This window comes from Aquila chrysaetos, chromosome 6 (genome assembly GCF_900496995.4).
Source record: "Aquila chrysaetos chrysaetos chromosome 6, bAquChr1.4, whole genome shotgun sequence".
NCBI lineage: Eukaryota > Metazoa > Chordata > Aves > Accipitriformes > Accipitridae > Aquila > Aquila chrysaetos.
The window spans coordinates 3,571,428-3,714,316 of record NC_044009.1 but is presented as its reverse complement, the minus strand read 5'-3'; the positions used below and the strand labels follow the sequence as shown (position 1 = coordinate 3,714,316).

General features: G+C 41.3%; 5 protein-coding genes and 1 long non-coding RNA gene across 32 annotated transcripts; 3 read left to right on the top strand and 3 right to left on the bottom strand.

Moving 5' to 3' along the window:
* Positions 1-22,997: 22,997 nt before the first annotated feature.
* LOC115343037 lies at positions 22,998-36,263 on the bottom strand. 5 transcript variants are annotated; one of them, XR_003923982.2, is made up of 7 exons: positions 36,020-36,263; positions 34,899-35,013; positions 33,082-33,156; positions 27,186-27,299; positions 24,167-25,936; positions 23,961-24,029; positions 22,998-23,072 (listed from the first exon to the last, which is right to left on the bottom strand). It is a non-coding gene; the product is annotated as an uncharacterized LOC115343037 (long non-coding RNA). The 5 variants fall into 5 exon arrangements; XR_005932712.1 differs by lacking the exon at positions 36,020-36,263 and having other exon boundaries at positions 24,167-24,693; positions 24,869-25,936; positions 34,899-35,730; XR_005932709.1 differs by lacking the exon at positions 36,020-36,263 and having other exon boundaries at positions 34,899-35,730.
* A 10,577-nt stretch (positions 36,264-46,840) lies between these two features.
* TTLL10 (tubulin tyrosine ligase like 10) lies at positions 46,841-66,700 on the top strand. Its single transcript, XM_041124463.1, has 13 exons — positions 46,841-46,934; positions 48,879-49,205; positions 49,887-50,115; positions 51,562-51,750; positions 52,646-52,764; positions 53,872-53,992; positions 54,639-54,724; positions 54,951-55,122; positions 57,110-57,281; positions 59,017-59,157; positions 60,278-60,394; positions 65,324-65,417; positions 66,405-66,700. Exons 1-13 carry the CDS (start codon positions 46,841-46,843, stop codon positions 66,698-66,700), a joined length of 2,157 nt encoding a protein of 718 aa, XP_040980397.1.
* A 554-nt stretch (positions 66,701-67,254) lies between these two features.
* On the top strand, positions 67,255-76,683 carry LOC115343034 (pleckstrin homology domain-containing family N member 1-like). Of its 3 annotated transcripts, XM_030018476.2 has the most exons (12): positions 67,276-67,425; positions 67,520-67,656; positions 68,843-68,921; positions 69,452-69,598; positions 70,473-70,559; positions 71,763-71,835; positions 72,505-72,641; positions 73,927-74,073; positions 74,642-74,728; positions 74,881-74,956; positions 75,400-75,476; positions 76,262-76,683. In XM_030018476.2, exons 2-12 carry the CDS (start codon positions 67,568-67,570, stop codon positions 76,334-76,336), a joined length of 1,074 nt encoding a protein of 357 aa, XP_029874336.1. In that variant the 5' UTR covers positions 67,276-67,425; positions 67,520-67,567; the 3' UTR covers positions 76,337-76,683. The 3 variants fall into 3 exon arrangements, with proteins under 3 accessions (XP_029874335.1, XP_029874336.1, XP_029874338.1); XM_030018475.2 differs by having other exon boundaries at positions 67,255-67,656; XM_030018478.2 differs by lacking the exon at positions 73,927-74,073 and having other exon boundaries at positions 67,276-67,656.
* Positions 76,684-76,704: 21 nt separating this feature from the next.
* TNFRSF4 (TNF receptor superfamily member 4) lies at positions 76,705-109,700 on the bottom strand. Of its 16 annotated transcripts, none has more exons than XR_005932708.1 (13): positions 104,427-105,694; positions 103,506-103,628; positions 103,050-103,151; positions 102,559-102,625; positions 101,795-102,024; positions 101,349-101,474; positions 86,277-86,411; positions 85,666-85,753; positions 85,076-85,164; positions 83,950-84,090; positions 83,505-83,679; positions 77,092-77,201; positions 76,705-76,810 (listed from the first exon to the last, which is right to left on the bottom strand). XR_005932708.1 is itself a non-coding variant. In XM_041124488.1 (13 exons), the coding sequence occupies exons 4-13, from the start codon at positions 103,618-103,620 to the stop codon at positions 83,528-83,530; spliced, it is 1,245 nt and encodes a 414-aa protein (XP_040980422.1). In that variant the 5' UTR covers positions 103,621-103,628; positions 104,427-104,487; positions 106,094-106,177; positions 106,508-109,700; the 3' UTR covers positions 80,638-83,527. The 16 variants fall into 16 exon arrangements, 15 of the variants coding, with proteins under 15 accessions (XP_040980422.1, XP_040980424.1, XP_040980425.1 ...); XM_041124488.1 differs by lacking the exons at positions 76,705-76,810; positions 77,092-77,201 and adding exons at positions 106,094-106,177; positions 106,508-109,700 and having other exon boundaries at positions 80,638-83,679; positions 104,427-104,487; XM_041124490.1 differs by lacking the exons at positions 76,705-76,810; positions 77,092-77,201; positions 104,427-105,694 and adding exons at positions 106,094-106,177; positions 106,508-106,551; positions 106,662-109,700 and having other exon boundaries at positions 80,638-83,679.
* Positions 109,701-109,975: 275 nt separating this feature from the next.
* SDF4 (stromal cell derived factor 4) lies at positions 109,976-128,353 on the bottom strand. Of its 6 annotated transcripts, none has more exons than XM_030018484.2 (7): positions 128,231-128,353; positions 125,802-126,167; positions 118,654-118,790; positions 118,047-118,160; positions 114,197-114,355; positions 112,923-113,098; positions 109,976-111,290 (listed from the first exon to the last, which is right to left on the bottom strand). In XM_030018484.2, the coding sequence occupies exons 2-7, from the start codon at positions 126,107-126,109 to the stop codon at positions 111,114-111,116; spliced, it is 1,071 nt and encodes a 356-aa protein (XP_029874344.1). In that variant the 5' UTR covers positions 126,110-126,167; positions 128,231-128,353; the 3' UTR covers positions 109,976-111,113. The 6 variants fall into 6 exon arrangements, with proteins under 6 accessions (XP_029874344.1, XP_040980427.1, XP_029874342.1 ...); XM_041124493.1 differs by lacking the exon at positions 128,231-128,353 and adding an exon at positions 128,111-128,129; XM_030018482.2 differs by lacking the exon at positions 128,231-128,353 and adding an exon at positions 127,555-127,924.
* A 65-nt stretch (positions 128,354-128,418) lies between these two features.
* On the top strand, positions 128,419-134,556 carry B3GALT6 (beta-1,3-galactosyltransferase 6). The gene has a single exon (XM_030018486.2). It carries the CDS (start codon positions 128,443-128,445, stop codon positions 129,484-129,486), a length of 1,044 nt encoding a protein of 347 aa, XP_029874346.1. The 5' UTR covers positions 128,419-128,442; the 3' UTR covers positions 129,487-134,556.
* Positions 134,557-142,889: the final 8,333 nt, after the last annotated feature.

Below are 142,889 nucleotides of genomic sequence, written 5' to 3'. Positions count from 1 at the left end.
TTATAGAGGATCTAACTTAAGAGTCAGCGTTAAGCACTGAATCATGCTGTGGATTTGGTGATTTTGCTGTTAGGTCATGTTCCCTCCATGGATTCGTCAGCTTCCTAGGTGCAGGATTTGGAGAAGCAGGTACATACAAAGTTGTTACAACATGTAATGGAAGCGTGATGGGAGGGGTGGGGGAAGGAAGAAACTTACTCACTGAGGTGTACCGTGGGCTGATGATTCAGAGGCCTGCATGCCATTAGCTCTGCACAGCAGGCTGCAGTTTGGAGGCAACACACTTGCAGAACTGGAGTGCTGACTCTCCTGTTTATGCTCACTCCTGGCGCGAGATGGTGGTGAAGTCAGGGCTGTATTTGCACTGTCACGCGATGCGATTAGGGAAGATCTGCTCCATTGGCTGTCTGAACTAGCGAGTGCGTATTAGCATTGACACCGTCTCCGTGTGGGCAGAGATGTTGTCGATGCTACCTTGTTGCCGAATAGGTTCCTGATTACATATTAAGCAGGTCTGAAGGGAAAGGGAATACTGTTTGTCCTAATAAATAGTTTGTGGGCGGGGAGAGGAAAACTAGATTAATGTTCAGAGGTTCTTTGCTGGCCTGTGACGACTGGAAAAGCGCTGCTGCTACTAATTCTTTAAAGGCATGCTGGGCAAATAGCATGTAAGCCATTCGTCTTTCATGATCTTAGGTCACTGACTTTTCTCTCAGTCGCCCTTTCTTTACCTATAATATGTGCTATAGTGTTTGGGAAAGTCAGTCAATCATTCCAGCAAGATACTGTGGTATTCTCAGTTACTGCCTTTATTTAGACTATGGCATTGTGGGTATGTCCGCATAGCCCTTTGCAGGTTCGTGAGAGTCTTGACCCTGCTAAACCAAAGGCCTCGTTGCAGCACTAGTTCAGTGTGTAACTTGACCAGATGACTTGGCCAGCCTGAGGTCTGGTACCAGCCTAACTACATTTACCTAGCGGCTATGCTAAACTCATGTTCCAGCAGCTATGAGCACAGGGAACCGGTTCATGTCAGCTACCAAAACATCTTAAAATCTAAAACCCAGCATGAATCAGGGCTGCACACTAACTACGGCTGCACAACTTTGAAGGACAGTGCTTCTGTTCAACTGCAAGCAAGGACTTTGTGTTTGCAGCTGTGATTAGATTAGATCTTTGTGTGGGGTCTGTCTGTAAAGCTTGAAATCTGGGGGCTGTTGGCATTTGCAAATTTGTGCTGCTAAATTAAGCACAATCGCATTTCGTGAAGTAGTGTGTTACATGAGCGCTGCTGGACTGATCATCTCTAAGGCTATGAAATAATGCAAGAAGAGAGTATTCTTGCCATGGCCTTCATTGGTGTTGCATTTGGGACCCTGCCACGTTCCATGAATGGATTAACTATCAGAACTTCCCAGAGCAGCTCAAAACCTCACTTCGTTTTAGAAATCCCCATTTTAAGAGCAAAGGTCTGTGTAAAGATGAACTGTGAAGAAGGAAACAACACAAAAGCAAACTGTATGCAAAAGGAAAAACATTTAACAGGGCTGCTGTATGGAGCCATTAACATGGCTACCCTCCACAGCAACTAAGTGCCTGGCTCCATTTACCTGTCTGGGACACAGGAGCAGTTGCTGGGCCTGCCTGAATGTACTAGAGATTAGCAGGGTAGGAGAACACCTGCTTCCACTTAACTGATCTGAGAGGAAACAAAGGGCAAGAAAAGCGATGGCCTGAACAACACAGGATTGGATGAAAACTAATATGTAGCTTCAGATTGGCAATTGGCAGCCATAACCCTCAATTTAAAGTGGCTGAGAGTCCCAACTCTTTAGATCTAAAATCTTGCTGCTATGAAGATGAAAGACTTTGTTCTATATACCCGCCCCCCCTTTTTTTCCCTTTTTCTTTTCACTCAACTGTGTCCAAATGGGGAGTAGGCAGATGGGAGTTCAGGCAACCCCAGATGCCAAGCTGCTGCAATTTATAACAGCAGTGAGGAGTGGCAGACAACTTAGCCAGAAGGAAAAGGTAGAAACTTTCCGATCACTGTGTAGGAGCTCAGTGACGCCCTTTAGTTTTAGCTCAGGGGAAGACGGGGTTGGCTGGGGCTCACTGATGACCACAGTATAAGCTTCAATTCAGATACAGGTTTAAAATTCTGGTGATAGCGAAAGAAGGGAATGTGGTGCTTTCATTTATTTCATTGAGGGCTGTTGCTCAGCATCTCTGCAAGCAAGGTCTCAAGGAAGGTATTTTAAGTTGGATTCTCACAAATTATGTCCTGAGTCCAAGGCCATTTAAAAGGTGAGAAAAAAGGCTAGACAATCATCATTGGAGGCTCAGTTTCATTGCCTGACTCTGAGCTGTGTTTCATTCAGAAATTGGACTTAGCATCGTTTCAAGTACGCTGCCGTTAGGCTCTGTTTTTTCTTCTGTTTGCCTTGATTGGAACAGGAACAGTTCTCCTAGCTGTTAACACGCAGAGATACACAACACTGCAAACCAGCCCCCTTCAAGAGTGTTGTGCATTGATTAATGAGACAGCTGATGGCCTCTCCTGGGGCTCTCTACGATGCCATGTTGCTGTGGTTTTTGTGTGTGTAATAGCTTACCTTTCGCTTGTTCACCAGCTCGTGCCCTATGGAAACCTAACTTAAGTCTGGCAGACTGGATGGCTGGCCTTAAGTTAGTACGTTTGCAAAGAGGGGGTCAAAGAGAAGGTAAGGCTTGTTAGATTATAAAACTTTCTTTCCGTGTTTGGATAAACACAGTTTAGTCTGACTTGCCTGCCCGCTGCTTGTGTCATCTTCAGAGCAGTGAAGAAACAGTGAAATGTACCTGTGACCTTACAGACTAACACTGGCAAAACATGTTTTAGCTGTGGAGTGTTTGATTGCATGCAAGCTATCCCTCCAGGTTATTGTACCTCTCCAAATGCTGCAAAGAGCAATATACTTCTCCCCTCCTCCTTTGCTTGCTTAACTTGTTAAGACATGGAAGGTTACTCCTGCTATGACTCCTATTCCTGACCTGACAGGTGGTGCCTTGAACTGAACTTTGCTCTCACAAACACAGTTGGGTTTCACGTATCAGCCTACCATTTATTGGACTCGCCCATCTGCACAGAATTTAGTAATTCTGGCAATGTGTGCTGCTGCGATTGTCTCAGGTGCTGGGTGAAGGAGCACTGTTGAGTGCAGGGGCTTGCTACACAAACAAATTCCACACGTTTAATCTCATGCCTTTAACTCTATAGATTGTGCAATGAGTTGCTGAGTACGGGTGAGATGATGAAAGACATTGAGGTGATGCAGGAAGTGATACTAATGGCTATAGCCCTCAGATGAAAGAAATAAACACCTTTATGGATCTGCACTGATGTGACCCCTTACTGCAGAGCTTCGCTAGGAACAAAGAATTTAATATTGGATCAGAAGTCCAATGTGTTTTGTAGCCTGTTTTGAAGAACTGCTCAATAGGAGCTTATTGAAAAAATATGAATGAACTACTGTGAAGAATGGCTGTGAAAGGATTTGTTGGTAGGAGAAGTCTATTTTCGACACAAGAAATGCTACATTTGTACTTTGTGGCAAGGAGTGTTTGCATCCTTTCTTTCTCTATCCAGTCTAAAGCCATGCGCATTCTCCTATAGCCATATTCAGTGTTTTCTTTTGATCATTTGTTTCCTACCAAACTTTTGGTGTCAGTGGCATCCTGTGGTGTAGTTATGTTAACTGTGTCTGGTTTTTGTCTTTTTTTTGTTTTGTTTTCCCTTCTTCACAGTTTATCATCCCCAGTTTTAATACTTAGCCATTCTATGCTAGCCTGTTCCCTGATATTTGTATTGTGAAAGTAGAATTAGCTACGCTGCTGGGTACCAGTCACTAAGTACCCCAGGACACAGTATTTAACACTACTAGTTCTTCTAACCCCAATCTGTTGTATATTTGTATTTCTTTGGTTAAATCCTGCAGTTTTCACCCAACTGCCATTTGGGAAAAATTCCTGTTCACTGTAGCTTATCTGCATTTACCTGAGGAAGGATTATTAATGTGGGGATTTGGTCGTTGTTGAGTATTGATGGCCCAGATATAGATGAATTGTTCATCTTTGTGGTTATCAAAACATTTCAGTAGTAAGTGTAATAAGTCACACATTAATCTTTTCAACGATGAAAAATACATAATAAGGTCTTCTCTGCTGTACTTCATGGAGCTTTACAAAGTGCAGAGCCAACACCTTCAGCATAAATACATCATTGCAGCGTTCGATGAATGAAATGTCAAGCTTGATGTTCAAAGATCATAAAGCCCTTGAGAAGTCTCACCCCTCCAAAGACCAGAAAAAGAGTTGTTTACTATTGCTGTATTGTAAGAGAAACTCAACTGACCAGATCATTATAAGGCACCAGTAGGTACTGTATGGCTTAGTAGTACTCTGCCGCATTACATGAAAAGCACGTGAAATGCTGCTGCTACTTAATGTTCTTCCTCCGTAAATCATTTATTGAAAACTTGGGTACTTCTGAGTCCAGCTAGTACTTACTATTTCTAATCTAAATAGGTGGTTTGGAGTTCAACAATTTTGGAAGAATAGAAATGAAAATTGGTTTTAATTTAACAGCCCTGTGTGGCAGTATAATCTACTGGCTGTCAATAGAAGTACTGACTGAAATAGAGTAGGTAGATATGAGAAATCAAAGTACTGGGCTGGAACACAATAGTTCAGATATTCTGTCTCTGCTATAGATTTTTCTGTATGATCTTGAGCAAGTCTTTTCAGCTCTCTTAATCTCTCCCATTCAATTCCTCAAATATAAAACAATGTACTTATTCTTTATAGATGTTTTCAAGCTAACATCATGGCTTTTGTAAGGGGCATGGACACTGTGCTGTTGGGCTGAAAAGTATCCAGACACTAAGCTGAGACTTTTCACAAAGATGGATCAGTGGTCAGTCGCCTTACCATACATGAGGTTTTCAAGTGGGAGCTTTAGAGACATCAAAGAACTTTGTAGACAAAATTATCATAACTCTCTCGATACAGACGCCAGGTAAGTCTTCCTGATGTGCACCTTATCGTGTGCAAAAGATGGGCTACTGTTCTTGGCTTGAAACAAGGTCCAATAGCCACAGAGAGATGGGATTGATATGCATGAGAAGTGTTTAGATTATCATCAAACAAGTATGTCACATGTAAATATGCTGTCTTTGCAATCAAATGGCTCCTGTGTATTAATGCAGGACAGGGTGCATTTTAACGCTGGTAATTAATTAATTATTTTTTTTGTTGCTGATAAGAGAGGCTCATTTGCAGTCCTTTCATGACTCTCTTAGGAAAGATACGATTGCCTTATTCCGTCACAATAATTCAGTCGTTTGTGTGTTGTCCCTCAAGGCCAGCTGGAACGTTATAAATGAACAGAGGGTAGAAAAGTGCAGTTGTGGGGAAGTGGGGTTTGGCTGGAAGAGTTCCTAGGGATCCTTCGACTGCTACTGTGTGGATTATAATTACTGTTGCTCAAACTTAGGGATGGCTTGGATAGGACACAAGAAAAAGTCAGACTGAGGGCGGCTCCAGGCAGGTGCCTGTACAACAGGCAGGATGGAGATGGCGACCCATGGTGGTTTATGAAAGGAGCTGGTGGCTTATGCGGTACAGAGGGGGAAAATGTGAGATTCTTTTGGCCAGCCTCAGGGAGATCAGAGATCCAGGTTTTGTTCAGACAGGCAGAGAGGGGTCAGGAACAGATGTAGGCCTCGGAGAGTGGTTGAATCAGAATATAATTCATGTAGCTAAGCCACGTCCTGGCCATTTACTGATGCAAGAGAAAATAGGTCTGCTTGTGCGTCAGCTAAATATTGTTGATTGGTTGGATTGTCTGACTATTCATGAACTGTCTCAAAATTTTTAGTGAAGGGTGCCTCAGAGAACAGGAGGGTGATCAAAGCCACTGATGTCCAAACAGGTTAAAATCTCAAATAAATGTCCTAAGTGTCCAGATGGCCTGGCCTAATATGGATGCAGGCTATATCCGTATTGCAATACAGGGTGGTGTTGTAGCATATGCTGACAGACTTGTGCTGGTTTTAATCTTTTGCGTGTTGAATCGCTGTCAAGACACAGATGAAAAGATCAGAGAGACCTAATCTTTTAAGAAATGTAGGACACTGGCACCAGGATTTTACCACCTATGTTGTAGCCAATGTCACTCTAGCATCGCACCTACAAACAACAGTTTAGACATGCCTCCACAGACTTCTGTCACATCTCCCCGTTGCAGTGCACGTATCCCAATGGGGTATACTTTTAGGAGGTTGGTGGTTTTCTATAGTTTATAGATGCTATTTATGCTAACTATGCCTGCCAAGGCATTGGACACAGAAATCCTGTATTTGGAAAGCTATTTATTAACTTTGACTTTTAAATTCTTTTGAGAGTACACAAATGCAGATTCAGTTATTTCGGGCATAAGTTCCTTCTCCAAAATACTGTGGGCTAGGCATGTCCCAGGCAAAAATTTGTGTCTTGAAGCTTCAGCTCTAGCAAGTCGGAGATGAAAAGGAACGAGCCAGCTTGCTCAGGAGCACAGCTGACAGTATAATCGAACTGCGAACTGTGTAATACCCTTGCAGGATAAATCAGTCTTTCATAACGAAAGGTTTCCAAGGTTTCTCTGCAGTTAGTTATGAGGATAAGTTGTGTCTTAGGGGAATTCTTCTGCCAGTTGGGCTAATTAACATGACAATTTGTTGTTTCATTAGCCGCAGCTTTCATGGGAAATATGAGTGTGTTTCCTTCATAACAAGGAGAAAACATTTTACTTGTTTTTCTTTTTTCATGATACTGATGAGAATTTTCTGAAAACTTCCTTGAAAAGGGGATGAAAACGGTATTAAGAAAGCCACAGTTTTAATTTTGCTTTCTTTTATTTTAAATGCTCTGTTACTAAGCTTGCTTAGAACTGAGCATCAGTTCTGTCCGAACCCCTTTTCCACATCCTTCAGTGCTTTCAAAACTAGGTTATGTCACTGAAGAGATTCCACTTGTCAACATCCAAGAAACATTTTGTACAGGGAAAGAGAAGTACGGTTTGTGACAGTGCATGATGTAGCCAAAATAGGGACCTTTTTGGTTGGTTGGTTTGGTCTTCCCATATGTCCACATCAAAAATGGAATTTCTACCTGACTAATCCAGGAGCGAATACCACAAAGATCTGGGCTGAAGTGTCCTGTAATCATTGTAATCTCAATCATGGTGCCCGTGAACAGACACGAGAATCCACTTGCATGCCTCTGCTCTTATTAGCTTGTATATTGGGAGACCTGAGTTCCGGTTAGACTTTTTATTCGTTTCTGAAACTATTTTGCATGTCAAGACTAGATGGTGATGAGATTCAAGCTTCTGCTAAGTTTTTGAAAAAAAATCAGCTCTTGTGAATTTACCAGCAAAATTGTTTGGATGTCCTTCAGCAAGTCCTTGTCTCTGTTTGTGCCTTAGATTGTCTCTGTATATGTTGCCCCTTTTGTTTGAGAAAGCGATCGTTAACCCATCGATGTCCCTGCTATTCTGTTGCAGGTTAGATGACCTAGGAGAGTTCCAGTTAAATAATCTAATTTTTGATTCAACAGGAGTCATAGTCTGGTTGGCTGAACAATTAGTTGGCTTTTAAAATATCAGCTCAGCAGTATGGTAGTCATGGCAGTGGGCAGATGGAAATTGGTTTGCAATAGAAGAGCGTCTGGAGGTTGATTTTTAAAGTGAGGGAAGAACGCCCCTTCATCCTGAACTCTTGGTTGCCAGTAGGCCTCTACTCTTCAGCAAATCTTAAGGGTGTATAGCAGGAGCATGAGACATACCGCGGAACAGCAGTATCAAATCTGAATCTGCGCTCAGGAAATAATTCATTCTTTGTTAAAGCCATGGCAGAGGCAGTGAGCCGGGCAAGCCCCTGGAGAGGCCGGTCTCCCTCACAGCATGTCTACAGCACGCAAGTCAAGTTGGTTTCGCCCTGGCCGCTCCCAAAACCCGAGGACACACCTGTTAATAGCTAGAGGCAAGGAGATTGGTTGGATGGAAAGAATGCACCTGCGCAGGGAGGGGTGAAGGACTACATGTAAGACGAGCCTTAGACACTCGCCGTCTCTTCTCAATTCCAGCTTAAACAAGCAACATCGCTCTGGGCTGCGAAGAAAACCATGCGCGTTTTAATCCTTTGCTTTCCTTTTTTTTTTTTTTTTTATTTTTTTAAATTTGGTTTTATTTCAGTAGTCTAACACAATTTAGAAGTGTGTTGTTTTTTCAGGTACAGTTACATTTTTGTCTTCTTTTGTTTCGTGTGAATTTCACTGCGAAAGCCTCTCGCTCCAAGTTCGTCTTTTCCAGGACACGGAAAGATCGGAAGATGAAAGCTCTTGTGCACGCTCTCCCGATGATCATTTCGTCCTTTTTGTTACCCGCTTGAAGGCTGGTGATCTTGGTTTGGGAGAAGGAGGTTGTGCTTCCAGCACTGAAGTTGCTTGCGTGTGTGTGTGTTCATGGTCCTGGTAAGCCATAGTGTCCAGGTGCTGTGGTAAAAAGTGATCTAACTAGCACAAAGAATGACTTCTTTAATGCCTTTCCTAACTTGTTCATCAATATTCTCCTCTCGACTTAACTTCCTAGAGGACTCTGTCCTCTTTTCTCTTCCTCTTTCTTTCCCCCGGTAGATTAAAGAGGGTTTTGTTATACATATCAGGTTTTGTCTGCTCAGAGTTATGGGGGAGGGGAGAGCAGCACATGAATTCAAACGTTCATTTTACAACTAGCCAAACCAGTCAGGGCAGGTAAAAGCAGAACCAAGAAATTGAATAGGAGGGAGCCAGTGGGGGAAAGCTGGTTTCACTGAGATGTCATGGTGAGCTTGGAAAAAAAGACGTCTTTGGAGAAGGTTTGTTGTGACTAAAATAAAGTGAGTATAAAATTTAAGAGGGCTCTCTCAAAAGAGAATCCTTGCATTTCAAAGAGAGTCCAGCTTCGGTACTAACAATAGCAACGTTTCTAAATGCAAGTATGCTATCGGCTCCTTTTCAATTTCTGTGTAAGGATTGCCATTTTTCAATTAGTTTTTAAATTATCTGGCATTTTAATGTGCTTTATTGCAATTGCAAAATGCCCAATGCCCTAGTTTTAGTTTTTCCTACTACTTTGGAGCCAAAATTGATTCCTTTGATGGGGTGCTAGAAGTGAAGGAAACGGATTTGGAATTTTCCAAACAGCCCTTTATTTAAACAAAGTGGAAGTCAAGGAAAGATCTTGTTCTGGTTTAGTCATCGGTTTCCGCTCATGGCATGGAGAAGCCATTTTGGGTTCGTTTTGTTTATTCTTTTCTTACCTGAGGCTTTTTTTTTGTGCATGACAAAATGAGCTTAATTAAGTCTTCTCTTCACTCTCGTGCTAGTTCACTCTCGTTATGGAGCTACCTGTGCCAGCTGTGACTAGCCTTTACTTGCACTGGCTAGTTGGACACCAAAGAGACAGAAGACAAAACAAAGTGGTTTGCTTCATTTTTGAAGTGTGAAGTCTAGTTGTGGGTTGGATGCAATAGCTGTGCTGCTTTCTCAGACTGGAAGATCGAGGTACCTAAAAAGCCCCTTCTCATCTTTTATAATTTGGTTGGTAGCTGGTAGGTGATACTGTTGATGTGATAATTTTGGATGAGGAGTAAGAGGTGTTTTGTAAGCAAGCAGGCTTCTTGTATAATTCATCTGCCCAGATTCAGAAAGAGGCATTAGGCTTTGTAGACACTGAGGGAGTCAGCAGAAAATGTTTGCTCACTTGTTCCCTCCACCCCTTTAGTAAAACAGTCTTCTAGAAAGTTCTGCGAGGCACAAAGCTCGAAATAATTTCAGCTTGCAGCCAAAATAATTTCAGAGTATCTAACTTTTCAGAAATAAGGAGGCAAAGCTTGTCCCGATCTAAATGCTGTTTGAGTTATTTACTTTCAAGAAGGTCTTTAATAGCTGTTTTCTGAAAAATTGCGTCAAGAATGCAAGAAATATTGCTAGTTTATTTACCCCCCCTTTTTTCAGTAAGGTTAAGTCTTGATTTTTTTTTTTGCTGATATTTTCTTCTTGTAATTGCAATTATTTAAATTCAGCTGACTTAACCTTTATTTGAAAAAAAGTATTATTTAAATATTATTTTGCTTTATTTTAGACTCCTCTGTAACAGAAAATTAGTTTATGCTTGCTTCAAGCTCAGAGAACAGCATTAATATCGAAAAATCGTGTGCTGTTCTATCTGTACACAAATACCAAAATACTGAAGCCAGCTACAAGGTTTTATCGCGGGACTAAACATTTAATTTTGGCTTTGCAAATTCAGGAATGGTCTCAGTCTTTTTAATTGGTTTTGATACCTTTTTTAAATTTGAACTTAGGTTGCAGCTTGCAGATGTGGGTGTCTCAAGTTCAGTGCCTACACAGAGCTGGAGGTGTTACATGACAAAACTTTCGAAAGCACCTTTGCTCTGTGGGTGTCCAAATCGCTCTCAAAATTAGTGAATTTAACTATTGAATTATTATTATTATAAATTATTACTGAATGAGAATTTGAGCTGTTAAAAGACACTCTTTGGTATATGGGCAACTAAATTCAGGCAACCAAAATGTTACAGAATTGTAGAAAATCGTATGAATGCCAGGATTTTGGAAACTGCCAGCTAAACACCGAGTTCTGTCTCCTCTTCCCGTTCTGCACAGCAAGCAATGATCCCAGTGAAGGCACAGGTATTCCTCACGGGAATTAACTTACTCGCAGCGGTAATCGTGAACACAACCTGGCTATTTTAATACATTTCAGGAAAGCTAACAATCAGAACTTAAAAATCTGACATCTTACAGAAGTCACTGAGATCTGGGGGTGACCAGCATGGAACTCTAAATGCCAGATACAGTGATGCTGTTCAATTTTTCAAATGGAGCAGTGGCTAAATTCTTCCGATGGTTATACTGGGCGGTGCTGGTCTGGAGCCTACCCCTGTTTAACACTAACTGAAATGTTGGTCCACGCAGTGAATGAGTTCAAACGAGTGTGAGTCCCGAAACTGACCTGGTGACACAGTTTTACTGATACTTACTGCTGTATAAAAATTGAGTAGTAGTTCTTTATTTCAGAAAGATGAAAAAAATCCTCCCTGAAACAATGCTTTTAATTTAATCAGAACGTAAATCAATGAAAGGACACATTAAAATATATACCAGTTAATGATAGCGTTTGCAAATTGTTTCAATATGATATTCATAAAACTTTGAAAATTCTCCTAGGGTTCCCCTTTTTTGTGATGGTTTACTTATGTAGGAAATAGGGGTTTCTTAGTGTCCTTAGTCTAAAAAACACGGAGGAAGGCTGAAGTGATAGTTTTCTGTATTTCTACTAAAAAGGCACATAATGAGATTTAGAATTACAAAAATGCAAACTGGACGTAAAATATATGTGCAATCTGATGTTCATTTGTTAGCTTGTTTTGCAACCAAAATATCTAATTAGAATGTTCTTACCATATTTGGGGCAGGGGAAAGTGGCCTGAGGAAATTACATTTTACAATTGGGATGTATATTTCACTTTAATTAGGTTTTTTTTTTTTTTAAACGGCTCTGTCTTTAGAGTCAGGTAAGTCAGTTTTAGGGTCTTACTTTTATTTAATCTTAGGTTGTGGCAGAAGTAATCATGAATCAGTAAGCAGTCTGAACACTAAAACAGAACTTAGTTTGCATTGATGCTTTTAAGCTTTCAAATAAGCCTGTCTGTCCTTTCAAACTCCAGGTATAGCTTTTATCTGATGGAGCTTGAAGATATAAAGGCTTAAGTTTCGCACGCTTTGTTCTTTTCATCGCTGTTGACTATTGATTAAGGCTCAGCCCTACAGGTTAACTAACAAGTTATTTTTTCCCCCCACTGGAGCTGCATTCTTTTTCAGACCTGCAGCTACCTGGGTAAAAATGGGCTTCTCTGTATTCCCACTTGCAGGATAATTGATACCCAATTGTTTTAAGGCTGCTGGAACTTTGTCCTTGTACTTGAGAAGTGAGTGGGGGAGGCAGGTAAGGAAGTAGAAGAGGGGAGGAGAAAGAAAGGTAATGTAGGTAAAAGCTAATTACTAGTGCTGTTTATAAAAAAAAAAAAAAAAGTGGGGGTGGGGTTCATTTAAGTTCCTTGTTTTTCCTCCTCTTCAGTCATTCTTTCCTTTTTTCTCAAGGCCTGAACATTGGTAATAATGGTGATGATTAACTAAATGAAGTCGGTAACCTGGGCGACCATTAGGGTGGTTTTGTATTTCATGGGTACCGAATAGCCAGAGAAAGCACACTATTGAGGCCTCGGGAAAAATGAGATGGGGTATTTGGGGGTTTTTGGTGGTGGGGTTTTTTTGCATTGTGTTTTTTTTTTTGACTTTGCATTTTGTGCCTTGATGTTTCACAACGGTAAGGTTATAACCACCTTCTTCCATGTTTCCCTTCTTCTTCTGTCTTTTTCATTCCTTCTCTTTTTGACTTGCCACTTCTGAAAGATTCTGCATATGACTGAGGTATAGATTCCACCTGTTTGCTGGCCGACCTGTAAAATACTATTCTTGGGGAGAAGAAAGGAGGTGAAAGGAAGGATTTATTTCTCAAATATACTAGGTATATGCTAGATGAATTGGCTTGGAGATTTTTATTTTTTATGATGTATCTTAGACTTGTCCTGCTTCTGCCATAATAACTTAGTGTTATTCTCTCCAGACAAAGCACTTAATCTCTTTTAATTGTGTGCTATCGCCACACTTGTATTTAGTGTACTAAAAGCAAGCGCTATCTTTCATGGAACCAGAAATTCTCCTAATTCTCAGGCCTCTGGTGGGCATGAATTGCATATTTCACTGGCAGTGGTAATGTAAGCAGCAAGCCGATTGGATAGTTTGTAATTATTTTTCTCTTTTTTTTTTTGGTAAATACTAATAATTCATGTGTTTGCTAGGTATTAAATAAGTCTCACTCAAAGCAGACTTAATAAATGAGCTGACATTGTTTATTAGTCCAATGGGAAATAAGCATTTCTAACAAACTATTTTTAGTTGCTGAACTAGATAGAAACAAACATGTAGAATTTAGTATTAAAAAAGCAAAAGATCTAGAGTTACTATTGGGTGTGAAATGAGGATTTATCTGAGGAATGTGTGTGTTAAAAGTAAATGCCTCCGTTTGACTTGTCTTCGTGTAAGTTGAGCTCGTTAATAGAATCCATAATTCATTTGTGTAGTATGCCATGCCTTTTGGGGGGTTCTGTGCCTTATAGTTTGTTATTGCAGGCATAGCCTTGGCTAGCAGGTGGCTATGGTATGTTGATTATATAGTATTGGCTGTGCCTCTGAGTAACCTTCTTGGGGGACACTAAGCAAAACATTCCTTAGCATATGAAATCCTTGGCAGCTCCTGTGGTAAAGAAAGAGTTGTGAAAGTTCTTTCCGTCCTGTGTACGGAACTGCACGTGCTAAAGCAAAGATCAAAATGCATTTCTCAAAATATCACATTTAACCACTTAAGCTAATTTTTATAAAATTGTTTTCCTAACTCTCAGTAGTTGCTATTAAACTTTTAAAGTAGCAGCTACTCCATGTACTAAACCCGTGATTAAAAAGAAGTTAATTTTCTGGTCTCAGTTTTATGGTAAAAGCTAGATAAACTCTTTAACTTTATTTGGTATTGTAGATGTATAACATCTTAGCAGAGATCAAGGTTTGGTGTTGGTCTTTTGCCTGCTTATATAAGCACAAAATTGCCACATTTGTGTATGATGCGTAAGTTCTCCTTGACTTCGTTATCTATAATTCACTTCTGAAACTTCTTGTTTTATATATAAAGTATCTGCCATGGGACTAATGGAAAAAGATTTTGAACAGATGCAGTACTGTGCAGAAGATGACACAAAAGCTCTTTCTTTCGTGCTGTGATCTATTATTGACAGCAGTTAGGCAAACCAAGGAGATTATTATTTTAATGGATTAGCTCTAAAAGAGTTCCAGGAAGAGCCCTGTGAAGGACTTAGGTCTTCTTGGAAACTATTCCACAGTTTTTTGTCTGTTATGATGTCAGATTTTAGTTTGTTGTTGTTGTTGTTTTTCGCAAAAGACATCATTTTCATTGCACAGTGATGATGGATAGGCCGTAAGTGATACGAAGTTTTGAAAAGAAAATTCACCAGCCATTGTCAGGTTCAATAATGATTAACACAAACAGCAAGGCATGAGGATTGTTTATTAGAACAGCATTATGCAGCTAAGAAATATGTGCCTTTGTAATTATCGTTGCATGCTACCATTTCCCGGCTTAGATACGAAACCTATGCAGAGGTGGGGGTTTGGGGTTTTGGTTTGCTTTGTTTTGTGGTGGGGGTTTTGTTGTTGTTGTTTTTTTGTTGCTGTTGTTTTTTTAACTCCAGACGCAGGTTCTACTGGTTGACTTAATCCTCAGGTGTTTAGCACTCATGGAAGTCAATACAGGACAAGGCCTTACGAAGTTGACTGTTGAAGCTGTGACTGGAAGTCAGCGTAGCGCTGGGATGCAGTTCTGATATGTTTGTGAAGGTGGTGTTTTTAACTCATTTGGAAGCAGCAGCTTGACCTACGGTGTGCTAACCATACTCTCTTGATATACTGTACACCATTAAAGAGTCCGTATTTTCACTGGAAACGGATTTGGAGGACATTGCAAAGAACGTGGTTAATGCAAGAGGTTTCAGGAGCCCAGTCTAGGGCAGCCCTAATGCAGAGGAATCTTGTGAGAACAGTCCTGTCGAGGGCTAGCTATGGAGGAAGCACGGAGGAAGGACTGCATGACTTCGCAGGTTCGCTCTAACTTTTGATTGCATAATATTACGGTATTGTCTTTTCATAGTAATACGCTGTGAGTCAAATCCTGCTCTTGGCAGATACACCTGACGTGGCAATGACTTGCATTTTGTATTGTCACTAGCTGTGGGGAGTGGGGACAGCATGTAATCGGCCCAAACCTCTTCACCCAGTTGTACCACGTGAAGTATTCTGATTTCTGGTATATGCCCGCTGTACAGAGACTGTAAATGGCCATCTAGCATGCAGGCTACAGAGACAGTCTGGACAGAGCAGAATGAATGAATTGTAAAAACTGTCAGCAGAGGAGATGGTATATTAAGAAAAAGATTTTGACGAAAACCACATTTTTTTCCATTCTTATAAGGAGATGTAGGAAATCGAATAGTGGACTGAGGCCTTTCAGCTCTCCACAGTGAATTTAATCCAGGCTGGTACTTTTTTTTGTCTTTCTCTGCGTGTGTGAAGGGAATTGGTTGATCCAATTTGATTTCTTTCAGAACAGGTGTATTTGTAGCAGCACACCTCCTCATAGATTACTTAGCCTTTTGTTTGCAATTGCAAAAGGCAAGGAAAGAAATGAGGGAGCTTCAAATTAAGATGGACAGCTATGTTTCTCTCCAGCTTGTTGGAGAACTGCCTGAACACCTGAGCTGAGGGTTACTGACAGACTATGCCTGACTTGTGTAGTACTGATGAAAAATGCCCGTTGCCTCCTTCACGTACCTTGTGGGTTTTTTTGCAAAGAACCCATCTAATGTACTCACCTTGCTTTATGGAAGAAGCTTTGACCTTCCAAGCAGCATTAGTAGAAGGAAGGGCATTTCTAGTGAGAGCTAGAGTTAAGCTTAGAGCTAACTTGACCTCAAGGGTTTTCCTCTATCACAAAATGTGTCAAAGTCAGGAGGGTGAAAGAGTTCTTAAAGGAAAAGGCCCTGAAAAAATTCCTCATTTCCTATCCCTTTTGACTTTCCCTTTTGCTTACACCTATTGCAGGAAGAGCCAATGCTTTCCTTTCCTATTGAAATATCTCTTTATTTTAGGTGTTCTCCACCTCTGGTGAGCAAGAGGGATATGAGAGATGGTATAATACTGCTTGCTAGGTACCAGTGCACTGGCACTGGTTTTGTACATTCTGGACACAGAAAGAGGTGTCCTGTTGAATCTCTTGGCAAGATTTGGATTTATACCTTCTAAGTGCTAGTTTGTGGCACTTATGTGCATGGTTTTTTGGCTTGAACATGCGTCTGGGTCAGTGCAACAGCTCTGAAATTGTTGGAAGGTTTCAATAGTAAGAAACTGGCTTAGGGAAACATCCACTGAGACCCAGGAGGGGCAGGATTGCTGCTGAATGCCTTAGGGCAGTGATTTGTTAGCTTAGAGTACATGTCTAGGGTGGTTTTCCTCTCATGCTTGTAAAAGCAGGAGATGTCACCTTCTAGGTGGGCCACAGATGAAAATACTTTGCATCAGGCTGAAATAATTCCTGCACGACTGGAAAATAGCAGGATCGTGCCAACACCTGTTCCTGTTGAGTTGGTTTCCAGTACATCAGAATTTAAATGGTGATTGCCTTGAATTGCCCTTGTGGCACCTTTGAGATGTCATCAGAAATGCTAGATCAGAGAAAATGTAGTTTGCGTTGGGCTGATAAAGGTCATCTAGTCTAATCTAAAGCTAGATCTGGTAGCTCGTGGCCTTCTCCAGATGAGTTCAGAAAATGCGCAAGGATGCAGGTTTCACAACCTCTCATCTCACGCTAGGTCTGATAAGTCTGTGACACGCTTTGCATCACTCCATTCCGTGTCGTGAGAAGATGGGGCAATGACGGTGCACGTGAATGCTAATGTAAAATATTTACGCATTTTTCCTTTTGCGCTGTTTTTAAATGAGAAAGTAGTTTCCTGGCAGCTTTGTTGTATAAAATGTTAAGATTAAGCAAAGGCCCTTTTATCAGCTGAAGAGGACATCTTAAAACCCCCCCTCTGTGTTCTCTATAAGCGCTGACATCTCAGGTATTTTCTACTCCAAGTTCAAGGGAGAAACATTCCCTTGTCCATCTCAATTGTAGGATGCACTGGCAAACTGTATCCACACAGCAGCTTCCGTTTGCAGCAAAGGGAATACATGTTGTATTTGAGAGCAGAACTAGAGTGGTAAATTGAAATGTATGATCCCATGCTCACTCTAAAGCGATGGGATATATCATATTTGTAGTTCATATTCAAGGGACTAAGTTTCATGACTTTAGGCAAATCTATGAATGGATTTTTGAGGAAGTGGCTTATGTGGAACAGCATCCTTTGCTGTAAGTCTGTAGTGTAACAACCCTTGTTTTGGCAGTTCTTGGATCAATGTCCGAACCAAGGAGCTAAAAAAAGCCTTTTTGTTATTTGACAGTGAAAGGGATGGCAAGGATTTAAGTGTGGCAACAATAAAACTGATATCTGTTCTGAAACCCCATAAAAAATATCTTCTTCACAGAACCATAAAAGTCTCCCAACAGAGAGGTGACCAGAAGCCACTGTTATGAGCTCTCAGTGTGTTTCTGGCCTGTGATTCTATACGGCTGAATGGACTTTTCTAGCAATGGTCTAGTTGCATTTTTTAGGAGTTTTAGGTCTGACAATCCAAGCCTATTTACATGTGTTCATCACATTCAGTCTCTAAGGAATCAACGAAAATTCAGCTGTTAGGCCTCCAGTATCGATGCCAAATAGGAAGGAGTCATTTGTCAAGGGATGAAAGATATGCTGTTTGCACTATTAAAAAACTGACATGTCAGTACCCATGGGACACTAGCGGAGAATGTCTTGTTATAATAGGTACTTAATTCTGGTCATTAAGTGAGACTTTGTATGATAAGGTTCTAGTACGATTGTGCAAACATCTACTTTTAATGCACCTACCTTACTTAAAAAAATCTGTAAGTTTTTTTTTTTTTTTTTTTTTGTCATTTGAAAAGAAAATCCCCAGACTGCAAAGAGACATCACAGCCATGAAAGAAAGGGGGGAAAAAAAAGCCATGAAACCCTCTAAAATAGAAGTTGAAGCAACAGAATGAGAACTTCAAACTCTTGACTACTTCTGCTTCACTGTTCTATCAATATGGCAGCAAGAAAAAGGCTCACAAGTCTCGCCCTAGCAAGACACTAGACTTCAGGCAAAAAGGGTAAAATTAGCCGGAATCTTAGCTTATTCCCTAAATTGTTCCTGTCAGTTGGCTGACATTTCCTAAGTCATGTGCAATTGAATATTTTTGCTCTAATTATAACTAAGCATCATGGGATTTTTTGTAAAAACTGTGGTCATTCTAGGAAATTATTATTATCCATATTAAATGGGTAACAGATCTGGTTGCTATGCATAAAAACAGAGTTTAACACAGCCTGGGGTCTTATTGTTTAGAAAGCTTCTATTCTGCCTACTTTTATTTCAGCTACAGCTATCACATCTAACATGTAGGGTACTTTAGACAAAGAGGTATTGTCTAATTCTGCTTCTTGTTGACTTTCTTTATTCCATGTTATTGATGTAGGAAAGACGCTTTCTGTTGTAACGGTTAAGTGGAGCATGTCTGCTTGTTAGCTGCTTTAGTGGGACTGATGAGGTTCAGTGTCATCTTGTTTTTGGTTTTTTAACCATAAAATGCAAAAAGCAACCCACCTCCAGGTTTTTTTTTTTTGCAGTGGTCTACTTAGCTATTTGCAGAATGTCAACCAGAAACGGAGTGGGGGACTCAAATGTGTATTTGTATTCAAATGGCATTGTAAGGGCATGGCATACATTATAAGACTATAAAAGTTGTTTGGTGTAGCCTCATGGAAGAGCTCTTGTACTGTAACTTCTTTACATCAGAATTTGACTGGAATTTCTCTTAAGTGAATCTTGAGGAGGTGTTAAATGATATGTAGCATAGTGACCCATCTAAACTGTCAGGTAATGCACATAATGACATGATAGATGTAGATATCTTAAACTGGAATGGGATTGTAGTTGCAACAATGACTTTGTAATTTCACCACATTTTGTTCTAGTTATTTTTCAGTTTATTTTCACCATCTTTATATTGAATGCAGTCCTGCCGTTCAAACGGTTACTGTGCTGCCGAGCGTTTGGGAATGGCCTTCACCTTACTGCAGTTTTGAAGTCATCAGTGCAAGCAGTAAGGGTATTTTTGGTTTTGTTGCTTTTGCAAATCAAAACACTTAGCTCCCTTTCTTTGGGAATTTAGCCTTTCTGACCTGGAGTTATCTGGAACCAAATGAAAATTTCTCTTGCCCTGCTTTTAGCTGCACCTTTTGCATCCTTCAGTGTCTGCTGAGTTGGAGGTCATTTTATTGTTGTACCCTATCACTAATCAAAACGGTGTGGTTTTGGTTAAGAAACTTAGCAACTGTGCAGGAGGAGGAAATGTGTGGAGGGAGAGAATGACACCATGCTGTAGCCACTAGGCTATGGAAGGTTTATCTATCATCAGCGGTGTCTGGCAAACAGAGATTTCCAATGGGTTTCAGAATGCACTGGAAGGTATGTTTGTCAGGTTACAAGTCTTTTCTTTTCAAAGGTATTAAATGTCAATGCTGAGTTTCTTTGTGGTGAGCAAATTGTAGTACTTTGTTTAGTTGCTCCGGAGTTGTTTAGAGGTCTAGGCCTATTTTCTAATGTATTTGAGTCAATGTTGTAAAAAAAACACACATGCAAAAATCTCATGAACATTAAGAGATGATGTGAGGAGTAAGAGGCTCCAAACATTCTTAGCATTTAAATATTTATGGTTTCTTTGTAATAACTATGCCCTGCAAGATCTTTGGACTCCCCAAATATAAATCTGATTAAAAGATGACTGAAGGAATCAGCAAATATGAGTTGCCTAATAAAAACATAGATAAAGCTTAAATGGTTGGAGGTACTGGAAGAAAGGTAAGAGTTATATATCTAAAAGTCTGCAAACCTGTGTTGCTTCCTGGATTTTGCATTTCCCCACACTTCTAATTTGCAGTAGCAGATAGGGCATAAGGTTGGCTGTAACTGCCCATACCTCAAATAAATACTATCTTGTGATATTTTTCAGTCCATAAGTGTGTTTCATTAGGTGTAAACATAAACAAGACCAGTTATTGGTAAGTGACAGTTCTGAAGGGGTGTTTGTGGGGAGGCTGGGGATGGTGGGAAGAGGCAGGACTGTATGACCTGTACAAATATTTCTGGGATAACTTTTCAGAACATTGTTGCTTCCACCTCTCCCAAACGAACAGCATTTGATAATTGCTGAAATCACAAAGGAGGGACAGCTACAGGTGGTATTCTTCCCCCCTATACCTTTTTTTCTTCTACTTCAAATAGTCAGGCTTTCTATAGCTTGTGGTGGTATAGCTGCTGTTTGTAGACCATGATCCTGAGATGCCATTACCATCTTACTGGGCAGCATTGGATGTTTTCTGTTTTTCTAATACTGCCTGGTAATGATGATTATGGTGTTTCGTGTACAACGTGGAAAAGTTCAACAGCGAATTTGGAAACAGAGGTTAGTGGCCAATAGAGAAATCCATGCTTGACTGTCAAATGTCCCCAGGCATAAGTAAATTTTAAATTAAATGCCTTGGGTTCCAGAATAAAGGGTAAAAGCAAACAAAATCTAGAATGATAAAATAATGTCAGAATGAGCCTGTAAATAGAAAACTGTGCAGAATGTGGAACAGAGCACATGTTTGATACTGCAACACTAGAATACACTCAAATTAAAATGTTAAGTTTTGTAAGCAGTAAGAAAGATGAATGTAGGTACTCTGCTCCAAACATGTTCTCTTTATTTACTTTTAAACAATGGTAGCTTTCCAGAGAATGAAAGTAACATTTTATTGAAATGTTAACATTTGAGTTTTCTTGTTCACAATTTTCTCTCAAAACCAAAATGTTCTGTCACCTAAATATAAGATAATTGAAGAACTAGACTGCTGAAATCAAAAGTGGAGTTTACTTTTTCAGCTTTGCTATTGTAACTTACTCTTTCCTTTTCACAGCAATTCCTCTAGACTGTTCTTCTCTAGTGCAATGTTCTAATAGCAAAGCCATTTATTTTAAAACCTTGACCTTTTATGTAATGTATACATTTTAAATTTTATTTTTATACAGATATACTTTTACATCCATTTGTCAGTTCTTGGCGGGGGGGCAGGGGTTGGAGAGATAGACAGAAGGAGACTTAAATCCCATTCCCTTTGATTGTTTTCATTATGTTAGTGGACTAATATTATAATAAATACATTTTAAAATATGATGGGCTTGATTCTTATTTGATGAAGCTCCTTTCCCTAAATCAATTATACTAGTTAAAATCACCTTGAAAGAACTAGCCCAGGCTAAAGGGACTAAATGGATTGAGAATGTTGTCTTAAATGGTTCATGGAGGCTTTTTGTTCTTTACTGAGAATTAAAACAATACAGGAAGTTTTACTTCCCAGTTATCAGATATTAAAGGTACTGTAAATAATGATTTATAAAGGCTATCACCGAGAAAGGGTATTATTGCTGTTAGATGTTTTTATCTGACACATGGCTTTATGGGCAGGTGTTTCGCTGTACCTGGCAGGTGTTAAGCACCAAAATGCAACAATAGCAGCATCCTGCCCCTTACCTTCCTCAATCCCACCCTCCCCCTGGGATCTCTTACGGATACACGGTGTGCTGTAGTTTTTAATTACTTGCACCGAGAAGGTTGGTTGTTTCCTTGAACCCTACTCTGAAACGTCAACTGAATGATTCACTGAAGTGTAGCTTGGATGAAATGTATTCCTTTACAGTTTAGTTTGACAGAAAGGTTGTATACATACCGTGTGAAGTACTGTGCTGGATCCACAAAGACTTATGAGTATCTTATGGCTATAATAAATATTACATGCAGTATAACATTACCTACACAGTATAGCTCAGATCAGAGTTCTCTTAAGCTGTCACATAGTGAGAGGGCATTACTACCCCAAGCTATAAGACTAACAATAAGGGGTGAAGGAAGGAAGACAAAACAAATCACTCTGCCTTCTTCCTGGGTGATGCAGTGGGTCGGTGGCAGTCAGAAATCTGGAGTCCGCAGAGTGACAGTCCCACGTAGAATGGCACAGAGCTCTTACACAGGGAAATGCTCAACGTTGAGAAGCATGTGCTAGATTTTTACCTTCTCTGTTGCATGGCGTGCTACAGCAAGCTTCTCCTTCTGAAAAAAAGAAAACAAAGCAGACAGATAAGACCTTATCATCTTTACCATTAGTATTCACTATGCTTAATTACATTACTGTCTAACAACTATACACCTGTCTCCTGTCACTTTTATTTAAGACTCAGATTTGTCTGCAGTCCTTAAATGAAAACCAATACAATAAAGTATTTGTTGTAAAAGAAACTAACCGCATTAAATGCTAGGCTATCTTTGTTACTTTTTTGTGCCCTTCTTAGTACTGTTTTCTTTATATACCAGTTTTCAGTATGTCTTTTTAATTGATTGGAAAGACTTGAATCAGTATTTTTGTGAATCAAAATGGAGGAGGGAGTGAGGAAGCCAAGAAATAAAACACAAGAAATCCTACTGCTTTTACATCATGTTGAAATAGAACTTAACCTTATGTTTCTATTTTAGATCTTTGTTAAATCAACTTTTTATACTATCTTTGTATCCTGAAATCCACCATGATTTTCAAACTATCCTTTAATATCAAATGTCTTCCTTCTGCCTATCACATATTTGGTAAATTATTTACACATTCAGTGATGTAAGGCAATCTTTCTCAAGCCATTTCTGTTAGTTTTTATGGAACACTGACATCCTGAAGAATGTGGAATCTAATAGATGCTTCATTTCTCCAACTGCTGGACAGACTATGGTCCTCTGTGGGCATCTTACTAGACAGTGCTGGATTTTTTGGATCTACTCTAACACTGTCTGGTAACGATGTTTAAAGGGTGAACCAAACAACAACATGCATCAGGAGGAGCTCTCACAGAAAGACATTGTACCACAATTTAGGCCAAAGTGGAACATTTGGACAAGAGGGTAAGAATGATGGCTATCACATTAACAAGTATTTTTAGATATAGTAAATGGCTATAATCAGAAATACTTCCAACAAAAAGTTGCTGGAAACCACTCCGTTAGGTGCTACTGAACCTTGATGTTGCTGCGAAGGTGAGGCAGGACATGTCAGCTCTAACATACAAAACGCATGTCTTCTCAGGGGCACAGTAATGCTTTCTTCCTTCCGAACAGTAGTTAGAGCTCTGATGCATTTGCATGGCACAGCCCTTGTCCAGGAGGCTGAAAGATTTGCTTGTAATGTTGCCATGCTTGGCTGTGAAAGGTGGTTAGGGGCAGGATACTGGTTGTAAAGGTCATTCTTCCCAATTACAGTTCAATTATACCTCCATGGTTGAACGGCCTATGAACTTTCAACCTTATAACCTACCCTGTTATAGGCAGTGCTTTCAGCTTATAGAACAGGTGGGTTAATCACTCTAATCATTCCATTAAGCAACAAAGGAATTTAACCCAGGCAAGGAACAACTACTGAATGCTTACGCTACTCTACATGAAGAGCTGCTGCTCACAAGAATTCATTTTGTGTAGCAACTCGTGTAGAAGTACACTGCTGCATTGAGCGTGAGAATGGATGAGGTTTTGATTAGAAGCTGGGACTCCCTAAGGAAGTAAGTACTTCTCTCAAATGACATAGAGGTCAGATTTAAACAAGTTTCCTGCGCTGACAGAGGAGCAAGTGCTTGAGGAGACCTCTTCTTACTGTAAGAGTATTATCTTAGCGACCTGTGGTGTCACATTTGAGCCAGATAGTCCAGCTCCATCTGCTTTAGTAAAAAAAGCACAAGTTTCAGCACTGCTAGTGCTAATCCTGCTTGCTGTGTTAAAGATCTGATTCTTTAGCAGATTCTGGGATCCCTCACGTACCTAAAGCAAAGCATATATTTGCAGGCCAAATTTGGGGACTAAATTAGGTGCAAGTCTTGCCCTCCTCTAGTGATATTTAATGCCTCCTGCATTATGAACTGCATGTACATATTCAGGGCCAGTCTTTACTTACCCTGCAGGTCCTTCCTATAGTCCTTGACAGATTAATCCAAGTCAGTATTTTGCAGACAACCTGGTCTACCTGTAGAGGATAAGAATTCATGTCAGAACTCATTAGCAGTCCACTATATAAGCTGAGATTCATCCTTACACAAGGAGTGTTCATACTACCTGCACTTCTGAAAGACCATAAAATTTTAGCACTCCTGGGGATCTAACTTGAGGTGGGACAGTGCACAGACCTTGTACTGATTCTTCAGTATTGTACCCATTGGTTTTCAGCTCCTTTCTGTGGGAAATATAAGGCAGTGTTACACACACACTCTGACCACACGCTCCTCACCCCAGATCTTTAAATGGATTCCAAGTATTAATTTGTGTTTGAATCGCAGCACCAAAACATTTTCCTCATCCTCAGCGTAGTGGTAATCCCTCACTCCAAAACAGAACTGGTAGAGCAACACAGCGGTACACAAGCAAATTCTGCATTCTCCGCCTTTGTCACTGGAAAACTCTAAATGTTTTTTCAACACTTTGCAGTAAGCTGGGTGTATGATTTCTTACCAAAACTACTAGGTAATACAAGAACAGTAGGAAAAATGAACCAATTGGTATATAACTTAACATAAACTTGTTTCCATTACAATGTGAACAGCTTGAAAGGAGCTGACTGTGCCTGCTTTAACTCCACTGGTTGACTCACTGGAACAAGCTCAGTTTTGTGTTTGCCCTTGCAGGTTATAATTCTCAGGAAAACAAGAGAGAGAAGGAAGAAGCAGAGAAGCGTTATTTGGTGATTAGCCTCAGTGTTAATAAGTAACTGGTTCACAAGGGATTGAGGAAATGGTGTGAAATTTGAGTGACTCTGCAAATTGGCTTTTAACAAGCATTTAAATAAGATGAATTGGAGCACACACCTACCTCCCATCCATCTCCTCTTAAAACAAAGTATGGGTCCTAACCTTGGATGGAGTTGAGTAAATAAAAAAAAAAAAAAAAGAGATGATAACTAATTGAGCATCCATGCCAGGCACAGGAATGTCACCTTAAAAAAAATGAAATGGAGACCAGGGAAATCCCCCCCTACCCTCCCCCATGATGATGTATGCTTAGGAAAGTGTCCGTTCAGTCTTGTCTCAGAGGGAGTTAGTCATGAGAGCCAGGGGCAACCCAGAAAAATCCCCTCTGCCTTAATATCTTTCTCTCCCTCCCCTTCTCCTACTGATTTTCATCTCACTTAAATCAGTTTCACAGGAGAGCAATTCTACAGGCAGTACTGATTCTTAGGCTGGTTTAAGAGCTGTCTGAGGCCTGGTCTGCATCAGACTTAATTCTAAAAAAGTTAACTCACTGAGGGGAGCTTTAATATCGATGAGGGCACAGTCTTCAGAGTGCAGCTGAAACATGTGCATCCACAGTCTTGCTGTGCTACTATTGACAGAGCTGCACCAGACACAGGCATGGTGAGCAATTTCACAGCAAGACGGATGCAGGACAGAGCTGTTGGTAAGTTAAGTTTTTTACAATTTTTTTTTTAACTCATGTACCAGTGAACTGGAAACGGTTGTTTTCATAATTATACTGCCTCATAATCAGCAAGTATTTCAAGTTAAATATTGACTGGTTATTGCTTTGTCTAAGGGAGAAGCCCTCAGCCTTTCCCTGCCCTATCTTTTTAGTCCTGGACCTGGAAAAATTCCTTTAATGTTGGTGGTTTCCTTTAGTCTGAGTGCCTGCTGATTGCTGTCTTACCAGGCAAAGTTAGATCTAGCTATTTTTGTCTAATACTGTCTGGTAATGCCGTCAATTGCACTGGCAAAAATCTTCGTCTTGACAGAAATATGGAGAAAAAAGCTTGCCTTTATCAGAAGAATCAATGAAGTCTGGTGTCTGGGCCTTCTCACTGGAGTTTGGGCTTACGTTAAAAGCTTATTCAAGTGCGCTGGTTCTATGTCTGTCTTGTTAACACCCAAACATGTACTGTAATGCCTGCAGAAGTATAGAGAGAGATGAGAAAAGTCAAGAGTATAAGCTTGCATGTCCATAATATATGGGTAGGTCGAGATACGTTTTCTGAACTTGCTTCCCTAAGAAACTAGACTCCTGTACTCACTAGCTATCTGTATGTTAGTAACTTTTGGACCTATTGTCAGACTTTCCTGAAATTTGATGGGTGCAGACATAACAACCCAGTAGCTTTGAGAAAGACATCATAAAACTAAGCTAAGCAGAGACCATCGTTGCTCCCAGTGACAGTAAGACTGCAGAGTAAGTGCAGCTGAAAACTCCCAGTGCCATGGCATAGGAAGTTGACATTTTAAGATTCAGAAACTCTTCATTGTAAAGAGTTACTCCTATACTCAATACAGAAAGCACTGAAGCTTTTTTGCTGTTAAGACAAAGAGAAGTTCTCTGGGTAAGCTTGGGCCATTTAGTCTGAGGTTGCTGTCAGTTTAAGTAGCTGCTTCTGTTTTGAAATTATTTCTTAAATGAGCAAAATTCAGCAACAGATCAGTGCACCCTGTTACTACACTGCAACTTCGAATAAGGTCTGCTTTATTTTTACACTGACAGAAAAGTACTTTTAAAGGTATCTTATAAAATAAAAGGGTTTGCAAAGCCCTCAGTTCAGCAGATCTTCTATTTGAGATGTAGTTAGTCAAATTATAGAATAAGAAAGGTGGCCTCCCTGACAAGAGCTCTGATTCCGCCCCGACACGTGGCTACCAGCCTTTATCTTTCCTATACTGAGAAGCAGCAATAGCCTATGCCAGGTGTTGGATTTCTTAATACAGCACCCCGAGTTGTGCAATATAACAGCGGTAGAGAGGGAGTAGCATGACAGAATGTATTCCTGACCTCAGCTGATGAGCATCCTGTGCCCCAAGGCATGAGAACGAAGATAGCATAGTTCTCTAGATCAAGTCTCACTAAATTGACAAGAATTTCCCAGTTAGGAAATCTCATTGCCCAAAACTGCTCAGATGGTGAAGATGGTATCTACGTCCTGGTTAAAATGACTCATGCTAGCAAGTCTCATTTTGCAGGGTACAAATGGTATTCCTTTTCATAGTACAATTATTTTATGGAAGCTTGCTACTTGTTTTGGTATATTGCAGTGTCTCATCAAGGTATTAGTCCACTACATCTTATACTTTTACCTGTGCTATCCTTGAACTTCACTGTTGGATTCCTTGTTTTCCTTTCCGCTATAAGCCTCTCTTTGTCCAACACTTACCCTTTGGATTTCACAGAAGCTACAGTCTCTTATTGGAAGTTCACTGTTTCTACTTCTGTCTTCATGAGATGCTCAACGTGATGTTCAAGGGTTTTTTTGGAGTTATCGTGTTTCCTGAAATGAAACAAATATGACCTTTCAGCAATACTACCCTTTACTAATTATGTTTAAAAGAAGTGAAAACAAGCATTACATGCCTTTTATTAGAATGTGTTCTTGGGTAAATTGGTAATAAAAAAAATCCCGCGAGATGTCCTATGCAGTCAGTTTTAAAGGGCAGGTATGCATAAAACATTCTCAGAGAAGGCAAAGAGATGAAGATATGACTCCAGTCCCTAATGCTGTGTTCACATATTCTGCTACCGGTAGCTTACTGTAATTATTCTGATGAATATTCTACCGTCGCTGTTTTTATCACTAGAATCCATGAGTGGATAAACACGTACAAAAAGATTGTTTTCTTTGTAGAAGTAGGAAGAACAGTTTCACTAGCTGCTGTTGTATAGATACATTTTTATATCCTACATGCTATTTAATGTGCTGTTTCACTGCCTTCGAGCTTATGTTATTAATTTTAGGCATTTTAGTTGTATATTTAATAAAAGAGTTGAATCTCAACCCAGCTCTGAGTTGAATTTATTTTGAAGCAATACAGATTTCTATGTGTTTAAACCAAGTAAACAGTATTCCCTGATGCTTGAATTCAGTCTAATAATTCCCATCCAAGAGCAATAACTGCTTCTCAGTACAGCTCTGTATGAAGATACAGCCAGCTCCTCAGAGTATTCTCTACGAGTTTGGATATGATGTGGCACTGATACAGCTGTATGCCTAGTGCACTCCAAAGCTCTGCTACTCATGCATTTCCTTCAGATGGACTGTGTTGGGCTGACACAATTTACGAACAGCTATTCAAAGGGGTTGCACCTCTGTGAAGCTGAAGTGGCGTTCTAGACCATGCTGAAGAAACATTGCCTTATCCTTGCCCCACTCATAAAATTCTAGCCGGCCACATGAGACTCAAACCAACTCAGTAACATTTCAGCAAGCTATGCTTTGAAATATCCTTGATTTCTGAACAACGGACCTGCCATTGTATGGGTTGGGGCGGGAGGGGGGAGGAATTTCAATATGCTCCTGCCTAAAAAAAACCTTTATCCAGAAAAAATGGTCCTTACACAAGCCAGGAGCTAGTGTCTCTCACAGAATACAAGCATTAAACTCTGCCTTATAACTCCTCAACATATATATATATTTCATGTTACTTGTCCTCCTGATCTGTAGTTCGGAACAAGCCAAGGCGACTTTTGACTTGAATACCCTCTTATGATCCTTGAACTAGCAAGGCAAATACCACCTTCACAAAGGCGGAGAGATCCTAACACAAATCCCCCTCTGAAGAAAGCAGTGGGAAGGAAATAAACTTCTATTTCAGCAAAACCACTATTTCTCTTTCTTTGATTGACAAGGGAACACCCTGGGTAGGTTATCTGAATTGAGTAGCAGGGAGTAGAAAGATGTACTGCTGTCAGAATAGCCTGGGCTCAGACAAGGTGAAAACTGAAGCAATCTGTTTCTGCCTAGTGTAATTATGTCTCACTGTGTAGATTGAGGACTTACTTATGATAAGAGCAAGGCAAGTAGGAACCTTCCCGCTACTTGTAATACCTTCAGCAATACTCAAAAGGCTACAAAAACTCCAAATAGAGTACCTAGTACCATCGCTGGTTTCCAGGTACAGGCACAACTTCTTAATCCCTGCTTTCAGTCTTGGTACCTAGTAGATTTTTATTTTTGTAGGGGGTAACAAAACTTTGTAAGCAAATTATTATATTGGGGTCAAAAGAAATCAGGCAAACTTTCATTTTGGTCTGCTTCCCTTTTATTAATCTTAGACTTAAAATGTTTTGGTACTGAAAATTCTGAAAAGCAGTGACAAATATTGTGTTTAAAGTTGTGAAAAGCAAATTTTTTCAGCCTTATTTGTTCCTCCAAAACCCTAAAGCCCTTAATTTCAACATGCTTAACATTCTAAGGTGATCACAGGTTCTCCTAAAGTTAAATATCCTTTTACCAGCCTACAGCTCATGCTATGGCATACAAAAAAAAGTTCTGAGGACTCTGTTGCATTACACTTTACAAACCAGTTGGTAAAATATGCAAGTACATTCTACATCATCAGGCAGCAGTCCATTATGCCTTTGCATGATCAAGCACAGCATGAGAGCGGGGATAGCATTTTACCAAACACAGCCCTCAAACACCTCCCGTTTGCTTGCCTCCCGTAAGTACGTAAGTATTATTGGTGCTTCCTACTGCTGCTTATGAGCACTAGGAAGGGTTTCAGAATTGGCTTTGTTTGCTATCATAATGCTATACAGGAATGTCACCTGTCTGTTAATGCTCTCGGCACCGCCCTTAGCCTACTCATCCGCGCAGAACTCAGCCAACCAGGCACCCTCCTAGGCGACGACCGAATTTACAATGTAGTCGTCACTGCCCATGCCTTTGTAATAATCTTCTTCATGGTTATACCGATTATAACCGGGGGCTTCGGAAACTGACTTGTCCCACTTATAATTGGTGCTCCCAACATAGCTTTCCCACACATAAATAACATACGCTTCTGACTACTCCCCCGATCCTTCCTCCTCCTCCTAGCGTCCTCAACAGTAGAAGCAGGGGCCGGCACAGGATGAACTGTCTACCCCCGCTAGCTGGCAAAATAGCCCACGCCGGAGCCTCAGTAGACCTAGCCATCTTTTCTCTACACTTAGCAGGTGTGTCATCCATCCTAGGGGCAATCAACTTCATCGCAACCACCATCAACATAAAACCTCCAGCCCTCTCACAATATCAAACCCCGCTCTTCGTATGATCCGTTCTTATTACCGCTGTCCTACTATTACTCTCACTCCCCGTCCTAGCTGCTGGCATCACTATATTACTTACAGACCGAAACCTCAACACAACATTCTTCGACCCCGCTGGCGGCGGTGACCCAATTCTGTACCAACACCTCTTCTGATTCTTCGGACACCCTGAAGTTTATATCCTAATTCTCCCGGGCTTTGGAATTATCTCCCACTTAGTAACATACTACACAGGCAAAAAAGAACCATTCGGGCTACATAGGAATAGTATGAGCCATATCTATTGGATTCCTAGGGTTCATCGTATGGGCCCACCACATATTTACAGTAGGGATAGACATAGACACTCGAGCATACTTCACATCCGCCACTACAATCATCGCTATCCCAACCGGCATTAAAGTCTTCAGCTGACTAGCAACACTGCATGGAGAAACAGAGACCCCCCAATACTATGACCCCTTCATCTCAAGAGCACCGTCCCCTTCTCCCCCCCTACCTTTGCAACTATTAGCTGAAGACAGCATTGCAATCAAATTGCTATGTATTACCTACATGTTCAAATTGGGAAAACTCAGGCAGACACAGAAAATAACTTGTCCAGACATTTGCAGAAGAAAATAACCAAGAGACTTTGTTGTAGACTCCAAGTATTCAGAGTTCTTATTTGGCTTTAACTTACTAACATTAAAGTTTAACATACTGACATAGCAATCTATGGGTTTAAAAAAAAGTTCAGCACCTCCTTTCCTCTCCTACAATTAACAATTTTAAAAACAAGTGAAAATAAACCAGGGATTTCTAACAGGGAGCTGAGCAAAGACAAAGAAAAAGCACTTAGTTTTCCTAGTATTTTGTATGAATCAAAACATTCAGGGGGAAAACCAGCTTGAACCCTTCTAAATACTTCATTAGTCGTCACAAAACAGTAAAAACTCCAGTGCATTAAAACCGCTTCATATCACTTTTAAGTATGACGAAAGCACAATCGATAGAAAGGCTTGTTCTCAGTGTGGTATGGGTGCTCTTCAGAATATCAGCCCTAAATGTAGTATAGAAGGCTATTTAGATACTTAGGTGGTAGGGAAGAAAAATATTAATACCTAGCCCCCTTAAGAAACTTCTGCTTGGGAGGAGCTCTTTTCATATTCTTTTGTCAGTTTATTTTAGGCAAGGAAAGGTGGATTCAGCTCCCAAGGCAGTAAATTTAACAAGCACCTCCTGGCACAACTGTTACAATCTAAACTGATTCAAGAACAAAGTTCAAGACATTTAGACTTCAGAAACTATGAACACATAATTTGATCGTTTCACTTAACAAAAGTGGATTTAAGTATTAAAGAAGCTGCTTAATGAATAACATACCCTTCTATCAAACTAGCTACCTTTTTCAAGGCAACAGCACTTTTTTTTTTTTTTCCCCCAGATATCGCGAGCTTGCTTTAAAAGTACATGGGATCTAAACTACTTCCATATTCAGGTTAGAGTGTTAGCGACGCTGCCCTGGGGACTGCACAGAGCAAGCAGACTGCTCAGGAGGGAGCCCTGGGGAGTCCCCAAGGACTGCCGGAGCACGGCTGACTCCCTGGGGCAGGTAGTGCCTATAACCTCACTGTCCCCTTCTGAAACTGCCTGTTCACTTTTAAACAGTGTAGAATCGTGGAATCGTTTAGGTTGGAAAAGACCTTTAAGATCACCGAGCCCGACCGTCAACGCAACAGCACCACGCCCACTAAACTAAACTAAACCATGTCCTGAAGTGCCTCGTCTACGTGGTTTTTTAACACCTCCAGGGATGGTGACTCCACAGCTTCCCTGGGCAGCCTGTTCCAATGCCTGACAACCCTTTCAGTAAAGAAATTCTTCCTAATATCCAATCTAAACCTCCCCTGGTGCTACTTGAGGCCATTTCCTCTCCTCCTTTTCTCCAGAAGAACCAAGAGGATCTGATATTTGATAAAGATTCCATTTTAATTTTGGTGTCCAAACACAAATCACTTAATAGACTATATTAAACCGTTACCTCAGTCCCTCCGATTGGGAGCCAAAGCCAGGGAGAGGCTAAAGCAAACTCTTAGGAGAAACAACCTGATTTGGATTGCTAATTTTATTTGCATACCAAACACCACTTTAAACAAACCCATTTGGATTTCTGTGTGCAAGCCTAACTTATTATTCACTATCTGCTATTTGATGACTGTGAGCCTATCCTTTCAATAAACACATGCAGATCGAGAGAAAAAGCTTTGAGTACCACTGAACAAAGGGAAACCTGAAAACAGACTAGGATGAGTTAATAACATGCAACTCTTCCAGGCTGCTTACTTGTCTTTATCCTTACTTGTCTTTACTTGGCCTTTATCCTCCTTCGAACAGGTCCTAAAATCAGGGCCATTTTAGAACTGTTTGGGAATAAAGGAACTGCCTACAAATATACTTTAAAAAAATAGCAAGCAGAAGACTGGGAAGAGTCTGAGCTAACTGTGGTTGTATGGTGAACAAAGTGAATTAGACACGGCCTGCATTTAACTCTTTTTTTGTTAGAAGTTTTAGGCATGACTATGGCAGGACTGAGAGGCCTCCCATTCCCTGCTATATCCCGTTTTCCTGCCCTTTGTCTGGATAAGGGGTATTGGGGGTAAGAGGTTTACTCCCCCCTCCTCTTCCCAGCCTCATGTTCCCCCAGTCACTGCACTTTGCCGCCTCCTTATTCCTATCAATGCCAGCGTTTGTGAGTCCATGCTCTAGAACAGACCAGGAAAATAAAGCAGACTGGGAAAAACGCCTGCTGCTCCCCAACACACACCTTTCCTCTGGGCCGGAGAAGGAACCATTACACTGCACTGGTGGAAGAGGGTGGGCACAGAGATGGAGCGAGCCAGGAACCAGCACTACGCACTGAGCAGGGCAGCAAAGCCCCCCAACAAACCTCCCCTGCTGTGTTTGCACAACAAACCGATGCCTCAGCTCCAAGACACTACAGCAACAGATCAGACCGGTTAAAGAAAAGACGTATTTCTTACCTGGAAGCTCCTCAGCTCCGCGCTGGAGTAACCGCTGATCAGCTTCTGACCTCGTGGCTGGCCAGGTGACTCCCACTATAAATCACCAGATAAGCAGCAAGTCCCTTCAGCTGTGCTCGGGCAGGACCCCTGGCACCCAGAGCCACAGCCTGGGCTGCTCACAAACGCCTCTCCCCTGGTCTTCAGCTCGTACCCAACTTCTTCCACATTTCCCGAGTCTCTGTAAATTCATCCACGTCCTGGACTCCTAATGCTTACTATGATTTCTGTCCTAGAGCTGGCCCTAACTGCTAGTATTGTCTGTAATGTAAAGGTTTTACATTTGCTTATGGTTACAAGAATTAAAGCAGCTTTGCTTAAGGTCTCAAAATTCCCGCAGCCAGGAATCTGGTTTTTGAACACTTTGGAACCTTTTTATGGTTTCAGTCAGAACTAAATCCTGGGTGAAAGTTCCCCATCTGCAAGGGCTCAGCATATACGTACTGTATGTGGTATATTTAGGGGGGTTCAGAGAAATGTGGGTGTGAGCCTGCCGTGTCCCTCATTCCTGTGTTTTCTGGGAATATCCCAATCTTTTTCCTGTTCATACCTCCAGTGCCTCTCTCTGATACACTGTTACCAAATTCAGCTACTTCTCTTCACAGGTACTATGGTCAAACCACTGCTGATCCCAGAAAAATTTACTTGTTTGCCAGTAAATGCTATAGGTTCAACCTGAGAAGTCAACTGTGATTCTCACTGTATGAATGTGAATAGTTTTACACATTTCTGTTGATACTGCGAGGTGCACTTCCCTGCAGAAATACTGCATAAGCAGTCGTGAGATCCTGTTTCTGTGGAAATGAAAGGCAGAGTTAATGATTCCTTCAGTACTGTACGAGTTGATCTTGGTGAGGCCATTCAAGGCCAGAGCTGTAACTGTCAGACGTTTAATGATACCTAACCAGCCCTTCAGGGTGTTTTCATAAACTTGATAAATCAAAGACAACTTCATCTGTCATCGAGCTATGTGGTTATTCATAGCAGACTGTACCTTTCCAGTAAGGGACAAGTATCTGGTGCAGATAGCTGATGGAAAAGAAAGCTAGCTCTGTCTGTAAAAAGCCACCAGAATACTGAATGTTTTTTTAAAACAGAATTTACAGGCTGCATCTGCAGGTAGCTCAAAAATGTACAGCCATTTCTTAAGTAAGCAGTCTACATCTATTCCAGGCTGATGTTACCAAAATCACAATGACCTTTTATTGGTATGAAGTGAGGGTCTCTTCAGCCTAGCCTACAGTGTCCATTTACGTTACAAGGAGTTGAACTGGTAGATGCTAATTGAGTACCCCAAAGGGAAGCCAAGTTCTGGAACACTACAAGGGAATCTTCCCTCATCTGAAGCGGTAAGGGGCCAGTGTGAACAGTTCGCAAATGACTGGTTATGCCAAATAAATGGTTAAGTTCGCTGGGTTACTCTCCATAGTGAAAAAATAAAAATAGCTAGCACCATGGCTCCATGGGATGGTCTTTGCAGTTTATGCAAAACATGATTGACAACACGCATGAAAATTTGGCCCCATCTGATACTGTGAAGCAACTGCTTTTTTGAACTGCAACATGCTTTGCCAGTAACTCACAGCAACAGATGGGGCCCTGTCAGGGTCTGAACAGCTCACGAGGTACAGAAAGAAGGAACTGGAATGACACATATCCTACAACAATCTGATTGCCATAAAACTAGTGAGACGACTGCCATAGTTTGGCCTTAGACTTATGGAATATCAGGTTTCAACAGAAATTCATTTCTGAGAGCATCTGGGCATCCCTCTCACCTTCTGCAGGAGGGTGGACTGTGGGTGGAGCATCCTGACTTCATGGTTCACTGGCATCACTTCAGAGTCCTGGAGGCATCCAAGAGACAGGTCCAGGCTTGCGCAGCTGTGGATTCTGAAAGGAACCAAAGGCATTTTTGAAAGAGGACACATGCTTAGTTATAGCCGACTGGTACAGCAATGAGAAATTTGTTTAGTCTCGGGAAAAGGCCTGCCAAGCAATGGTTTGTACTTAGAAAGCCTTTGAGAGTCTCCCAAAGTGGTGTATGAAATAAAACGCCTGAAGAAAATACCACAGTAAATAAAAGAACACTGAAACTCTTCTAGGGAGGCAAAGGTATATAGCTCAGCATAAACAGGGATGGCTTTGGGTCTGTAATAGCTCTCATCCCTTACGGACTGGCTTTCTGATGGTAGCGCTGACAGCATTGGTGTTAGGGAAGTTCAGTAAGGTCACTGCGGTTATTCCAGCTTCACGGAGATGCAGCAGGCTGCAGACAGGACTGGGGAATTTACAGCTGGGATTTCTGAAAGAGCCAAGGCAGCCAAGTGCCCAAATCAAACTGGAATTCAATGAGCTTTGGGTGCTCAACACCCCACGACCTTTAAAAATGCCACAAATTACTTGAGAACCTGCATCACACTGTTAGTGAATCAGTCCAGGTGACTATTTTATAATGGCTTCATTCCATAATGAAATGGAATTTCACCCTCGCCCTTCCTCTGGAGTTTGACTGTATACTTCAAGTGACCAGAGCAAGCAAAGGCAAATGGGGGGGGGGACACTTTGAATAGTACGGTCACTCTTTGCAGCAAGGGCAACACCTTGGCAGTAGTTTACCTTTAAAAAAACAAAACACTCTTTTTCGTTCACTACTACTGCCCCTGCTTGTGTCCATCTTGAATTTCCTAGGAATTCTGGAAGTGGGCTATCCTGGTAAGAAACTGCAGGCCAATCAGTCAGCTCTCCAGGTTAGAAACCGGAGCCAACGAAATCGCAAGTGATTTGCTCTCCTGTGAGTAAAATCAGAACTTGTCCCTTGTGCCTTACACTGCTTTGGGTTGGGTTTTTTATATTAAAGTTCTTTTTCAGTGTTGGATCCAGCTTTAAAAGGCGTAACCGTATATATCTCTCTCAGTATCTGTGGCAGTGAGTTGCTGAAGTTATTAATTTAGATATTTCACTGGGTGCAAAGATGAGCCACACAATCCTGTGATCTTCCAGATGCCTCAGAAAATGCATGTATGTAGCTGAGGGGGATACATTCTTGCCTCCATGCCACCAAAACAAACAGGTTGCTTTGCAGGAGAACACAGCCTTAGCATCATTCTCCAGGTGTACCTGTGATGGCAAGCAGGTAAGATTTCTATTATTAAGGTTATTTAAAAATATTTGTAGCTCATGAGCATTGGCCTAAACCTCTGTCACTGCCAAACTTGTGGCAGTAGTTCACTATTGCTTCCCCATGAGTTCGGGTACCTGCAGTTAATTTCATCCTCTCTGATTCCACTACAGCTTCTTAGTTCTTCTGTAACTGCTTCCTCCAGCTCTTCGCCAGCATCTGAGAGTTACTGCCTTGTGCTGTTTTCTGGTTTTCCTTCTGGCACAACCTAACATGGGCAAAGCAAACAGGTGGCAGGTAAAAAGCTGATCTTTATTTCCTGGACTTCATTATGTGGCATAAGTTGTGCTTACAAAAGCTCATAACCCTGTTTCATAGCAATGTCAGTAAGACCCTGGCTTTCAGAGGCTGATTTTGTCTTTCTGGGAGACAGGTAAAAGAGGGTGTAACTGGACCTGAATGATGGGAAAGCTGCAGGCTAGGGCAGTGGATGGAAGCTGGCACAGGTTAGAATTGCTTTCTGTTGTAAACACTGAGATGCTGTGTTAGTTCCCTGGAACAACAGACTCAGCCATGGTGCAGAGCAGAAAGCAGATGTGTTAGCAGAGGTCTGTGGGCAGGAAAGCAAAGAATTGTTCCTCCTGCCTGCAGCATTCCTGCCTTTGTTAGCGTTAAACAAACATTAACAGGTCTTACACACAGCCCAGAGTCACTTCTTTCCCATAGCCACCAAACCCAGAGGTTCTGCATCATTAACAGCTGCAGAGCAAACACTCTGCGCTCACCAAAGCACACTCCTCTTTTATTGTAAAATGGTCCTTTGCTTTGTTCTTCATAAAGCCATCATCTGTTGCATGGAGACAACTCAGACAGAAGAAGTGGATTTCAGTGCTCTTGAGAAAGCTCAGCATTTCATGTGCCACTTGCAGCAATGCACCTGCAGCAGCAAAGAGCTATCTGTGGCATGGCCAACTGCGGATTAAATCACCCGAAAAAAAGCGCAGAGGGCTCCTCACGGTCTACCCAGAAACAAAGAACTTGGCAAGTCTTCTGTCAAGCCTGGGGACCGAGTCAGTCGCAGGCTTTACCTCGGATGCTGTGTCAAGAACAGGTCACTTCCTTACCTAAACGGGAAAGGCCAGGGGAACAGGAGGGAAGGGAAGGAGTTCAAACAAGGAGAGCGCATTTTTAGAAACAGCACAGAAAAACAAAGGCAAAAGCAGGCAGGGAGTATGGCACTTTTCCAACAACTTTTCCCACATATTCTCTTTTTCTCTCGAGACAGCAGAGGTCCTGGCTGCACAGTGGTCCAGCTCCACCAGAAAAAAGTGGAGCATGGCATGGCACGCAGTTCAGCTCTGCCCCAGCTTCATCAGCCCTTTGGGTTCACCTCTGCCTCCTCAGCGGTAACATTTCCACGGTGCCTCCACTGCAGTGAAGCCATGCCTCTTCCAACGTAGTGTCCTGCAGCCTTCAGTACTCTGTCCACTGAAGCTCTCGTCCGGGCTGAGGTACAAGGGTGCACTGGCCTCAGGTCTGATCTTTATGGGGAGGTCCTGTGTTCCTGCTGGTGGAAGACAGATGGTTAATGAGATGTCAGGAGGTAAAGGGCTGAAACTTGTTCAGGTAGAGCCCTCGGTCTATTTTTGGAAGAGGGGAGCAGTTTGGTCAATTGCTGGTGGGAGTAAGGGAGGACTGGTCACAAAGTCCATTCTTATGGCAAGGAGGAGGGGTGGAAGCTTGCTGGAAGCCACGATTTGGACAGAGGACTACCTTACTACCTGTGTTCTACCAGGAGACGCTCAGGTAGGGCAGCTGACTCTCACATAAATAGCGCTACTTGGTTTGGAACTGAGCAGTGGGAAACCTGAGCAGTGGGAAGGACCATGTACAATGGCTGTTTGCTTTACTTTTTTCTCACCTTTCTTTTTCCCACTGCCACACCTTAGATGGCGGGTTGAATTTTGCTTAAGGTGGGATGGCTGGCTGCACGTAGTGTTACTCCAGTGATTTGCTGCTTCTTAAGTTGCAGCTCCAAATCAGAACAAGGCAGAAGAACAAAACATCAGAAAGGGTTCAGTACAAAAAGAAAGCAGCAAAAAACAAAGCAATAGAGGCAGGTGAAGAGGGAGAGAAAGGCAATGCATTTTCTAGGAAATATTCCCAGTTTCCTCAAAATACTGATACAAAGCCAGATGAAACCCTTGGAAGTTTTTCACAGACTTCACTGGACTTCAGGCCAAATTCCTTTTTCCATTCCTCTCACAACTCTTGCTCTCATGAAGTGATGTGCTCCTGTCTTTCTGTTGATTTCAAGCAGGATTGTGGGTGCTCAGCAACATTGAAAATTGGTTCTGTTACGAGAAACTGGTTTGGTGAAATCACTGTGCAGAGAATTCACCTGTTGATGCAGGTATGTAGGTGTAAATTGAGATTTAGCTGACCATCTCAGCTGCTCTGTTTTCCCATTGTGTTGCAAGAAACACTTGTGGGAAGGGGATGGGTCAGGCTCTTTGCATACATAGGGTTTCTGTGACAGGTTACATGAAATGGGTGCTCAACCTTCCACAGTTGTAGGGTGGGTTCGAGTGGCCTCAGTACAAAACTATGACAGCAGCCAGCCAAAAAAACTGGATTTCATGTTTGAATCTAGAGGGTTTGTCTTCTAACACCGCAGCTTTGTTTCACAATTTGGGCTTAATCATTAATTTCCATGTGTCTGTGGCCTGCATGCCAGCTGTGCAGTGAGAGACAGGGCTAAACTGATAAGCTTCTCTGGGAAAGCCGATACATATTGCACTACTTCCTATTACTTTCCCTCTGGTACTGAAATAAAACCTACACAGACCATGACTGCAGCTTGATTCTGGGTGGGGACCACACAACTCACTACTTGGAGGCCCAAGTATGCATTGTTTAATAAACATATCAAAGCAATTTATAATTCTCCCTTATTGTTAAAGTCCACAACATGTAAATGTTGGGGGTTTTCCATTGTACAGGTGAGAAAACTAAAGTCTACAAGAGTATATGAGTTTCCTTGTCTCTCACAGCGGCTTTCTTGCAGAACCAAGGGGAAATCATGCTTGCTGACCCCTACAGCCCTGCTGCACACTCACAATACACAAAAATACAAGAAAATAGTCCTTCCTAGCTCCCTCCAGAAGGTGGGTTTTGCCCTCCCAGATGGTTGGTGCTGTAACACCCTGTAAAAGCACGCTGTAAAAAACACTGCTACCATTGGAAAATAGCAATGCCAAGCTAGGGAAAAAAAAAAAAAAGCATTGGAATTGATCTCAGCTTAGCTCCAGAGGTACTTTGGGAATTATTCTATTTGTGTGTGTGCGGGGGGGGGCAGCCTCCAAACATGATTAAAACATTGTTTTCTGAGAGACGTGCTGTTCTGACCCTCCAGTTAGCTATGAAAAAGGGCACTGGGAGCATACACACTACCAGCACATGAGTCACTCCTAAAAAATCTTTGAATGAAAGAGATTGTCTAGATAGTGCAGCTCTCCCACCGCCAGCACCTCCCTGCTGTCGCCTCATGGCTGAAGCTGGTGCCCAGCCCTGAGCACTGGTTTTGGCTCAGTGGCTTTTGGATGGAATACTGTTGCTCACCTGAATGCTGGGATGATCAGGACCAGGGGCTGCTAAGGAATCTCTCGTATGCCACTGAAACAGTAGTTTTCTGTCCTCAAATTGCATCTACAGAGAGAAGCATCAAAAAGCATTAATATTCCTGCAGTGAAGCTAAGATTGTTTTCTTCAGCAAGAAAATATTAACATGTGTTTACGTAGCTTGCTTTCTTCCACAGTATGCTTTGTGAAATCAATCCATTAGGTGGTTACAAAAACTGAGAAAAATTCAGACCCTCTGAGACCTGCTGTCCTTTCTACCTGCAGCCTGTGTTGATGTGTGATGTGAGCTCTCTATTTCGTTGTTTTCCCAGCTGTTGAATAGCAAGGCTCAGTTGCAAGGTTCTGCATAAGTAACAAAGTAGAACATTTATTTTTTTAAAGGAATTTTCTGTGGTTTAATATCTGAATTTTTACTAGTTTTTGTTTTATACAGCACTCCTTGCTTTTGTAGCTTGGATTTTATGAGAACCTTGAAAAAGAATTATAACCTTATTATTGCTTCTTCTATGGTGGAAATATATTTCTTACATAAATCTTGATATATTTTACAGTCAAGGGACTAGTTTGTTGTATTTCATATGGATCCCATAAGACCTTCAGAAATACGGAATGCAAATGGGCCTTTCACATCAAAATGTTCCAACCTTATACACTTAAACAACAGACCAAATGCAGCAGCAAGCCGTCCCACTGTCTGATTCCCAAAACAGATGACTCAAATGTTGCTTGTATAGCTAATCAAGTCACAGAAACTCTTTGACAGAAGAACTACCTTGAATTAAACATGCACTGTCTCTAACTGTACCTGTGTTGGCAGTACATGTTCTTTTCTATTGCATGTTATTTTTTGAGCCCGGTTTTCAAAGATAATAAGGATTACACAGTCACTTTGTAATTTCTTACTCTACTGACTTTCAAACCTATTGGTCAAGTTCTACAAAACTCAGTTTTTTGAGGCCTCCTACATTCATGCAGGTTTCACGTAAACAGGCAGCAGGGTAGAAAAGGGAGAGGTGACGAATGCCCCTTCCTCCTCCCTGCCTCCTCCCATCCAAAGGAAAACCTCCAGTGTTCTTTGAATTATGTGCTTAGCACTAGAGATTCAAACGGGAAAAGAGGTGTCCGAAGTGCATTTAAAATAGCCTTTGTTGGGATCTCAAAACACAGAGCAAATACATACTTCAGTCTTCTCTGGTAATTCCCTAAGGAATGCCTCGTTTTGCTGTACGCAGAGGAAAACCGAAGCAGCACATGTGAACGTCTCAGGTGAATGAAATGCCTCTAACTCTGTAACTGTCAGCCTCTCCCCCTTCTCCAACAATTAGGCAACATTTCCTAGAGGGTGTAACGTTTGCCGAGAGTATTTGCAGTGCCGCAGGTTGCAACACTGCCGTCCTCCCACTCCACAGGGTTCTCCCTATGACCAGAGAGATTAGGTTGGGTGGGTTGGCCATGAGAGGTAATCCAGGAAGGTTGAAGGTAAGGCAAGGACAGGATCTTGACTGGCTCTGCGTGAGCACTGGAGCTAATCAGAGGCATTGTGCACGAACAGGAAAATACAGAGAACGTTCTTGAAGGTCACTGTGACCGGCAGGGAGGAGTGCCAGAGTATTCACGCTGGCTTGGCACGTCCACATTGGAGGATACAGGGCCAACCCGGAGAGAAATTGAATCTAAGCCAAATACCACCTTCCATCAGCTTTTCTCATCCCTTTTGGTTGGGGGCAGGTGGGGGAGTTACCACATAAGAAAACACAGGTTTACTGCTGGTTTTTCATTCTTCCTCCCTCGTAGTTTTAATTGCAAGGAGCTCTCCGTGTTCCCTGGAAGGGGACCTCTCTCGTCACAGAGCAGATTTCAGCATCTCGGGTGCTGCTGGCAGATGTGCAGAAGTTTTCTGGGTAGGCCAGTAATTGAACTGTTGTATCTGGAGTTGGAAGCATAAAAGCCTGGCAGTAAATGCAGACCTTTCCAAGCTTTATCTTCTGGAGTTAATCCTGGAGATGACCTATTCTTTGTGCATATCCAGCTGAGGTCACAAAAAACCCCCACGTTATTTTTTGCTTCTGTATCTGAAGAACAAAAAAATCTATACGGAGAGAGGAATTTAAGGCTACATAAATAGGCCTTTCTATCTTTACATGTTTGGCTGAGGCTCCATAAGCCTGTAAAAATCCCTTATTATAGCTGGCTCGGTAGCACACAGCGGCTGCCTAAAAAAAAATGAGGTCCCATTCTTTTAGCCACTTTTCACTGCACTCAGATAATTAATGGTCTAATAAAAACAAAAATGTGAGGGAGGAGAAGCTCCTATAGAAATAGTGATTTGTCATAGTCATAAAATGGTTCATGTAGTCATAAAACCAGCAACAGATGCACTTCATTCGGTTAGAACTTGGTTTTGGAGAAGCACCCAAAACCATAGAGTTGTTTCTTTTCCATACTTATCCCAGCATTCTCAGACTCCTGGAAACACATGTAGGACCTTATGAGGTTTGAGATGAAGAGAGGAATGCAGGACTCTCTCTTCTTTTCTTTCCTTTCTTTTCCTTTCCTTTACAACCAGTTAATCCCTGGGTTCTGGTAGGCTCAGCTCCCCAGTAGCTGCAGCTTAGCGACACAGTAAAACTATTCAAGGGATTTAATAACCGATTATAGGGAGTCTTCTAAGACAAATCTCTGTATTTGGCAGTTAGCTTACACCATCATTAGCTTATTCCCGCTTTAAAAATATGTTTGAATTTACATCTTTTATATAAATCAGTGGCATTTTGTATCAGTGTGAGCTGTGTTTTGACACTGCCTTTTTTAATGGCTATAAGTGAGTTTGCAGGTGTGCTTTTGATCACACTGGGCATGCAATTTTCACAGAAATATCATGATCATTCCTCCTCAGCATGCTTTGGCTCAACTCGTGGGTAGTGTCTCTGAGCTCACAGACTGGATTCTGTTTGGACAGAGCTGAAGCAGGGAAGGCACTCACCCTGTCCCACCAGTAACGGATGGCACTGAAGATCTGGTGTCCACAGTGCACACGTTATGGGAAAGGTGTACTCCCTCTCTCTACAGATCCACTTCTATTGCATGGATATATTTGCTGGTGCAGACCTTACCTTTGCACAGAGCAGCTTTGGTTGGCTCTCGAGGGCTGCCGCAGCAGCTGCCTTTGGTCTCTGAGTTGCTCTTCAGGACTTTGCAGAAGGATTCGCCTCTGTTCCCTAAAGAAACAGAAGGACTTACAAGGATATAGGATGCTAATTTTGCCCTGTTACCAGTTTTCACAATTTGATTTAGTCTTGGCAAATTTAACAGCGCACACCGCACTGGACCAACTCCAGTATGGACAAAGTATATATTTTCATGCCTTTAATCTGTTGTCCTATTGGTGACTGTGCACTGGAGAGGATGAAATCGGACTTTCTGGTTTGCTATTTGGAGCAGCGCAAGTGGCAAAGGTGTCTCAAGCAGAGGTGAAGCCTGACCTTTAGAAGACTTGAGGAAAGCCACAGAAGAGTGAGCAAAAATGTGCCAGCCAGCAGAGACCTGAACTGGTTTGCCTATTTTTCTGTTACGCAATTCTACTCCGATACACACATGCCGATTTGCTCAGCAGCCCTCCTGTAACACTGCCATTGGATAGCTTTATCTAAAAGCCCACACATTTGTGGAAATCCCTTTGCATTTTTAATATCAGAACCCCTTGCGTGATTACCCGCAGTAGCCAGGCAGCTGTTGCTAGGGGATCAGCCTGTGTTCATGACGCTGAAGGCTTTCTGACCCCCCCAGGCAGGCACGATGGAATCTCGATATATATAAAGCAGAAGCAGTTTCTGGGTTTCTGAGCCTCCGCTTGCTGTTGCGAATCCACCGTTCTTCAGTCAATGAAATAAGGCTGGCTGTACTCTTCCAGAGCGCAAACCTGCTCCATCACAGGATGGTTTGTTTCTTTAGAAGCTGTCTATGGCCCAACTAGAAGTCAAGTGCAAGTTCTCCAAACTGAAGGCAGGGCAAGGAGCAGTTAAAGCTCAGCTAAAGTGTTTAGAAACTGCCGAACAAAGGTTAGAATTTCCATTACTTTTTCTTAGCTTAAGATGTGGTTTTAGCCCCTGAAAGAAGGGGCTAAAAGGCAAGAAGTTGTGGTTGTACAGAATGCCTCCCTAATCTCCATGAAGATACGGTACAGAGTGATTTATCAGTAAGATGCTGAAGCCATTTTGTGTCACCTAATGACAGCAGTGCCGACTTATAAGCTAAACAGCTATTTGCATCTATATTATGATATTTGGAGTGAATGTTCCAGGCCCTTATGCCAAACATGACTTGGCAAATCCTTAAAGCCTCCTCTCTGAGATCTCATCAGATCACCAAAACTGGGCAACCTGCTGTCATCAGATACACTTTGGTAAAAACACTGAACCGTTTTGTTGAGTTGTTGCAGAACAACTACCTCTTCAGACAAACAAGACGATGCCTGAAATGTTGTTCTTTGATATATAAGGCTTTACATAAATTCTGGATACAGCAGCACCATCTCTTTATTATCACCAGCGATCACGGTTTGTATTAGTACCGGTTACTAAGAAGGTGCTACAGAGACATACATCATTAAACAGACAGACGTAAGGAGGAAGCTTTTCACTTACTGCAGACTCTTCTTTCCACTGTTTTAAAATCCTTTTACTCTGCCAGAAGAGTGTGTGAAATAACTTCCATACAACTTGGTATCTGGATGCAAAGGCACACACAGGCTGTGAGGCTGCGGGGTGCATTTAATTCCTCACGAGCAGTTATTTGCTCAGTTTGAGTCCTTCAGCCTCACAGGGAAGTGACGTGTAAGTGCTCAACAACACGAGAAGAGAAACTTCCTAAAATGAAGCTACAGGAAGAGGCTGGGATAAGAAACAAGCAAATAGTATAACACCAGCACAATGGAAGAACTGCTTTTACCTGAGAGGAAGATTTCTGCTTTCGATGTTCGACACCGCAGCAGGGACAACCGAAAGAGGAACATAAAATTAAGTATCTCCTCAGCACGATGAGGATTTTTTCACAAATGTGTTTCAATTACATGCTTGAGCCTTACGCCTTTCCTGACCTGTGCATTTTGAGCGCAGGAGAAAGCACTGCAAGATTCCTTCCTGCCGCTGGACTAGCAAATGCAAACCTACCTGAACATAAACCACCACTTATAATTCCTCTTCCCCACTCCACATGTTCTCTCTTCCTCTACAGCTCCACCCAGAGCAGCCTTTGCCCCACGCACTGTGCTGGAGTCATGACCCTCACCTAAGTCTAACAAATCCCCACTTTAAAAACTCTTGTCAGTTCTTTCCCTGTCAGGATGCCTCCCAGTCTGAGGGCGAGAGTGGTGTTAGAGGAATGGCTTCTTATTCCCTGTCACTCTTTAGGGGATCTTAGAGCTTCATCTTACGGGCTGGCAAAAGCCCTCTGCCAGACTCTTTTGGGTGGCAGCTGCTGTGTATTATGCCAAGCCCCACTCCCTACCTTCTACCCAAGTCTGAAAGAACCCTTTTTCCTCTAATTCCCTCTGTGGCTTTGGCAGACTGAGGTTTAGAGAAAGGCAGGTGCCCTGAGGTTCCACAACACCTGCCTTTCTCTAAACCTCAGATTTTTTGGAGACAGCTTCTTTTTCTTTAAGATGTCATGTCATGGGAAACCGCAGGGGTCTTTGGCCTCCAACTGAAAATAAAACTCCATTTGAACAAATAGAGTTGAACAGTCAGTCTTTGACTGTACTATGAAATGAGAATTCCAGTCCCACCCAGATGTAATTATGCAATTATTACTCAAACTTGCAGACAGGGAAACTGGCACTGTAATGCTTTGCAACACGGCCACAGACACAATGAATCAGTGACATCGACATGTTCATCTACCTTCCTTGCCCACCCACTCCAACAAATCACTTTGGGGGAAGACAGTCTTTAATAGGAAATATGCTTTAAATATATCTAACTATAGACACAGTAGCTCAATATTATAATTTAGCTTATTGCATTATAACTTCCTACATAAGAATACTTACAGTAACTAGCACTTTTGCATTTATCCTTCTTACGGACTTTAAACTACATAGTATGTATGCTCCATTTATTTGGTGTTCTTAGACTATTTGTTACTTTTTCTTATAAGTAAAAGTAGCAAATATTTATTTCTCTCTCTAATTCTAGCTGATGTTTCAGTTGCCTTATGCTTTCTTAAGGCAAGCATCCTTCCTACAAAATAGTTGCAGCCTTGACTCAGGACAAGTCCTTTTTTACAACTGACTATTCCAAGCATGAAACTTGCTAAAAATATTCTGCCTACCCTATGTCCAACAACTATCCAGGATGATGGTTTCTGTCTCCAGAAAAAATATCTCATTTGTTGTTTTCATATCCTTTGCAAAGACAAAAAAATGAGTCTCAGCTTTCAAGCTTCCCAAAAAGAAGCCTGTCTTTTATCCCAAGGCTGAACAACTGGAGCCTGAAGATGCCATAGACAAAGAATACCAGATATATCTGAAAACAGCTCTTGGACACTGCTCTACCATGAGCAGCAGACTTAGAAAAGCACCCAGTTGCTTACAGCAAATTCACAAGGCAACCCAAGACCTACACTGAGTGCTATCAATGGGAAGGAAGCAGCAAGAGCACAAAGATTAGATACGAAAGCACTCGGATCCCCAGCACAGTCACCAACAAGCTTATCACTAGAGACCACCCATAAGACGCTGTAGATGGAAAATAGAGCCTATGTATTCCCAGCTAAACAACTAAGTCAAAATAAAGATTCCGAAGAAATGAAAGGACTGTAGAACATGGTGAAAAATGGCATCTACAATCAACAGAGCAAATGATGACAAAGAGAAAAATACATCTTACAGACTTTCCCAGATCACTCATGACTCTGGCAAAGTGGCTGACGATGATCTTTCCTTTTGCAGGCTAGGCTGAGATGGCCTTTGTGCCAACCAAGAGGAAAAAGAACACCAAATCCATGATGCAAGGAAGTAACCAACAACAGGCTGGCTCCTTATCAGCTGACAGAGGTGAATCTTGTATCCTTGTTTTTAGCTGTTAATTGTGCCAAGTCCTACGACCAGGTTCTCAATTGATGCCAGTATCAAGGGAGTTATATCTTCTTACAGTAGCCAAAGTGCTGGCCACTAACTTCTGGCATAAATTACAAACATATGTAATTTACACCATTTTCATTTAAACCCTGTGAAAATACAAGCCCATGCCTCTGCTTCTAAAATAATTCAAGACAGAAATAATTGATATTGGCTGATAGATATCTAGTGAAATGAAAATATTTTATACTGTCATTTAAAGTGTTTTGTTGCAAATGTGAAGAAAAATACAAGCTAGCTATTAGCAAGTAGTTCCTTTGAAAAGAAACCATTACTTTTTTATGGAGACACAATTCAGCTGAAATGCCACAAATCTTTCCATGACAAAACCAACAGTATTATTTTTCTGACATATTTGTTGTTGAACTCAGCTCTGTGCATTGGCAGTAAAAAATACATTCATTTGTTTCACATGAAAACCTTTTTAATACAGAGGTAATCTTTAGGGCAATGCTTGTCTTCAGAAAGCTGGTTAGATCATTTAGCTTTCTTAAATGAAAATTTCAGCTAGATTTAAACTCTGGATTCTACAGAAATCAGTCAGCTACTATTCTGTTAAACCTTCCTTTCCATGGAAAAGGGAAAGAGGAAGTCCTGTCTTCTAAGCTCTGCTTTTTCTTTTTCTTTTGGTAACAAATGATACAAAGCAGACTGCATCTCCCTACCAGTGTGTTTATCCCCGTGTGCACTGAAAGCAGAGCTGAGATGAGACGGGAGCTGCTTACACAGACACCGCCAACACACAATTCCCAAAGAAATTAATGAGCTGAATTCAAAATTGTCTCAAGCAATGTAATTTACTGGCTGCACCCGGTGTGAAGACAATCTCTTTGCGGGCTCTCTGGAAGGGAATCATACCGTTTAATTTCATGCTGCTAGTTTACGTGACAAGTTAGAAGACTTCTGCCAAGGGCTCTGCCCCCTCCCCACCACTAATACCTTTTGGACAGAGAGAGGCTCTTTCACAGGACAACGTAGAACTGAGTTCAGATGCACAAACTCAGCCTCTGAAATATCCACTTCCCTCTGCTGATTAGGTGTGCAAGCCAAGCTACTCTGCCTGTTCTACCCTAAGAGCTCAAGTCCCAACAAGCATCTAATCCCACCTCTGATAATCAAGTGAAAAGGCCCTAGCCTGAAATTTATGCAATCAGGCAAGGGGAATAACCCCCTGCATCCCTGTTTCCCCTTACCTCTTTAATAATTAGCCGTCTAAGGATACAAAACACACAAACAAATGAAGACTAAGGGGACTCATGCTTAAATAATATATATCAAAAGATTCAATGAAATGAAGGTTCATCTTGAATACTGGGAGATTCCGTAATTAGACAGAAAAGACGATAAAAGGCTCCCACCCCCTGGGTCTCTTTATAAAGATTAGAGAGGGAGAGACAAGTACGTGTTCAGACTAATGGAAGAATACCTTACCAGCACTTCAATCATTGCAGGGTATTTCATGTGTCCATGTCTCAGGATAAATGGGACTGTTTAAAATTGGTTAATTTCCTAGCGATCCAGGCAAGGAGGGAGATGATAAAAGAGCCCAAACCTCTCGCAGGAGGTATGAATGAGCAATTAAGTGTTAAAAATAGATAAATAAATATTTACATTCCCATATCAAAGAGTAACAAGAACAGCACTATAGCACACCGTGCTAAGGCAGAGGAGAGAGATCAGCCTCCCTCGTGGAAGATACCAGTAGCTGGAGGGGTGGTACCGCTTTGTGGTACAACCTGTTCCTAAAATGCACTGGATCTAGGAAAACAGTTGAGCTGTACTACTTTTCTGCATGTCTTTTAATTTGCCTGACGCTTATGCATAACGCATTAACCCTGTCTTTGAGCTACTTTCAAACAGTTTGTTCAAAAAATTTGACCGAGTCGCTAAGGCCAGTCTCTTCTAGAGGAAGACAGAACACGTTAGTTATGTTTTCGCCCGGTCTGGTGCTGCAATGGCAAAAACGAGGTGGTGACCAAAGAGCCAAGCACCGCTCTCCGCTGGGGTGTCCTCCCCACGGCAGCGGTCCCAGCGCCAGGCAGCGAGCGAGAGCAGCCTCAGCTCCGCAGAACCACGAACGGGCAAGCTCGACGTTCACCGTGGAAAAAGCTCGTTTCAGGTGGTTACGAGACATTGCCGAGGCAGCGTTTTCCATCATGGACGTTGTGCCCTGGCTTGTTCGAACTGGTTGTTTAGTATGTTCTTTTGGTTTGTTTTGGTTTTAATTTAAGGAGGAAATTCGAGGCAGGAGTCCAGGGATTAGCACTGATAATGCTGCAGTTTGTAACAACGCTAAGGCTTTTACTGTTAGAACCCTTTGGTGCCAAGTACTACGTGAAGCAGAAATTTAAAGCAAGTCCCGCCTCAAAAAGTTTGCAATCTCCTTCCTTTATTCCAAAGCAAACTGAACCAGGTGTGGGAGCCCGCTGGGAAATCCAATAACTGTGGGCACAGACCTCACTGTGCGCTGCACCTGTGTTCATAGGTGGAGTGCAACGAAGGCATAAAACGAGTGCTTGTAAATTATGAGAGATAACAACGCCCAATGCCTTTGCGCCACTTCAGTCAAAGGAGTTTTGTCACCGAGATAGAAGTTTTTTAGTCACGCGATCACAGGATAACAAATAACAATAAAAGAACAGTCCAAAGAGTAGATAAGTCCAGTCTTGCCATCTGCTTGCTTCCTGCTCCCTCCATCCCTGCCACCACCTAATTCCAGTGGGAACAGAACCAGGACAGAGTGGACTTTTTCTTCTATTCACAGGCTTTACTGTTCCCCAAAGTTTTGTGCACAGCCAAGTTAAAGAGAAACCAGAGGCATAGTTTCTCAGCCCCTGGAAGTATTAAGCCTTTCTACGGTTTCCGTAGGTTGGGAGCCAGTGGTATGGGTATCAATATCCCAAAGGCTAGTTACAGAAGTAGTCACGAGCTGTTGTGGAAGCAAGCACCAGACTCACAATTCCTATGAGTTACCAGCTGAGAAATCAGACCACGAACAGAACTTTCTTGCTAAGACTAAGATAATGGATAATAAATCCAGCAATGGTTTTGAGGATGACGACATCATTACATCAGATACCACTTCTGAAACCGCACGGTTTGCCCTTTCGAAGTCCTTTACCACCAACCATATTCAACATAAAATTTCCCATTACTGGCCATTCTTTCATTCATATCCAAAAGTGATTCAAGTTCCAAACTGATCATGTCCTTCATCTCATTTATGCACTATAATGTCATTGATCTGTTTTGAGAACATTTAAACAATGTGAAGATTGATCAGATAGAAATTGCTCACATACCGTATTTTTTTCCACCAGCACCACAGCATATGACAGTCTAGTATCAGTCTTGTATCAGGCAAGACCCTGAACAAGTTTTGCTACTTCAGTTAAACACATTATAAAGCGCAGTGTTGGACCTCTGGGCCTATATCTCTGTCAGGGTGAGCTGCTTTGAAGCATCTTTATGCTTTAGAACATGATTGTAGACTGCACCGGAGAACTGACTGCGCTATATGTAGAACATCAAAGACCTGAAATACGGACAAAGCATGGGGGTGGTGGGGAAAAGTCATGGAGTCTCATTTTGCCTTGCAAAAGAAAAGTTTTTGCTATGTATTATACAGTGAAACCTCTTGACAGAGGAAGATCTGGAAGTGATGTTTTCAGTTTAGTTTTATCAATCCTAGAAGGCCAAGAAGTTAAAGTTCTTCACAACTTCTAACGCTAGACAGGAGCTCTGACATTCTCCTCCACAAATAGCCCAGCAGCACTTACTGGTTAGGCAGATCCCATTAACTTTGTACTGAAAAAAAAATTATCCCCTACAAATTCACCAGCTTTTGAGCCCTGGGGTCTGAGAATAAGTAACAGAATGATTGCAAGCCTGATGTGATTAGTTACCAATTTGAAGCAGGGTGTTTCCCATTCCTCCCCCTTCAGTCATTGTCACCACAGTTTATGTGTGCCATTCCACTTTGTAGCTGCCTGTCAGGGGGACCTCAGAGCTGTCACATCCTGGGCTTGTCAAAATTCCTATAGGCTTTAACAGTTGAACTAATATCTATTTCAATGTATAGTGCATGGCTAACACTTTTTAGGAGGCTCTTCTTGCCCTTCTCCCTTTGTACCTCCACACCTCTCTAGACCTTGCAGTCTATCAGAATCTCCCATAGCCACCCCCAGCTTTCCATCTGAATAGCTGGAATGATTTGTGCTCAGCTTAGGGCAGAACTGAGACTCACCTAGACAAGATATCTGAGAAAGTCCTGTGAAGCAGAGGCCTGTCAAGTAAGAGAATGCTATTTAGCATTGACAGACCAGGGCTGGTTGAAATGTATTTTATTATATTTCCACTTAATCTACCATGGTACCTGCCACCACATTACTTTAGCAATAATTTCTGAATTGTTTTCAGACAATGCCCCTAGCGATGGCTATAAAACGAACTGAAGCGGTTCCCTTACCTTACAGTATTTTCTTCCGTAACAGCTGTCTTTCTGGATGTGGATTTTATGAGGAAGATCCTAGATCATCTGAAGTTTCTCCATTTCCAATTTTGCAGCTACTTCTACCAACTCTGAAGTGGAGCTTGACAACGCCAAGTCTAATGAGAATAGAACACAGGGTAAGGCATGCCCTCAAGAAAAACAGCCAGAAGAAAAGATACCAAAAGTACCAATGGGACAAGGACCATATTTTTATATCAGTGGATCTAATGGAGCTGGGCTGTAAGTAGGTCCTCTCAGCAGACTGATATGAACAGTAGTATAACCATATATGAAGTCATGCAATGTTATCCATTGGCCTCAAATAATTTTCCTTTGATTTGCTGGCTGGCTTTTTGGAATGGTACACCTGGGAAACCGTTTAAAGGTAAATTAAATAGAAAGTATCCACTGGAAGGCCACCAGTGGTAAAGAGGCAGTCTACTATATCTTTGCAAAGTAACAAAATACTTGTATTTGCTTACTGAAAGTTTCTCTGGTTCTTCATCAGTAGAGCTAGGAACCACTGTTGTTGGTCAATGTTCAATGGTGTGCTAAATGTAAAACAAGCGAAAAATAAGAGATTTCTGCCCAAGAAAAACTGTCAGATCAGAAGTTCCATTCATTCCTTTCTGAATTCTTTCCAGCATATTGGCATTCTTCTCTAGAAGTTGTCACCAGCAAGCATCACAGAATCTCTGCAGCAAATAGCACTTTCCTTGCTATCTTTCCATAGTTTTGTCTACAAACAGCTTTTTCTAGTGCTACCTGTCATCTCTCCCTAAACTCCTCAGGGGAGAGGCTCCTTATTAAGGCTGGACCCTGAACATTTCTATTCCATGGGTACCAGTTGCATCCTAATTGGAAAAGCCCTGCTGAAATGGTACAAGTTCTCATTAGAACTGCTGAATCATAATGTTCTTAGCATCCTCAGTTACTCCCCCCACCCTCTCAAGTTCAGGCCAGCAGGTCCACTAGTGCCATTCTAATTAATGCTTCCCGTCTTATCCCACACCCAGGGGCTTCTGGGCATGTTAGGTCAGGCTCTCAGAGAAAATTATTAGGAGTTCAAGGGATATGAGCTAACGATTTGTTAATAGAAGGGAGGCTACTTTTCTATTTTGTTTTCCTTATGCAGTGTGAGCATCTATTGCCAGAGCAGAGGCTGGCAGCGTATCTATGACAACAGAAGAGAGGATTATGCACTGAAATGGTGTGAAATCAAGTGCCGAGAGACCTATTACCATTTCAAAGAAGGTAGAGATGCCTGTGGGCCTTGAGTGGGAGAGGGTGGTGGGAAAAACTTGAGAATGCCGGACTTGTGACTCCCAGGACAGAGGAGGTCACCTGGGGGTAGGAGAAACAGGTAACCTCAACTTCTTGGCAGACCTCAGAGGGGACATCAGAGCTGGTTTGCCATGGTGATTAAAGAAAGGGCTTTAGACAAGAAAACAGCTTTGGGAGAAAAGATACCATTGAAATGAACTTAGTGAAATGAGCAGTACAGAGATTTAAACACCACGCTCCCCACAGTGGAGGTGGGGAGAGGAGAAAAGGAAGGGTGCACTTACAGAGAGAAGTAAAGTAAGCTCAAGATGGGTCACCCCACACATCCCAGGCTGAGCTATCTCTATCTAGGGAGAAGAGTCACTAAAAGCCAAACTACTCCAGTCTTAGCAAGCAACTTTTTGAACTGCACTCTCATCAGTGCATCCTGACTTCACAGGGTCCAGCCAGCCTTCCCACCAGAAAAGCATAAAATCAAGGACTCCCACAACAATGCCTCTGGCTGGTACCCTCAGAGAGGTATTTTGCATAACAAACAAAAAACTCCCTAAGCACAGCCCCTGAGGCAATTCCTTTACTTCTGGGAGCTGGTGAAGACCTGTGCCCTGGCAAGCCTGAGCATCACGGCACAGAGCTGCGGGCTTTCCTGTGGCCAAGGGATTGTGTTATCGCTTCCCTACCAGTCCACGTACAGCAGCTGCCTTTCCCCTCCTGCCAGCTCTGATGGCAATGTGGTGGCTATTTGTCAGGCTGCACCATTACAGCAGTCGGTCTAATATACGGCGGTGCAGAGAGGCTACGTTTCAATGCAATTCTGCAGCTGGAATGGTACGATGGCAGTGGCACCTCTGGAGTTAGCAAGGGATGCGCTATTTCACGAAGTCCCATCGGGTCGGTTTGTTCCACTACGACGTTGGGCAGAAATACATTTACAGCAAGTGTTTTCACTGCTCTGTGAGTTGTCACTACTGCCTTAAAGCAAGTTGGTGAAAGTCAACAGTGACAAAGTCAGCTTCATCCTCCAGATTCTGCTGCATGGGACAATGAGGGTAAGCGCTTTTTTGTTTTCTCATACAGGCGAACAGCTTCTCTACCAGATTCCCAACAACGGGGTCCTTACCAGTAAGACAGGGCTTTTATGCTGCCTGAGAGAGCAAGAGCGGATGATCAAAAAGATCAGTAGGAGCTCTAATTCCAAGTAAGAACTCTCACCTCTTTGAACCTTGACCAGAAACATGCCAACAGAAAGTGAGAACACATAAACAAAGAACCAGTTTCTTCCGGATGCATAACAGTACAGGATACAAAGTATATGGGGTTTTATTTCTTTCTTATCTTCTAGAAAAATCACTTTTTTCCCAGAAGTATATACATCAGAGAGAGAATTTCTTCTTTCTCTGTGTCTGGAGTTGTAGGAGTGCCAGGTCCCCCAAAGACAACAGTCATAGTAATTCCCCTGTTTTGGGTACATCGTCCTACTGGAAAGGCCACAACTTCCTGTGCCATAGACACTGTAAGTGTAAGAGAAGCTTATTGCCATTTCTGCTCCTTTATTTTTCACCTACCAAAAAAACAAATGACAATCCTGTACCATGGTTACCTGCAGCCATCTCAACTAGTTTTCAAAAAACTGAGCATATGAAGAATGCCTTAAGGCTAACATATATTCTTGAAAGCTTATGGAATGAGGTAGCTCAGGAAAAACATATACAAACACACAACTGTTCACAAGCAGGAAAAAAAAGCCATTTCTTAAGTTTCTACTTGCAACCATCCTTTCTGAAAGTAACAGAGGAATTAATGTGCTGGATAGGGTTTTCAACTTCTATCTGATTCTCCTGTAGGTTACTGAAGATGGAAGAATTCTTCCCAGAATCTTTTCGCCTGGACTTAATAGACGAGAGAAATGCTTTTTTTGAGCTTTACAAAGGTGAATTATCTTAATCATCATGGCAATCAATTTAAATAGCTGTGTGATCCTCTGAAATATTCATAAAAGTATATGCAGTAATAATAATTGATATCTATATGTATGTGTATGTATATACACACATATATACACACATGTTCAAGGGAGCAGTTTTCAGAGCCCACTAATGGGCACATTGGTGTTTCATACCACACATTACTATAACATAGACTCATTCTCTCTGCAGAAGAACAGATTTGGATCTGCAAACCAAGTTGCTCTAACCAAGGTCGAGGAATTTTCCTGCTTAAAAATCCAGCTGCTGTCAACACCCTTCGAGCCAAGCTCCACAGCACTGAGGAATACCTACTCAATAAGAGGGTGCCATACAAGGCTCCCCAGGCAAGAATAGTGCAAAGGTAGAGACTGAAGCCTGGGAATTCATGTGTGAGTAGTGTGCTTGATTAAGCACACTGGCCTCAGAGAGTTGAATTGTTCCACAGGTATTTAATGTGGTTACACCACATCTCATCAACCTATGAGATTTCATTTTGTGGGAGAGAGGCTATTTCTCTGGTTAGTCTGTCTTGCATCCGCACTTCAGTCATTTCAAGGTAGATCTTTGTCATCAGAGAGATTTGAGTTTACCTTTGTCTGGTAATTTAAGAATGACTTCAAAAGGCCTGATGCTACAGTTCTGTACATGATTTCTACACATAAAGCCTTGTGCAAAGCAATTTAAATTAGCTATTATCCCAGCTTCTTATACAAAGCTAGCATTTCACAAATCATACAGCTGCAATATCTGCTCCATGCAATCCACTAAAGCCTTCCAAGTATCTTCTTAACTCTGCCTCAATGCTGCAGATGTCTAGACCTCAATCAATAGGCAGTGGCTAGCAGTCACTAAAATTTTGGGTTGGGGTTGTTTTATTTTTTTATTCCTTGCATGAATAAATGAACCATGCAAGTTCTTCTTTGTAGAACACGTACCCTCTCAGCCATTGCTAGAACATTTTGTAGAAGAGCAGAACAGCAGAAAAAGGAAGAGAAAAATACAGCAGCAGAAGTCATGAGAACAGTTTCAGCTACTGAACGTTACTTGCTTACTGTTACACAACTCACTTAACTTCCCTTTGCCTCAGTGTCCCTCCCTCAATTGAGGAATGCATTATAATTAAATCAATTCAGTGCTTTGAGATGAATGAATAAAACTTTCAAAGAGAAATGCAAAAAAGATGTTTTCATTATTTATCCTAGGAGCTGCAGTTCCCAGATGCCTTTGATCCTGCCTTTCGTGTACACAGCTAGGCATACAGGGCACTCTCAACTTCACAGTGCCCATACATGCATGACTTCGCCTGGCATTGTCATGACATGCCAGCAATGACAACATGATACACTCGTGACAACGCTGTAGCATTGGCATAGCAAAAGCACATTTTGCCATGTAGTAATCACTGCATGTCCTGGCAAGGCGGTGATACCAATTCCTCACACTGACCCTGTGCCACTTCCCTGACATTCTGCTATCATGGCTTGGCATCTTTATCTTGCAAGAGAACACAGCACACAGCAACCTTTCCAAGAGCTTCCTTAGCCAAAGCAAGCAATAGTCTCTGCTTACGTTCATCCAAACATGTCTTTTCATAACAAAGGAATAGTTGGCCTCATCGAAAAGGGTAAGCGAGATTTGTAAAATGATAAACTAGAATGATGGTCTTACAGGCTTTCTGAAATAGGCTGGACTGTGTTTATGCAGCAGCCAGTATATGGAGCAAAACAACGACTGCCTGACAAAATCAGACCAAGAGCCTTAGTTAGACCAATATGTGGTCTTTGACATGGACAAGCAGCAGTGCCAGGGGCAGAAGTGGTTGGGCCCTATCTTAGACCTCATCTTGATTTCTGTTAGTGAGGAACGGCTTATACTCTGAAGAATGAGGCTCCATATTCCTTTGGAAACTCTTGTTAGCATTGATTGTTTTAACAGCATAGCCTTGTTATTTATGTAGACATCCCGCAATCTTTGATGATAAAGGGAAACAGTTCCCAGATTACATCACTCTGGAATAAAAGCAGTGGTTCTGTACGAAGGGCTCTTTCTGTTCAGACATAAACTTCGTATATTCTCCAGTAAATATTAGTAAATCTTTAATTATCTCCTGCTCCCGAGACTCCCACAGCTTCTATTCCTCTTGAAAAAAGCTGTTTCTAGCATTTCCAGCCTCTCCTCCGGGCATCCTCTGCTGCCACTCCCCTTAAAACCAGTGGTGGAAAAGGGACAAAGAGGTTCATTAGTTCTGCGGTGAGAAATGAACTGGCTGGGGGGGGTTGTGTGAGCTTTGAATTGCCATGTATTATGGCTGCCTGTTCATGACGCGTGTTGAAATACTGCTCTCACAGGTATATTCACCAGCCTCTGCTCCTGGAAGGGAAGAAGTTTGATGTCCGGTCTTATCTCCTCATTGCCTGCACAGCACCATACGTGTTATTTTTCGCCCAGGGTTACATCAGGTTGACCTGTGTCAATTATGATGCTGCTTCTGATGATCTGACTGTGCATCTGACCAATCAGGTAAACTAAGGTCACTTAGTTCAGAAGAAGGGGACGGTGTGGTTGACAGAGACAGGAAGCAAAAAAGACTTTTGAAAGGCTAAAAATAAATGCCTCATGCATGCAAAATCCCTGCAGCCAGGAAACGGACGTGGGCTTACAGTCAGGCATGGCAACAAGGCTGAACAGAAGCAGTACCGGATCAGGTTCTGTGCTCTGCCTTGGACCAGTTCTCTGCTTAACCTGACAATTTCTCTCCCTGGACCTCTTTTTCCTCCCACTGTTCTCTCATGTATCTGTAAACCATAAGCTTCTTAGGGCAAGAAGCCTTTGATTGCAGCTACCTAGCACAAAGGAGCCTTAATCTTGGCTAAGGATTTTGCTGATCCTGTTGTGCTTAAATACAATAATCACAATGATGTAAGATGCAGATGTGTTCTTCAAGAGCCATCATCCTTAAATCTCCATCTTTGCCTGTCTTGCTTCTCAAATGAGAGCTCTAACAGAACGAGACTGTTCTGGCTTGTACCCCCATACATCTCTTGTCATACAAAATAGAAGCCTTCCTTGCTCAGATCTACCTGAGTTTTCACTTCAAATGAGGCCCTTCAGTAGTTAGAACTGGCCCTGATGAAATAGAATTGAAAGAATCAGAAGGAAGACAACAGTTTGCTTTTAAAGCCCTTCTCCCAGAGTCATGCTGTGTTCTGAGAACTAGCAAAATACATATTAGAGAGGTATCAGACAAGCCCACTTCAGCTGAAGTTTTACAGTTCCTGTAGAAGTGCAGGTCAGGACAGCAGATTATAGCTGCTTCCTGCAATATATGCTATTATCAGTATGCCACTTGTTTTCCTGGAATAGTTTGTTTGCTCAGCTAGAGAGCTATCCACACGGGAATTCAGGTGCTGGGGTAGGATCCCATGGCACGAGTGATACTAAACAAAGGACAGGTGTTTATAAGCAGAACATAAATCATCTGGCTTCCTGCTGGGAGGAGGGAAACGAAATTTACAGGAGCAGCTGGTAATAGGGCAGACTTCTCCAAATTACAGTTGATTCTGCTCTCATTCCCTTCCTATCCTTTCATTCCACCTGGAATCAGCCATTTTCCTACTGTATTTCCAAAAGACAAGAGGCAGCAGAGACAGCATCACTAACCAGAAGCTTTGCAACCTCACAGTAACCGTCCCGCAGATGGAGTTGCAGCCAAGGCCAGCTGTTTCACAGATAAAGGGGACTCGCCTTTGATCCAACAATGTAAATACCCCAGTACTGATAAACTCCACCTGCCACAGGGATTAATGAGACAGTAGAATAGAGAAGCCCTCACCTTGGTTTCCTCTGTGGATACATCCATCGCTCTCTCCCAGATGTACTCTCCTCTAGGACAGTACTAGGCAGACAGACACTGGAACCGGGTTTAGTCCGAAGCATATCATGACTATGACTCAAAAACAAACACTGCTTTGACAGAGACCTTGGGTAATTGTCTCTACAGCATCCGTGTGGGTCAGGCATATTTCTGCCTGTGGCAGTGATGTACAATGGGAGTCGGGACATTTGCTCAGGTTTAGCTCTGCTAGTGAGGGGCTCTATTCCCTCCACCTCTATAACTTGATCCTGGGGTCCTTCCCAACTCCAGATGCCTGGAACAACTCAGGGTAGCTGACTGTCTGCCACGTAAACTGGTTCCCAGTTACTCTTCACTGCCAGAAAACTAATCCTCCCTTTGCTCTGTTTCCCCACCTCTCAGTACATGCAGAAGAAGAACTCCCTGTACAGCCAGTTGAAAGATGAGACAGTTTGGCGGATGGAGCACTTCAACAGCTACATTAATGAGAAGTTCAGAAAAACCAATGGCCTCCCCAAAGACTGGGTTTTCACTGTGTTTACTGTAAGTGCAAGCAAGTGTATGGTGTGCTAGTCTGCCTAATTAGGGTGACAGGAATAGGGAGAAAACCCATCAGTTCATTGGAGCTCCCAAGGAAACACATATGCTGAGTGAGAAGGTATTGATGGTCCCACAGTAACTGTTTATCTGCAGATGCTAAACACAGAAGTGAAGACACAAAGAGTGTAATTTTAATAAAATGGGCAAACAGCTGGGAAAGAGAATGTGAATGTAAATGCTAGCTATAAAAATGCAATTATAGTCTTCACATTCCTGGCCCAATGCTGTGGCCCTACATTAAAAAATAAAGTACACATTAGAGAGCTCTCCAGCCTGACAGATCTTAGCCTGAAAAGAGACTACACTTTCAGTGGTCTCTTTCCTGTCTGACTTGGTCTCATTGTTCACTTTCCATCTGATTTTGCCACATGAAAATCACATCAGGGCCTTAGATCTTGTGTTACCATGGAGGAGAGATAAGACGACTCAACTGGCTTGATTTCTTACCATCTTCCTGTCTCACTGAAGAAACAAAGAAATTATCTGAGTCCCTGAGACTTCCATTTCATCTGCCTGAGTCTAATGATGCATCAGTTCTCCACATGACTAGAAAATGAAAAAGGCAGAGGACACAGCTTTCTCAGGTTAATTTTGGAAACGCTGTAGTTTAAAGCCAAATACAAAGAAAATTTAAAAGCTAAAAACTTTGTTAAAATATGTTTTTGTTTAGCAAAACAGCTCAAAAGCAAATCTAGTTGAATTTGCCAAATTTCCCAGGGGATCAGAAACTTTTCAGCCAACTTTATGGTATCTCTCTTCATGACGAAGTTCCCCACTGTGCATTTCAACTCCAAATTGAGTGAAACTCAGCATCACCTACTGCAAGCACTGTACCACAGTGGTCTGGAGAACCATGTTCAAGAGGGGGTTTCAATCAAGGCAAAGTGGACAGACACATGGTTTGCAAAATGCAACACTCTTCCAAGTCTAGAGAGGAGCTCTGCTGGAGGCAGGGGAAGGAAAAACGTCCCTAAACCAAGAGGACACCTATGACTTGCAGTGACTCCTATGCCCTTGGCATTCACAATGATCAGTTACCACCATTCCCTGTCTTCTCTTTCAGAAAAGGATGCAGCAGATCATGTTGCAGTGCTTCCTGGCAGCCAAGCACAAACTGGATCGCAAACTGGGCTACTTTGATCTCATCGGCTGTGACTTTTTAATTGATGAAAACTTTAAGGTACGAATACGTATCATTGAATACTAAGTACAATTGGCCAGATGTCCAATGCCAGCAGTATAGCATGGTTGACAGGCTCTGGTGCTAGGAGTTAAATAGAGCAGTCAGTCAGCTATGAAGTGCAGGATTCATTTTTTTTTCTCCAGTTCCATTGTCCAGCATCAAGACATGGCACATATACTGCCTGCACACTTACTGCACAGAGAAACCTTGGCATTAACAGCTTAGGATGGGAAGAAAAATACTTACTGCAGATGAAACTGTTCTGCGCAGAATTTTCACAGGGAAGTGCAGCTCATAGTGAAAAGTGTGGGAATTTTAATGCCTACTCGGTTTTTTCTTTCTCCAGAAACCAAACATGCCAGATGATCAGCCAGCATAAATCACTCTGTAATGCCTCTAACATCACATGAAGTATACTGATTTACACTAGCTAAGTATCCATCAAAGGCGACAAAGAACTCGTCCTCACCATGCTGAAGAATCAGTCATTATCAATTCAGATTTCAGCATCAGCATCTCCATGTTCACTGTAGATTCACCATTTAGCAATAGGTCAGCCCACTAAGTCCATAAAATCTACTAGAATTACAACGCAAACTTGTTAAGAGTGAATGAAACACAGACAGAGAAAAGCCAGAAGAAAGGGAAAGGGAAATGTTAAATACAGTGATCGAGGTGCTTTCAATGCAGCACAGTCCTTCAAAAGCACCTGGCCTAAACATAACAGAAAGCCATCTGGCAGATTCTGCTGTTGCTAAAGCAGAAAGGAACTCAAACATATTCCAGCAAAGGACAGCAGGAACAGCAAACCCTATGAAAGAATAGAATTAATGTATGCAGCAGTGGGTAAGGCACCTGAACAATAGACTCCTTTGTACAGGAAGTCAATGGCAAGGGAGAATAAATAGCAAAGACATAGAAACTGGTGCTTCTCAAATTTCAGTGCGAATTGTCTTTTGCAATGTTGGCATGCAAAGCCCTGGCTGTGTAAACTTTAAGTAGAATAGAAGATCCAGTGTCACTCTATTGTGGCAATTCCTACTTGGCTAGTTAAAAACTGCAGCGTTTAACGACGATTACATCCCCATGTATTTTACATCTGGAGAGATAAACAAAATCTGTTTCTTGACAAGTATTATCTATAAGAATGATGAGGATTTCTGGACACGTAGTGGTGACAGAGTCAGTTGGAACCTGGAACTTCCCTTTGAGAGAGAGTAATGTGGAAATTTAGGCATTTGTTTAGCATAGGTTTGTCCATGTTTTCTTGGCCCTGCTGGGGAGCAACAAACCTACTTTTTTATTGGTGCAGTGCAGCATCAAGAGACACCTGTACACTTCCTGCAGAGGCAGTGTACAGCAGCTGGATGCAGCACTGACAGCTTCAAACCACAGTTAGCACTAGTCAGTGCAGCAAACTCCCAGTTTTCTGTGGGCTGACATTACAATTCCTGGTCTGACATCCTGTCCTCTCCACCTGTAATACACGATAGCCTTATTCTCCTTGTCATCCTATTTCACGACACGCGTAGAATCTGCTTTATGCCGATTTAACATGGTCTTATATGTTCAGTCCTATAGCTCATCATGCCTTTCCCTCCTCTTTATTTGTCTGAGATATAAATGACCCTAGCATCATTCCTAAAAATTCTTGAAGGCCCTGCAGCATCCTGATTCAGTCTTTGGAAGGTGTCTTTCCTGCCTCAGAGTTCTTAGAAGCATAGACTATGAAAGCAGGCCCTGCTGAGAAACCACAGCTTTCTGTAAAGCTTTGCATCTTCATATGTAAGCTGAGAAAAAAATGAAGTACTTTAAGAGGAGAGGGAGCAAAAGTGACGGATGTGGTTTTGCTGTTGTTGGCTTTTTTCCTACTGTCTTCTAGAGCTTCCTTGTGCTGCATTGTAAATGCCTAAGTCACTACAGAGCTTAGGACAGTGTCATTTAAGTGCTCCAGGAACCTGCTTTCAGAAAGCATTGCATCAGCCGTGTGAAAGGGCTTCTCTCCAGAGGTATGCTGGGAAGACAGATGTGTACATTTTTTATCAGCCATAAAGGGATTCAGCTACCTATCAGTAGAGAACAGACTGAACATAGATAAGCCGTTTGCCAGTTTGTGATAGATGTACATAAATGAAGATAACACTCAAATCCCTAGTTAAAGCAGGGACGGTTCCTTTGATTTGAATGACATAGCTTTTCATTCACCCTGGGAGTATGAGGTGCCACAAGGATACCGTAGACTTGGTTATGCCCACCCCAGGTCACGATGATTAAAAAAAATCTGATAAAAGCTTGTTAAGACTGTGGAAAACAGAACCCCACTGCCTTAGCCTGTGGTCTCCACTAACGCTAAGCAGGTCCCTTTCTGGGTCGGCTACATCTAAGTAGCCCTTCCAGTGCTTGGTTTGTGACTGTGCATGTGGCTTCAGCTATGTCCATACAGGATACAGAATGAGTTATTTTATTCCTATTTCTGACTGGTATTTCAGTGCTGCTTAAAGCTCCAGCCAGAGGTCAGGCTTCCTGGAGACCTCCTGCTACACAAATGCAGGACAAGACAGCCCTGCTGTGGATAGCTTTGGGCTTTGAAGCACATTACAGCTATCCTCTCTAATAACAAGTCTGACGCAGAGAGATGTACACATTCCCATTCAGTCTTGGCTATCAAGTCACTTGGAGCCTCTGGGAGTGTGGACCGATGCCCTCTCCGTCCCCGAGACCCCAGCAGGACGTTTATTTAGCTTCTACCTGGTGAGCTCCAGCAAAGACACACACAATTAGCTTAACTAAATGTTTTTTCATCAACAGAACAAAATTCTGGCTCAATCATGCATTTCCTGCACACCAAGTAGTCTTACCTCTGCCATGTCAGCAAGCAAAGGACCCTTGAGACAGGTCTTATGCTGTCTGTTAGCCACCATGTCAACACACAACAGAGCCTAGTCTCATCATCCAATGCTCCTTTGAAAGACTGAACTGCTGCTGTAAGGATGGTTCTACAGCAATGAGACTACCACAGTAATCAAACTAGGTGAAAATAAAAAGTATTCAGCAGATGCTAACACTGCATCTAGCACTATACAAAGAACAAGAAATGAGACCTCAGATCCTGGTGTAATGCAGGATCTGGCCGCAGTCGGCATGTTGTTCAAGAACCTATGGACAAATCCCACTATTTAAAGTTTTCAAGCCTACCTGTGATGTCTTGACAGAGCAAGTTTAAGATGTGACAGAATGTGGAGTTGTCCTGGCAGGCTGCAGGGAACAGTAACCTCTTCATCCCTAAGAAACATCCTGAGCAGCATTTCTGACCAAAGCCACAGGGAACTCATTGTTCTCAGCACTTGAAAAGCCTAGAGAAAAAGGACAGTCCACGGTTAGAAAGTCAAGGACAGACATTCTGGGTTTTGGTTTCCTTTCTTTATATGTTTGCTAGGAAATTTTGAGCAAGGCAGCTGCAGGCCATATGCAGGGATAAGCAGAGGAATTTCATTCTGCATGAAATTCCCATGAAAGTTATGGATATTCACACAGATGTGGTGAATCTTGGCCTTATTCTCTCTGCTCCTCCTGAAATACAGCAAAGGGCATTTATTAACTTGACCTGGTTGTTGAGACGTTAAGAGCATTTAAAAACTGTGAGACATTCAGACAGTACAATAATGGAGAATATAGAAGATGAACAGCATGATAGGTATCACAGAGAACTTTCTTCCTCCTGTTTGTCAGTTTTCTTTGTTTTGAAGGAGAAGAAACCAAAACCTAATCAAGACAATTATAAAGGTTCATTAAGTTTGTCTGTCAGCACAAAATCTTACGAACTTTTAAGAGGAAGAACACTTACAGAGAATGAGTTTGCCAGGAAAAATGTATGTAACTTAGGTGCCCTCTGTTGGCATCTGCAAAGCAGGTTTTTTTGAGCAGCTGTTCCAGGTCCCCTCTAGAAAAAAAAGACACTTCAGTGCCCTCACTTACCAGTCTCTTAATTTGTTTAATAAAGTATTTCAAATAAGTGCAAATTATTGTTTTATTTTATTCTTAGCAAAATAAAGTGCCAAAGTGAAAGGTACTTGCAAGCAAACTCATTGCCACTTCAGAAAAAAAAAATTCTTTTTAAAAATAAATTTAAAGGGAGTAAAATTCCCCTGGGGCTGTTACATGATTAAATATCCTTCATTACAAAATGCTGAATAGTTCCTACATGTGTTATATACAGAATGCAGCACCATATGGTGGAGGCAGGAAGTGAATAGATGAGTTTCTCTCACTACAGGGAGAAGAAATAGAAAATAGAATTACTTGCAAGTGAATTGTTTGGTTTCACACAGATTTGTAACTGGACCATCATGTTCTGTGGCTTGTAGCTTCACACCTTGGCATTTCGAAGGGAAATGGAGACGAGACTAGTATAAATATGTAAAATTAGTATCTTACGTGGCTTCTGCCTGAAACTAAAGCTTACCCAGGAAATCAAGGCCAAGGGTTCATTGAAAACCCAGTACAATGTTTGCTTAGTTTTGATCCCATGTATACCTCAAATCAAAATGATTCCTAGATTCCTTATAACTTTATTTCATGGTATCAAAAAAAACTCAACTAGAAACTGTTATGGAAACCGGTACGTTAGGAAACACAGTGCCTTTACATGCCTATAGAGCAAGAGTTAATCTAAAGAGCATCAGCTGGGGACACAAAATAATGTGTAGTGTTGTTCTCAAGTAAGTAAGCGTATGCAAAAAGGGAATTTGTTTAATTCATCCAGTCCTTATGAAAATTCTGTCCTGCCTGCATTCTGTGTTATGGGATTTTGTTGGGATTTATTAGTACTCCTACCTCTCAAGGTGTTCACTAAGTCAGTAAAAGGGCACTGCTCTGGACTCTAAGGAGATCCAGCCTAGTTTCCTGATTGGCATTCATCTTGCCTAGGTCTGGCTTCTGGAGATGAATGCAAACCCAGCATTGCATACTAACTGCAAAGTCTTGAGAGACATCATCCCAGCTGTAGTCTATGAGAGTCTCGGTAAGTGAACCAGTCACACGGTGGCCAGCAGCAGATAATTGTATCACCCCATTGCTTGTCAGAGGAAAGACTCCTGTTTATAGCAGATGTAGGTCCAAAACATTCTTTGAATAAAGATATCTCACTGCTGAGTTTATAAGCAATTTAGAAGACACTGAAAATTCTAATCCACGCAGACCTGCAAAAGCTATGGTCTTTTTAGCCACGCACCTATTAGAAAGAAATAAGTGGTTAAATTTGTTTTAGTTACAGTTATTTTTAAGGATGTTTTCTCATATATTTATGTACAAAAGGCTAAATCTTAACACCTGTCCCTATAAACTGCACCTGCACATTTTTCTCATGCCTGTTGTTCCGAATGTGCAGGAATTTAAGTTGGTTTGTACAATGTGCCTTACACAGCTGTGGCAGCGCTTAAATGCCAGAGTACCCCACTGTACTTCACAAATATAGCTGGCAACTGTTATGTGAACTATACAAAGACTGAAAAAATCCTTATAGTCTGATATACATTAACTAGAACTGCTCCTGCCTGGAGGACCTGATTCTCTGTGATATCATGGTATCTGCAAGGAGAAGTAGTAAAGGGAGAGTCTATGTCTGCATGAAGGGTATGGGCAATAGCCTACTTATGCTTACTGTCATAGATGGTTACCCTCCTGTGCATATGTATGTTTATTTTGGGGTGTATCCATATCCTGTATTGCACTGTAAGCAGTTTTACGGTATTTTTCCTACCAATTTCCTAAAATGTTTCCAGTGGAGCTGAAGCTGGCTGAAGTGAATGCAAGAAAAGTAGGGGACAGGGTTTTTTTTAAAATTGTCTTAACAGTAATAGGCCACAAATCACAGGTTGGAAATCACTCCCCCTCCCCACCCCTCATCCTTCCCATGCACACAGCTGCTTTGTGCATACACATGACAGCTTGGGTCTATTTTAAGCATCGGAATGTTTAGACCATCTCACAACTGCATCTTCTTTTCCAGATTTGGTTCTCGAGGTTTTCAACAAGCGCCTCAAAGGCCAGGGTGTTTTGCCTTTAGAGACGCTCTGCCATTTTGTTCTTCTCTATCATGAGGATGCTGCGGACCTTGGCCAGAAACAACCCTCGAAGCTCAGAACTGGCCTGCGTACAGGCCGGTATCTGCGGCCACACACAGGCAGTACCAGCCGCTTTGGTCATAGCCCTGCCAAGGAGCCGGAGAACTCTTCCAAGAAGCCTGGTTGCTCTAGAAAAAAAGGTTGCCTTGTCGCCCAGAAAGAATTGTCAACAAACTCCTAACTATACCACACCTGCAGCTCTCCGACCATCATGGAAAAACCCTCTGAACCATCACAGAGCAAGAGGGTTTCCACAAGTTCAGAAGACATAAAAAGAAAATAAAAGCTAAACTTGTATGTGCTGTGCATGTCCAGCTCATTGTCACCTTATATAAACAAGCAGGGATCAACCTCAACTGGAAAAACAGTAACTATTTTTATAAGTACTTTGCTCTTCTGCAGAAAGTAATACTTTAACCAGCCAGCCAGAAATGATAGGAAAGTTAAAGAAAATGAGACAACTGTTACCCCATTAAAACTCATCCCTTTTAAAAACAATGTTGATCTGACCAGTGCAATCCAGAAACAGGCCAAACTTTTTACGTACAAAGTCCTTATATAAAAAGGCAGGGAGAGAAGCTGCAAAGGCTAAACCTAAGGCTTAACAGTGGAAACCCCCAGTTTGTCCCATCATTCACAGCTGTACGTGCAGCTCCCTCACTCATTAGATGCTCTGTGCCTTGCACCTTTAACCTCATTATATTAAGACTCTATTTTCCATTTGGTTGAGGTGACAGCCAAGCAGCAGCACACACTTATCATATCAGGCCACCATCTGAGCAGGAAACAATGACGCTTGGGGGACCAAGGAGACGGGGAGGAAGGGAGAGAGGTTTAAAACCAACAGGAAATGCTTTTACATCTCAGATGCTGCTGCCTCTAACCCAAGAGAAATTTAAATGAGCAGTAAGTTGAAGGGTACATGCGTGTTTCCTTCCCCTCCTATGCTTACTCTAATTGACTGTAGTTCAGGCACGTTCATGTCATCCTGTGACTGCAGCATCAGTTTGAAGCAAGCATCTGTGGACGGGGGAGCCAGTGACCAAGCATGGGATGCTGCAAGCTGAGTGCCAGGCAGGCTGGGTCTGCGGGAACTGGCCAGGATGAGGGGGAGCTACTGAAGCCAGGCAGGATCAGGTAGGTAGCAATGGTGGGGGGGGCATATGAATCAGCACCACTCAAACAGAAAGACATTTGGTGCTTGAGACTGAAACTCAATGGCTGTATTTGCTTTCCAAATATGACTCCGCTAAAGGAAAAGCTTTCTCTTCTTCCCCTTTTCTAGCCAGAATTTACAGTAACGCTAAGTGTCAGATTCATCTAGTCTTCTAGCTAAACCGCTTACTTCTCCTCAATATGTCCCCCTCGGGGTGTCGCAGCCTTTTAAGATACAGGGCCAGCATTTGAGAAACTGAAGGTGGAAGCATACCTTCCTGCCGTGGATGTAACACTCTGTTTTGGGCAGGCAATCGCAACTAACTCCTGGGGCTCTGGCAAGCACTGCTCATGTTTTGTCAGAAATACATGTTTTCAATCAGACTGTCACATGTCAGAGACAAATCAGGGGCATGAAAAGCAGCTCAGGAGGCCTTTAGTCCTGCTTCTACCTCTGGAGCAGCCTCAGCTCTTCCTAAATCTTGCTTGACAGATGCTTGTCTAGCCTGTCCTTGAAAACCTCCAGTGATGTAAGTTCTGCAATATCCCAGGCAAGCCACTGTTTCTTCCTAATAGCTAACCTTTAATGCAGGTAAGGCCATTGTCTCTATCTTACACACCTCTTTCTAGTGGTCTTTTACATATGTGAAGACTGTTACCTTACCACCTCAGCATTCTTTACTTTAGGCCAAGTGTTGAGCTACATTATCCATTTCCTTCCATAATTTCACCACATTCCAAGAAACAGTGTTATTCCTTCCTTGTCCATTAAGGCAGGCATACTGAGAGTGCCTTCATCATCCCTACACTCTTTTCTATGTAATGCCAGTAGAAAATTAGGAGTCTAAGTGCCTTGTTAAATTTACGACCTAGTCTCTGCTTAATGGGGGGGGGGTATTTAATGGTATGTTCCCCAAAAGTTCAGATGTGTTATTCCTTGACATGCCTGCTTTCTGATTCTGCACCTGCTGCATTTTTTTCCCTAGGGTTCACTGAGCTGTTACCATCCAATATTCCTGTAGAAAATAGCATATTCTAAAATACATCAAATTTATGCCAGAAATCCATAAATCTGTCTGCTCGCTGAGCATTAATCTCTCTCTCTCTTTTTAAAATGCAACACCTGTAAGTGCTTTTCTATGCCTTTCCATATTCCCTTCCATTTCAGAATGTGGTCCAACTCAGAAGGCCAGAGCGAGGCATCCCTCCATCCTAAGGACCCTGCAATCCTAGCAGAAACAGAAGATGTGAGTATGAGCAGGGTCATGCAAGCAAAGATTTTTATGTAGAATCAGGGAAGAAATCATAGGCCTATTTATCTCACCCACCATGGCATTATCCTGATGTGGTATCCCATTACAGTAAAGTGCCAGAGGCTATGACATGTCCTTTGTTTTGAAAGCAAGTAACCAACAGTTCTGGCTGGTTTGAGACCCAGGTATAGGTTTTCAGCTTTTGTTCTACAAATTCACATGCAAGAAAGTTTGTCATCACAAGTCGGTTTTGGATTTTTTCCCGGGACCATGTTTTATCACCATTGTTGAGAGAAGATGCTCAGAGAGAGGGGAAGCAATTTATGCAAATTCACATATATGGTCAACATCCAAATCTCCCACCGTCTGGGCTGCAAAAGCACCCCTTCTCTCTTTTAGCTAGTATTATAAATCATTATTGTTCAGCTCTCATTTCCATTTTTCCACCTCTAATTGTCTTACTTTACAGGGTATTCCTGGTAAGATTACAAGAAGAAATGCATGCTGACGTTTGTTTGTTTCAGACAGCAGTACTGTGGGGAAGAACACGGGAGGAACTAGCGAACTTGTTGATCACGCAGCCTATCAGTGGCTGGGAAGGGATGAACATCCACTCTCTTGGGGAAATTATTTGGTCCTCCCTGGTTTTTCTGAGAAGTTATTGCATGGAGGTAATCATCCTCTTACTACAAACACTAAGTAATACGCAAGGGATAAGGTGGGGGTAAATTTGGATTTCATACATCCTGTCCAAATTACTGTCATATCTCAGTGCTTGACTAAAGCTACAGTTTGTCTTGACCTTTGTTTTCAAGAGTTAATGCTAATATGTTCAACTTTTTTCACCAGTGCCAATAAAAGCTGAATGGATTTCATAGCCACTTCCTTGAGCATCATGAACGTTTTCATTCATTGCCTGGGGAAACAACAATGTCCTTTTTGTCAGAAGTTTCTTATATTCTTTTCCCCAAAGAGATAAGGACTGGTTATTATGGTTGCAAATTTGGATGTGTAACAATCGAGCCCCCTCCACAGGTACTGGAGATGACTGATAAAACTAATGCAGTGTGATTGCCATTACCCTGGTTTTGATGAGGTCAGAAGAGGGAACTGAGATCTATTCTAGCTTTGTCATGAATTCACATCTCTTTAACTGCACATCACTGTTCATCTGTCTGTATACACATGAGTAAAACCTCCCAGTCTCAAAGGAATGCCATGCTCTGGCTTACTAGTGCTCAGAGAGCGCACGTAGACCATTTAAAGAAAGATGATATAAAATTACAAAGTACTGACATAAAGCTTCAGTCAAACTGTGACCTAGTGCAAGACAGCCCAGCAGCTAAACACTGCATAGTTCCTAGTTACCAACTGGTCTGTAAGCATGACAACCTATCAGCACTGTCTGTACATAAAGGTGCCCTAAGTACTGTATCAGCAGAAAGGAAGGTAGGGTGAAGAGCTTTGAAGAAATACAATTTCCTTTTTTAAAAAAAAATTTGGAAACATTTTGGAGGGAAGATACAATTGATCTTATTTCAACAGGAGATGTGTGAACGCTACGTTGTGCTGTCCTCCTCCCACTTGCTGATTCTTTCAGTGGATCGTACAAAGGCGGCATTTGTTTATGAGGTAAAGCACAAGAATCTTTTTGTGTCTGTTGTATCCGTGCTCATAGTCAAGGTTTCTTAAATATCTCTTTGCTCATAGCTCTAGCAGGTACACGGCAAAAAGAGTACCTACCCTCGGTGCCCGGCCAAGAGGAAGGCTCATGATGGAGCAAACATGTGCAGGTCCCATCAGCCAAGACAGACACTTCACTGAGTTCAGTGGAGCTTTGGCATGTTTTCTAGCACAGTAGCTCATAATTCTCCATTTTTCAGCTTGCTTTGAACAGGGAAGCGAGTCTGCTCCAGGAATTGAAGCAGTGCCAGTTTCTATTTCTATGCCTACTTCTAGGATCTATAATGTTAGGTGGCCTCTTATGACTTAATTTGTTCACCCAGGGAGAGGGACTGCAACTCTGTATGAGGGAGCTAAGTGAACAAGGCATCAACCAGGAGGTGTCGAAAGAAGGTCATAAGAACAGGAGATTACAGGAGAGAGAGTTAGGAAAGGTGTATCGGGGGACAGACATGGTATACCAAGGAGAGACATACCCAGAAGAGCTGCCTTCAGCACAGCAATGTCTCCTGATGGCTGTCTTTGGTGTATGTCAGTGGATCCTAAACATGAGAAAAAAAGAGCACCAAACTAGAAAACTTTGTAGCTACAGAAAGTAGTTACAGAAAGGTCCTTGATCTATATAACATTGAAGTCGATAAAAATCTAGGTCCCTCCATCGGTTAAGATTGGTGTTGTAAGAGGACACAGACGAGAAATCATCAGTTTATGAAATACAGGATCCAAAATGCAAACTAGGGCCTCTTTGTCCTGAACACGAGTGTAGTCTTCTAGCATGGTTTGGGACATGGGGCAGGAATTAAAGAGGGGGAGGCTGCAAGGCAGATGAAATTCCATCTAGTTCATACAAAGAACTTTTCAACACCAGCCTTGGTCTGTTGGTGGATCTCCCCCCTATACCTCAGAGCACTTTATGAAAGAGGACAGTCATTTTACAGGTAGGGAAACATGAATAAACCCCTGATTTCCTATGTCTTCAGACAATGAGGTGAATGTCATCCCACACAGACTTCCTTAAAGTCAAATGTTCGAAGGATGGGACAACTTTGGTTTTTGCAAAAAGCATTCTGCTGTACATCAGGGGGACCGCAGTGGGACACAGAGAAGCTGTTGTTACCAACGAATTTCTAACACAATTCCCTACCATACCAGGGTCTCCTTCCTCTTGTTGGGATGCATCTGAGAAAGATTGCAAGTGGAATCAGCCACACATTTGAAATTTCTGGTAAGCCTGTTCTGCAGTTCGTGAAGGGGCCTGTGATAGTCACAAAGCAGTGATACCCATGCTCCAGCCTTCAAGGACTGGCCTAGGTGGCTAGTAGATGAGAGGGGTTATGCAGCCACACAGAGGGCTACTGAAGAAGGGGCACGCCTCCTCTCCAACACTCAGCCATGCTGGAGAATATGCCATGCCTTTCTGGACTGGACTTTCACAGGCAGCATACGCTATGGCTGCACAGAAGGATGAGACCTAGCTAGATAGAAGGAATTCAGAATCTTAGTTTTCACAGGTGGACGCAACTGCTGCACAGCCTTAAATCAAGAATGCCTTAGGGTTAACTAGAATTCCTCCCATGCAAGGCAATATAAATTATAGATTCCCCTTTCCTCTAATTTTCTGCTTACACTAAACATGAGGCAAATGCTGATGTCTGCATGTGGAACAAGGAAGCTACCTAATTGTCCCAGTGCCAACCCAGTATCTGCCATCAAGAACAATGCAAGACAGACACGAGCTTGTTTCATCATGAGATATCAAAGTGCAGGTGGAATGTGGCTATAGAGATAATGAATGACGGAGCAGAGGGCAGCAGACAGAATTCACCTGCTAGGCTCAAAGGCAGATCGCAACCATCCTTCCCCAGACCCAGGGGTTGTATGTTTCTTTGCACAGGGTCCATGATAGAATCCAGGCTCATTTGCTGCCAGAATTCAGCGGACTTCAACATGTGGGTTCAACACCTCCAGCACCAAATCAAGATGGCAAACGCTCACCGCCCAGTCAGTCCCAACAATAATATCTCTTTTCTGGTGAGTCAACACAGAAGAAGTGTAAAGAGAATGGGATGAAAACAGGAAACAGTGGCAGCTTTCAAAGTGGACAGGGCTTTTTAGGGATTTTTAGAACGCAGGCTGAAAATGAACAGTGTTACTTGAGGAAGCTGTTCTAGGCTATGGCAAGTAAACTCGCTACACACAAATTTGCAACTGCTACTCTATGCTCGTGAGAGATTTTAGAAAAATTACTGATCGTTTTTGTTCTGGGATGTAACTACTACACTGGTAAAAAAATTTAAAAAATTAGATTTCCTCTTAGTTACAGTCACAAAATAAAGACTTACTACTCTTCGATACATGCTGACTGTCGCACAAGTGACACACTGCACACTGCAACATCCACAAGGATCACAAGATGGCAGGATTACACTGCTTTTGAAAACACCCCTACAGCTGTGCCTTAGGCAATTCGCATACAGCAATGCAGCGAGTCCTCCCAGAGCATTTGCCCATGTCGCGCTCAGATTCCTGAAGAGTAAGAGTCAACTGGAAAGCCAGCCTGTCTTTCCCCACTCCCTAGTGTTATTTACTAACAGTTCTGGTAAGGTTTCCCCTTTTTTAAACATCCACTCTGCTAGCCTTGATGTCTAGCACAGCATAGGCTCCAGGGCGATACTGTACCTCAGCATGCTTGTCTTCAGTTTGGGGGGAGAAAGTGCAACCCAGACCACCCATCCTTAAGAGTCGCTTGTTTCTGATGCTCCCTACAGTTCACATAATTGTTTGTAGCTAGTGGATACAAACTACTTTTACAGTAGTTAGCCCAGGTGGTCCTGCTCCAAGGATTCAGTATAGATTGCAGAAATCCATCCAGGACTCAGTATAGCCACGCATACCGTGAGCCCACATCAAACCCCACTCCCCGGTCAGCTGGATAGCACTACTTTGAAGGAAAAGGAAATATCCTCCGATAAAGGGACTTGAATGCCAAGCCCAAAGTGCTTTGAACTAAGATGAAATTCAAATTCAAATCAAACCAATGTCTCAAACAACCTCTTCTGAGGGGGAGAAGGAAAATGAGACCTTTCCCTTTTAATAGCTAAAGCTGTTTGGTTGTCTCAGCTGCTGCTCATGAAACCACAGTACACATGATTTTGTTCAAGTAGGTAGGAAACCTACAGCAAACTAGGAACATCATCACGGGTTTCCCAATTTCCAAGCATATATCCTAAATACCTTTCTTTTACCACCCTATAACCCTGAAAAACATCATACTTGTAGTTTTATCTCATTTTGCTCTGTCTCAAAAAAAAAAAAGGTGCCGTGTGATGAACAGTGGAAGAAAAGGGAGCTGATGAGACATCTGTTGTGTAACACCATTCTGAAGTGGGAAGGAAAACCTATTCAGCATCTGGGAAGGATACAGTATTTAACCATGGTGCAAGTGGCTAGTGGCTGCATGGGGGTAATGTACAATGTATACCACTCTGACATGTGGGTGGCTTTAAGAAGACTGGAATCAGTGAAAGTTTAGGCTCACAGGGAACCGATGCCTAAAGAAAAGGAAAAAAAAATAAAAAAAGGCTAATTATGTCAGAGTCCCACAGCATTAAAGAGAGAAAAGGAAATACAGTTGTATTTTTGAAAGCTGCTTCTGACAATGTGCCTGAACAGTTGCACTCAACTTCCAAGGGAGTAGAGCTGGGAGGGATATCCGCCCCTTTCCAATCACACAGCAAGATCAGCATTTTCTAAACATTTCCTTGCAGATGTGTGCCTGACCTATTCTAAAAAAACTCACCACTTTGTGATATCTTATCAGCTTTCTAAGCAATGAATAACCAACCTGAAAAAGAAATACAAAGAATAGTATCCGTGGCTGGCACAGAAGCAGCTGGGTGCTGCAGATAGTTCCAAGTTTTGGTGTATTGTCATAGTCATTAAAATTCATATTCTGCCTTTGACTGAGACAGATCCACTGAGTGGAAGTTACTGAACATTTTTGCTGTCTCTAAGATGCCTCTTTTCCACAGGACTCTGAGGAAAGACTGCTGATCCTATTTCCAGAAGATCTGCTTTTCCTCTCTGTCGATAAGGACAGAACTGCAATCACATACAAGGTAACAGAGGAAGTGCTGGAAATAGTCAAATAAGTGAAGAACTAAAAGGAGCTGGAGCTAGTGAGCAGCACTGGGTGATGAAAATGTCTGAATAGCAAGGAGAAAAGGGAGGAGATGAAGGAAAAGCATGTTTTTTCTTTTCTTCTTTGAAGGGAAAACTCCCCCTAAATGGAATCCAGGCAAAGGAGAAATCCGCCATGCTGGGGAGGTTACAGTTTGAAATTACAGGTATGTAATTGAAAAAAAAGATGAGAGCTATGAAACGCAGGAGGTTCTGCCTGAGCATAGGGAAACAGGTTTTTTTACTGTGAGGGTGACCGAGCACGGGCATCGGTTGCTCAAAGAGGTTGGGGAGTTTCCAACCTTGGAGATACTCAAAAGCTATCTGGACATGGTCTTGGGCAACTGGCTCTGGGTGGCCCTGCTTGAGCAGGAGAGTTGGACCAGGTGACCTCCAGAGGTCCCTGCCAACCTCAACCATTTTGTGATTCTAATGAGAAACTGAGCAACACCAGTGCTCAGCCTTGCCTTGAGGATGGGTTATCTTGTGAGGTTGTCTTCCCACAAGGGATAGTCCCTGTGACGTTCCTTGCTATGGGCTAATAAACTACGTGTCATGGCAAACTTTGCACATTTTTCCATCACCAAACTTCCCTGCTAATGTCTTGCAGGAAGACTGACAGAACCAATCCTTATCACCTGTTCCACAGCAGAAGATTATGAAAAATGCCTCTTCTACCTACAAAAGGTATTTTTCAGAGAACTTTACTGCAGCAATATCTCTTTTCAAGCCTGCGATTTTCCCAGCCATAGATTTATCTAAAGTGTACCATCCTCCCAACTTTTCTTCCCCTTTTCCACAAAAGACTCACCTGAGTAGGGAGTTGTCTTCAAGCCTATCTTTCTCCTGTTAAGACTCATCCATTTGGCCAGTAAAATATCACTGGGTATTTAAAAAAAGAAATACACTCCGTCAGCAGGGGTTGAATTTGGGTCCTCTTAGGCAAAACACCTACCTACTCTAAGAGTGAAAGACTGATGCCTAAGCACTCAACTTGCATTGATTTCAATGTAAATTACATACTGAAATAAGCAGAACTACTGAGGGGAGGAGGCAGGCCCCACTGGACTCTAAGTCATGAAGCTAGAGAGACACATTATGTCACACTACCTCCTAAAATACCCATGATAGCACTACCAGCTTATGACCTGGTTCCCTGGAAGTTATACTGATGTAAACAGGAGTTAGTTCCAAGTAGGTCCTCCAAATTGGACCTTATCTAGGTTCTAGTTTTCAGAGTCAATTTTTTGTTGGCCAGCACATATAGCACACCCTACACAGTGGATAACCCTATCTGGGCTCAGAGGAGAGAAAGGTGAATCAGGAGTGGATGTTTTAAAAGCAGGAGAGATGTTGGTCTCTGAGTATTTATTAATCAGTATGTCTATTCTATAGTTGAGCATGGCTATGTTTATCTAGCATGGAAATTCTTGGCAGAGTTAGGATATTCACGTGCTGAAAATATGTTCCAGCCAGAGAAAATCCTTGATCATCTGACTCTCCAGCCACCACCAATCATCCCTAAGAAATCTCGGCAACATCAGTAGGACATTAGCACGCAGTGACAAGAAGAAGGTATGTTGAATACGATCCCAAGAGAAAGAAAAGAAGCTGCAACAACGAGTAAGAATAGACCAGAAATTGGAAATCAACCTTCTTTCAGACCGAGAGGTGAATAAGGGTCTGCGCAAGAACTATTCTCCACTGGCTGCTGTTTTGAATGGGCCATTGCAATCAATGTAGGATCTTGTGATTCTGACCTCAGCTGTACATATGCCTCAAGGAGAAATCTTTCTGAATTTTTTTACTATACTTATTGCCTGATTCTTACCAGAAAAAGAAACACTATAAAATACTGCGTAAATGCTACAAATAAAACTTAGGTTTACCTGAACCTAAACCAGGCGTAGAAAGCAGCATTCAAGTAACTGTTGGTTTGCAGAGCCATTGCCTTCCTTTGAAATGGCAGGCACAGTGCAATTCTTGACGGTGAACAGTCTCTTTTCTATAGCTTTTCTTCTCTGTCAAAATAAAGAAGAAATGTTAATCCTGAAAGTTTTTGCAAACCAAAAACTGTTTCCCCAAATACTCTTTGCTGTTTTCTACCCTCCAAGAAGAACAACCCCAAAACCTCCAGGCTGAATCAAATCTATTCATTCTGATGATTTCAAAATACTCCATTTGCATTTTGAACACCTTAAGAATTTTTTCCCCACTCTACATATATGTAGCACTGAAAAGGAAGCGTTGCCACAAACCAAAACAACCAAGCATTTAATTTCAAACAGAAGTTCTCAGTTACCTGTAGGTTAATCATCCAGGTTGCATGTGTGGTATAGCTGCAAAGTCACTTGAACAAGCTTTGTGTGGTTGCGTGGTCCCTGTTCTATGCCAATTTTTCTTTTATGCAGCCTACGCTGGTCACAGGTAAATCAAGAAAACAGACAGCTGCGTATACTGAAAAAAAAAATTTTTTTCAACAATATTAGAAGAAAAAAAAATATCTAACAAAGGTATGCCCATGAACACCATAAATTATGAGTCTCTTTTCCTGATGCTTTTAAGAACTGAACACCTCTGCCAGGCTGGGCTGAAACTAGGCAATAAGTTGAAAAGTTATTTGGAAAAACAGGCATGTAATCACACAATTGCTTAATTTCCCTTCCCTTGGGAAAGGGGACAAAAAAAAAAAATTAAGGACAGGAAGTCCCATGAAAATACTGTTTTACCTTCTTCAGTTTCAAAACACTAATAATTTGCAGGAAACATGAGCAGACATGGTAACGTGACAAAACACTGCCCGCACATATGCTTAGTTGCCTTCTGTTTGAGCAAAACCTCTAGTACGAGAAAAGCCGTTTCTATACCTCAGGCATTTCTCTTATCCTGTTACTCTTTCATTCTTTTTTGCAGCTAAAAGATGAGGAAATCCCCAGAGCTCACTGGGGCCCCAAACACCTGTGATCATTATTTATGTATGTAAGTGAATGACTATATAAAAGTGTGTCAGCTTATTCTCCTAACTGCTACCCTACATTTCCTAAAACTGCGTGGGAAGGTCTTTATCTGATTACAAACAGCAAGCCACTTCTAAGTATCAAACATTGTTTTAAACAAAGTTTAAAACTTTGTTTTAACAGTATGAAGTTTCTTAAACATTTACACGCAGAGAAAATCCTAAAGAAATGTAGATCCAGAATAATTTTTTTAATTAAATTTTTGCAGAAGGTGCATGAAAACAAAGATAGAAAGATAACTCCTCTTCTCTGCTCGGTGCCATTTTCCTGCCCTGAAATTTTGCCATCATACTTTTTCCATTTTAGAAGTCAAAATTCAGGAATACAGATCCAGATTAGAAGCACAAAACACTACATGGTAACACCAGATCCAGCATCAGGAAAATAATATACATTACTCAGAGAAAAGCTACTAAATTTGGTTCTAACTTCAGAGCTAGGTCATTGGAAAATCCGAGAATTCAGAGTAATAGGAGGTTTCCCTCCTGAAGGCCAGTTTCAATTCTCACTACGCCAGCTGGGGCAGGAAAGGGAGCCTCAGGCACAGCCAAGTGACATCAGCATCTAAGAAATCACTAAACATGTTATATTAGTAGCTTCTTAAAATTTATCAATTGTGTTCCTTTCTAAGTAGTATTAAAGCACGTGTGCTAAGAGAGCTGGCTCTTAAGAAGGTGAAAGATTTCGCCGACCAGGTCTGAGACACTCAACACCCCCAGGCAGTTTGTAAGGCTGTCTCAAGTAGAATGGAAAGCAGAATGAAAAGGCACACTTTTCAGCAGGTAGGAGACTTCTTCCACCTTTGTTGTATAAACAGAATTGTTCCAGAAATTTCTTAGTTAAGTGCTATCTGCTTTTCAGAGTCCTCACTCATAAGCAGGCTGCAGCAGGACACAACAACAGTGCAACACTGGTTTTTTCTACCATTTTCTCAAGAAACAAAGGCAACGGCACTGGCCACACAACACAGCTGAACAGCCAGGTGAACGCTGTGAAATGCTATCACAGTTGTAAGCAGAGCCCTCTGAGTCTGGGAGCAGGCAGCTCCCCTCCATGGAGCAGAAGGGGTGCGGACCCGTTGATCAGCCTCACAGACAGACGGACAGACACCACCACCAATTCCAACCCCAAGACACTACCCGAGAGCTGCTTCTCTTACAGCCAAAGATGGACAGCACCAGCAGATGTCCAGCCGTGGCTGTAACGGAGCGATCCACATCCTCTTGGATGGAATTCAAGCATGTCAGGTCAGGGACAGATTGCTGGCGAGGGTAAACACTCCCCAGACTGGTATGACAAAACACGTACTCAAGAAAGACTCCCACCAAATGGCAACAAGCCTTTACTTACCACTGGTGGCCCAAGAACTTTTTCTACAATTAGATTCCTCAGTTCATAGGACAACTCAAAGACAAGCTTAAGATAAGTGCTGGACAACTCCTAATTAAAAAAGGACTAAGTGCTACCAACTGTCCCACAAAAAATTGCATTTTTTTCCATAAAAATGAAATACACCTTTTAAGCTTCACCTACATATACTGTAAGACTTATTACGTCCTCAGTTAAGCCATAATCTGATGTTGTCGTTTTGAAGCCTACATACTTGCCTTTTTGTTAGCACTGTCAAGGAACTTTTTTTTTTCTTTAGATATTACCATATATCATCTTTTAACTATTTACTCATGACAATAATGTTAATGAAACATTGTATTTCTAAATTTGCTTGATCACTTAGCCTCTAGAAACTTTGGGATATTTTTCAGGGATATTTTATTTTCTCTTTTGAAAAGAGATACAAGCAACAAAAAAAATCATTATAGACATTTCATTGGACGTAAATGATTTGAGGGAGAAGCCTTTTTTAACCTACAGTCCATATACAGAGATAAACCTGAAGTTTAAACCAGAACTTGAAAAACCCCATAAACTCCGGGATTTTAGCTGAAAATTCAGCCATGATCTGATTCAAATATTGCAGTAATTGCACACTGATAAAATAAAGCTATTGTTCTTTCTGAATGGAAACTTAAATATAGTGTTTTCTTACAAGATCACTGTTCAGAGCCAATAGCTTTCATTTCCTTTGATACAAAGAACAGCTCTTTTACTGAAATTCTCCAGGGCTTAAATGATTCACACTTTGGGTTTTTCCCTCTGAATTGGAGCTTTAAGAAGTCAGGAAATTGGTTGCTTTTCCCATCAATAAGCAGCCCTAAAGTCAGGTGGTTAGGTAAGCAGGAAGTGGAACCGCTCTTCAAGGTAGGCATATAGAAACCCAAAAGGCCACTGTGCAAATTTCCAATGAATAATATGGCTCTGTTCATCATGTTTCAATATTAACTGGCACTAGTGTTGGCTATTCAACACCCACAGCCCAGAAAGTCTTGTTCACCTCACCAAGATTTGCTGCATGTTGCCAGAGGCACAGACTTCCACTAGACACTCAAAACTTTCATTCCTCAAACAGTAAGCTATGTTGAATTTTTTTGCCCAAAATGTTGCTGCTTCTCTGCCATTGTCAGGAACGGAAAAAATTGTCAGCCACAGTTTCCTGCTGTTTTGGTAGTGGGTAGCTGAAAAGCTGGTTTAGCCAGCAGCCAGGAAACGTTAAACCACTTGCTTAGAAAGCGAAAAAAGTGCAATTGCACCAATCTAAAATTCAATGACAGAAGAATTTGGTTCTGGGTACATTGCTGAAATAGCCAGAGCTCCATAAGAGGGGGGAAGTGAATTGGAAAAGTAAAACTAAGTGTGCTCAAGAACATTGGGACAACCTAAAGAATAGAACCCTACCTTTCCAATTTGCTTAATTAAATCACAAAGGCACTTCATTCTATTTTCAAGTTTATTTTACCTTTACAAAAGGTCACAATCAGAAATCTTGTTGAAAACATTAAAAAACCAAGAAGGATGAATACAGAGCCAAGAATAAACATGGCCAACATAGAAGGAGCAGTAAGAAGTGTCTTTACTAGCCAGTATTTGGACTTCTGAGATTATTAAATCCCACAGCGAAACTGCTTACAAGGCAGAGACAGTCTTATACTTTAAGTTATCCTATTTAATCCAATCCAATGCTTTCACCTTTCCTTGGCTGAATCTCCAGTTGACCTCAATTAAGAATCTGCACATTTCCCAGAGCAATGGAGGAAAACTCACTCTTTTTAAGTGAATTTCACATAGGAATACCTAACGGAAAAATTATCAGTAACACAAGAATTAATAGTAAGAGGATCAAAGAAGGCAAAAATACATTGAAATTACTAATTATGTCTCACAACATCCTTTTAGGGTTGCGAAGTATCACTGCTCCCATTCTACGTGAAGGGGAAGCTAAGGTATAGGGATCTCAGTTGCAGTAAACACAGTAACAGAGAAGCTACAAGATTAAAACTAGGACTATGGAGGAGTACGTTATAGTGAATAAGGACAACCCTTTGCACTTCATTTTCCTTTACAATTATTTCGCCCAGTTACAAGATTCTATAATGCACACACACACAAAAAGCAAAAAAGATAGGATAACTCCTCTTGACATAATCACTGAAGAAATGTTCAGCAATAAAACCATGTCCATGAATCATAAAGTTAATCCTTCCGCACTAGGCAGGCTTGCCAAGAACTCCTCCAGGGAAGGCTTCAAGAAAGACCAACGGGAAAGAGTTTAGAGAGAGAGAGAGACTAAGAGGCCTAGAAACCACAACCTGTGAAGTAGGGTAAGAGCCTAGAGAAACCAAGGAGAGATGATAGTTTATGAATGCTTAAAAAGATGCTGAAGAGTCAATTACTCCTCATAATCATAATGGATAATACAAATTTTAACTAACAAAATCTCTCTCCTTCTCTGACTTGAAATGAGTCACTGGACTGGATTGCCTAGAGAGTTCATGGACTCACCTCCATGAAAGTGTAACAGGTAGGTGGTTATCCAGTCTCACCAAGCCTGCCTTGGAGCACAGAGGCTATGTGACTAGCTTACCAAGGTAATCACCTGTCCCACTTCTTAGGATTCTCTGTTCAAGTGCTTTTGCAACACACATCTGTGGAGGCAATAACTTCTGCTCCACAGCTATGGTAATTTCACAGAGCCCTACTGAAAACATCATGTCATTCAGACTTGGAATAATCCCCTCTGAGTATTTAGTAAAGTGATTAACAGAAATTTCATTACTCTGTTAGGATTTAATTTAGAAGCCCTGTACTGTTTATGTTATCTGTGAGAAATCATGAAGAAACTGATGTAATGGCTGTTCTGAGAGATATTTACAACCTTTCATGTGAAGGCTGAGTCAAAACTCAGTTTTGCCCAGAGCTGATTTGGTCATAAAGGAGTCTACTCCAAGCAGCTTTCACCAGAAGGCCAAACCAGAAGGCATCCAGAGCTTTGAATCTGTTATTGCAGTCACATAACACAAAAATAATTATATAAAAAAGACACGCGAGTTTTAACTAGTTGAAGCCACAGGCTAGATTCTTATTTGAAATCAGTGTCAAGTCACAGAAAGCAACCAACTCCAGCTGAAATCCTGCCCCTTTAAATTGAGGCAAAACAGTTAATTCTAGTCATGTTAGAGCACTATGAAACTGGAGGAGCACTAATCTAACATTAAAAAAAAATCCTCCATGGTACAATTTTCAGTAAGGGCAACATCTTTCAGCTGATGATCAAGTGACTGGAGCTATGCTGGTATACACCAGCAGACGCTCTGGTTCTTTTTCTTCTGGGGTGGGGAGAAAAACCATCAAGAATAAATGTTGAGCTTTTCTCTGTTTTTCACTGTCTTTTCCGACTCTACAAACTAGGTGAGAAGAGAGCATTAAACAAAATGTTTCTCTAGACAGCGTGATCCTCATTTGAGCCTTTCAGAAGTCTCCCTTTTGTAATCCGGTATTCCAGATACCAAGGATTGCCGAGTTACAGAAGAGAAGGAGGATAAATGTTACCCCCTTCTTCCCCTAGTTTCCCTGGGGGACATGAAGGCATCACAGAACTTGCATAGAAAAATCTCTGCAAGCACAAATGATGTGACCATGGCAGTCTCAGAGTGGCACCTCTGTGCAATGAAACTGGCCTAACCAAAACCTTCTGTTGGGATTGGAGAGGAGTATTTAACGGATTAAGAGTAATGGCCCTTTGCTGTGTAACAAAGAGGGCAATTTGGCAGGAGTGAAAAGGACTGTCTGCTTGGAGAAGATTAGTAGATATGGTTCCTAGGAACAATGCCTTATTGCCTTATTCCTGTAATATGAGCATCAGGACACATCTTGGAAATACAGACAGCCTGCGAAAGCTGTGAGTGCCCTATAGGTACTACTGTATTTCCTGTAGTACTGAAGGGATTGATGCCTTCTATGCACATATCAATCTGTGGGAGCACTACAGAGATATGTGCAGAAGATGCAAAGGGGAATAATGACAAAAAAGATCCCTGGTCCCAAACAAAGTTGAAAAGAGCATCAATGAAAAAAAAACCCCAACAACCCAGGAAACTTGCAATAATGCAATGCAGCTGAACTGAATGTCAGCCTGACTTCGCAGTTGTTCTGCTTCTAAATGCTAGGTTTGTTGAGAAGAAACAAAGCGAAACTCCTCCCAAACCCATTCCTTATTGCTATGTATATGACGATGCTTTATGCAGCCAGGCCCTCCCTTTTTTTTTTTTTTTTTCAAAAGCTGAGCTCAGCTCCCCATTCTCACAGCACATTGCAATTCATCTGTTTTCATTGTAGACTCTGAGGGTGGAAATAGCAAGGCTTTTCTTCTGGTGTTTTGTCTCCATGTTCTTCTTCTGGAAACTGGCAGCTGTAAGTCTCTTCTTTATGGTGTGACAGTTGCGGAGCCACCGGCAGCCTAGGGAAGTTATGTTCCAGGTCTGCAGTGAGAACAAGCAAAAGCACTGCACATACAAGAAGTCTTCATACATGCCAGTTAGTTGCTTATTACCTTTACCAATACAGCCTCTCTCTCAGGAAAGGAAAAAGATACAGGTGATGCACTGCATCTTAGTGAAACTAAGTAACCCGCCCAAAAATCACAGAGTAAATCCATACTTATTCAACTAAATTTATTCCATTCTGACTCTGGATCAATGGAAACATTGTTCGCCACTGAAAAGCAACACAGTCCACAAAGGTGCACTTACAGTCAGCTGTGTGGTATTTTTCTTTCTTCAGTGACCATATGCACAAATGCAAGAAGAAGGTCAGCAAGATGAGAACAAATACAGCCACTGCAGTAAGGATGGCCAGGATGGTGGTATATAGAGAGTAATTTGCAGTAGGAGCTGCAATTAAATATATTTAATAAAGATTAAGAAATCATGTGCCCAGACTATTGTTAAAGGAAAAGCAGTTCTTCCCAGGAAATTGAGAGATTAATTTCCTCTTTCTGTGGAAAATAATTTTCCAAGGAAAAAAAGAGTGCGGGTATTAACAATAAAACTGAGATGCTCCAAGTCAAGGCTGCAATAGATCACTGTCTGCGGTAAAAAGCATTCATGCAAAAAACCCACATGCCCAATCTCTTCCTTGTTCATTGTCTCTCTTTCTTGCAGCTATCACTTGTTCTATCTGGTCTGGTTTGGTTTTTGCTTTTGCGGGGGGGATTTGGCTTCAATGTTTCCCTGAACAGGACTACAGCAAGCCAAATTTTCGCACTTGTGTCTGTCTCGTGGAAGTTAAAAATAGCACCTTTTTGCAATTTGTCTCAGCAGAACTAACAATTTCTCTGAATGAAGGGCCCAGACCTGAAAGGTACCAATTCATTGTAGGAACAAGGGTGGGGGGAAAGGCAGGAGCAGTGCAGCTTGCTGTCTTAAAGATACTTAGTACCTGCAAAGCCTGTACCTGCTTACTCCTATCTAATTTGATCCATTAAGACATGAGATTTCAGTGCTGGGTGGTGTGGACTCAACCAATACTTGTAAAGGAACTGGATGATTAACTAAGCTATTGTCTTTGTAAGAAAATCTAGCAAAACAGCAAGAGCAGTTTAATGGAAAACTCTGATAATTTGTCAAAAAAGCGTGCTCTATTCAGGGACAATTGTTGGGCTTTTCTCTACCTTTATTACTGACAGTGCTTTAATGCTGGAATCTTTGCCCAGGCCAACAATTCTACCTATATTAATATTGCAAGAAACACAACAGCAATTTTCAAAGCAAATTTTCACGATAGCAAGCTCTGCATGATTACTATACAACAAGTCACCAACTGAAGAAGTGCAGAGAAAAGTTATAGGCTCAAAGAAACAAATCATTGAGAAGGTACCTTGCTCCAAACCTTTAGCAGGGAAACCACATATTGCATTATGTGTACTGTTGCCTTGCTTGATTGTTAGAAACCCAGAACTTTCACAACTAAAAGAAGAATAAAAGTCACAGTTAGAATGTCCCTGCCTTTCCCTTCATTCCTCTCCAGCCTTTCTCTTGGTCCCCTTTCTTCCCTCCACTCTTTCCACAACTTGTTTCCTTTTTTTTCCTTTTTATAGCAGTGCAGGTAAAGTTATGGCTGCCCCCCAAAAAGATAAGACTACATCACAATTGTTTACGTGCACATTTTTTTTTAGTCTCTTTGTTTCAATTGATGGCCATGTTTGGAATAATTTTGCATCAGTTTGAGCTGGACTTGGAAGCAAGCCGAATACACGGCAGTTTGTCTTAACTTCTGCTTTGAGACTGACTATTTATAAAACCAAAGGAGAGAGACATATCATATATTGCTGAATTTAAAAAACTCATCATTTAATGTCATTGGTGATCTCGTCTTAGATTCCATTTTATTTTCTACTATCCACATTAATAATTTGAGAATTTCATCATGCATATTTCCAAAGAAGGAAAGTATCAATAAATACATACTCAGTCCAGTTACGGCACCAGCCATTCTTCACATTAGAATAGGTTCCTATCTCACATGGTTTACATTTGAATGTGAAGTCGAAAATGCCTACACGAAAAGAGAACATCAATTATTAGTGGTCAGTGCCTTTACTGAAAGATGGAGATAGAACAGATTAGAGCACAATGCATTCCCTCTACAGTCTTTCTGCATTATGAATCACCCCCCCTGGAGAAACACAGAAGCAGTTCTTGCCACCTTTGCATTTTGGGAAATGTATGGGTGGACCCCTTACAGAAGAGGTACAGAATAGTCTGATCTGACAGCAGAGGGTGTAAAGTTAAGAGGCAACACAGAGTAAAACAGTCTTCTACTGACAGTCCTAGCAGCTTGGAAGAAAAGTAATACTGAAAGTCCAAGCATGAAAGTGAAGGTCTCAAAGTTAGGAAGGGAAGAGTTATAAAATAGGGAAACAAGGGTTTTAGTCACAGGGGCCACAATATAAATGTCACTTCTCTCTGCATCACAAGCCTTCCCCAAAGCAGGTTACAGTAAGTGAAGGAAACTGTTGCTCAGCCAGCCACTTGTATTAAACTCTGTCTTTTAGAGTTATTTGCGTTTCTTTAGTTACCGATCTTAACCAGCTCCTCGCCCTCCGCACATTCAGGAAGTTTTTTGCAGTAGAGACATGCACTATCAATACAGCTGTACCCCTGACGACATTTGCAGTCATGGTCCTCAATACTTGGACATGTGCTGTTGTCTCCTGTCAAGAAGAAAGAAGTCAGATTTGCCTTTGTCATAGATGCCAGAAATTAACTTAACCATTAGTCTTACTGGTTGACACAGGTGAAATAGTTCCTTACTGTGCTGTGGTGGAAAAAATGGATACCAGAAAGATGTCACTCCCATGCATACTGGGTAAAGTTTAGAGCACTCAAATTCAGCACCACTCAGATTTTTACAGCTTGGTTACCTGAGCACGACATGACTTATGACTGTAACCCTTCTCTCTTATCTGCAATACCAGTCATGGTAGACAGAAGTAAGGCAGCAGGCTTGCTTTACTACATTGTGCAGATTTAGACACTGTGGGGTGAGGAAGGCACTTCCAGTGCCCCAAAGAAGCACCACACATTAACTAGCCGTCCAGTCAGCTCTGAGGACACTGCCAGAGCTGTTCTCAGTTAGGCTCAGCCATGTTAGAGGAGGGATGCCCAAAAGATCCTTGGCCAGTGAAGCTAGACCTCCTTTTCCATGCCTTTCCTAACAGCAGCAGCTGCTTCCTACACTCTGTTGGCAAATGTGGGTCTAAATCCAAGCCATAAAACCAGCACCCTTCCTACCCTCTGTCCTATTTCTAGAGGAGTTCTGTTGTGAACTTTGCTTGCACTCAGAAAATATCTCTAATTCTGAGAGGCTCCTGGGTTCATGAAAGCAAAGGATTGATGATATATACTGATCCCATCAGTAAACAGTATCAAGCAGTCCTTCAGGCAGTTGGAGACCAGTTGGAGGAAAAGTGCTGTTAAACCAGGAAGCTGTATAATCTTAAAGAAAACAAAAAATATAGAAGAAAATGCTGGCTAGTTCAATAGCATGCTTAAAAACCCACGATAAGTAGCAAAGATCAAGCAAAGATTATTATCTGAGGTTGGTGATGGAACATACAGGGCCACCAGGGAACTGCCCACATCTTCCTCTGCCCACTAGCCTCCTCTTACTGGCCTTCAAAACTTAATGAAGTCTGGCAGCAAAAAGGAAACAGCTTAGGGATGCTTCTTTCTGTGTATTACTAGTGAGTGATTCTGGCGTTCATCCCACCAAGCAATGACTCTCCTACCTCATGCTGAATGACTTTTATCTCAGTGGGAAGGGAAATACTCCGGGGTCTCCACACTATTGAGGACTCTATAGCTCCTCACCTATTTATTGCTCATTCCCACAAATCCCATGTGTCCACTCACTCCTTCCATAGGGAGCTCAGTGTCCTTGCTGTCCGTTAAGGCAGATATATTCAAGCTATTAAGAGATAGGAAGCTGACTCCTACCTAGGCACCAACGAAAGATATAACTTCTCAGTTAATCCTGTTGCTAACCTGCAGGACAACAGCACAACCATACTAGCTAGACAAGGCTTCCAGCAGCCCTGTTTTAGGACAAACAGAAAAGGAATGTGCATTCCTTGCTGTAGGTCATACCAACAGCTGCATATTCCCTACCGTTCAGCTCTGGCTACCGTTACGGACAGCACTAAATTAGGAAGAATAGTATGATTGCTCCTGGGACCATGGAAGAGGCCGCTAGAATCACCTGTTCTGTCTTTCAGCCTAACAGGCACAGAAATATCACTCGGTAAGTCCTGCAGCCAGCCTGTTCCACCTCTAGTGCCTTAATTTGACTTACATTACAGGCAAGTGAAAATCCATTACCATCTCACCAGCATCCCAAGATCAGGCAAGGACATAGGTTAGAACAGGCTGTTGAAACTAATGATCACCTGAGACCTTGTCTGTGCATTTACTTCTGGGACAAGCACAGGTCAGTGGAATGGAGGGATTGAAGTAGTGTGCTTCCTACGCTTTAGGACCACAAATTGCAAAGAACAGCCTTACAGAGAGCATCACTCCCTGTATTCCCTCTGAAGTCTGAATAGCACAGACAAACTTTGAAACCATGTTTGAATGGAGCAAGGGCTCAGAACCAGTGTTAAGTGAACACCTTCCGACCTCGTGAGCACGACCAACCCACAGAAACTTAACCTTCTCTTTCCCACTACAGAATACCAAGTACAGGCATGTAACAAATCTGAAACATGAGTCCACCCTGAAGTTTATAGCTAAGGCACATTATGAATTTAGGGGGCAGAAAGGAAGCCCTTACCATTTTGTTTTGCATATACAGTTATTCAAGATACATTTACATACATACATACACACAAACACACGCACACCTGTTCCCCACACTTGATTGTCCTGGTTGACATAAAACAATATTGACAAACAGAAAAGACAGACACATCATTCCCTTACCTGTGTTTGAGTTGCATTTGGGACAGCATTTCTTTTCATCTTTACCGATTATTCTCAGTTCACCATCCTGGCATGGTGTTGCCAGGGTTTGCTCTGTCCATTGCCATAGGTACACCACCAGCAGCAAGCAAGCTCGAATCTTGAGGTGACCGACTTGACTTGTCTGTTCAGTCATGTCTCGAGTTATACAACCCAAAAGCGCACTAGGGTGGGCTTGTATCAGGACTTTCCTGCAAAAGTACTCCTTCCCCTGACACTGTGGGAAGGCACTGTGTTTTTGTGGCTGCACTCTTCCGGTTTCTTTAGGGGTGGGGAAAAGATTTTATTTTACGTCATCAAATTCTTAAAAAAGCAGGGCTAAGCAACTATGCACTAGTGACTCCATTAACAGAGCAGCAGGTTAAGAGCAAGATGGAGCATCAGGTAATTTGATTTTCAAAGGATTTTGCAAGTTGATATACAACTGAAAATTAATGCAAATTAAATTAGTGCGTGAACTTCAGCTAAGTCAGAAAGAAAGTCTGAGCAAGAGTTCTTAATGAATTTAGAAACCTTCAAGGATTTAACTATCAGATTGCAATGTATAGTAAGGCCATCCATCCACTCAGATATTCTGATTCTGTTAATTGTTTTCAGTTTCCTTCACTCTGGATCTGGAGACTCTTGAATTGTTTTCCAGAGCCGATGTAACTCCATAGGGATACCATGAAACCAAGAGAGGGAATACTGTCCTCTCCACAAGCTGCAAAATCAGCCCTGGGACCAAAACTGAAAATAGCTGCAATGGGCTCTTTAGAGACACATACAGCTCCTCTGACCCCCACACCCCTGGAATTTAGGTAATGAAAGACAGCTGTTCAGCAAAATTGTACACAGGCACAGACATGTTGCCTGTAATCATCACCTGCTGCTAGGTTTCAATTCCAAAAAGTCTTACCTCATACAAACACCTATGCAAACTTCCATCTCTGCTCTATGTGTGGACAGCTTGCTTGCTTTCCCACCCTTCCCTTCTATTTCCACTGTACGCTAGAGTTTGCTTCTATCCCTATAGCTTGTTGTTGCTTTTATATGTGCACAGTGAAGATAGTATTTAAAAACCCAACCTCATTCTCAACTGAACACATGAATTCTGATGCAGAAGCAATTTTTAATGGATTCTTTTCCACACTGCATGGGGTGACAAACAGGTCAAGGCAAGGGAGTCAGGTCTGTGAAGAGAGATGAGCGCCTTTAGAAAATGCCATGCCTGCAGCATTTGACACTTGCCCTGTTAATTCCTTACTTTAATACACAGCTAGTGAAGCCTGAATAAGCTTTCCACACAGACACTATCACTCTTCCTTCGGTGTGTTCTACAATTTCTTCCTGAAGATTCATCTATGGATCTCAAAGAATAGATCAGTCAGCACACTCTTCACTTAGTCTTTGGTCCATTTAGGGATCTACCTATGTTCCTGTTGCGGGTTGGAAACAATCAGACAGGTTTGGTATGCAACAGACCCTTCTAGCTTTAAAAATGTATGCTGCAAAGCTGCTTGTACTGTTAAATGTGCTAGGTGACACCTCTCTATCAAAAGATGACATCCAAACTAGCTGCAAGCAGGCAAAAGACACAGGCCTCTGCCGTCACTTTTTCCCACATAATGCCCCTAGAAGGCCAACGGTTATGTTTCGGAAACAAAAAGCCTCCTACTTGATACTTCTGCCACACAGGAGATCCCCACCTCTTCCCACACAGCACTGTTCCTCACACTTGTCACAGCCTGTACCGCTCACACTACACTGGAAACACAGATACAATGCCTGCTGCTGCAGCTGCTGCCCAACTGGCCATGGAGAGTCCTGGACACTACAGGTCTTGGGTTCAGTCCCCCAAGTCAGGATTCCTCTCACCAGCTCTTCCAAACAGCATAACCACAATGCTTGGGCAACACAGGGACAGGGAAGGTTTACAGGTACTGGTCAGGTGCTGCCCCTGTACGGAAAACACGGTGCACTCTGCAGCATACAAAACTTTGTCTCACCCTCTTCAGAACTCAGCAGAGTCTTATGATGAAGACAAGCTACGAGGCAAAGCACTTGGATGCTGCAGCAATATACTCTGCAGACCAATCAGTTACGACCATGTCTGAACTGCACACAAGCCCTGACCAACTCTGAGGATATTTTTATTATCCTTGGCTCTTATAAGAATAGGCTAATAGTAAGGAGAACTTGTTTCAAAATCTTACTATGGTGTCGTGGTTTAACCCCAGCCAGCAACTAAGCACCACACAGCTGCTTGCTCACTCCCCCCTGCAGTGTGATGGGGGAGACAATCAGAAGAGTAAAAGTGAGAAAACTCATGGGCTGAGATAAAGGCAGTGGAATAGGTAAAGCAAAACCCATGCACACAAGCAAAGCGAAACAAGGAATTCATTCACCACTTCCCCTGGGCAGGCAGGTGTTCAGCCATCTCCAGGAAAGCAGGGCTCCATCACGCGTGACCGTTACTTGGGAAGACAAATGCCATCACTCCGAACGTGTCCGTCTCCCCCCCCCCTTCTTTCTTCTTGCCCCAGCTTTATATGCTGAGCGTGACGTCATATGGTCTGGAATATCCCTTGGGTCAGTTGGGGTCGGCTGTGTACCCCCCCAACTCCTTGTGCCCCCCCAGCCTGCTCGCTGGTGGGGTGGTATGAGGAGCAGAAAAGGCCTTGGCTCTGTGTAAGCACTGCTCAGCAGTAACTAAAACATCCCTGCGTTATCAACACTGTTTTCAGCACAAATCCGAAACACAGCCCCATACTAGCTACTATGAAGAAAAGTAACTTTATCCCAGCCAAAACCAGCACATATGGTTACATTAAGATTCACCCCAAGGCATGCTGGCTGCAGTACCATTTGAAAATACTCCTCCTCGCATAATAGGGCCAGGAATACCTGGAGCACAATAAGCCCCTCCACCTTACTGTGGCTGCAGCCAGAATTCCTGGGCGAAGAGCGGCCCACATCTGCCCTGATAACAAGTGCTGCTACTGCTCTTGTAAACAGCATGCTAGCCAAACTCTCCCTTCCACCTTCTCCTACCCTTTGCCCCTTCCCCAGCACAGGCTGGTACAGTGCGGAAATACGGCACCAGCAACTTTTAGAAGCTGCTCAATGTGTGCATAAAGTGATTGTGGACAGGAGGGGATACACTTTCCCATTCAGCCCAACACTTTCCCCAGCTCTTCAAGTCTTTCTCAGAGTATGTGAAAGAGGTGTTTAGTCTCAACTGGAAGAAGAAAGCAAGAACAAAAGACCCATGAAGGAAAGCCAAATTTCTTGAAATCGAGATTTCTTCACCATCCCAGCAGCACCTGTCTTTGAGGTCAGGTGCTTCCAGTTTCATTAAAAGATAGTGCATAGGCTCCCTGCAAACATAAAAGGGCTGCAAACCCCCTTACAGTAGCTGGCAACACTGACAGAAATTGTGGGGCATTTCACAAATGGTCTTAGGAGTAACCCTGACAAACCATTTATTCATGAGGTGTGCAGAGAAAAATGTAACTCGGCAATAGGAAGAGATGGAATCAGCTCTGTGTATTACTGAGAGACTTGCCCAGGGGTGCAGCTCAGGCTCCCCAGAAACTCCCTGAGGCTTTATGTGTACTTGCACCCTGGGTGGAGTCCCACTGTCAATACTGATGTGGAGGAGACAAACCCTGTCAGGACCCTGACAGTTGTTCTGATGCCAAAGCTGCAGTCCTGAGGAGTTGAGAGTCATGTAGCCTCACTTTCTGGAAGTTACACCTCAAGGCCATACCCCGGAATATCTGGCACACCAGTCACTGATAACTAACACTGTTGAATAACCAACAGGAAGAACTGTTACCTCCAGCAACAGCTGGGACAGGTAATTTTATAACTAACAGAAAGACTCAAGTGGTAGAAGACAAGGTCTCTAAGTTAGGCACCACACTAAAGTCTCCTGATGCCTTACTTACTTCATCTTTAGAAGTATAGCAGTAGCAATAGACTAGACCATGTCCATCAGAAGGGACAAGGACGGGGTACTGGTTCCAGATGGAGGAACTGTCCATTCCCTTGAAGCTCAAAGATGGGCACTGATAACTAGCACTGCCTAAATACCAAATACAAACATTAATCAGACTTTTGCTCAGTGTCATAAACACAGCAATAGAGAAGGGACCTCCAAATGTCCTACTGAGACAACTGGCAGGTGGTACACAAGGGAACCCAAGCCTGGCAAAGGTTTCAGGCAGCCAGTTAGGGTACGTGATATCTGATATTTGCTGTTTATCAGAATAGGAACCAATAATTTATTTCCTTCTATCTTTTTTGAATGTTGTCTTTTTTCTGAGTTGGTCTCTACATGTTTTCATTCTTGTTCAAGCATTACAGTCATGCAAAAATACTGCCAGCTGATGGAACATTTACAGTCAGATCACAGACAATAGGTGTACATGTCAAGTCTAAATCTCTAGAGTCAGCAGTGACCTTTCAGAGACTACTTGACTATCTGGTTTTAAAATCTTTGGGGGTTTTCTAAAGCTAACCTTACCTGTCCCTGATGTGAGGTAGTGACATTTCATCTGTCAATCTCTTTCTTGCTCAGTCCTGTATGTGATGTACGTCAGTGCTGCTAGGTTCCATGCTGCTGCCTGATCCGGTAGGGTTTCCAGCTCTCTCTGCACCTATTGATAGAACAAATGCCTATTTCACTCATCAATAAGCAGTAGTTCTCACCTCCTCATTACCTGTTTGGTGGTTTTATTCAGCAGCAGCTACAGGATTAACTAGACAATATTTGACTGAGACTTTTCAGAAATTAGGAATCCTTACAGTCTTTATCTTCACACACAAGCAGAGGTTCTGTGGCCTGCAGAGTTCCTTTCAATCCCTGTGACCCGTGTTCAAAATTATAATCCCAAGGGTTAAAAGGCCATTGGAAGCAATGGGCTCTTTGAGTTGTCCAAGCACATATATCATGAAGCGCCTTCTCCTGTGCATGAAACAGGAAGACATAGCACAGTCTCGAACAGGCAAAGAGAAGCAGCTGGGGGCCAAGATGTTCAGAAATGCCTCAGGGTTCAGAGTCCCCAGTTGCTGCTAAAAAGGAGCATCCAAATGCTGCTGCTACTGTCTCTTTGAAGAATGAAGAGAGACTCTGCAAGGGCTTGTGCTGGAGTTTGAACCAAAGAGTTTCTTGCATGCCAGGCTCTAGTTCCTCAGTCTTGGATTAAGAAGTCTTAACTTTTTATGACTGTCTCCAAAAAATTAGCCTCAGTTCTGAGTGTGGGACCTCAATGTATCAGGAGACCAGGGCAGGATGGGCTGCTTCTTCCTTCAGCAAAGGAAGGGACGCACAGAAATATGAGTGGCAAAAGACCCCAAACGCAGTGGCTCACTTCTTGCCCTGACCTCCACAGAAGAAAGAACTCTCTTCCAGCCACACCTGCCCATACCCATACATAGCTCAGGGCAAATTAAGGCTGAAACATAAGCGCACACTGTGATGGAACAAAAGAAAAGATGTTGCAGATCTCCTAATCCCTTCTCCCTCCTCTGTGCTACCATGACCTGCACATGTAACACTAGGAATGCTCAAGGATGAGATCTGAAGGAAGAACCAGTGGGTTCTTCCACTCACTGAAGTACACTGATGTTGCAACTTGTACCTCTGTCTTCAGGGCACACATTCCTAAGAGTATTTACAGAACTGGTTGCAAATCCTACTTTTTCCCACCTTAAGGATATCCAGCCACAAGCTGAACATTATACACATCGCCAGGTGCTGCATTTTACAGTTTCCTTTTTGCTTGGGACCACTGGAGCCACCAGTTTGCTTAACTGTCCAAATTACTAACCTTTCGGAAAGAACAAAAAGAAGAAAAAAAGAAGAGCGTAAGCACTTCTCAAACACGTAATTAGTTCTTGCAAGTCCAGTGGCTTTACTGACACTCCATGGACTTAACGTCATCAATGACAGAGTATTGTTACCAGGGAGAGTATTTGGTTTCCTGACATTGAGATTTTGCTGACTACCCATAATGGGTGACCAAAGAAGCCATGCAGTTCTACAAGTAAGAGGTCGTTCACATGAAATATACGTCATTTCTGAATGACTAATGATATTTGTTAGACCAATGTATAAATTGCCTTGTAAGATCCATCTCCTAAGTTGTTTTCATCCCACTGTAGAAAACTCCATTGCTAGCTACAGGATTCACATTCCATTGCACAGAACTTGTCTATGCTCTTGGGAAACAACTGTCAGTCAGTCTTTACTTAAACAGCCCTTTACTGTGTCGTTACTGCTGTAAGAGATGTTACTAATACAACATGAAATGACTTGCCACGCCAGGGAACCTGTGGTAGAACAGCAGTTCTGATGGGCTCCAGAAAGCATAGAGGAACAGTCAGTGCATGGGGTGCAGGTCAGTACTGCAGCAAGCACATGGCGAGGCTGGTGCCAGAGGGAGCACAGGGACATCAGAAGGGTACCATATGAGTAGTAACAGCTCACATAATACTGGGGTCCAAAGACTGGGGTAAAAAAAAAAAAAAACAAAAAAACAAAAAAACCCAAACAACAAACAACCAAAAAAAACCCCCTTATGGACAAATAATTTATCTGCAGCCTGAAACTAGAAGACAAAATTGTTGAGTTCCTTTCAGCTCGGCTGACCTTTAGGCCAGCCTTGAGATTTTGCAGTGACTAGGACTGGCTACCCTAGGGGTTTCCAGATATTGGGGTGTTCGCAGTGCCTGTCTAATGCCTGCCCTCTTTTGGCACACAGGGACAATTACTGCCCTGCAAAACTGTCACACGTAAGGCTGGGGGCACAGGAGCCAAGTAATGTGGCAGAAGCATTGGTGGTCACGTGTGGGCTCCTGAGGCAAGTTAAATTCTCACCCCAGAACAATGAGGGCTTTGCAAAGACCCCTGGGTCCTTCCTTTAAGCAGCGCTAAGGTCCCTGCAGCATGCACTCATCAGGGCTCTGCCTTCACCTGTGGAATGAGTCTTGCAGCCACCTCTCTGGGTTGTTTGCACAGCCTGGCCACCAAAGCGGTGACTCCTTGCAGACAATCCCAATGGTGCAGAGACCAACATTTCATAGAGGGAAACCAAACCAGACAGAGGCAAAAACCTCAAGTCCCTGACGTTACCAAGCTGTGTACTTCCTCCAGCTTATCAGCCGGCACAGCGCATATCAGCGGATGTGACCTTTCTTAAGCTTCTCATGGCAAACCTGAGTCACTTTGATGCACTTCTAAGTCACAGGAGAATGTGAAGAGAAAATGCAGGAGATAAAGGATCTGGCATAGCCACAGTAGAAGAAACTTGTCATATATTTGAAGGGGAAAACCAAAAAAAAAAAAAAAAAAAAAAAAAAAAAAAAAAAAAAAAAGAAGAGAGACAAATGAGGAAGTGAACATAAAAAGCATGAACTTACAGACCTGTGGTTTGGTTCTTTTCTTTAATTGTACTAACTACTGAAACATAAAATACATGTTAACTGCCAAAGCTACAGCTTGAAAGAAGTGTTCAAGAACTGTAAAACCCAGCTCATCTATAGAATTTTTTCCAGCGTGGCTCTCAAATACCATCTGTTCTTGTCCTAATCCTTCTCCAAAACTGAATACAGCAAAGCAATAAGCAAAACAAACCTCCATTTCAAACAAATAGCCTTGTTAAAACTCCAGGCAGCCATACGTGATAGCCTCACATGTAGGAGAGAAAAAATTTTGTAGATAGAAATCCCACAGACAAGAGGGGTTGGTTTTTTGTTTGGTTTTCCTCCTGGTTTTTTGTAGCACTCTGGCCTAATCTCTATCTGTAGCTAATTACAAACAATGTAAGGGGCTGGCCATGTGGCCTGTAACTCATGTCTAGTGCAGCTGAAAGTAAGTTAAATTATTCATTAAAAAATGGCATTATTCATACCCAGAAATACAATTATAGGAATTATTAGTCAGTTTTACAGATGGTTCTTAAAATAATCAAGAGGCCAAATTTTAGTGAGAACAATCATGCAGTTTTGCATGTGCGTAAGTGAATTCCTGAATCAGGGCTCTATGGCAACAAAGATGCCTTGAATTTACAAATCATATAGGTTTACCAAGTACCCTAACTGCCCATACAGTTCACACTAAAACCAGAGTTAGCATTGGTTTGCAGAGTAAAAGAACTAACACCTCAGCTTACTGCATTACACTGGAAAAAATTTCCCGTACAGCCTTATCTTTATCAGCTTAGATGAAGCTGCACAACTTAGACCGTCTTTCTCTCAAGTGCCTGAAAAAGGGGAAATCTGAACAGCTGAAAAACAGGAACTTACTTTGTGACATAGGCCCATACCTTTGAGAAGGGAAAGTTTAGTTTCTGGCAGGTAGGAAGACAAGCACAGGCAGAATGCAGCACCAACTTGTTCAAGATTCTGTAACTATTTTTAACTACTTTCTGCCATTTTAGGGAGGATTAGAACAAAAAATCCAAGCAAGTTCTTCACAGAAGAGTGACAAGACTGAACATGGCAATTAAAAAAAATTGTTATTCCTTTAGAGTGAAATATCTTTAAATAAGCATTAGTTTATTAAAACCAGCAATCTACCACCACCCAAATCCTCAAAAAAATCAAATCATAAATGCCTCCAATCCTATCAAATGTTATTATGGTTTAACTCTTCTGATAGGATTATACATCTCGGCACAGTGACCGAGTACAGTTCTACAGCAGTACAGCCAGCACAGGCTGGCTCACAGGTCCGCATTAGCACAAAAGCCAGCAATTACAGGCTGTGAGGGCTTGCTATTACAGGCCTTCAGCCACACAGCACGCTAAGTTGTCTGCCTTTCATTTTCCAAATGTTTCCAACTGCAACTTGTCCTCAGCTACCCTACCTCTGCTGTGCACTTCCAGGGTCAGTATCGGTTCCTTCTTCAGCCAGAGGGAACCCATGCCCTAGTTTGCAGGAAATCTCCTGATCAGAGACTGTAGGAAGGCACAAGAACACAGTGCACTCAGGCATCTTCCTGTGCAGCTGAGCCGGAGGGCAGAAAACAAGTAAGATTCATGGAAACAGTGGATGAGCCCACACCACAGAGGAGCTCTGCTGCCACAGCAGCACTTCTGTCAAGGCAACAGCTCATCTGTTCCTGTGGGCTGTGTTTTCATCATATAACCCACAACCTCAGACAGCTCATTAGTGATCTGCACCTTGCTCAGTTACATGGAATCGTGGTACTTGCTTTATTGCCTCTGAAGTGCAGCCTAGAAACTTGATAAGCATAATTTCCGAGAATTTGTTGGGTGTTCCCTGGGATGCATTTCTCAGATTCATCCATTGCACTTTGCCATCCAATTCACTGCAAGATGACAGCATTTAGACCACAACACGCTTTCAAAGACCTCTACGTTCACAACAGGGGCTCTGTTTTTGAAGGGGCTGAGCCTTAGCATCTTGAACATCTCTGCAACTCTCAGGTCAGAACAGCTGCCAGGCCAGATTTACAGAGAAAAACAATACATGCAGCCTTCTCAAGTTGCACAGAAAGCCAGGGGCAAGGCAGCATGTGAACTCAAAGCCTGCTAAGCTATAGGATTGACCATTTGGTGATCCTGCTTTCTGTGAGAATTATACACGCTGGTATAACTTTTTGCTCATTTGTACTCTCCAATCATACACATCATACACATGCATCTAGCTGCTACCACAATTTATTTCAAAAAGTCACTATCACACTTTGTATATAATACAAATGTTTATATACATTGTATATGCACTTCAAAATAGGAAATCATTGCTAAGTACACCATATGTATAACATATAAGAAAACATATGTTTAAAAACATGTTTCTAGACACCAGTTGTATTCTTGAATACATTTCCTGTTGCATATTTTGACGTATGCTTTGGTACCGTGTATATAAAATACCTATCTCTAATGAGTTATCCACTGAGGAGTTATATTTGAAGTGAAAACCACTTCTGAATTATATAACTTTCAAGTTTACTTCTTCTTGAACTTTTACACCAAAGTACTTAAGTTACGTCAAAAGCTATTCACAATAACACTTCAGGATTCTCACAGACACTTTATATTTTGAACTTGCCATCTAAAAATGTGAATGCTTTCCAAAACTACAGACCGATTAACTTGTGGAAAAACATTACAGAAGTAAAATTCCTTTCATACAGTGTACAGGCAAACAATGAGGTATTTTAACTGCACAGAGACCAACTCAGGAATACTTCTTCAGTTCTGAATGCAGGTTCCATTGACGGCATCCACAACATGATCATCCAGATGAATGGTCAAACCATAGTTTAGGCATCTATCCACTGTTACACCATCTTTGCATGTCTTTGCTCAAACGCAACCCTTGAAGGCCCAGATAGCACTGTGTTAAGAGTTCAGCTCTTGCCTCTCATCAACAGAGAACATCTAAGACGTTACTCTTTTCTAAATCATCACAAAATTATCATTCATCAGCAGAAAAAAATCTAAATGTCCATGTACAGGCTCCTAAACCTAAGATATAAACAGACTTTCCCCAAATCCAGAGCACTGTCTGGAACCAAAGTTGCTTGTGGGTGTCTCCCTACATCCACAGCAAGCAATCAAGTCCCACAAAAGCAGTTTAACCTAAACAATTTTACTGTCGAGATGTCCAAGCTTGACTGAAGCAGCCTTGCTGATGATAGACAAGCTGAGGTATTCAGAATAACAGGATGTCCACCAAGAGGAAGCACACAGTGTATTGGTTGCACAGGTCTTATAGATAAAACATTAGTTATACACGCTAACTTCTAAAGTTTACAGTGCAGACAAGTGGTACTTTACCTTTCCGCCTATTTTGAACCACAGTTTCCACTAATAATGTTCTAATCAGAAATTACCATTCCCTTTGCCTTCTAGCAATCCACATATTCTACTTTCCACACACATAAAGATCTCCATGGAGATTTCCAAACACTTGGAGATCTGGAGCTACCTGGTGATCATGAGTAATTCCATTTGCTGCCTGACAATGGGGATACTGCTCAATATGTTAACGTGACATTTTCTCAACGGGTATGTTTGAAGAAACGCAGAAAGGAGAGAAGTGGCATTGAATAGCCATCTCTCAACAGTCACTTAACAGCTAGCACCAGAATTCTGGTACTATTTTGGTGCACAGCTAGCACCAGAGTTACCAGCAATGACAATTGTCTCTGGAGGCACAGCTGACATGCCACTCAACTTGACCAAGAAGAAATAACTTGAAAAAATGGAAGCACAAAGGAAGGTGGCTAGGTTCATCAGGGGAGATTCTCCACCTAAAGCGAGGAGAGTTCATTTGGGAACTAGACTGAAACACTGGAGATACCTACACTGAGAAAAGAGACATGCTTTGCTTAGCATCTCAGAATTGTAAGACAAGATATGAACTCGGTCATAAAGCAGGTCTTTTGATTTCCCTCTTTTTCTGCCTGCTCAATGATCAGCTCTTACAGCTTCCTAAACACTTTCTTCAGTCCAAAGACAATTGCCTATCACTACATACGGAACTGGCTAGAAATGCAGATGACTATATCAACTCAGTCCTGGCAACAGGGATGCTGTGCACAGGATCTGCCCAAGATAGAGAATCACATGATTCCACCAAGAACAGCTACTCCATGGGTCCTAATGCCAAAGGACACTCAATGAGACCCAAAGGAACCGAAGTGCAATTAAACAGTTACACACACCCACACATACAGCCACAGAATGCACTGTCACATTACTTGTTACAGTCGATCAGCTCAGAAATGCAGGAAACAGTAACGCAATGTAGAGTCAGTTTTTGATGAGACTAGAATTGGAGTCAATTTGTTCTTCCTGGATAGGAATTCGAAAGCTCCTTCCATCTGAAAGATAGATAATAGTAAAAAAAAAAAAAAAAAAAAATACTATACATAGTAGAAGGGGCAGGAAAAGGGAAGCCAGGGACTTTTCTAGTTTCATGGATGACTAGGCACCTAGTGTGCCTAGTGACATTTGGGTCAGTGCTTGTCTTTCCAGCCAGTGCTAGGAAACACCAAGTATGGGGAACAGTGAAAATACACTTTACCATTGCTCTATGAATGGAATATGAGGCAGCTGTGAGCTGACTCAAGACCCAGGCTGCCACTTAGTTCTGAATATAGAGTTCAGCTTTTCTCAGTCAAACCTTTCCTGTGTTTGCAGGAGACACTTCAAGACAGTTCACTTCTATACAGGCAAAAAAGTTCACAATATACTCTTTTTTTAAAGACTGTTGATTCTGGATCCTCACTGTGCTGAATAGCATTCCCTGCACAAAATCATGACATCATTTTTGCAGGGACTAAGGGAAGAAAAAGCTAGGAGTGGTTAAAATCAGAGAGAGAGAGAGAGAGAGAGAGAGAGAGAGAGAGAGAGAGAGAGAGAGAGTATCCTTCTGCATGGCAACAAACAGGGAGAACGGTGCTCTATAAGAATGCAAACTTGAGACACTATGACCTCCAGTGCATCAGGACTAAACAGAGGATCACCACTGGTATTAACTGCAGATGACACTGTGCTACTTAGCCAGGTAGACTTCATTATGACTGAAACAATTATCAAAGTTCAAATAGGGGGCCCTGATTATTCTCTTTCCCATACTTTTTTCCCCATAAAAAGAAACTCACTCTGATGGTTGTTTCTACAAGGCCTCTTCTTAGTCTCTTTTTTGGCTGCTTGGATAATCAACAAGAGTATGGACATTCCACTCACCATGAGCAATATCAGACAAATAAGGATAAGTGATAAAGACCCTGGAAGAAAAACAGAAGAAGAATACACTAAAAAACATTCATGGTTCTAGCTGGAGTTTTCATGGCTTTCCAGCTTCAAAAGAAGGAACCTAGAACTCCAGAAGTACCCCTGAATCACAAAGCCTAAAAGTCCCAGCTGCCAAGCAGATTAGCAAGGAATCTGGAAACCTGTGTGTATCTCACTGGAAGACTGTGTGAAATACAGATACAGCTTCTGAGAAAGTGTGTGATATGATTTCCAATGAAATAATTTTCAGGTGAAAATTTCTGACCAGCTCTAGTAAATACAGAGACTAGACTTGGTTGTTCCCTCTCCTTACCCCAGTTAGTCTCTGTGGGGCGGTTTGTATCCGGGCAAATGAAAGGAATCACGCTGGGTCTGGATGGTGAGAATGCTGCAGTTGACTTATTATTCTTGTGGTCAGTGGTGGAGAGATTCACAGCAGGTGTGGCACTCTGAGAGGTAGCTGGCTGTGTGACATGGTTGCTGCAAACAGCATCATCTGTTTTTGTCCCCGGTCGAAGAGTATTTTTCCCAAGAAGGCTGCAGCTAGAGATGTAAAATAAATTAGTGTAGTTCTTCAAACATTTGCACTAATGACTTTGCAAGTGATCTCCATGGAACAAGTGAGAGAACACCACAATCCTTGCCTTATCAATACAAACTCAGGCCTCACCTTTCCTAGATTCTACAGATATGTGAAGAACAACTAAGCTAATCGAAGTTATTATGGAAAAAAAACTGACATTCTGTTTTTCTTAGCATCTGTACATATAACAGCCTTGAAGCACAGCTGCATTTGGTGAGGGAACCTTTTGCTACAGAAACAAAACACTGACCTCTAAAAAAAAAAAAAAAAAAGAGGCTGAGGATACTGTTGCCATAGCTGAAGAGAGAAAGGGGAGAAGGCAGACAGATGTTCCAATCAGTACACAGACTGCTCAAGGCTCCCGAGAGTCATGAGGAACATGGTTTCATTACACCTACTGCAGGTTTACTCTACACACCATGATTTGGGCATCACCTGCTACAGAAGTAAACTGAAAAGGCTGCTCTGAACATGTTTGGATAGATGATACATACTTGGTCCAAGGTCGACAGTTTTCATTTCCCCCTATGGAATAAAACCCTTCAGGGCATAGTGAGCACTCTGGGAAAAAAAAAGGAAGAGGCAGAATTTGAGTCAAGTCAGCAACACAACTATACAACAGCTACATAGTAATCACACTGATAGCTTATACTACTAGTCTAGCTTATAGAACAGACCCAACAAAACCCACAGAGCCTCTAAAACCCATAGTCATTGGGTCAGAAGTAACCCATGCTCAGTGGTTCATTTTAGTCTACAACTGGCAAGGTTTCCTGTTTTCTCTACTGGCTAATTATGGGTATTAACAAGGAGAGCATTAAGATTTCTAACAGCTCAGGAATCACAGAGCAGCAGTTTGCACAATTACCCTGTTATAACACTTGTGTGGAGATATCAATGAGACAGCTTTTACACTAGAAATAACAACCATCTCATCTGAAGCAGAGGGGAGAGTTTGGAGAGTCTTGACATATCACTAACTTACTGCTTCCCAGTGTATATCTGACATCTGGCATGTAACCTGCAACACACATGCAAATTCTGTCAGAGGTCTTCTCACACTTCTTCACTTCCACGCTTCCCTTCCCTAGCAACAACAGAATAAAGGACAAGTGAAAGACAAGAAATTAGAAAGAAAAAAAATTTAATTACTCAGTGCCTATCTATCATGTGTAGAAACGACTGCAGAGAACAGTTAATTAGCAATACCGAAGACACCAGTTTTCAGGCAGTACAAGCCTGCTTCCCTTTGAAGGCTCTACCATCAGTACCAGGAGATACCAGCCATTGAAATAACAACCCAGTCTTTGGACTTGGGTCGTCTCAAGTGACGGGCTTTATGACATCAGTCTTTGAGGCGCACACAAAGATAAGAAAGCATATGAAGACTGATTGCCTCCCAAATTCGTATCAAGCAATGACCACTATACACCTGACTTACTAGTGTTGCAGATTGTACAACTCTTGCAGAAGTTGTGGTTGTGCTCACTACTAAAGTATTCGTCTTGACAGGGGGCGCAGACCGTGTCTGTTGTTGCAGTGCATCGGCTTCTCATTCTTTCACCTAAAACAAAGACCACGTAGAAGGAGGAACTGATTGTTACCAGAAGGAAACCCTCTTCATTTTCATGTATTAGAATGAAAGAGTGCCCAGAAAGTGACAGTTCCACTCACAACTCTGGCTGAAAACATTCAGCAGATTTAGACATGCCAGAATCCCTAGAAGTTTTAACCCATAGCATCACTGTAAATTAAGCAGCTAAAATGGGCTCTCAGGGGCCTGATGACTTGCTGAGCATTGAGGCAATGCCCCAAATGATTCTCCAAGTGGATTCCAAATATCACTTCTCCAGACCACCTTTTCATATGGTTTAGACATCACAATCTGCAGCCAATGTCAGTTAGGAAAAAAAGCAGGTTTTCAGCGTAGCAATAGGTCTGATCTCTGGTGTAATACAATGGCTTTATGACAGATCCTGCCTTCGCTTACAAGATAAATCATGCATTTCAACCCAAAGTAATCCCAAACAGATACAAAAGATGGCAACGGCCTGCTCAGGTTTGCATAAAATTCATTAGCGAAGCAGTCAAGAATAAATGTTTCTAGTATCTTTCTGTTGGCATTCTGAAAGACCATTAGGCATGAAAGAACGCAGTTGTATTTTGATATGCATTTGTACTGGCACCCAACATCAAAGATGTTACTAGCTCCATTTCCTAAACAGTGAGACACAGTGCAAGATGTAATGCAGGCATTTGTTAGTGTTCCGAACAGTTACGTGTGTATCACACATTGCATTTAGAAACAAGCTCTGAATGCTTGCACCCACAAATTCCAACCTGTATGATACACAGTACTTACACAGAAGTTCTGTCTGATGTGCTAGGATGACAAGGTTTGTGAGCAAAGCAACTTGCCCAAACTGAAACAGCAAGGTAACAGTGGATTTTGGAAAAGGAGTCAGACATGTTCCTTCTATCTCGCTAGCCCCTCTCACACAACACAGGCTGGAGGAACTACAGACAGCTTTAATGACTAGAGTTTTTACAGTTGAGCTTAAATACGTCCTTATTCTCACAGACTGTTTCTTTGATTTTTGGTTCTCCATTTTCCCAGTGTAGGTGAACAATGAGCACAAAGTCTCTTGCTCACTCCAATTTTCTCTGCGTTTTATTAAGTGCTATCAGTGGCAAAATACAGGAGATTTTTAGTAACCACAATATATGCAGTACACTTCTACATTGTTACTATCTACACAATCAGGAAAAGACTATGAAGAAATGTTTCTCCAGCAGCAGCAGATTTGCTAACAATGCAAAAAACCTGATAAAAGTTCTTTCAGCAGAACGAGGAACAAAAAACTTTAGATAGATAAAGGATTATCTGTATCTGCATACAAGTATGCCATTCTTTAAATTGAGTTCAGAAACACTCAGATTTAAGTAGTTTTGAGAATAATGCAGTAAACTGCCTCAAGTCTTAGATGAAAGGTTGAATTTATTCCAATTGGCATCTTTGAAGATAATAATACTGCATCAGTTCATACCATATCCATTTTGTGTGGCAGACTTAATTATGAAAAGAGAAAGTAGCTATTCTGAAAGATGCACATAAAACCATATGCAAGATTTTAAGTTGCAACTGCATTTACAGACATGATCTATGTTCCCTCTAGGCATGTACATGTTTCCTTCTTTTAGTACAGTCAGTATTGACTGTACTAAAAATAATCCCTTCTGTTAAGGGTATTGCCCCTTGAACAGCAATATTACTGGTTAATTGTTGTTAGTCTTCACCACTGATCATCACATTTCTGTAATGAAATTCCAACTATTAAAGTATTCGAGGTTTGATATTTTGCAATTGTGCTTAATAGTGCATTGCCTTCAGAGATACTCAGATTGTGGGAAAAAAAAAAACAAAACCAGATATGAATGCAAAACCCAGAATTCAGACTCCTTCAGTTTCTACAATAAGAAAGGAGGAAACAAAACACATTTCCTGTCAAGTTACACTTTGCTAATCTCTATGGATCAAGCATATCTTTTTCCTTTAAAAAAATACCAAGTCTTAAGCAGTATAAACTTTACTACAAAAGAAGGCTTAAAAAACATCTTTAGCAACAGAATTAATTACCTCAAGCTTTGCATTATTATGCAAGATTTCTGAGCTTCTTTATGTGATAGGTAAAGGATAGTAACATAACTGCTACCATCTTTTCTCAGCTAATACTCCTACAATGAAAATGTACCAGACTGACACATTAAGGAAGCTGAACCACACAAAAGAAGTTAAATAACATGTAGCTCTTTCAAAGAGGAGGATTCCTAAATCTAGTACGTTATAGAAATAACCTTTGTCAGTCTACACTGATATGAAAGTCTCCTCACCAAATGCTTTTTCTCTTGTGTTATGCCTCCTACATTTGAATTGTATTTCCATCAAGCTGTTTTCTACCTCCTGTGGGTCATTAACTGATACATATTACACTGAGCAAGTATAACCAACATCCAGGGAAAATTACTTACCAGGGGCACACTCCTTGCAGCATTTTCCACTGAAAGGATATTGATGTTCTTTGCATTTCAATCCCAAGCAATGGCTAATAGTGACTACCAGCAGCAAAAACAGAATAGTAGAAAAATATGAGTAAAAACCTACAGCTACCATAATGCAGCCCTACTGTCCCAGCAAAATTCTGAGAGCAGCAAACCCTTGGGGAAGTGATTCTAAACCACTGGTGACCAGAACAAATTCATGTCAGTTGCTGGGAAATTCCCAGCATGTGCTCCACGCCCCCATCCTTTTGGCCACACCCCACAAACCTATTTTTTGCAGTTCACAACTAAAATATTCATAGGCAGAAAGACAGCATGCCGAATAGCATTATGAAAAGATTTCTGTTCATAGCCTTAAAACTGTGCTTCCAGCCAGGTACATACCTCTCTACATAGCATTAAAGCACAGGCCTTGAATGCCGGGAGAACTAGAAGAGAAGATCCTTGTTTTTGTAAAGGGGAGTATTAAAGCAATACAGAGGTAATGCCTGAAAACCTTTACAGATGAAAGCTATAGGTAAAATGAAACATAGCTCACAGAGGCTTGCTCCTTAAAAGCCAAAGTACAGATTCTCTCCCCTTGATCTCACAGTAACAGTTGACCCGTGACTTTCACTGCTGCATAAACAATGTCGTTAATACATTTCTCTGCTCAGGGAGCGTGTGGAATCACAAATCATCCGTCACCTTGATATTGCCTTCAGGAGCTAGCAAAAGCTACAAATGAGAAGCATTTGCAGTCGCCATTTCAACTCTTAATACCAGACTCCCTACATCGCCACTGAAGAAAAGTAAGCTCCTGACTCCAAAATAGAGACTTTGTGTTACCCCGACCATTTGCTCCTATGGAAATAAAAGCTTCCAGCAGAGGTGTGCTCTATGAAAGCAAAGGATGCAATATTCACATACCAGCTACTTTTGATGCCTATTTTGTTAACTTTGGAATCCAAACCCCCAGAAGGCTTCTCCATCCAGCTCTGCAAGCCAGCAACAACAGGACAGCAATAGAGGACGCTGATTAGCACACTGGCATTGCAGTCCCGCCCTCACCTAACACATGCATGTAGAGTAGAGAAAAGTGATCACACTAGGAATTAGTGGGTTTAACTTTCCAGGCTTACTATTAGAATTTTACCTATTTGATCTTACTGATCTAGGATCTAAATTTTAGGTCTTCCACTTCTAAGAGACTTGAGCAACCCTTACACAAAGGCCCAAGTAAACAAGACATCCTACAGTAATCAAAGGTGTTTTATTTACGTTAGTTAAAAAACACAGCCAGACTTCCCAGACAAAGTAGATCTACAGTCAATCTACATCTAAATGCAAGGGAGATTTGATTGGAACAGAAGTACATTTGGAATCCCAATGAGCCTGCAGTATTTGGCAGGACTGAACAGCAATATCGTGGCATGTTTTATCCAGAATTGCTGCTTTTCATTTCTTTCTTACATTTCCGTAAGACTGTTTAAGAGTGGAAGGGGAGACAAAAGTCAGGCAAAACAGTAACTATTTTTCTACTTCTATTTTCCAAGCATTTTGGAAAACAACCGCTATGGAAAAGAAGTTACACCTTAAGCCATTCTTTCCAAAAGGGAGTAAAGCTGTCAATGCTGACATACCAGCTGAACTTCAACTACCTTCACGCTCAGTACCTGCATGCAGGAAATACCCAAATCTCTTCCCACTGTATCACACAGTACCATTTAAGTGGCTTTATACCTCATGACTCAGTCATTCCCTCAGCAGTATCTAACCAGATTTTTTTTCTTCCCCAATTCTCCTTCACAAACAGTAGCAGACTTTACCTATTCAGTAAGTCAATTATTATTCAGTAAGAAACTGAAAATGCCAACTCCTATGATGTTCACAAACAAGATAAGGTTAAAATTCTGCTATATACATTTAAATTGAAAACTCCCAAAATACTAGAGCAGTCATGATGAAGCATTGATATTCTTGATAAGGATACTTTAATACAAATTAAATGCTCATTTAATAAAAGCAGTTAGCCACATACCATCTTGAGAATTCAACTTTTATGTATGGCATCCTTAAGTGTTACCAGGCTTGATATTGCCAGATTCCTTTATATGGCCATATTTTGCAAGTAAATAGAACGGAGAGAACACAGTGATTACCCCATAGCATTTCACAACCAGCACACTTTTCAGCTGGATTTTCACCCATGCAATTTAACCTCTCCCAAATGCTGCTTGGCATTGCCATGGGGATCATATGTCACAGGCTGCTCCCAAAAAATAGCCTTGAGGCAGCTACTCTGGTTCTAATAGGAGAAGAGAGCTTCACAGTGGTGAGTTGAGCCATGCTATGGGTCAGAAATAAGAACCTCTTCTGCTTTTATTTAATACGCATGTATCATTTTTTACTATAGGTGCTTATCCTAGATATTCTATACAAGCTTTTGAAATCTGGAAAGATGAAACATGTTCATGAGACAGTAGCACTCAGATACCAAGTCCTATTAACCATAGGCAGATCGCTTGTGTACATGAAAAAAAAAACCACCAAAACTGAACACAGAACTCCTAACTAGTGCTTAATGAAAGGCTTTAAAGAAGTCACTAGATTCCTTAGGGATTACAGGCAAGTAAGGGTTCACCTATGGGAAAGGACCTACAAGAATCTGAGAAAGATTAAGTGCATATAAAATACTTACAGAATTTTAAAAAATAAATAAGTCTATGGACAAACTAGAATAGTCTGAACTTCCAAAATTCCAAGACAGGAATAATCTCATGTACCTCCAAATCTCACTGTGCAGTCCACTTTATCCTTACAGCTGTTAGTTAACATGTGATCCTGATTTCTGGCAGAGAAAAACAAAACACATTCAGGTGCAGAACTCCATGCACACATTAAAAACGAATTTTTCACAGTTGTTCCTCAAGTTTCAGATTTATCAGGTGTGTGGCAAACACCGCAACAACACTACATATTTTAACATTTTTGCAGTTGCTAGCTAAATACTGTGTTACCTTGCATTTTTCAAGGGATTCCATGTTCACATTATCAGAAGATTAAACTAAGACTGCATATGCATAATTTTTGCCTCTACTGACAAAGTTCCAAATTACATCATTGTATTTCAGCTGCTCAAGAATTCCTCTGCAAACTAGCACTTGCCTTCTTAGCATCAGGTGTGACAAGACAGAACTTGTCCACTCAAACTGTATCTAAATAATTGAATTGTGCAAACAACTAGAGCATAATACAAAAATGCAGGTTGGATATTTAGACAATTATCAAGTAATAAGATTGCGAACAACCACATTGCAAAACTGTATGTTTACATGTATAATTTTGTGTTAGTTCAAAGTGCAGGTCATTGCAACAGCAAAGCAAAACCTAGACCTTTTGCCACTCAATCTAAACCAGCCATACCTATGACTTCTGCTAAGCACCCCATTTTTATAGACATGGAATTTTGTTTTGAACATCTCCAGATCCTAGCCATATTAAAATCTCACCACCCTGCAACCATGTACATGTGGGGCATTGGTACAGAGGTGGAAGGGAGTGGAGGCTGACTAAAGTGGCAGACATTCTAAGCTCATTTTAACACGAGACTATCAACTGGATTTATCCCTCTCTTACTGTTCTTTCAAAATCGTATTTTAATTTGTCTGCCCTCTGAAGAATTTCAATTTTTCCCACTTACTGACAAACCTAAGAACAGCAACATTTCCAAAGCATGGAGAAAAATATTTAATGAGAAAAGATATATGTATATAAAAAGACTCTGATACAAGCCATTTAACAAAAACAATAAAAAAAAAAAAAAAGAAGAGAAAGGGAATACTGAGACAGAAACAGACAGCAATACTTATATTTACATTATATTAAGAGAATAAATTTAATCAAATATAACATCTCACTTGGATTTTCAGGCAACCCTTCAGAAAGAGGGGTTTTTACTGTAAAGATGGAACCAGAGTAAAAATAAATTTTCTATTTTAGACAGTAGTGGATATGACCCTTGTGTTGCAAGACGCTTTCAGAGATTACCCAAAACCAGACTGATTAAAAAGCTTCTCAAGTGCTGACTGCACGTTGCTCTGGCAAAAGCAGTTCAAAAGCAAAGCCTGTATTTCCCCCAGCTTCACCATTCATGAGTTCATCAGCATCGTTAATTTGCAGAGGCAAGTAATTACACTAGTTTTAACAATGAGTTTTAGTTAAGCAGTAATCACATACCTAGGTGAATCCCATTGCTCTATCCAAAATCTTTAAGTCCACAAAGAAACCTTCCCCACGAAATTTCATTTTTTGAAAACATAAGCAATCTTAAGTCTCTCACATTACCAGTGCAGTTGCAAACGCAAAGCTTGTCACACTATAACCAGTATCTTTTTAAAGCAGATGCAGAAGAGTTTCTCTAACATTTAAAATAAGTTCTTCCCCACAGCTCCTAAAGGTAGTTCAGCAATGGAGGGAGAACTTGTATTAAATTCTCAACAATACGTAAGTAGGTCGAGAAGCAATGAGAAAAATACTGGAAGATTAGCCCATCAGTCTATGTACGGAAATTCTCATGAGGTCAGAACACACGTATTTGAACCACAATCCCCTATACAAAAGCCAACATCTTTCAGTGTTATTTGTGATTTCCATGGATCAGCAGCTATGAGGGCAACAAGAAGAGTTAAATATTTAAGAAGCCTCCACCAAATATGATTAGCCAAAAGCAGCTGAAACTTCAGCTGGATTAACCGTACAAACCAGGGCGAACAGATGTAGTCCAATACCTGCCCCATTATTTTTCCCCTCATACCGAAGGCAACAGAGCTGTAGATCTTATGTATGGACGGAAGGTTTTTTTAAGTCTAGGACAACACACTGTAGGCATGTAACACAGATAGCAGCAAAGTAACTTGTTGTCTGTTTGGGGGTTGGACTTTTTCCTTTTTTTCTTTTTTTCTTTTTGAAAGCAAGAAAGTGCTTCAGAGCTCTGGAAAAGCGAGCAGGATCAGAACTCCTCATGGACGTTACGTGCATAGTCCATAAGCTTGCTGCCTGTGAAGTATTCACTATATTTCAGGATCTCCTCCAGCTCTAAGTGATGGTTTTGATTTTCATCTGCTACTGCTATCATTTGCTTCGCTTCATTTAGGGCATTGTATTCATTCATAGGATCCATGTATTCCTAAAACAAGTAAGAAAATTTTCAATAACTAAGCACACATTTCCACACATCAGAATTATGAACCTTAGCTCTACATAAGCTTCAGCAATTACAACACCAACATAAGCCATCCCAAAGTCAACGTAAGTCATGGAAAAAGGTGTTAGCACATCTTTTTAACAGGCTTACATCTATCTCCTAGCTATTTTTCCATTCACTGCTTCCTTGGCTGTTCTAACAGAAATCCAGATTTTCTCAGCTTATGTTAGTGTCTACAATAAAAATTTTTGACGTTTTGGTTGCAAACTAAACTCACTATCAAACCCGGTGTTTTTTGTGAAGAAGTATCAATTCAAAATTAAGAAGTGGCTCACTATCAATCTGTATGACCTAAATTTTCTTGTTTCTGGGGATAAACTTTTTAGAACGTGTTCAATTTAGAACTTTCTTGTTCCATTTTATGCTGCCAGGCAGACATTAGAGAGGTCAGAAACAAAGCTTTTTGCTCTTTCAACTAACTTGAAATAGATTAAAAGTTTTCAAGAAGTGCACTTTTGTTCATGATGTAGAAGACTCAAGATTATCTTCAATTTCTTCCCAGAAGGTGATATATATGTGCATGCGTCTATGTGTGTATACATATACAAAGACTTCACAGATAAAACGGGTATTTTTAAAGGAAAATTCTCAGAAAAAAGCTATTAACGTTGTCTATGTCACAATATAACTGTTTATCCATACTATCACTATCGTTCATCCCACATATTTGCATACTGAGAAGGTTAGGAACTTTAACATTCATCCTGTCTCAGGGAGAAAACCACTATTTTAGAGGTTCTCCTTTCACACTGCCCATGCTGCAGACTGAATTCTGCTAGTCAAAATACATTTCTACATCCAGAAATGAAAAAAAAGCCAGAATGAGCCATGAGCCTCTTCCATTGGCCACAAAACTGCCACAACTATAGGGTGCAAAATATTTCATGCTATTTGGTAGACTCTTCCGCAGACAGAATTATTAGAAGAAAGCCTTACTTCTGCAAACCGAAGTCCAAAAAGGCCACAAACTAGAATGCACACTTGAAAATAATAATTTTTTTTTCTTTTTTAGCGAAGAAAAAACACTCTGAAGGATAAGGTATCTCTGCTATTTTCTAGGCTACTGGGGCCCCAGGGTTTGTTAGTCCTTGGGGTTTTTTTGATTTGTGTTATTTTTTGGGGTTTTTTTGGTTTGTTTTCTTTTTCTTTTTTTTTTTTTAATGAATATATAGGTTGCCATTTACTCCTTTTGCAACTGAAAGTATGACTCACTGTCCCATTAACTACTGCACCTAATGAAGTCTGTGACTTGCTTTCATGCACTCCATATCCATACAAGTGTCTTATGTGACAAAAAAGCCTAAAAGCGTACCTTTGAATAACAGGTACGCCAGGAAAACTCCCCCTCCTCTTTAACAAAAAACATAACAATGCTATCTGCAAGCACTATCAAACAATACTATAATCCAAAGTTTTGTAAAGTAGACACACACACCATACTGTTAATTCAAATATTTTTGGACTTCATATTCTCTAAAGCAGTTTAAATCCTGTATTTAAAAACCAACTGTTGGTTTTAAAAACACTAGAACTAACTATTTGAGGAAGACTTACCTCCAGCTCTTCCATTGTGACAATACCATCATGGTTAGCATCAATGACCTCCTCAAATTCCTTCCTTCTGTCTTTTACCCAGTCATCATCAATATCTTGAGCTTGCTGGTTCTCTACAGTACCAACAGGTAATGAAATGAACTCTGAAAGGGTAAGTTTCTTATCTCCATCTTGATCTACAATAGAAGTACATAGTAACTGAAAAGTATTTGCTTAATGACAATTAAAAATGAGAAATTCCTTCATGTCAAGAGAGGTCATTGGTACAGCGCCTGCCTGGTTTCAGCAGTCCACAATCCTGACTCTAGTAGTGAAGAATAGTTACCATTTGTATCTTTGGTTAGCCAAAACCTCTCTGTATTATGGTACACACACAATGTTTTATAAGGCTAAAAAACATACGCTCATCAATATACTAAACAAAAATAAGTCTTCTGGACCTGAAGGACACACGAGGTGGGAAGCTCAGCTTTTTTTTTTTTTTTAATTGTTGATGTTTATTTTTTCAGCAAACTACTGCAACAGACATTTTCTTAAGCTGTATCCAGTGTTCCCTTGTATTAGCATTCAGGTAGATTAACCCTCATAAAAGACTGCGTCCTGGAGTTGTTCCGTCTCTGTGCGTCACACACTCGAGTATCACTGGAAACTCTTCATATTTATTAAGCTAACAACTAGCAAAGTCATAGTTTCTTTTTTTTTTTTCAATCCAAATGTTCTAGCAGTTTTAAATATGCATCACTACAGACTTAATAGAAAAAGTGTGCCAATACTTAAGAATTTTAAAAAAAGTTTTCTTAGAAACCTCAACCATTTATTTCCACTTTCATGACTGTACGTCACAATGCTTACATGGCTGCTGTACTGGGGAAGTACAAAGCAATTAATGCCCTCCTCACAGAACATGTACATCAATGTATTTTATAATATTTCACTATTCATCAAATCTTTTCTACTATTACTACAGTGACCCTACAATTGATCTTTGTATGAAGTACTCAGAATATCTAACGTATAATGTTGTGCTGGTTTTTAACAACCAGACACTAAATTTAGTCTTGAGAGATGCACAGACAACTCTATAGAGATGCCAGCATTTGTGCCAACGGTTTGGTTTTCTTACTCGTCATGTTAGAAGATGTGTAGAACAGAGCAAACAAGATGTGCCAAGATTTCAGACTGACCCGTGACAGTGCAATGACCTAACAACATCTACCCAATAAAATGGTTTGCAAGTAAACAACTCCCAAGAAACATGTTTTAAAATGGCATACCCAAATCTCGGATGATTTCTTTCACCATGAACTTCAGCATTCCCCTACTATGCTCTGGATGAAGAAAAGACAAGAATTCTTCTTCATTCAACAACAGATCAGGAGGTGGGTTGTCAGCTTGGTACCACCGATCCTTCAGGTTATCTAAAACTTCCTGTGCTAGAAATTTAAGAAGAAGATTTAAGCTATCATGTTCAATCTATTTAAAGTTCTTAAAATACATCTTCCCTTATCACTCAATTGTTTAAACAACGATGAGCTATGAACCAGTTATTTTACAGTTCAACTGCCAGGGAAAGTGGGTGCTGAGGGGAAACAAAGTGCAGTTAGTTTCGTTTGGTTTGTGCTGAAACACTAGGAAAGATCCTTTAACCAAACAACTGAAATGAAATTAGGAGACAAAAATAAAGATTTAGCTACACCTGTATCAAAACTTAACCATATCAAACGAAAAGTATCATTCTACCAGTACTGTTAGCTGGTTCTGGTAGGAGGTATGGACAATCTAACTTTGTTCAGGACTTGTTGTTTTCCTTTCTTCTTTTCACATTTTGAAGCCCACTACCAACAGAAATCTTCCACCTGCCTGAATACCAGTAGTACCCTTCTTCTGAACAAATCATTTGTTTTCTACTTCAAACCAGTCCTGCGCATTGAAATAGCCAAAACATTCTTCAAATTCAAAATATTCTTCAGATTCACTATCTCCATGTACTGCAGTTGTAGATATTAACTAGGCGTGTGACATCACAAGAAAGGAAGATGTCAACCAATTCTTTTCCTACCCAAATAATAACCACAGAACAACAAACCCTTTAACATTTATCATGTTTTCTTCTAAGACCAAATAACATGGCAATCATTAAATCTGGAAAGATGCTTCTGATCTGTGAAGCACCATTGTACCAGTGCTTTGGCTAATAGCATTACATAGGTTTATTCTACTCTGCAGCACCTGTTAAGTCTACCACAGGTAAGAAAATATTCTTTGCCAACATGGCAGTTCCAAGCATAATCAAAGGGACACATTTCATTACTCCAATGGTAAAACACTCAACTTTTCTTATTTCAACTTGGCATTTCTTAATACAACATTATCTAAACCAAAACCAGTTGTATTATTGTTTTGAGCTCTTTTTAGATATGTTCAAGCTCACAGGATTTGAGTTAAAATGGTACAGTGATCTACCACAAAGAGGTGATTGAATTACACATACTGCACACAATTTTAAGCGCAGAGGTTTTTTTTCCTCCAGCCACACCGCAATTCCAGATAGCACCCTGACCCTCCACAAAACTACATACATGAATTAAGCTTAAGAATTGTATTAAACAGATTATAAAAAAAGAAAAACCAAAGCCTAGTTTTTACAGCAATCAACAATACATTTCAATGGACAGCTGTTCTTTGTAAACAAAGCACCAACTGAAAAGGGACTATAAGCAAAGCCATAAAGCAGAGGACTAGGAAAGCTATGAAGACACTTCTGTCTGCCCTGCCTCTGCTCCTCCCTTCTTCCTTCACCCTGTCAAAGGCTCAGAATTTAAAAGAATCGCCTACCCAGAGAGAACTTACATCTTTAGACTCGGATACATCATCCAGTATTTCAGCCTACAAATGTGATTTGTTGGAACTATGAGAGATTTAAGAGGGTAGCTCTACAAAATAAAGTTTGGAAACATCAAGAACAGATGCTAAGGTAAGCACTAAGAAATGCATTTAGCTTTCAGTTTCTTAAGGATACAAGTACTTATTACTCCTTTTAGCTACCTTGTCTATTCTCTATCAGAAAGCATTTTGACTTCAGACCTAAACCCTGCATATGTTTTAGTTATCACTATAATTTAATAAAGGGAAATATTTTTGCTGCAAGAAACAAGTGCAAGTTGAAGTACACATGTACTATCAGATACATCAGCACCAAAATCACTTTACATTTCCACTTCTTTCATTTCATCTTACTTTATTGCAGACAAGCACTTTTTAGGTGAATTTTTCCTAAACTCAACTGAGAATCATAATTTGTACATGAGTTTCCGCTAAAACCATGCATCTGATTTGAAGAAAAAACCACCCTACAACACACAACGTGACTATTACGGGCACCTAGTGGTCCTGAACATAACCAAACAGGAAAAAAATACCTGTATATTCTTTTTCTGGTGTAGGCATTTTCTAAATGACACACTGGAAAATATACTGTCTGTAGCACACCCTGCTATATGCAAAATATACTAACAAACACAAGTCTGAAGCATTTGCTTTTCACAAGTTTTAAAAACACTCTGAAAGACTACAGTCTTCAGATAATAAACTTTTTTTTTAATTTAATAAACTGTCTTAAATAACTCCTGTATGCTTTTGGTTGCTGAGTTACAAGAGGAAAAAAAAAACCCAACAGTTGCATCTACATTTTTTAAATTGCTAGTTGCAAGTAAGAGCGAAGTCTTCAGTGAATGTTTTTTTGTGAAGAGCAAAGAAATCCTTCAGAGTCTTAATATGAATCTTGGGGCAAGTTTGTAAATGGCAAGTTTTTGTTAAATCAAGGACACAAGTAAGCACAAAATAATCAAGTCACTTGCTTATGGTTTTCCAGTATAGCCAATCCCAAATGTTAGAAGTCACAAGTCAATTTCCCTTTGCCTACCTTTCTTACTTAGTCTCACGTGAAACTCAGCTGTCACTCATCAGCTGAAACTGTTGTTATCTGCATAAGTTAAATAAAGTTGTGTCCCTAGTTTTGGCCTGGCATCTAAACTGTAGCGTGCTTCTGTGCGAGACTAAGAACATGCCTTAAGATCCACACATTCAGTTACTTTTTTATTATACAGACTGAAAAAGACTACTTTTACACTGTACTAGAGTATGAAAATAAGTTTTGCCTGTCATCCTCAGGAAGCGGTAGATAACTAAATTGATTTTCCCAAACAAGGTTTTTTACCTTGGTAGAAAAATGATTATGTACACACTTCCCTTATTCAGCAAATCTTTTATCTGATGAGCATTCCTGTAAACTGTAGTTAACCACACTGCCATAGAACACGCTGCACAGGTGTTTTCCCTGCCATAAAATTCAAAGGCCCATTTGCATTTTAGTTGCTTTTTGATAAATGGAAAATATAACATAACCCACTTTTAAATGACTAATTCCTGCAAGGAAAGGCTAAGGCTTCATGTTTTACTTAACAGTAAATTTAAACACTTTTAGATGGGGGGGTAGCAGGGAGATTACTCTGTTAAGAGTTGCCACATTTATACCAAGCCAGATTCAAATGAAAGTTTCAAAAGTAGTAAGGAAGAAATTATCAATCTCACTAACCTAAAGAATCAATCTCTCTCTGTAAAGAACTTAGATGAAACATGAAACAATTGTTAGGCAACCGTCTGCTATTAACTTCTAGTATGCTTTGCAGTGCCTGTTTAAACACAACACTGTTGGGTAACGCATACACCCCTCCTCAATTTTAGAACAGGAATCGTGTATAGCAGTGCCTTTTCATTTGAAGCAACAGGGGACCCAGCTCCCACATTAAAAATACAGTGGTCCACAGACAACACAGGTCTGAAATTTTAGCTGACCGTTAAGCACAAGTAATTGAAAACTATTCAAATAGGCAGTAACAAATAAGCAACCAAGATTTTTTCAGTGTTAAATATTTACATCAAGAGTGTTGGGAATGCAGACTTGAGTTGGAAAGAAACCTTGTATTTCTGTCATGACTCACAGATTCTACATTTGTGTAGAAGCAGAACAACTAATACACGCATCTTCTATTAAGAACAGTTTTGACATTCAGGTTTTAGGAAAGTAAAAGAAAAACCAACACCACACCAACAGTCCGCACTTACTTTCTTCATCTATTTTCAACTCTTCATTGTTTCTTATCTTCTCTGCAATCTCTTTTTCATTAAAGCCCTTACTTGCCAAAAATTTAATTTTATATTCATCCCAGGACACGTGGCCTGTAAGAAAAAGCCGCATCTCAGACATGACATAGTATGCTTAAGTGACAAACTTTTGCTCTCATTACTTGAAACAGTATGTGCTAAAATCTTTTGGTTCAGCACTATAACCATCACACTAAGCTTTATGAAAGGCAACATGAAAACTATCACCTGATTCACTTTTACGTTTCTTTAGACCAGACAGGCCTTGTGAAAATAACCTATTTATGTCACTGTCCTCACCCCATCCCCAACAGAGCCAGTTAACTTATTACAATTTCCTATGACCGCAAGTGAAATAACATAGCAGTCAACACAGAACTACAATGCTGACTGAAGCACATTACTTCTTTGCTCTATTATCTTCTGTATGGATCAAAACTGTTGTGATTACATGCAGTCCAGAGGAACTTGGATTTTGTCGCAGCACATCTGAAGAGCAGCCAGTACGTTTGGCTACTAGCAATGGACTTAAGATGTCACCAGGAGATGGAGGAATCATTCATCTTACCATCGCCATCAGGGTCCACAGCTCGGAAGTGCATTTTATTCTCTTCCACAGCTTCCTGGAAATGTTCATCTGTCTTTTCCATGATCCAGCGCTGCATCTCTTTCGCACCTATCTTTTTATCATTATTTATATCCACCCTATGGATGAACAGCAAACAAGATTTAGATTTGGGGATTGGGGCAGGGGAGAAGGTGTGGTATCTTTTTAGATTCTAAATTAATTACTTTATTCAACAATAACAAACATAGGTTGCTAAGGAAAAGAGTGTATTTATAACCCTCTCTCAGAAGTTGTTCATTCTTTGAACTACAGAGTAAACAAGTTAGCCATTTATTTCATAATCAAATTTAAGTAACTACGACATCTAGGTTACTACTTAGTGAAAAACATTCAGACATACTTCACTCTGCTGTAAGTTAACTCATTTCAATATTATGTTTTTGAGTAAATTTTTTAAGTAGAGGAAACCACAAATACATCACTCATAGCATAGTAGCTCATTTCCTAGTGGTTCAGAATTGTCAACTGCCAGCTGCTGCAGACTTTCACTACTTTGAAAAATTTCTTCTCTAACATTCGCTCAAGCCATTAACTCTGCCTGAATTTATCTTTCCAAGTCCTTTTTACCTTGATCTTCCAAGATATCTGAAGTTTACTGATGAGCTGCCTCCCTATGTCTGCCTAAATCACAACTGCCGTGACCATTAAAAACAATGAAAATATTATGTGAATAACCTTGGTGCAAGAACTTTCAAACTATTTAATACTTCGACTGCAGTACTTCTAAGTGGGAACAAACCAAACCAACCAAGTTTCCTCTATTATACCTTGATCTCTGGTAACACATTAAAGCTGGTAAGTTTTTAATTCCTAACACATTTAAAAGTTCTGCACATATATTTGTTCTCCATTAGGTTTCTGAATTATCAGGCTTACTTCGCTTTGTCAAAGGATATGCTTGTACTCAGTGCTACTGAGCTACAGAACTAAACTTTTTCTACCTGACTAAAATTATCAGTAAACATCCAATCTGACAATCCACTGTTCTCCTTAATTTAACACAATTAAGCAGTATTGGTAGTACGATACACTGCTATACCACCAATTCCATTAACGCTTATTTCATTAAAAAGAAGTTAATACAAAAATTACAGTTGAAGAACAAATACAAAAACAATAACATGCCACTTTAAGGTTGAGTGTATCATTAAGTATCTATTAAAAAAATATAACAATATTTAAAACTGAAAAGACATTTAGGAGGACTAACATTTAGGAGGTAAGATTCTATTTAAAGCATACCAAAACCACTCTTGCCTGATTAAAAAAAACCAACAAAAACACACACACAAAGAAAAACACAATAAAAAAACCCAGCTTGACTCTGGCTTTTTTATCTGTTTCTATCACTGTCTTAACAGTACTGAAGTGTTATCATTGAAACTCAAGTTATTAAATATGTGATTTGCCTTTAAATGTCAACTAAATGTTAAAAGCTTAAGCCAAATAGCAACCCTAGCACCTAATCTTCTACAACATTTAGCTGTATTAATAAATGCAGTATTAGTGGTTTTAAATATTGTATCATATCTTTCCACATACACATACGCACAGGCTCAGTATTAGCAACTTTTCAGTATCAATGGCAAGAGCAGTAAAATGGTCACGTTCCACTCAACGCCACCTTGAACTTACCAGGTGAACAAATGTGGGTTTTGATATGGAATAGGTACTATCAAAAATGAGAAGGGAAAATAAAGCATTTTCCCCTCAACATTTAACATTCTAGTTTCCTTAGATCAAAGCTATCAAACACACTACTTCCAAGCTGTACTTTCCATCTAAATCACATTGTAACTAGGGAGAAAGGTAACAAACATCCCATTTATTGCTCTTCTAGCTCATGAAAGTACACCTTTGTTCTGCTACCGCAGTTCCACATGAAGTCTCCAATGACTCAGATTTTCACAAACTAGCAGGCATCCACTGTACAAGGTGAGCTGAAATCCTTTCAGTGTCCACAAACAGCACTTCTGCTTTTGAGAGGAATATTTACAACTGTATGAAATACAAGATATGGTCCTGCTGTCAGCTTACCATCTAAAGTGATAAAAACAAGAGACTGTCCATGCTTCCTTAGATAACATATGTCATTCAGAATGGACTACTGAAAATATCTCCACTAATAATGACAAGCTTAGATAATTACATGTTGCTGAACAACCTAATACTGGTAAGTCATGGAAAACTGATTTTGGAACACAGTGATGGGCAATCAGTTTGAGGCAGATAGGCCTAAACACTCAAAAGATATTAGTAAAGAGTGGTACATTCTAATGCACTCCTTAAAAAAAATTGCCAAAGAACAAGTACTAGCAAGAAATTTAAGTTCAAGAAAACAAGATGAATCCAAGTAAGAGTATCATCCCATATTACAACTTTGCTCCAACCTTCCTTGGCAATCTATATACAGAAATCTTGTGACGATTTCTCAAACATCATGATACACCAGCTCCACAAAAAAAAATAAATTTAAAAAAATCTTGATTGCTCTTTTTCTACAAGAAGCATAGTTTTCTGCTAGAAGTGTGCTATGTCAGATTTGTAGAAACTTAGGTATATGACATACTACTACCTGAATTGACAGCAAAGAAAGTTTTTGTAAAAGCAGGGATTACCACTGGCGTAAATTTGAATTAAAAACCAGACTCCAGAGAGCAATTTACCTTATTGCTTACCTGTCTCATTCCAAAGAAAATTATAGAAAAACCGCAGTCCAGACAGTAGTTGATGCAATGTGATAAATGGCATTAGTATTAATACATTTCAGTAATGGGCAGCATCAGACATAACAGCTTCTTATACTGTCTAAGTTCAAGATTAACACTTCACTGACTGTTCCAACTGTATTTCATTATTCATTCACAGACTAAATGTAAATACTACCTTCAAATAAGAAACAGGCAAGTATGCTACTTGGTAGGATAAATGTAAATTTTTCCTTAACAAAAGCCTATAGTAAGGGTTGCATTGAATATAGATGTCAAACTTGGAAGAACAGTTTTAAACACTTCAGCGTAGTTTCTCAACCACAACCCATTAACAATCAGGTTTTTGTGGCCACCTTTCAAAAGGTCCACATCTGAAAGTATTATCAATAAACAATGGCCACTCAGGTTTTCAGGTTCATGTTTTCAGGTTCCTAAATGACAACACTGCAATGTTGCCGGAGGTATTGGGGGGAACAGGAAGGCAGTGTTCTTATCTAAAGGACTGAAGATAACAATTTCCTTGAGCACCTAATGCATATCACTTTAGAGATGGTTTCTGTTTCATCCAAATAACGAAAAGCAGATCCAGAAAATAATTTTTAACAGCAGAAACCAAAGCAAAGCTCTACTTTACATGGTAGGAGGTATGCAAAATTTATTAGACACATATTTAAATGTACAGGTTAGGAAAAACACAAGTCAGGGTACACACGCTACTTAAAACCTTCCAATGGCATACAGCATAACCAAAGATATCAAAACACGAAAGCTTAAAATGTCCCTTCTGCTCATTCTTTATTCTACCTGCCATTGTCCAACATCAGCTGTCATTCCTAGCATCTTCTGCCATAGACAGAAGGCATACCAGTAGAAATGAATACTGTGTTAGGCTACAAGACAAACCTGAAATTAAGAAAGGGGGGCATGGATCTTGCCAAAACCACTCCCTATGTGCAGCCTGAACACAGTGAGAGCTGTAAAACCTAAGGGAGCTACACTTACAAGCATTGTGGGATTCAGAACGAGTTCTGCTTTAGGAAAAGATAAGTTCATGACACTTAAACAAGGGGAAAACAAACACACCAAAACCCCTCCGTACATGGTAGTATTTAACAGAAGGTGTATTTAAGCCTGTGACCTGATGAATGACCATCAAGGTAAGGCACTCAGCTAACACAAAGATTTTCATTTTTAAATCACAACTAGGGCTGCTGCCAAGTAGCTGAAAACATCAGCAAAATGCAAATGCTAGAGGGATACTCAGCTTTCAAACTCACAAGAGGTAACTCCATCACCACAAAAAACACCCCGACAGAAAGCCACACACATTACATTCTTCTGTACTTGAATTTATCAGTTTTGTTCAATACATGTAATTTTAATTTACAAGATAACTGACCCTTAGAAGCAAGGGTCACCAAACTGAATATACCCAAAGCCATCAACACCCACCCACACAAGCTAAACTACATCATACAGAAAAAGAACAGAAAGTCTATAGATTCCAGGCTAATTTAAACTATTTAAATGGAGATGACAGCAAATGTTTTGGGTTTGATTTATTTTTTTTTTTTTGCAATTATGAGAACTATACGGATGGATGTCAAGTAAGCCCCCTCACAGATTTTCTTGACCTGAAGGTACCTGAACACTTACACTTGGCAGGGAATGAAGACTAAAGAGATGCACCCAGGAGTTCCTGCACCATGTCCTAGTTTCACAGGGCAAAGTAGACGTACTGGTTATCTTGTAAAAAACCCACTTCTGTAGACAAGTAAGGCTTGTGCTCCCAGTAAAAAGTGACTTCAGAAACTGAATTACAGAATCATGAAATGCCACTTGTTCTTTCAGTCACATATAGCTTGCTTGCCTAGAGAAACATGGTTTGGGGATCTTTTCTTCCATGTTTCAACTTTATTTTCAGTAATCCTACTGGACAATAATTTATGCTTTGAATTGACTACATCATACTGGCATACTGTAGAATCTCAGCTTTCATTAATTGAAAACACACTGTGTTTTCTTTATGTCTTCAAAGAAAATATTTCTAAAGCATCTGGAAGCCTGTGACTTACTAGCTTTTCACAGAAGTTCATAGTATTTCTCTTTTCACTTAGCCTTTAAGAGTATGTCTAGAAAGCAACCAAATTCCTCAGAATGCTTTTCTACATTTCTAATCTAATCATCTGATGGAATGTAATTTTAAGTATCTGACTGAAGTTGATCTTGAATCCAATTGCTGTAAGCTTCCTAAGACAACCTCTTTCATAACAAACAGGCAGAAACAAACTGCAATTTGTGAATGACAATTTACTAACCACGAGTTGAATGTTTCCAATAAACATACAGCAATAAAGAAAATGAAACCTTCTAAGCACAATCTTAGTATTTGTTTATATCCTACTGTGCTGATTTCAGCTGGGACAGAGTTAATTGTCTTCCTAGTAGCTGGTAAAGTGCTATGTTTTGGGTTCAGTATGAGAAGAATGCTGATAACACACTGATGTTTTCAGTTGTTGCTCAGTAATGTTGAGACTAAGTCAAGGATTTTTCAGCTTCTCATGCCCAGCCAGCAAGAAGGCTGGAGGGGCACATGAAGTTGGGCGGTGACACAGCCAGGACAGCTGACCCAAACTGGCCGAAGGGGTATTCCGTACCATGTGACATCATGTCTAGTATATAAACTGGGGACAGTGGGGCTAGGAGGCATCGCCGCTTGGGAACTAACTGGGCATCAGTCGGTGGGTGGTGAGCAACTGCATTGTGCATCACTTGTATATGCCAATCCTTTTATTATTATTGTCATTATTAGTTTCTTCTGTTCTAGTAAACTGTTCTTATCTCAACCCACAAGTTTTACTTTCTTTGGTTTTTTTTCCCCAATTCCCTCCCCCATCCCGCTGGGTCAGGGGGGAGCGAGTGAGCAGCTGCGTGGTACTTAGTTGCTGGCTGGGGTTAAACCATGACACCTACCAATGAAGTGAGTGGTCTGAATAGCAGACATAGTAATAAAGGATTCTACTCTAAATGAAAAAGGCACTCTGGTTTGCCTATTTGCTTTAGCTACGTTTACTCAAGAGAACACCAGAAAAAAAAAATCCGATGTTATTATTGGTATTTTTTCCCTGTTAATGAAAAGTTTGCAGAAAAAAAAAGCTTTGTTAAGTCTTCTCCCCACACCATCATCATCATTAAAAGCACCAATGTAATTTAAGCTGTTTTAATAAAATTAAGCCTCTATTGCAAAAATGCAAATCAAGCCAATTCTGCCACCTAGTGTCTAAAAGTATCCACTGATTTTGATTTCTACTTCCATTATGTTTACTGACCTCCACACATCTGACAATTTATTACTGACACAAACCTTATCTAGCACAAGAAGTGCTTTATAAAAGGAAAAATGCTTTAATGTCTAAAAGTAAAGTTAATATTTTTACACCAAGTAAAGAGCTAGATGAAGTTTTCAAAAAGGCTACAAAAAAAATTTAATCTTTCTATTCTCATGTTTCATTCTCATTCTCTTTTTCTAAATTCTGAGGAACTAAATGTTTTGTTAACAACACTGCTAACTTAATGAAGAAAGCTGTCATGTCAATTTCTGAATTCTTGGTATGTGCGGTTAGGCATAATTATTTTTAACCTTCATGCATTTCATTTGAGACACTCAAATTTTAGACACTCAGTATCAACTAGAAAGTTTTACGAACAAAAAGCAACTGTTAAGTTTGTTTACCACAATCTTACCCCATTGTTTGTCTGTCCCTTTTCTTCCCTTTTACCTGTACTATTGTCTTTCTAGTGTTTCTCCTCTGCAGTTATTTGCAGAAGCCACAATAGGAACAAGATCCATATGGAATATAAGACCAAACAATAAATAGGAAACTTAGATTGCCAACTGAAACAAAACTTACAGCAAAGCAAGAGAGCATACTACTGCTAGAACAAAACTGCAACAAACTCCCACCCTGCCAATTCATTGCATGGGAATCCTACCACTAAGAAAGCCCTTCCTTACTAATTCCTTGATCTAAAATACAAGTGTGATTGATTATTCATTGAGCCAGGAACAATATTAATTTTCATACCTCAAGAGGCTATATAGGTTTTTTCACATAGAAACGGTACGTTTTGTCATAAATTTTACTAGACCACAGCACCAATCCTGTATGCTGATCATGACTCTCAACACATGCATTCTCACTCCTGAGAATGTTTGATACAGGTATGTTAATAGCTTAGTAACATGAACACAGTGCTTATAGTATGACGCTTTCCCCCCATCATTGCAATTTTTAACTATCACAGAAAAATTGGCAAATTTTACTCTGAAGATCAGAGAAAGAGGCTGCACTGTTGTTGGCAATGTACATAACTTACTTTGAAAAGATGACCATGAGCTTCTTCCTGTTTTTCCTGGGTTCTGAATCTTCCTCAAACTCTTCCATCTCTTTTCCTAGAAAAACTTCTTGATGAAATTCTTTGTTAAGATGTCCATCCATCTCCATTTTGACCCCATTCAAGTGATCTGGGGGCAAGATCTCATTCTCATCTTTACTATCAGCTGGCTTTTCTTTGAGAGCCGAATTATTTGCAGGCCTTGCATAAACATCCATTAGAAGAAATACAAACAGAAGGGACAAATACAGAGATCCCAAACTGCAGAGAAAGGCCTGTCTTGACATCATTTTTTCCTTTTTATTAAAAATATTAGCTGATTAAATTACTGTGAATGGATTAAATGATCTAAAAAGAAAAAGGAAAAAAACACAAGCAAATTAAACTCTAGAACATTATGTCACTAATAAAACATCTCCTAAAAATTCAGAAGAATCTACACACAACATGCAAGTATTGCCATGAAAGAATAAAAAATCCTGTTAAATAAAAAAATACAAAACAAAAAAATTAATCTAGGTTAGTTTTCAGTCTGCACAATTGTAACCTCTGTCAGAGGACTTTGGAAGATAACATCCTTTAAATGGCCTAGTTCTGCTCTGAAAACTGTCTTGAGGTCTTATGGCATGAGCTGACCTGGCAAGTGAAACCCAAGCATTTACTGAGAAGTCAACCCAGGGCACGAAGCACTTACTGTCTGAATGTGCAGCCCCAGCTCAGCTGTGCTAACGTCCCTAACACTAGCACTGCACTGCCCAGCAAGCCAGGACAGCACAACAGTTTACCAGAGATCTCAACACACCACCCCTTTAGAAAGGCTGAAAGACGGAAAGGTCTTTTTGGAAAGCGGTGACTGTGGGAAATACGATTACAAATGCCATCACATAAAGCGGATCTGGTAACACACAGGAAACAGCCGGCAGGAAAAGCAACGCCAGGGCGGACCTGTCATGACCTGCTTGCCGGTGCGTTAAAATCGCTGCCACATGCGAGCTCGCAGACCGCAAGGACAGGGAAAAGGACCACAGCCCAACAGACAGAGCGTCGCGGAGCACAAAATCCACAGACCCGCGAAGCACAGCACAGCCCTGGGCAGGGAGTAACCCCCCCCAGCCCGCGGCAGGAGTCACGGACCGAGCGGTGACGGCGAACTCCCCACCGGAGAGGGGGAGCCCGGCCGGGGCTGCCCCGCCGGACTGGAAGGGCAGTGGCGGACCCGACCCGGCTCCAGCAAGAGCCACACGCACTCACCGAGAGCTCTGGGGTGCCCGCGGGGGTCCCCACCCCGCAGGAGGGGAATGCAGCCTCTGAGAACCGTGACAGGCCGCGGGGAGGCCAGCCTCGGCCTCGCTGCCCCTCGCCCCGCTCCCTGCCCGGCGGCTCCTCACGGAAGGGCGCCAGCCGGCGCGGAAGACCCCCGAGCCCACTCCCGCCTCAGAGGCACGGGTGGAGGGAAGAGAACGGGCCGGGTCAGCGCGCTGCGTAAGAACTTCGTCAGAACGCAGTGCGTGCGTGAGGGAAAGGGGGGGGGCGGGGGCGGCCATCTTGGAGTAGGGCAGGGAAGCGCCCTGAGGCGCTTGCGGCAGCCATTTTGCTTCCCTCCCAGTCAGGGCCCCCCCCCCCAGAGCCGTCGCAGCTGCCAAGGCCTTGCGGTTGCCGTGACCCGGTAAAGAAGGAAGGCAAAACTCCCGGTGCTAAAAATTTGAGCGTAGTTGCTCACGTGCTCTTCCCTTACCTCAATTAATAACAAAGCAGAGCTCCTCCTCCAAGCGTGAAGGGACCTTTTTAATTCCCTGCCAGGTCCCTTTTCCTGGCTATACGTACACCTCCAGTTTTGTGCTTATCTGTTTCGCCCGGGAGCCCTTAAAAATACTGCCTTTTGTACGTAACACGCCACTACCAAGCCTTGTGAAACCAGAACAGCAGTTAGCTAGCTAACACACGACTACTATCGCAAGCCTACGCGCTCTACTGTGCCACAACGAGGGCGCACCGCCGCGCACCACAGCTTCCATCAGGGCTGGAAACACAGCCGGCCGAGGCGCAGGCCTTCCCTAAGCTGAAACGCCTTCCCTTCCCGCCACCCAAAACAGCTGCCGGCGCGGCGCTGCTGGGCGCGCCCGGAACCAAAATGGCAGCGTCTCGGCCTCACCTGCCCGGTTGCAAAATGGCCGCCGCAAGGCGCCGCCGTGTGCGGTCAGGTGGTGCGGGGCGCGGCCACTCCTCCTACCCCCTTCCCCCACAAGGCAGGCGGCGAGCGAAGCGGCGGCCGCCGCTACACACACACACACCCCGAATCCACGCCGGAGACCCAGCAGGTAGGCAGCGGACGGAGCCGCTCCTCCTCCCGGCCTGAACCGGCGCTTCCCCCGCGGAGAAAGGGAAAAGGCAGGAAGGAGACATGAAACCACCTTTGAGGGACGGCGAAGATCGGTGAGGGTTTTCCCCCCCAGGAAGCTTGTCCCCTCTCGGCGGCCGTAAGCCCTTCCAACACCCCCCCCCCCCCCGCCGGGGGGGCGGGACTCCCGCCGTTCCCGCCTAAATCTTCGGGGTGGGCGGGGCCTCGGGGCCTGGAAGGGGGGGGGGGGGGGGGGGGGGCTCCGGCCGTCGAGGCCCTGCGGCCATGAAGCTGCTGCGCCTGCTGTGCCGCCACAAGACGGCCCTGGGCCTGGGCGGCCTGTCCCTCTTCGCCGTGGTCCTTCTTTACCTGGCCAAGTGCACCTCCGAGGGTCTCCGGCCTCTGCCGGCCCCCCGCGGGCTCCCGCACAACCAACCTGCGGCCCTGCCGCCGCGGGGTGCCAGGGGGCCGCATCCCCCGGCAGCCCCGCCACCTTCTCCTGAGGAGACCGCCTTCCTGGCCGTCCTCATTACCAGCGGCCCCAAGTACAGCGAGCGTCGCAGCATCATCCGCAGCACGTGGCTGTCGGCCGCCGGGCGTCCCCCCCACGATGACATCTGGAGCCGCTTCGTGATCGGCACGGGTGGGCTCGGGGCAGAGGAGCTTCGTAGCCTGGAGCTAGAGCAGAGCCGGCACAAAGACCTCCTCCTCCTGCCAGAGCTGCGGGATTCCTACGAGAACCTGACCGCTAAAGTCCTGGCCACCTACGTCTGGCTGGATCTGCACCTGGACTTCCAGTTCGCCCTGAAGGCTGACGACGATACCTTCGTACGCTTGGATGTGCTCGTGGAAGAGCTGAGAGCCAAGGAGCCGCGTCGCCTCTACTGGGGCTTCTTTTCTGGCCGCGGTCGAGTGAAATCTGGTGGCAAATGGAAAGAGAGCGCCTGGGTGCTCTGTGACTACTACCTACCGTACGCTCTGGGTGGCGGTTACGTGATTTCTGCAGACCTGGTGCACTATTTGCGTCTTAGCAGAGACTACCTGAACATGTGGCAGAGTGAAGATGTCTCCCTGGGGGTGTGGCTGGCTCCCATTGATGTGAAGAGAGTGCACGACCCTCGTTTTGACACTGAGTATAAGTCACGAGGTTGCAACAATAAGTACATAGTAACTCATAAGCAAAGCATCGAGGACATGCTGGAAAAGCACCAGACCCTGGCTAAAGAAGGAAAGCTCTGTAAGGAGGAGGTTAAGCTCAGGCTTTCCTACATGTATGACTGGGGAGTGCCTCCTTCACAGTGTTGCCAAAGGAAGGACGGCATCCCGTGAAAGTCTGAGGAAGGAAAAGGCAGAATATCGATGGACACTCTGAGCTTGGTTACTGTTCCTTGGGGAGAATCCCAGTAACTAGGGCTTAAAAATTACTCAGAAGATTTTGCACGATTCATTATGTCACAATCAATGAAATCCTGAAACTCCTAAGAGCTACTGATGTGGCATGATGTAGAGATGTTTTTAAAGAAAAAAACAAAATGACAAAAAGCATGGAAAGGCTCATATGACAGGATTGAAGGCAAATAATAGGTTGAAAAATGTGGATAGTACAGAAAATTTGGGGGAGAGAACTTGAATCAAGAGTTACTGGAAGATTTTTAACAGATTCTAAGATTTATTTGCTAAAGATCATGACAGGCCTTTGTGCTATCTATAAGATTGTGAAACTAGCATCTGCTGTTTATTTCTTGGCAGGGAAGAAGTGTCAGTTTGGCAAGGTTTGAAGATTTTAATGGGGCTGCAAATCAGCTGCTGTTGCCAGTGGGAACAGGTGGCTGGTTATTGACACAAGCAGTCAAGTAAAGGGAACAATTTTACCTAGGGTATTTGTGTTAGGGGAGGGAGAGAGCCTGTTCTTTGGCAAGTGCTCCAATTTACAAGAATGGAATTATTAGACCTTCTGTGTAACTTGTCTGTAAGCTTTTTGTTGTTTTAAAGACATCATGTACATAAATTATCTGGCAGCTACGGAGTAAGTCTATATTTAGAAAGGTGGATGAGTTATGGTATTTGGCAGATATAGAATATATTATCTTATTTGGGGGGCAAATAGTTACGTGACAAAGCTAGCCTTCAGTTGTTAGGCATAGGTGTTGTTCTTAGCTTATCCTCCAAATACACTGTGTATGAAGAAACATTTCCCCTCCCGACAGTAAGTAATCTGACTACTACAAGGTCAGATGTTGTAGGCTTCAGACTTAGATTGTTCTGGATTACTTCTGTAAAATGTAAATTGGCAGGATTAGATCAGCAGAAGCTATCTGGAGTTCAAACAAGATTGCCCTAACGTGGGTACCTCAGCTAAGAAAGTAAACTCTGTATGTAGTCAAGAGAAATAGGTTCCCCCACCCCCCAAATTCCTCTTTGAGGAGAACCTTGTCTCTCTTTTCAGGAGATACATTGTAATCTAAGGGGACTAATCCCTCAACAGTCACATTTAGATGCCTGAAGCTAGACTGTGTGAATTCCCCCCTTCTCACCAATAGCACATTTTAGTGGAACTAAAAATAATTTTACAGGTGGTCTAAGTTAATTGCTCAAGTGATACGTCAGTAAATGGGATTATGTTCCTTAGTCCTGTCTACACTACAAATAATTCTAGTACTGACAGAGCTTGTCAGCATCAGATGCAGTATTGAACAGTAAATACAGACAGGACAGTCTTGGCTGTAGAAGAGATCACTTACACAATTTCACCATGTTAGTTATCTTCAAACCTTTACGTAAGCCTGTAATTCAAACATCTTTGAATGGCAGGTGCTCTAATACACAGAAATACTTTTTTTTCAGTACTACTACAGAGCTACTGACTTCCAGTAACCTTTGTCAGCTACAGATCTTTCAGTATAAGCAGAGTTTTTACTTTATGCCTGAAGGGCATTCTTAATTATCAGTTTTACTGTTTGTTGCACACTGCACTTTCATACAATTTCATTTCTTCCTCTAAGTCAGTGTCTGTTCCCACCTGCAGGAAGAGAAAAATTGCAAAAAAAAAAAAAAAAAAAGGGTGCCAATGTGTCTGTCTTTTTGCTTCTTAAATTAGCAAGTTTGCAGTTCATACCAAAGGAATCAACTATGGGGGTTTTTATCATTATTTTTCTCTTGTTTTGATTAAAGTATTGAGGATTAAGAGAAGTCTTCTGCAGAGAATGATAATTCTCTATTTTGAAAATTTGAACAAATCTTTTACTTCCTTCTAAAACAAATTAAGATACTGAAAAAAAAAGTTATTTTAGCATGTGTCCATTCTAATGCATGCTTATGCGTTGACAGATAGGCAGATGTGCTTTTCAGCAAGGTATACTATTCCAAAACAAGAATTTAACAAGATTACAGGAAATTTAAATTGGTTTTAGCATTTTAAAAAATATCTATTTGCCATTTGGGGTTCACTAGTATTGTGTGTATATATGTGATTAAATGCTTGTAATGTGAGTATTTATTTATAATTATTGAAAATGTATTATGTATAGGAAAAATGAGATAGTTAAATGTCATTTTAAATTTGTTTAAGAGGTACTGTAATGTCCACGAGAATTACATATCAAGCAGTGCTTGAATTTCTTGGTGTACAAGCCATTATTTAAAGTACTGTGATCTGAGCTGCAGATCAAAAGTCTGTTGCATGTCTCTCAAGCTAGTAAGAATGTACTGTTTATCCATTTCTATCAATAACTGTGTTCATGGAAGTTGTTTACATTGTTGACTTTGACTCTCCTTACTCACAACTCCCCCCCACCAAAAAAAAAAAAAGTGTTTTTCATTGCTAGCAAAATTAATGGCAGAGAAATGCTGGATCTCCATCTGATATTTGACCCCATGGAAAACATTGTGCATAGAAATACTTAATAGTTAAAGAAATTCTCTTTAAGTGTTTCTTACACAAGTGTGAGGTGAAGTACCTAGCATAGCAGATCTCTTGACAGCAGCACAGCCCGTTGCCTGCCTAGGTGTACTGCCTGCACACTTGCAAGATGAAGCTCAGAAATGATGGTGACCGCTCTTACATACTTAATATCTGGATCTTGGTCTGACACAGCTTCGTTATACCCTTTTCTGTTTAAGGTTACCCATGTTTTGCTCTAGTTGCAAAACAAATTAACATGGAAGGCTTGACAGATTCTTGTCCTTTGGTAAGTGGTTTTAGTTTTCTTACTAGACACCCCCTTAGTGCAAATACAGATTTCAATCCCAGTTAACCGGGAAATTCCACAAAAGTAAAAGATGAAGTTTTTAGGCTTTTTTTGATATTTTAAAAGCACATTGAATCATTTGGGAGAGAACAAACATCCCACATGTTGTGTGGAAAACCCCAGAAAAACATTAACTAGTACAGGATTTTTTTTTTTTTTATATTTTACTAGAAAGAATTTGCATGTGAAAGACCTAGTAATGTTATTTTGAGTAATCAAGAAAAATCTGTGTATTGCATGAGTGAGTCACTAAAGTTTTAACACTTAAAGTTTCAGTCCAAAACTAATTTTTGAGCCCATTTTTTCTAAAGCAAAATGTAAAGCATATTTTGAACAACGTATGAATTGAATGTTTTCAAAGTAGTAATTAAAGGCAATCTTTCATACCTTCTAAGGACTAGGTCCCGTATTTCCTGACATCAGCTCAGAAATCTAGTATGTGATGTTTTCATACTCGAAAACCATGACGTAATCTTTGTCTCTCTCGAAAGTCAGGGGGAGGAGTCTGACTTCAGTGGGTCCAGCATTTGAAAGGATGTTTAAGTGCTGCTGAGAAATAAGCAGGTTTTGGTCTTTATAGCAGCTATATTAGAGTGGAACATTTTGTTGTGGGCCTTAGTGAAAACTAAATTATCCAGGAACAGATTTGTCGTCTCTTTTGTAGCCCTTCTTAGTGGCAATAGGTTAGCGATATGTTGGGCGCTTTATTTTTTTAAGTAATGTTTCTGCTGGTTTCTAAGTTTTCTCTTCATAAATACTTTCCATTTTTAATATTCTTGTTAGTATGGGGAAAAATTATCACTTTAGCTTTTCTAGATATCAGCATGTTACTATAAGTTAGGCAACTGTGTCAAGTCTATAAGCTTATGTTGGTATCCATTCAGGACTATCATTGACTTGATCTGTAACACTATTGAGCTTTTTGTTATTATTTACAGAACTTTTTTAAAATAATTTTTTAAATCGTGCATTTAGCGTTCGACCAGAGCTAATAGATACAGTAGAGAAATTAATTATGACGTGCCCTCTCCATGATCATATCCAAGACTTGATACTGAAATATTTAAAGCTGACAATGGCATAAACTCAGCTAGAAAGTTGATTTTATTTTCCAGTGATTTTTTTAAGTTACATGCAACATGACTTAATTACTTTAGTGTGTAAAAATAAGTAGCTAAAACATTAATTGCCATACTGAATAAACTAACAGTTCCAGTTAAAAAACCCTCAAGCTTCCAAGAATTCCTATAGTCACTTCAAGATTTTTAAAAACCAAACCCAAGTTAGAAATTACTATTCCTGTAACTGAATACTTTCTTTTCTGAACGTCTAGCCTTGTTCATGTGAATTTTGCTCAAATACAGCTTCTATGTGTCATACTTTTGACAGATGTTACATTTTCTGTAGTTGAAATGCCTCATTTTTGAGCATTTAAATTTGTATTTCCTATCTGCTAACGCTAATGTTTTGGGGGCCAAGGTGTTAGCTTTGCAGATTTGATTAAAAGCCCAGCAGCATGGGAAGATGATTAAGAGTTGCATTTCTATTAGTTTCTGTTCAGCTCAGCTCCAGCATCAGAGTTGAAATATGTTTTTGGTATTGCTGTATGCTTGACAAACTGTCAACACCTACACTACTATGTATTTTATTTAGAACACTGCCTGCAAGACTGAAATCCGTTGCTACATGTACCTGTGTAAGATATGCTTTTACCTTGGAACTTGAACTACTTTATGCCAACATAATATGCCAGTTATTACTAATACAGACTATTTAGGTAATGTCTAGGAAAACTTGGAAAAGGATCAGTCTGTTACTTGTAGCCTATCTGAAGCTGAAGGATACTACATAAGTGTGCCTTTATGAAACAGAATTAGCGTGGGGTACTGTGCTGAGTATGTTTTAAACAGTTAAATGAAATTGCACATTTTTTGCAGCCACATAACTTTACCATTTGGGGGTGGGGTGTGGCACAGTTTATTTGCTCAGCATTTATATAGGAAATAAACTGCTAGAAACATGAAGCTATCTGTGATGATAACTCTTGGTAATTGCATAAGCGTATTGTATATGTATTTATGTCCTTTCATGTATGCCTTTACTGGCCAAGGATCTGTGTGCTGTGATTTTTTAATAAAAGATTTTTGCTGTATAGGTGATTGCTTGTTCTATGTAAGATACCAGTGTGCTTATTTTCACTTTATTATGCCACTGAGAGGCACAGAGGATTGGCTCAGTCTTAAGAAATTGCACAAAAATGCTTCAGTTAACATCAGTAATAATGACTGATCAGCATGCCAGAACCCTGAAGTAGCTAGTGGCATATGTATACATAAATAGAGGTACCTGTTCATCCTATTTTTACATTGGTAGCAACATAGGGGCATGACAAACTAATGCAGTCGGAAAAAGGGTTTCTCTGACTAAAAAGCATGTTGATTCTGGTCTTAGCTAAAAAGTATTCTAAGCAGTTAGACATCCATAAACACCATTGGCTATGGTCCTGATTTATGTTAAAAAACAAAAATACTAGGAACATTCTGACAAGGAATTGGAAAATATTTTCAGTATAACACCTGTTCAAATCATTTCAACACTCCAGTAATAAAAACACTTCTCCAGTGCATTAGTAACTTAAAAACACTAAGGTCTGATGAAGATTTATTTAAACTAGAATCAAGATTGCCACACAATGTTCTTGCTGCTGTTTCACTGAAATCAAAGACATCTCAGGATCTACATACTTAGAAATTCCCAGTAAGGATGCATCTAACTTCTAAAATTAGCACATTTTAAGCAGCTTATGATTTGTATCTTCCCACTATGCAGAAGCCTATGAGGATTCACAAGCCTTTTTCAAGAGCCCAGGTGTCATGCCTCATGTTCTTTCTGCAGAAGGTAGTAAAAGGTATGGCACACCTGAAAAAGCCATATCTAAGTAGTTTAAGTGAGGAGAGGAAGCATGCAGAGTACCATTCCCTTGAAATAGGGCGTTGAAGTTGCAGGTAGTAGGGGCATTCTCATTTAGAGAAACAGGTATTCAGTTTTATGTACATAGTATAATTCAGAACTGTGGTAAGGCAAATAGTAAGATTTGCATCTTGTGAGATATTTATAGATATGTTGCTAAGTAAACACATGCCTGTTCATTTTAAGAACAGAAGCGCAAGTCGGAAATTTCTCATCTACAGACTGGAACAAGGAAGTATTTCAATGCTCTGGAATTTTTAAGACAAGCCAAGTGACCATAAGGAGCAGGGGGTTTGGATTCCATGGCTGCATCCTGGCCTGTAGGCCATAATTAAATTCAAAATTTCATACTCGCCTCATTCCAGCAGCAGTGGTATTGAGCTTTAATTAAAATTCATAAAGCACTACGATTGGCAAATAATACACGCAGTCTCCCCTTTTACTGAAATAGTAATTCCAATGGTAAATCAAGTTAAAGAACTCTTGTCAATTACAAATGCCATAATTAAACATTAAAAACACACTTGAACAGAGTTCTAACCTGTCCTCATTAGCAACCTTGGGTACACTGTGTAGACTTGGGGGCCGACAAATATAAGTCAGCAGATCCCTTATTACTTTTACTCATGTAGCAACTTTGTACTGAAGTTGTTTCAATCAATTTTTTGCAATTCCTTAGAGTATTTGAAAAACGAGACATCACTATTAGCTTGTAAGAGATCATACCATGTAGCCAGTTACAATATCAAGAAAAGTTATTTCCTGGTTATATGCAAGATACTGAAAACACCAAAGGATTTAACATAGTTAATACTTCCATGTGCAGCGAGAGAAGCAATCTCAGCATGTTGGTTCTGCTGTAGTCATGGTGGGGATACTGGTCTACTAATTATCAGAGTACAGAGAAGAGAAGAATCGGTTTTAAACAAGTCAACAAGAGCTATTTCAATTTGGCTCATCACATACGTCAGGGTTTCCCCTTTTTTCTGGGCCACCATAGTAAAATATTCCAATCCTACATCTATCTAATCAGATGCAGTATCATTTTAAAAGGCTCTGTCACCAGAAGTGCTTCTGCTCCCCAGCAGTAGCTAAGGTAGGAAAAACCAGAGCCACAAAAATGATGCTGGATTCTCCTCCCAGTTTACTCATAATCTGTACATGGTTTTGAACAACTAGGTCACAACACAAACTCCGCTTTAATCTACATTTGGACAAAAAGCAATTTACGTATCAGTAAGAGGGGATAAGGAAATCTGACTTCAGCAGTACTGCACATTATTCAGAGTCTTTGCAATAATCACATCCAGCTAAGCACTACAATCATGAAGTGCCCAAGCATACTCTTAGGTAAAACTAAAAACATTCAGTAGGAAACTCTCATTATTCTTCTACCTCAGCAGTTTCTCAGGTAGTCATGAAAGAGGGAGAGCAGAGCACAGTGCTGAGGAAGATGTTCCTAATGGAAGTAAAAGTGTGTTCATTCCTGCTGTGCCAGCATGCCCTGGGGAGAAAGGGCGATACAACATCCTTTATCCTTGCTTTGCCACTGCGCCGGGATGCAGAAACAGAATCTAGACTTCAAGCCATCAGTATTTCTTCTGCCACTTCTCAAGTAGCAAGGAGACAGCCACATCAGTGCAAGAACAGGGAAATGAGATTTTGACCCCAACTCAAGGTCAGGATAAACATTTTTATTCTCCTTCTCCGAGATATTTATTCACCCCACTTGTGCCTAGAGTCATAGTAAAAGAATAATCTTTGATTATCAGGCTCTATCAATTCCTACAAGTTTCTGAAGAAACCAGGAGCAAGTAGATTGGACCAGATTTGTTGGTTTTGTCCGAGTCCCCCCTGCCCCAAGTTTGCTGGGACACACCATGAATTATGCATTATTTGCTCTAGCTAGGACTTAGCCACCCTGTATCTTTAAATTATTGTCTCTGGGACACAGCAAGTTTTCATTGCTCAAAGCTTGCTTCAAACTCAGTCATCCAATTCCAAAGAAAGCTTGTTCAAAAATTATTCCAAGGCCAAGCAATCTAAAGTAAATCAAGGCACAAGCATAAAACCTTGAATCTAAGGCAAGTTATTTTGCTACGTGATGTTAGATGGTTTAGTTCCAACACAAATGATCAAATTGCTATTGAAGTGAACATAAGGAGAAGACTGACAAATAATGCAAGTCAAGGGAGCTACTTCAAAGCAGGCTGTCCAGGTCATCAACCAAAGAAGATATATATTCAGATCTCTGCCAGTAACCAAGGAAGTTGCCTAAAAATAGAATTAATGGACTGTAGAAAAAGAGAGACAATTGGTGTCCAAGGGCACACGGTGTTTCAGTTTTACAGTGAAAACAAGTCAGCTCAGAGGGGAAGTAACTTGTCCGAGATCATGTAGGAAGCTGGCAACAGATTAGAAGCTGGAAACCAGTCATTGGTGCAGTTAGGCTATTGCCCTCCTCTTACTAAGGAGGAAGCTGATGATAGCATTCCAAATCTTACACGCAAGCTGATCATAAGTTCTTCTTTTCAAAAGAAACATGCCAGAACCTTACAAATCCAACAGATTTTCATCCTGTTTGTGACAACAGAACTAAGCCATCTAACTATCACCTGTTTTTAACAGTCAGGTTTGTTTCCATCTGTAACTTCCCCAAGTCATGGATATCTGGGTGCTCTTATTGGATTGTCAATGAGTTACAATGGTAACTGCCAGCCTTTAAGTCAAAAAAGATTAGCCCTTCAGATGGCTTTTCATCAAGTGCTGGGTTACTAACCCCAAAGCAAGTTCTTACACAGCAAAAGAGAAGCAAGCAAGACAGGGCTAAACCGGTCACATCAGCTGAAGTTTTGCAGTTAATGCACCACACCAGATATTCCATTTAAGTTTTCAGAGAAGTGCAAAAGCTTCCCAACCCATAACACAGGACTCCAGAATAGAGAAGCAGTACATTACCTCTCTCTCTAAATCCAAACCCACCCTCTCTTGCAACAACCCAACTGCTGTCAGAGGAGCACTGTTCAAAGACCATCTGCCTGAGAGCCAAAACAAGCCTTTCAACTCATCTACCTTACCTTTTTTCCAAGAAGATTGCAAATAAAAGCCCTTTACCCAACATGACTTCCACAGGATGATATCCATTATCACAGCCCAAACACTCCACATGCACAAAAAAACCCCTACATAGCTATTCTTGCTGCTTTTATAAAGACCATTTGGTCCTCACCTTATTACTGACCTCAGGGAAACAGCTGGGAAGCAACAAATCAGCTACAGATGAGGATTAGGCCCAACTGTTTTAAACGGATATCCCCACGTGGGTATTGTCCATCTGTTTTCCCTGATACAATTAAAATGTGTATTCCATTTTTTTAAAAATGCATTTTCATCCAACTTAAAATCTTTCACATGCATATAATGAACTCACTTCTTTTTGCATCTTTGCCACAAAGATTTAAAATAAGACTTTTCTTCCATTTTTTAAATAAATAATTCAAAATAACTTTCAAATTTGTTACTGAAGCAGACCTTTGAAGCAATGATAATCTATTTGGAACTCGCCATAGTTTTGCTGTTTACTTGCTTTATACAACTAGGTCACTAGATGTCACTATGTGCCTTTAAGAGCACATAACGGGACGCGTTCCTCGGTTTAAGGAAAAAAAAAACCCTCAAAGCGGGAACCTAAGCAGTGTCGAAAGACAGTTGTTTATGACTAAAGTCTAGCTATGTTCTCTAATAAGTATCTGCTGTTTAACGCAGACTCAAATGGATGATCAGGGAGAAAAGGAAAAAAGTTTTCCAATTCAAAAATGGAATTCTGAAGGAATTATTGAGGATGGAGCCAACATATTGTTCCATGTAATAAATGATTGATAATGCACACCCAGATTTTAAAGACAAACCTTTGTAGAAGCCCACAAAGCCCCCCAAAATGGAGAAAGCAAATTAACTAAAAATGATGAGCCACATTTTTGTCGGTATGATGATGAAGTTTAGACACCATTTGGGAGCTACAATAACTTGGGATTATGGAAAGATAACTAAATGTGCCTGCTATGGAAAAAAATGCAGCTATGGTTTGCCAAAATCTTTGGATGACTTTTTCTTGTCTATGTATGTTTGTGGTTAAACTGGCCAAAAATTTTACATCAAAGGACTTTGTTGTTGTTGGGGGAGGGTTGGCAGGTGGAAGAGAAATAGTTTTCGATGAAGTAAACACTTTTTATAGAACAAGCCAAAACAAACCAAAACCCCCAGTCCCTGTGCCCCCACGCCTTTCGGTCAAGTTCTTCTGTGGTTTCATCAGCTGAAAATACAATTGATTTGAGTTGTCTAATTTAGTTTTCTAAAGGGAAACCCTCCCCAAAAATACTCAAAGAAGAATTCAGTTCCAAAAAAATGTCTATGTATGACTCCTTCTTGAACTTTTGGGTTGATTAAAGAATATGTAGAAATGAAACCTATCAAAAATTATCAACACACTGATTGAATCAGGTGAGTCTTTTCTGGGATAGGGAACTAATTACTCATTATCTTTAATAAAAACATTTACATGGCATACGATGCTGAAATTCAGGTAGTATTAAAAGAATTTTGTAAAAACAGGGTTAAGGGATGAGTTATCAATACTTACGTGTTATTGCAGGGGAAACAAATATTTGTTCTGAGTCAGATTCCAAAGTCCTTATTAATTCTGAACAGCACCCACTCAGCAAAACAATTCCCCTGCGAGTGCAACAGCACTTTCAGGGAAATACCGAGCAGCTCTGAGCATCAGGCCCTGTCTCTGGACTTGCCTATACTTATGTGAGCTTACATATGTGAGCTCTAGAACACGCCAGGCAAAGTGGAGCCACGGTGGGATTCCACGCCAGTGTCCCAATGTGGTTCTAGCCCTGCCTAGGGTCCCGCTCAGGTCAGCCGGGGTTTCTGTCCATGCAGACTGTAATGCAGGAATACTTATTTATGCCTTAGTGAGTATGGAGTGGTACAGCTCTGGCCTCATTCCAGCACTGTTGCCAAGCTGTCATAGCCTTATGCTTTTATACCCGGGTCACAAACATTGCATAAAATCCAAACTTCAGCCATACTTTCCATAGCCTCTCCTCTTTCTCTTCTTTTTATTATCAGTTTCAGTGAAAACGGAAAAAAAAATGTGGAAAAATCCAGACACTGATTCATATTTTGATGAAAACTCGAAAAGCCACAAGCCTGCACACCCACCCCCTGCTGCCCACTATTTGATGATCCCTCTGGCCCTGATTTCTGGAGACACCAAGATAATCACCTCTGCCGGGCACAGCAGCGTGCTTTAGCAAGTTGGCAGGGAGGTTAAGAACGTCTAGTCATTTAACGCCACAAGCCTCACCTTCTGGTGGTCCATGTCATTCCCTGCTTTGCTTGACAGCCAAGATCCAGGGAATGTGAGTCCTGTTACGGCATCTGTTTATTTTCCAGGCAGCAGGCTGATGTGCAATATTGAAATCTAAAGTGTTGGACAAGTAGAGAAGTTCCACACAAAGAGCCTCTAGTGCAAAGTGCAACATACATAAGCAACAGAGGGGACTGGAAAATTAATAATACTGCCTTTTCTAAATAAAGGAAAAGGTTGTTGTTGTTGCCAGTGATCAATTGATTTGGGATAGTGCCAAATGGCTCCAGTTAGCTTTGAAGCATCTTAGCACAAGACACTGTAACAACGTTTATCCAGAGCAGATCCTAGCCACAAGAGTTACAAATATTTACTTTATATATTTACTCTAGGGAAGGACTCAAGCCAGAGATAGTAGATCTTGATTGCAAACATACCAGCAATTGAGGTGCTAAGAACTGGAGTTTTGGGTCTAATCTTTCTGATCTTATCTTGTCTAATATATTTGTCTTTTCTTTCCATGCCTTGACCTCTTAATAAAGCAAGTGTTCTATGCACTGGAAAACCACCCCTATAAATATGCCATGCTGAGCTTCAGGCCTGAATCTATGGCTCTGCTAAGATCAAGGAGGCCAGGAGCTAACCAAGACTTAGTTTAGTTGCAGTATCTTTTGTAGTTCATTAGATGTTTACACACTGTACACTTGGCATGTGCAATTTTCAGTATCTTTTGTAGTTCATTACATGTTTACACACTGTACACTTGGCATGTGCAATTTTCTCAGCTGCCTCTGCCCTAATTTGCAGCTAATCTCTTATAGTCCCTAGCAAGTGGCTTTGCTGTGAATGCTATGTTGTGTCCCTTCCTAAAAACAAATCTTGCTGAGTGTGGCTGCAAAGAACATTAGTGGAATCTTCAGCCATACAGGGGTTTCCCCAAATATGAGGTGTGGGCACAAGAAGTTAGAAAAGTTATAGCTATTCTGGCTTGCTTTCTCATTCCCCGATTTCATGGGGACTCCTGGCTAGTAAGATGTTTGGTGGGGTTTTATCTTTCTTCTCTGACTTGTCTTCTAGCATGCTATTCTGCAAATTTTTTCAGGGTGGTGGGCCACTCAGCTGCTGCTTCTTGCCCTATAGCAGAGAGCAATGGATGGCTCACCGTGGCAGCGGAAGGCTGTGGAGAGACAAGGAGGAGAGATTCCCTCAAGGAAACGTGACTGAATGGCAAAAGGGTGCCCTAGCAAGAGGCACTGGCAAAAGGGAGAAGAGCCACTGGTGATGCACCGTGATCGGAGAGGACAGCCTGCTCTCCACACCTTCAGATTTAAAGAGTCAGGTTAGCCAGCTCCTTAACCAGGTGCTGGAAGATGCAGTCACTCCTGGAAGCCTCTCTCTCCTAGAAGTGCAAAGCAACATCTGCTCTTGAGTGCTGGAGCAGTAAGATATTGATGCTGAACATCAGTTAATGCAGCCTGCAAGGCTGGTCACTTTTTCGTTATAAAGGAAGAACTGATCAATTAATTGTAGTCAGGACTCCTGGAGCCTACTACCATCAGATTAGTCTGTAGCCATGGGCAGGGCTGCCAAACCATGGTCTCCAGTGCCCTGAGTTCCTAATGCACTGTGTATCCATTATTCCAACAGAATCCAGTGGAAATAGTTCTTAAACTGAAACTAATAACTACTCCGTGCCTCAGTTTCTCCCTCAGTAAATTGATAACAACATTACCTCGTCTCAGGGCATCGTGAAGAAAAGCTATCAAAGATCTTTGGGATCCAAGCATGGCTGGACTTAGGGAAGTGCCTGATTATCTTACACTTTGTAAAACTCCAATCTTGCTCCTGAAAAGCTTCATCAGAGCAAAAACCATAGCTGGAAGGTTTATGAGGACAGGGAGAGGGGTAAGAAAACAATAAGCAAGATCTAATTTCTTAGGAGTAACAGATAGTCCCGGGAGGATATAATTGAAGTCTCTAATAGCTGCAGATAAGATCAGACTGAGTTACTATTTTCAGCCAGTCTCAGACATCAGGGCTGGAGTCACCGAAATAAATTCTAAAACCTGAGACAAATGAAATGCAGTGGTCAGGAAGCTGCAGGGTCCCAAAGAGCGAGAGACAGCAAGAAATACATG

What these genes read in the sequence shown, in the direction of transcription:
- TTLL10 (XM_041124463.1), top strand. Translation starts at nt 46,841, where the DNA reads ATGGCCTTTGTGCCAACCAAGAGGAAAAAGAACACCAAATCCATGATG. An exon ending in AGTAGGAGCTCTAATTCCAA is followed by an intron (nt 53,993 to 54,638) that starts GTAAGAACTCTC and finishes ATTCTCCTGTAG; the next exon opens with GTTACTGAAGATGGAAGAAT. An exon ending in GGGTTTTCACTGTGTTTACT is followed by an intron (nt 59,158 to 60,277) that starts GTAAGTGCAAGC and finishes CTTCTCTTTCAG; the next exon opens with AAAAGGATGCAGCAGATCAT.
- LOC115343034 (XM_030018475.2), top strand. Translation starts at nt 67,568, where the DNA reads ATGGGATGCTGCAAGCTGAGTGCCAGGCAGGCTGGGTCTGCGGGAACT. An exon ending in TCCTAGCAGAAACAGAAGAT is followed by an intron (nt 68,922 to 69,451) that starts GTGAGTATGAGC and finishes TGTTTGTTTCAG; the next exon opens with ACAGCAGTACTGTGGGGAAG. An exon ending in TGAGAAGTTATTGCATGGAG is followed by an intron (nt 69,599 to 70,472) that starts GTAATCATCCTC and finishes TTATTTCAACAG; the next exon opens with GAGATGTGTGAACGCTACGT.
- TNFRSF4 (XM_041124477.1), bottom strand. Translation starts at nt 104,673, where the DNA reads ATGGAGAACCAAAAATCAAAGAAACAGTCTGTGAGAATAAGGACGTAT. An exon ending in ACATCAGACAGAACTTCTGT is followed by an intron (nt 103,629 to 104,426) that starts GTAAGTACTGTG and finishes TCTTTGTTTTAG; the next exon opens with GTGAAAGAATGAGAAGCCGA. An exon ending in CGAGGAGCTGGTTAAGATCG is followed by an intron (nt 85,754 to 86,276) that starts GTAACTAAAGAA and finishes CTTTTCGTGTAG; the next exon opens with GCATTTTCGACTTCACATTC.
- SDF4 (XM_030018484.2), bottom strand. Translation starts at nt 126,109, where the DNA reads ATGATGTCAAGACAGGCCTTTCTCTGCAGTTTGGGATCTCTGTATTTG. An exon ending in TGTGGACCCTGATGGCGATG is followed by an intron (nt 118,161 to 118,653) that starts GTAAGATGAATG and finishes TTTTTCTTACAG; the next exon opens with GCCACGTGTCCTGGGATGAA. An exon ending in AGAAATCATCCGAGATTTGG is followed by an intron (nt 113,099 to 114,196) that starts GTATGCCATTTT and finishes CTTCTATTGTAG; the next exon opens with ATCAAGATGGAGATAAGAAA.
- B3GALT6 (XM_030018486.2), top strand. Translation starts at nt 128,443, where the DNA reads ATGAAGCTGCTGCGCCTGCTGTGCCGCCACAAGACGGCCCTGGGCCTG.